This window comes from Bos indicus x Bos taurus, chromosome 3, assembly GCF_003369695.1.
Source record: "Bos indicus x Bos taurus breed Angus x Brahman F1 hybrid chromosome 3, Bos_hybrid_MaternalHap_v2.0, whole genome shotgun sequence".
Taxonomy (NCBI): domain Eukaryota; kingdom Metazoa; phylum Chordata; class Mammalia; order Artiodactyla; family Bovidae; genus Bos; species Bos indicus x Bos taurus.
The window spans coordinates 43,516,573-43,649,841 of NC_040078.1; the positions used below are offsets into that span (position 1 = coordinate 43,516,573).

The 133,269-nt window shown below is 37.2% G+C and overlaps 1 protein-coding gene and 1 long non-coding RNA gene across 5 annotated transcripts; one reads left to right on the top strand and one right to left on the bottom strand.

The window, feature by feature from the left end:
- Positions 1 to 10,361: 10,361 nt before the first annotated feature.
- AGL (amylo-alpha-1, 6-glucosidase, 4-alpha-glucanotransferase) lies at positions 10,362 to 114,486 on the bottom strand. 4 transcript variants are annotated; one of them, XM_027536419.1, is made up of 34 exons: positions 94,250 to 94,581; positions 93,569 to 93,718; positions 81,582 to 81,792; positions 80,116 to 80,282; positions 77,571 to 77,774; positions 71,111 to 71,292; positions 70,839 to 70,950; positions 64,621 to 64,744; positions 64,204 to 64,306; positions 64,016 to 64,113; positions 63,192 to 63,331; positions 61,946 to 62,133; positions 59,740 to 59,863; positions 58,992 to 59,155; positions 58,597 to 58,698; positions 58,330 to 58,485; positions 58,087 to 58,237; positions 55,825 to 55,949; positions 55,624 to 55,736; positions 55,384 to 55,518; positions 49,333 to 49,463; positions 45,678 to 45,814; positions 45,301 to 45,434; positions 44,231 to 44,406; positions 40,167 to 40,269; positions 37,792 to 38,017; positions 36,496 to 36,607; positions 25,740 to 25,875; positions 24,606 to 24,718; positions 23,541 to 23,752; positions 22,140 to 22,237; positions 20,058 to 20,145; positions 19,825 to 19,958; positions 10,362 to 13,053 (listed from the first exon to the last, which is right to left on the bottom strand). In XM_027536419.1, exons 2-34 carry the CDS (start codon positions 93,648 to 93,650, stop codon positions 12,936 to 12,938), a joined length of 4,599 nt encoding a protein of 1,532 aa, XP_027392220.1. In that variant the 5' UTR covers positions 93,651 to 93,718; positions 94,250 to 94,581; the 3' UTR covers positions 10,362 to 12,935. The 4 variants fall into 4 exon arrangements, with proteins under 4 accessions (XP_027392220.1, XP_027392219.1, XP_027392222.1 ...); XM_027536418.1 differs by lacking the exon at positions 94,250 to 94,581 and adding an exon at positions 93,798 to 94,076; XM_027536421.1 differs by lacking the exon at positions 94,250 to 94,581 and adding an exon at positions 82,588 to 82,682 and having other exon boundaries at positions 93,569 to 93,650.
- A 122-nt stretch (positions 114,487 to 114,608) lies between these two features.
- Positions 114,609 to 119,095, top strand: LOC113889570. Its single transcript, XR_003510290.1, has 3 exons — positions 114,609 to 114,739; positions 117,668 to 117,891; positions 118,638 to 119,095. It is a non-coding gene; the product is annotated as an uncharacterized LOC113889570 (long non-coding RNA).
- Positions 119,096 to 133,269: the final 14,174 nt, after the last annotated feature.

Genomic DNA, 133,269 nt, shown 5'->3' on the forward strand with positions numbered 1-133,269 from the left:
TACATTACATCCCCATGACTTTATTATTTTATAACTGGAAGTTTGTACCTTTTGATCCCCTTCATCTATTTTACCCACACCAACCCCTCCCCACTGTGGGATTTATTACAACCTGAAGAGAAAATGTGGAGTAAAATAAACTACCAAGGGTAAAACATTTATTATTCCAAATATCTTTACTGGTATAGCCTGACTTTACCTAATAGCAAGAAGATTGCATATAGTACCATGGGATAACTTTCCTATATCTATGGTATGAAAGTTTAGAGAAAACTGTTAAAAGCCCACAATTGTAATAAGCCTTGAAATATATATAACTGGAACACCAAAAATCATTTTGGTTCAACAACCCAGGATCAGAATACACAGACTTTGATGATTTAAATAAACAGTTGAAATATTTACCTGACAGAATTGTAACTGCTTATGCTACTTTAGCAGAGAAGGCAATGGCAACCCACTCCAGTGTTCTTGCCTGGAGAATCCCAGGGACAGGGGAGCCCGGTGGGCTGCCGTCTATGGGGTCGCACAGAGTCGGACACGACTGAAGTGATTTAGCAGCAGTATGCTATTTTAGCAGAGAAGGCAATGGCACCCCACTCCAGTACTCTTGCCTGGAAAATCCCATGGACAGAGGAGCCTGGTAGGCTGCAGTCCATGGGGTTGCTAAGAGTTGGACATGACTGAGTGACCTCACTTTCAATTTTCACTTTGATGCATTGGAGAAGGAAATGGCAACCCACTCCAGTGCTCTTGCCTGGAGAATCCCAGGGACGGGGGAGCCTGGTGGGCTGCCGTCTATGGGGTCGCACAGAGTTGGACATGACTGAAGCGACTTAGCAGCAGCAGCAGTATGCTATTTTAGAATGTTTTGGCTAAAGGGTTGTTTCCTTACAGGAGCAATGGGAATAATAAAAGAATATTAGAAAATGGAGTTGCTTTACACAAATAACATTTCTAATATAAAATCTGAGAATAACAGTAACCACTCAGAATTCTTCTTGCAAAAGCAAAGATATTGAACCAAATAATTTGGTTGTTTTGGCACTGGAACAATTATTTTCAAAGTTTAGTCCAAGGAGTTTTAGATTTTGTAGGTATTGAACTCAAAGCTGTTCAGTTTTTTTCTTTTTTTTGTGAACACTGCTATGTGGCCACGCAATGTTTATAGTTCCTATGGTAAGAATAAGGTTATTTCAAGGAATAAAATAAGATAGGAGAGGTGGAAGAAAAGGGGGAAAGGGAGTAAGGGAAATTAAAAAAAGGAAAGTGATGTAAAAAGACAATAGGGTTTTAGTAAAATCTGCCTAGTTATTCTTAAAAAGGGCAACTTCAAATTTCTAATACACACACACACACACACACACACACACATGAACATTTCAACAGAATTAAAAAAGACAAAAAGAGTCAATGATAAAAATAAAACTGGAAGAAAAAAAGGGGAGAGAGAAAAACTTGTCATCCAAGTTTTAAAATAGTGCTGTGCTCAATCATGTCCAACTGTTTGCAACCTCATGGACTGTAGCCCACCATGCTCCTATATCCATGGGATTCTCAAGGTAAGGATACTGGAGTGGGTGGCCTGCCCTTCTCCAGGGGATCTTCCTCACCCAGGGACTGAACCCACATCTCCTGCATTGCAATCAGATTCTTTACCACTGAGTCACCTGGGAAGCCCTTTAAAACAGCAGATTATATAAAATATTCTTGAACTACTTGACTGGATAGAAAGGGAGTTATGACAACCATGTGGTAAATGCATTTTCGAGTTAAATTTCAATAAAGTGTAGCACCTAAGAACAATTTTTGTAATTTCAAAGATCATGTTAAACTGGAGAGCATCCTCTAACACAAAACATGTAGCCTTTCCACCATCCTGCTTATTTCTGTTAAGACAGTAGCTTGAGTAGTCATCTTAAGTTTGATGCTGTGGCTCTCACAGGCCTGTCAGATGATTTGATAGATTTGAAAGGTGTTTGGCTTCCAGTTTTCAGTGTAAAATTTGCCGCATTCCCAAGGACCTATGAAGCAAATTTTGCTGCAACTGTCATCAGAGAAATCCTGATGAGCAAAGCTGTTTTAGTGGTTTGACCATCTTACCTTCCTAGAGCAGAGCTCCTGGAATACACTGCTACTGTCTTTGCTTGGTCTCAGCATTGTTTAAACTGGGGACAGAAAATTTGTTTCAGTTTTTAATTTTATGTTGGGTTCAGGGTTGTTCATTTACTTATTCTTCTTTAAAGGTGCACATGTTATATACTCTTTCAGGTGGACAACATATTTCAAAATAATTTTTCTCTAAGAAAGCAATTGTACTTGAACATTCTTTAAGAAGTTACTAGACTGAAAACTGACAAGCCATGGTTTATCAAGTCCAAGAAACCATTATTCATTAATTACATATGTTGGGCACACATGTATATATAATTATATATGTGCCCAACCTTCTTTAGGCTGGGCACAAGCTTAACTAGCCTCTGTACTGGGAGTTGTTTTCCAACCAAAGTGGAACCCCATGATGAAAAGGTTTTAAGAGTGACTTTTTTTAAAGCCCTTTAAACCAAACATCTCAGACTATTTGTCAGCAACCAGAAGCATCCTCCTCTCATTTACCACAAAATGTTGTTTAAATATCTTTTTCTATGTATTCCGCAGTATGTAAAAGACCAGGAATTGCTGGTTTATGAAAACTGTGTTTTGTGGAAAATGGCATCTAGAATCACATTTGATCCAATGGAACAATCACATTATTGGAAACACAAAGAAATTACGAATGCCTTCATTCAAAGCAACATATTTGCTTATTTCTGAATAAGCAGAGCTGAATTCAGTAAATTTAAGTGACCCTCTAATAGAAAGCTACTCTAGGTCTTGGAGTTAGTGCTTTGAAGTTGCTTTAAAGAAGCTCATATTTCCTGAGAACATTCAGAAACAAGGGAATTCTAAAGCTAATAACAACTGCATTCTAGGTAATTATTCCAAACCATTTTTTATTTTTCTGCTGAAATACATTTTTTTCCTTTTACCCAATGATGAGAAATGACCACATCCAAAACAAGAAAAATGTGTACAAAATTCCATCTTGCTTATTAGCAGAGACTTCAGTAATAGCTTTGTTTCTTTAAAATTTAATGTATTGAATTATGAATTAAAAATGTAAATGTAAAATGATCAATTATGAAATGTGTTTTTATTTTAACAAAGCCATAAAATTTACAGCTGATTTGAAAGATATAAATGTTGAGTTCTTTCTCCCTCAAAGTAAGGCTTTGGGAAGTCAAGAGGAAAAAGAATTTGGAGAAATCACTGATTAAAGTTAAGTGAATAGGTTACTGTACATCTGTCCACAACATCTAAGAGACAATGAACTCACATTGAGAAAATTATATCTAAAAAATTATAGAATATTTTTTGTCATTAGATGCTAGCCTTGGTTTCTGATGATCACAGAACCAGGATACCAGCCATGGATTGCACACTCTGGGCCTCTGTCTCATAGAGACCACTGTTATGGGCAATCAAACTTAATTCTAATGTATTATGAGCTGCCTTCATGAATCCTTTCTATCCTGCAAGGCAGGTATTACCATCATCCTTGTTTTTAACAGCTGAAAATGCAAAGACTCAGAGAAGCAAGTAATCAGCTTTGGAAAGAGCAAAGAAACATTTTAACAAAACTGGGATGAGATTGGAGCCAATTATGAGAGTATCTCAAACAACCTCTGAGCAGTGGTGGGATATACTCAGTGTTCAAGAAAGGTTTTTCTCAGTTCTCTGAGGGATAAAGTATGGTGTGACCAATCAAGAAATTATTATGTTGGTCTAAGGACAAGACAAGAATGCAAATGCAAAGTGGGGAATAGATGAGAGCCTAGGCAGGTAAGTGAAGACTGCAATTTATTGAGTGTGATGTGGCACAGATGAATTATTTTTGGAGCACTTCTCCTTAATGTTCTAAGGAAAGACATCTAGTGCTTAGTTTTGTACTTCCAAAACATAGCAGTTACAATAAATACATTAACACTAGCATCTGCATCATTAAGAGCCACATTTGTTAGTGGACTTCCATAGATATAACTTGCTTCCTTTCACCAAAATTCTCATGTACCAACTTTGACAACTGGCCATCTCTTAAGTTTCCTGTTGCCTTTGAATTTTCTGTCTCACTTTAGTAAGACACTCACATTTACAACTTAATCCAAGTTTTGTAACCTAACTCAGGCACTTTGAGTCTGAATACTGAGCCACTAACATGTAGGGAATCAGCAGCAGCAGCAGCAGCAGCAGCAGTATGCTATGCACAGGCCTGTACTATAATTAACAGGGCATCTTTGAAAAATAAGAATGACTTTCTCATCACCCCCAGGCAAAGGGCTGGGAGCAGTAAAAAGTACATCATGGAAAGACATCTTGAAAACAAGATGCTGAAGTACTGATGTGACTGATGGAAAACCATTAGTGAGTGTTCCCGTAACCAGAGCTTTGAGAGAGTTGCTGAAAAATGGGTGTCACTAACTGAAAGGCTATGACCAGTGCATTTTCTTGGCAAAACTCTATTAGTCTTTGCCCTGCTTCATTCCGTATTCCAAGGCCAAATTTGCCTGTTACTCCAGGTGTTTCTTGATTTCCTCCTTTTGTATTCCAGTCCCCTATAATGAAAAGGACATCTTTTTTGGGTGTTAGTTCTAAAAGGTCTTGTAGGTCTTCATAGAACCGTTCAACTTCAGCTTCTTCAGTGTTACTGGTCGGGGCGTAGACTTGGATTAATTACTGTGATACTGAATGGTTTGCCTTGGAAACGAACAGAGATCATTCTGTCATTTTTGAGATTGCATCCAAGTTCTGCATTTTGGACTCTTTTGTTGACCATGATGGCTACTCCATTTCTTCTAAGGGATTCTTGCCTGCAGTAGTAGATATAATGGTCATCTGAGTTAAACTCACCCATTCCAGTCCATTTTAGTTCGCTGATTCCTAGAATGTCGATGTTCACTCTTGCCATCTCCTGTTGGATCACTTTCAATTTGCCTTGATTCATGGACCTGACATTCCAGGTTCCTATGCAATATTGCTCTTTACAGCATTGGACCTTGCTTCTATCACCAGTCACATCCACAGCTGGGTACTGTTTTTGCTTTGGCTCCATCCCTTCATTCTTTCTGGAGTTATTTCTCCACTGATCTCCAGTAGCATATTGGGCACCTACTGACCTGGGGAGTTCCTCTTTCAGTATCCTATCATTTTGCCTTTTCATACTGTTCATGGGGTTCTCAAGGCAAGAATACTGAAGTGGTTTGCCATTCCCTTCTCCAGTGGACCACACTGGGTCAGACCCTCTTCCAACAACACAATAGAAGACTCTACACATGGACATCACCAGATGGCCAACACCGAAATCAGATTGATTATATTCTTTGCAGCCAAAGATGGAGAAGCTCTACACAGTCAACAAAAACAAGACCAGGAGCTGACTGTGGCTCCAATCATGAACTCCTCATTGCCAAATTCAGACTTAAATTGAAGAAAGTAGGGAAAACCACTAGACCATTCAGGTATGACCTAAATCAAATCCCTTATGATTATACAGTGGAAGTGAGAAATAGATTTAAGGGACTAGATCTGATAGATAGAGTGCCTGATATGGATGGAGGTTCGTGACATTGTACAGGAGACAGGGATCAAGACCATCCCCATGGAAAAGAAATGCAAAAAAGCAGAATGGCTGTCTGGGGAAGCCTTACAAATAGCTGTGAAAAGAAGAGAAGCGAAAAGCAAAGGAGAAAAGGAAAGATATAAGCATCTGAATGCAGAGTTTCAAAGAATAGCAAGAAGAGATAAGAAAGCCTTCTTCAGCGATCAATGCAAAGAAATAGAGGAAAACAACAGAATGGGAAAGACTAGAGATCTCTTCAAGAAAATTAGAGATACCAAGGGAACATTTCATGCAAAGATGGGCTCGATAAAGGACAGAAATGGTATGGACCTAACAGAAGCAGAAAATATTAAGAAGAGGTGGCAAGAATACACAGAAGAACTGTACAAAAAAGATCTTTATGACCAAGATAATCATGATGGTGTGATCACTCACCTAGAGCCAGACATCCTGGAATGCGAAGTCAAGTGGGCCTTAGAAAGCATCACTACAAACAAAGCTAGTGGAGGTGATGGAATTCCAGTTGAACTACTGCAAATCCTGAAAGATGATGCTGTGAAACTGCTGCACGCAATATGCCAGCAAATTTGGAAAACTCAGCAGTGGCCACAGGACTGGAAAAAGTCAGCTTTCATTCCAATCCCAAAGAAAGGCAATGCCAAAGAATGCTCAAACTACCGCACAACTGCACTCATCTCACACGCTAGTAAAGTAATGCTCAAAATTCTCCAAGCCCGGCTTCAGCAATACGTGATGTTCAAGCTGGTTTTAGAAAAGGCAGAGGAACCAGAGATCCAATTGCCAACATCTGCTAGATCATGGAAAAAGCAAGAGAGTTCCAGAAAAACATCTATTTCTGCTTTATTGACTATGCCAAAGCCTTTGACTGTGTGGATCACAATAAACTGTGGAAAATTCTGAAAGAGATGGGAATACCAGACCACCTGACCTGCCTCTTGAGAAACCTATATGCAGGTGAGGAAGCAACAGTTAGAACTGGACATGGAACAACAGACTGGTCCCAAATAGGAAAAGGAGTACGTCAAGGCTGTATATTGTCACCCTGCTTATTTAACTTCTATGCATAGTACATCATGAGAAACGCTGGACTGGAAGAAGCACAAGCTGGAATCAAGATTGCGAGGAGAAATATCAATAACCTCAGATATGCAGATGACACCACCTTTAGGGCAGAAAGGGAAGAGGAACTAAAAAGCCTCTTGATGAAAGTGAAGTGGAGAGGGAAAAAGTTGGCGTAAAGCTCAACATTCAGAAAATGAAGATCATTGCATCTGGTCCCATCACTTCATGGGAAACAGATGGGGAAATAGAGGAAATGGTGTCAGACTTTATTTTGGGGGGCTCCAAAATCACTGCAGATGGTGACTGCAGCCATGAAATTAAGACACTTACTCCTTGGAAGAAAAGTTATGACCAACCTAGATAGCATATTCAAAAGCGGAGACATTACTTTGCCAACAAAGGTCCATCTAGTCAAGGCTATGGTTTTTCCTGTGGTCACGTATGGATGTGAGAGTTGGACTGTGAAGAAAGCTGAGCACTGAAGAATTGATGCTTTTGAACTGTGGTGTTGGAGAAGACTCTTGAGAGTCCCTTGGACTGCAAGGAGATCCAACCAGTCCATAATGAGGGAGATCAGCCCTGGGATTTCTTTGGAAGGAATGATGCTAAAGCTGAAACTCCAGCACTTTGGCCACCTCATGCGAAGAGTTGACTCATTGGAAAAGACTCTGATGCTGGGAGGGATTGGGGGCAGGAGGAGAAGGGGACGACCGAGGATGAGATGGCTGGATGGCTTCGCTGACTCGATGGATGTGAGTCTGAGTGAACTCCGGGAGTTGGTGATGGACAGGGAGGCCTTGTGTGCTGCGATTCATGGGGTTGCAAAGAGTCAGACATGACTGAGCGACTGAACTGAACTGAACCGAAGGGCTAAACAAAGTCATGAAAGGCCTGAAGGTTTGACATTGAGGACTGTGCATTGTATATCTTTATCCCCAATCTGAGATCGTAAAGAACAGATATCTCTAGAGCACAAATAAGGAAGTAGAGTTTAACAATAAAAGGCATGTAAGGATTAGGATCTGGGCTTTTGCCTGCGAATGGCATCAGCCCCGATCCCCACTTTATTTCTGAGTCTTCTTTTTCTTTATTCTTCTGTGGCACTGCTCCCTCAGATCGGTTCGTTGTTGGGCTGATCCTGACACTAACATATTAGTTATCCTATCAATGCAAACTGTTGCAGACATATTTTGACCAGGGCGTCAAATGTATTACCTGACCAGGATAATAAGGGAGTATATCTGAAAGTGAAAGTTGCTCAGTTATATCTGACTCATTGTGACCCTATGGACTATACACCATGAAATTCTCCAGGCCAGAATACTGGAGTAGGTAGCCTTTTTCTTCTCCGGGGGATCTTCCCAACCCAGGGATCGAACCCAGGTCTCCCGCATTGCAGGTGGATTCTTTATCAGGTGAGCCACAAGGGAAGCCCTGATATTATCCTGACTATGTGGTTTAGTCCCTAAGTCGTATCCGACTCTTGAGACTCCATGGACTGTAGCCTGTCAGGCTCCTCTGTCCATGAGATTCTCCAGGCTCAAGAACACTGGAGTGGGTTGCCATTTCCTTCTCCAGGGCATCTTCCCGACCCAGGTATCGAACCTGGGTTTCCTCACGGCAGGCAGATTCTTTACCAACTGAGCTATGAGGGAAGTCCCCTGCCTAGGATAATAAGAGAATATATCTAGATCCAAGCAGAACAAGATCTAATGATTTCCATAATCATGTGGACAACTGATAATAGCTATATCTTGACCTATGGATAGATGGTGGCAAGCATGAAAGTGAGCACACAAAACTTCAGTTTTGAGGATCTTTGAAAAAAGATTTAGAGTAGGAAGATCAAGAGTGAGTTCTGGTCCAGTATCTTACGAGTTGTGTGACTCAGGGCAAGATGCTTTAGTAATATTCTTATATATAAGATGGGTAAAATACTTCTAATATAAAATTGTTATTATATGGTAGAAGCTCATGAGTGTTTAATCTGAGTTTTTTCATTCTAATTGGCAACAACAAAAATTAGGAGGAATTTCAGCAATCTAAAAAAATGGAATAAATGCAGACACTCTATTTCTTAGAAGATTAAATACTGTAAATGTCAGTTCCTATCAAATTAACTTACAGTATGGTTGTAAATTTAGTAAAAATGGTAAGAGAAAACTTTTTGGACATGGAAAAAAACAAACAGGTAAGTATAGAAAACAAGATTCTAAAAAAAAGAGCAGGGGATTAGTGACAAAGATGGTGAGAAAAAGCTCTAATAAATATTAAAACAAAAATTACATTAGTTAAATGAGTGAACACAGAAAACTTTAATCAGATATCCCAGAAAGTACATCCTATTATAAAGTAAAAAATTCAATAATTTAAAAAAGAATCACTACAAATGAAATCCAATTCATGAGCTTGGATATAACAATTTAGAGAAAAAACACCTATAGTTTCACCTCATACTGTATGCTGCTGTAAATATATAAATATAAAATCAGAATGTAACACAGAAATATAAGTTTATTATTGAGTTGATTAAAAGTTCAGTTAAATTTTGAAGAGACAGAAGAGTTCACAAAGATAAAAACACTAAAATATCTAATTAAATAAAAATGAAAGTTTCTGTAAGTTAAACAAAAAACCTCTAACCTGTCGACTAAAAAAGATGTACAACTGGAGAGTTGTGAGTTAGGTTTTATTTGGGGCAAAATGAGGACTGCAGCCTGGGAGGCAGCATCTCAGATGGCTCTGAGAGAAGACTGCTCCAAAGCAGCAGTGGGGAAAGTCAATGTATAAGGTTTTGGTGAAGGGGGAGTTCAATACCATGAAGCACTCAATTTACAAAAGGTTTTTTGTTAGTCCTGAGGGTCTGATGTCACCATGAAGGGATTTAGTGCTTCTCTAGATATGCAAGGATTGAGATCATAAAATCTGTTCCTAAAAGCATCCAACTATCTAAAGACCTGTCCCACCAGATTCCCTGGAGCACAGAGTGCCTCACTCCACCCTGAACTCCCTCAGGGGGTGTTGAAGGTCAACAGCTATAGCAGCGTGGGGTTCAGTCTCTGTAGAGGCAGATGGCAGATGCCTTGTCATTGGCAATGCTCTTGCTAAGTGCCAATTTGTAGCTGATAAACCCAATACCAGATATGCTAAGAAATATATATTTGGAAAAAACTGCCCAAATGACAAAGTATCAGTACCATTTAATAGTGCAAGTCTTATACAAATGGAAAAACAACCCCTGAATTGAGCAACTTAAGCATGAGTTTATTATTTTGGTGCATTGAAGATTTCTATAAATAAGTTTGGCAAGTTTGACCAATTCACTCATACTCATGAAAGGTAAAAAATTCACAGTAGTGAAAAAGATTCCAAGAAATACCTGGAGTATGTATAGCTGCTAACATGCTCAACATAGGTCAATTTATACATCAAGAGTTCACTTTGCTCCTAATTTCAACATAGCTAATTAAATAAATTACCAAACAGCCTAAAATTCTTCCTCCTGTCTTTGTTTCCATACATACTGCAAAAAGATAAAGCACCCAAAATAAGCAAGTCCTGAATAAGTGGTAGTAGTAAGCACCAACAAATTAGTTAACTGCTAAATAATAAATGCAAAATACAGTCCTTTAGAAAAGATTTTTATTTTCTTGGCACAGACATAAAAGTGACATTTGCCTATAGACAGAGCAGGTGAAGACGTATCAGAAATGCATTACATACGTTCATGGACAGGATGACAGGTCTCATGTCTCCTCAGTTATCTGTGAAACATATTAAATTATCACAGCATACTGGTTAAACTGGCAAACTTCTCCAGTAAAAGAGTAAGACTGATCGGAATTAATTAAGAATCAGGGCACAGAACCATTCTCAGTATGTGATATAATGGTACCTCATTCAAAACCACACAGGAATGAAGTATTCTATTGAAATGTTTTTAGTCAAAAACATTTATTCCTCTAAAGTCTAAAGCTATTAATATTATTTTAACAATCTTTGATAAAATAATGTGTAACATGCTTCTTAAGCTTTAAAATAGGCCATGCAGATTATAATAACATTCTTTCATTAACATTCCTAATAAATATATGAATTGCTTAATTTTCTAGTGTAATGTGATATCGTAAAAATGTACTGGTGAGGTGGATATTTGCCCTACCATAGATAACCCAATATGGCTATGTTTTGAAAATTGTAAGCTTGTTATTATTTATTAGGATTAATTTACTCATTTACTTATTTATCACATTTAACCATCAGCCAGCCATTGCTTCTTGCTTTTTTTTAAAAACAGATTTAATGTTGGTCTTTAGTTACTTTTCTTACCACTTTTAATATAGAAGTTTAATTACCACAGAACTATGTGAATCTTTGATAACTAATGGTTCTCCCTCTCAAGGAAGGTGATTTTTCTAACTAGAGGTCAGACATTGAACAATGAAGAAGGAAGGAAAACTTGGAAATCAATGAAGAAGTTATGTAGAAGTCAATCTGCTTTAGGTTGGGAAACCAGAAAACCAAGCCAGTTAACACTAACGTAGGGTTGAACATGGGTATTTGGCATCTGAAACATTTTTATATTTTTATTACCCAGAAGTTTTAGCTTACTTGTTTTTCAATATTTTCACTCCTTCCTCATAGTTAAGGGAGTTGGGCATATGACTTCTAGGTGAGAAAAGTGTTATTGTACCACTATTTTAACTATAAATATTACAACTGAATAATGAAATGGATTTTTGCAACTATTTTCCTTCAGCTGAAAGTATAATGATCTAATTGTGCCTTCTTGAGACAAAGAGATAATTTAAAAAAATCATCTAGAAAATAAGTAATATTAAAAATGTCAAATCATACAAATGTTAAAAGTCTTTTTCCTTTTATGACTTTTCCAGATTTAAGCTATCTTCAAATCACATGAAAAGCTATTCAAGTGACTTTACTGGAGTCAAGATAACTGCTGAATTCATATCTCTATTTTAAGCTTGTTCTCCATGCTAAACTTGTCAACAGTTTTCAGTTAACAGGAAACCAATATAATACACTTTTATACACAAACTAAAAAGAGTTATTTTTAGAAAATTAATATAGTACCTTTTTCTTTAAAATTCTCATAAATATGTCTGAAGGTTTGCACTATGAAAATGTAAACCATCTCAAAGTAGGAAAGTGGAACTCAAGACTAATTTTATAAAAATTTTCTTAGAAAATAAATTTCTAATACTTTGTGATTTTTTCATATAGCCTATGCATCATTAGCACAATTAAATATATGTTAAATATACTGTTGAAATTCGTTGTATTAAAAACATATTACACTATCAGTGAAAAAAATAAAAGCACATTATAAACATCTGTGCTTCACTTACAAACATATATTGTAGGTGGACATTTCCATGATTCCATATTCATTTAATATCTTCTGAATGCAATTTGGAAGGTGCTAGATACACTATTGGAGAAGGCAATGGCAACCCACTCCAGTACTCTCGCCTGGAAAATCCCATGGATGGAGGAGCCTGGTAGGCTGCAATCCATGGGGTCGCGAAGAGTTGGACACGACTGAGCGACTTCACTTTCACTTTCACTTTTCACTTTCATGCATTGGAGAAGGAATTGGCAACCCACTCCAGTGTTCTTGCCTGGAGAATCCCGGGGACGGGGGAGCCTGGTGGGCTGCCGTCCATGGGGTCGCACAGAGTCAGACATGACTGAAGCGACTTAGCAGCAGCAGATATACTATTAATAAAAGGTTGAGAAGATTAATTAACCACAGCTTATTCAGTATATACTGTTACTGAAGAAAATATATACCACCATTTAAAGATACTTTTCCATGTCTTTCATTATTACATTCTCATATTTTATTTCACTTATGCATGAAAGGAATATTACATGATTTTTCTTTTTCAAACTCTGGCTTTCAAATTATTTATTTCTAGACATCTGAGGAATACTTCTTGAATTCAAAAGACAAACATTCCATTGGTAGTGATAATTTTTTTTCTTAGTCAAATCAAAAACTACATTAGCAAAACCAATGCTTTATAGTCTTACCTATTAGGGCATCAATATTATATGAATGAGATTTAAAAAATGACTTTAGCATGTGCATATAAAGCATTTACATTACATTATAACTGCATTCAACAATACAACTGGTTGCATACTTAAGATATATGCATGAGTCAACTAACTATAAGTCATAGAGTATTTCAAGAACAGCAGCAATTGACCAGGCTTGTGTTTCACAGCTGAAAGGGCAGTATTGGCCATTCTCGTTGGTCAGCTCTGGAAGTCCTTTCCAAGGGGATCTTAAAGAAAGAAGAGCCATTTTATGAGATATAATCAAACATATATCTTGTTGGGTTAATAAAATAGGCAATATAGCTGGTGATTTTGCCTTCTCTTTTAGAAAACAATCATATGTACCCATTTACTACAAAATAAAACAGGCTATACTAAAGATTATGTATAAAGAATTTAGACTGAAATTATTCTTTGACATTCAAGGATTTAAGACTTTCAATTACAAAGGAGTCCCTTTAAGTATCGAAAACAGGACACTACCATTATAAGTAATATAAGTATAGAGATAAACATCCTCTCAGGCTTAATTTTATTTCTTTTAGAGTAAGTTTATGAGACTCAAATTGTAATTAATGAATGTATTATGTTTGATCTTGACAAAATTATAAAATGAACATGAAATGATGAAGGAAAAAATGATTAGGAAATGATTAGGAAAATGATTAGAAAAAAATGCCAATTAAAAACAATCCAAATTTCTATACAAATTTCTCATTTTCCTGAATAATAGTACAGTTGATATTTATTGTACATTTACTATGTTCTAATACTAGTGCTTCATGTACATTATCTCAGTTAATACTAACGGCAACCCTACGTGTAGGTATCATTGCTATTCTTCTAGAACAGAAACACATAGAACTTCAAGGAGAAATAGGCAAATCCATAACTGTAAAATAAAATGTTACCTTTCTAGGTAACTCACAGAACAAGTAGACAGAAAATCTGTAAGTATTTTGTACAACACTGGCCTGTAATGCAGGAGACTGGGGTTCAATCATTGGGTCAGGAAGATCCCTTGGAGAAGGAAATGGCAACCCACTCCAGTATTCCTGCCTGGAAAATTCCATGGACAGAGGAGCCCCGGAGGCCACAGTCCATGGGATCACAGAGTCAGACACAACTGAGTGACTAACACTCATCAACCTAGTTGACATTTTAAGAACACCCCATCCAGTGTCGTGGCTTCCCTTGTAGCTCAGTTGGTAAAGACTGCCTGCAACACAGGAGACCCGGGTTCTGTCCATGGGTTGGGAAGATCCCCTGGAGAAGGAAATGGAAGTCCACTCCAGTATTCTTGCCTGGAGAATCCCATGGACAGAGGAGCCTGGCGGGGCTACAGTCCATGGGGTTGCAAGAGTTGGACATAACTTAAGCGCCTAAACCACACCACGATCCAATGATAACAGAAGGTACACTTTTCTACTTGCAGTTTAGTGACCTAGTTAGAACATATTTTGAGTTATAAAATAAGTATCAATAAGTTTAGAAAGATTAGTCATATAAAATACATTTTTTGACCACAACAGAATTAACTTTGAAATCAGTTATAGAAACATCTCTGGAAAATTCCTAAATATTTGAAAACTAAATAACACCTTTATAAATAACCTATGAGTCAAAGAAGAAGCTAAAGGGAAAAACAGAAAGTATTTTCAACTGAATTAAAAAAACATAACACATCAGAACTTTGGGGTATTGTTAATTTGGTACATAGAAGGAAATTTAGCACTAAGTACCTATACTAGAAAAGAAGAAAAGTCTTTAAATCAATGACCTCAACTTACACCTTGAAAAAAACAGAAAAAGACAAATAAACCTAAAATAAGTAGAAGAGAATAATAAAAATTAGCATAGAAATCAATGAAATAAAAATTGAATAATATGAAAAAAATTTGATGAACTCAAAAGCTGGTTCTTTAAGAAGACCAATAAAATTGATAAGCTTCTAGTCAGGCAGATCAGGAAAAAAAGGAAAATACAACTTATCAACATCAAAAATGAGAATACTGACATTATTACAGATTCTATAGAAAATTTAAAAAGTAATAATATACTTTAGGTGAAACCATTTCTTGATTTGTGACAAATATTTTTGTTCTATCTTTTCATTTAATCTTGACAAGTAATGAGATATTATTATTCCCATTTTATAGATGAAGAAATTTATTTCAGAGACGTTAAGTAACTTGCTGAAAGTCACACATGAAAATTAGCAGCAAGGACAGAATTTTAATCCAAAGCTCATAGTTAAAGCTAATGGACATAAAAGTAGCTATAGGAAACAGCAAGAAATAAAAATGGAAAGGTAGCTGGAGAAAAAATTGTGGAAACTAAGGAATTTGGATTTCATTCTGTAACCGGTGGGGAATTGCTAAAGATTTTTAAACATAAGATTAAAATTGTGAGAGTTACATGTCAACAAGATTGAGCTTGCTTGGGGTGATAAGACAAAATGGAGAGAGAAGAGTGGAAATATGGAAGCTAATTGCCTAGTCCAGAGAAAAGATTATGAGTTACAGACTAGGCACTGGCCAAAGAAAGGAAGACGGTGGGTTAATAAAAGGAGGAGAGCTAGAATCAAGTCTTGACCACTATCTGGATGTTCTGGAGAGGTAATGAAGTAAAGTTAAAAAGAACCTGGGGTGTCTGAGCTTGCAGACCATGAATAATGGTAATACTGTAACAAAGATGGGAAGCATAGGAAAAAAAACTGAGAGAAAATGAGTGATGGCAGAAGGACATTCAAGCTAAGATGTTTATTAAGTAGCTGAAAAGTAGAAGAGGAGTTTATGAAAGTTCAAAATTACCTGAAGAGTGAAGATGTGAGACTAGGTGAAATATAACAGAAGACAAGTAGACAGAAAAGAAAGAAGATCAAGGATAGATTTTTTTGGACAATGAATGTGTTTTTAGGTTCCATAAAGCAAAGCCAGAAAAACAGCAAATAGAGCCAATTGTGTATTGGTTAAGGGCGCAGTCCGTGAAACCACATTGCCTGGAGTTTAATAAGAGCTCTACCAAATTACTTGCCATTTGACTGTGTATAAATTACTTAACTTGCTAAGCTTACATTATAAAATGGAGATAGTAGCTCATATCTGAGTTAGTATCTTGTCCATGTTATACATACTAATAAATCAATCCTCAAAACAACACCAGCACATACCTTAAATAGATGAGGAAACAGAGGCTTAGAGAAATTAAATAACTTGCCCATAGCCACGCAGCTACTAAGGGGAGATGTGATGCTCGGAAAACAATTATAGTAGCTATCTTATATAGCTTTTTGGATGAAATGAGTAATGTTATATGAATGCATTTAGAACAATGTCTGAAGATACTAAGTACTCAATAAATATTATTTGCTATTATTTTAATTGCTACTGTTATTAGGTTAACAAGGGAAATTTAATGCTATGGCTAGCATAGGTTTTTCATGAAAAGAGAAAAGCAACGAGATAGCCAGTCAAAGAAGAGAACTGAGAGGAAGTCATAGGATCTGGGAACCAGAAAGGATCTTCTTGAGTGGATTCACCAGAGTGGTGAGAGCAAAACAAAAGCCAGCTTGCATGTGGTGATAACTGAGTTGGTGTCAGCAAGCAAGCAAACAAACAAAAAAAACTAATCATATAGAAAATGTGGATCCTGAAAAGAAAATGGAATGATAAAACAAAGCTTGAAGTAGGAACAGTATGAAGGAACTTTATTTTAGGGTAGGCTGACAGGTATCTTCATAGTTTAGGAAGGAAGGATCAAGTGGAATACCAAGTAAGGATAATCATTTGACAAGGATGTGGAACAGGGAGGAGGGATGGGATTATAGGCAAAAGTAGATCATCTCTTCAGTACAACATATTCTTACTCCTCATGGAAAAAAGGGAAGAAAGAAAAGTAATGCAAATATTGGGAAATATTGTGGTGCAATAAAGGTCAGAACATAAGAATGTTTACATTACAAAGACTTCAGACTTAATCTCTAGATGAGGTAGGAGTGTGACAGGACTAAAGTTTCTGTGACTGCTGCTGCTGCTGCTAAGTCGCTTCAGTTGTGTCCACCAGGCTCCGCCGTCCCTGGGATTCTCCAGGCAAGAACACTGGAGTGGGTTGCCATTTCTTTCTCTAGTGTGTGAAAGTGAAGTCGCTCAGTTGTGTCTGACTCTTAATGACCCCATGGACGGCAGCCTACCAAGCTCCTCCGTCCATGGGATTTTCCAGGCAAGAGTACTGGAGTGGGGTGCCATTGCCTTCTCCATTTCTGTGACTGTATTTAAGCTAATGAAAATAACTTTGAAAAAACAATTTTGACAACATTCATGGTGACAGATGGAAGCCTCATGTGTTCCTGTAGTAGAGGAGATAAAATCTATGTTGCTCATGCATATTATAAATATGATATATGTACATCATGTAAGATGTACATATATCTAGGTTTAATCTAGAATTTGTAAAATTAAGACCGAGTTATATCATCCAAAAAGGCACATAACTCCGATACTATTTATCTGCTAATAGTTCAGACAAAGGACATGACAAATGGCTTTGAAACACTCAAAACACCAACACTGATATTTTAATTATAATATTATAAAACCATTTATGAAAACATTTATCAATATATGTTTAAATAGGTGAACTCAAAAGGCCAAGCCTAACCTTTAGTTTTTGTATATATCCTGTGCTAACCATATCAAAAACTATTAAATTTTAAAAACCAAAGGCTTTTCCCCCTCATACTAATCATGCAATATCAAGTGTTTAAATAACAATCTAAAATAATTAAAATAAGGTGAAAATTACATAGAACTTGTGTTAAAGAGTAAAGCTTTCAAATTTCATTGTGATATATAGAATATACAGAAATGTTATCGAAATGCCATTTACTTAATAGCTAATGAATTGACTAAGCATTCAGTTAAGTTCAGTTACTCATTCGTGTCCGACTCTTTGTGACCCCATGGACTGCAGCTCGCCAGACCTCCCTGTCCATTACCAACTCTTGGAGTTTACTCAAAGGCATGTCCATTGAGTCCATGAAGCCACCCAACCATCTCATTTGTGTCTCCTTCTCCCGCCTTCAATCTTTCCCAGCATCAGGGACTTTTCAAATGAGTCAGTTCTTCGCATCAGGTGGACAAAGTATTGGAGTTTCAGCTTCAGCATCAGTCCTTCCAGTGAATAAAAAAGACTGGTTTCCTTTAGGGTGGACTGGTTAGATCTATATGCAGTGCAAAGGACTCTCAAGTCTTCTCTAACACCACAGTTCAAAAGCATCAATTCTTCAGCGCTCAGCTTTCTTTATAGTCCAACACTCACATCCATACATGACTACTGGAAAAACCATAGTTTTGACTAGATGGATCTTTGTTGGCAAAGTAATGTCTCTGTTTTTTAATATGCTATCTAGGTTGGTCATAACTTTCCTTCCAAGGAGCACATGTGTTTTAATTTCATGGCTGCAGTCACCATCTGCAGCGATTTTGGAGCCCCCCAAAATAAAGTCTGACACTGTTTCCACTGTTTCCCCATCTATTTGCCATGAAGTGTTGGGACCAGATGCCATGATCTTCATTTTCTGAATGTTGAGCTTTAAGCCAACTTTTTCACTCTCCTCTTTCACTTTCATCAAGAGGTTCTTTAGGTCTTCTTCACTTTCTGCCATAAGCACGGTGTCATCTGCATATCTGAGGTTATTGATATTCCTCCCGGCAATCTTGATTTCAGTGTGTGCTTCATTTCTCATGATGTACTCTGCATATAAGTTAAATAAGCAGGGTGATTATATACAGCCTTGATGGACTCCTTTCACGATTTGGAACCAGTCTGTTGCTCCATGTCCAGTTCTAACTATTGCTTCCTGACCTGCATACAGATTTTCAAGAGGCAAGTCAGGTGGTCTGGTATTCCCATCTCTTTCAGAATTTTCCACAGTTTATTGTGATCCACACAGTCAAAGGCTTTGGCACAGTCATTAAAGCAGAAGTAGATGTTTTTCTGGAACTCTCTTGCTTTTTCAATGATCCAACGGATGTTGGCAATTTGATCTCTGGTTCCTCTGCCTTTTCTAAATCCAGCTTGAACATCTGGAATTTCACGGTTCACGTACTGTTGAAGACTGGCTTGGAGAATTTTGATCATTATTTACTAGCATGTGAGAAGAGTGCAATTGTGTGGTAGTTTGAGCATTCTTTGGCATTGCCTTTCTTTAGGATTGGAATGAAAACTGACCTTTCCCAGTCCTGATGCCACTGCTGAGTTTTCCAAATTTGCTGGCATACTGAGTGCAGAACTTTCACAGCATCATCTGTTAGGATTTGAAGTAGCTCAACTGGAATTCCATCACCTTCACTAGCTTTGTTCTTAGTGATGCTTCCTAAGGCCACTTGACTTCGTATTCCAGGATGTCTGGCTCTAGGTGAGTGATCACGCCATCATGATTATCTGGGTCATGAAGATCTTTTTTGTACAGTTCTTCTGTGTATTCTTGCCACCTCTTCTTAATATCTTCTGCTTCTGTTAGGTCCATACCATTTCTGTCCTTTATTGTGCACATCTTTGCATGAAATGTTCCTTTGGTATCTCTAATTTTCTTGAGGAGATCTCCTCTATTTCTTTGTACTGATCACTGAGGAAGGCTTTCTTATCTCTCCTTGCTATTCTTTGGAACTCTGCATTCAAATGGGTATATCTTTCCTTTTCGCTTCTCTTTTTTTCACAGCTATTTGTAAGGCCTCCTCAAGCAGCCATTTTGCTTTTTTGCATTTCTTTTTCTTGGGATGGTTTTGATCCCTGTCTCCTGTACAATGTCATGAGCCTCTGTCCATAGTTCTTTAGGCACTCTATCAGAGCTAATCCCTTGAATCTATTTGTCACTTCCACTATATAATCGTAAGGGATTTGATTTAGGTCATACCTGAATGGTTTTCCTTACTTTCTTCAATTTAAGTTTAAACACTAAACACTAGTTTCAGAAATTACATGCTCTGATGACTTACCTCTCAAGATGAACATAATGTCGAGAAAGGACATTTTTAACCAAAAATATAGTTTTTGCAGTAGTCTCTGGACCCATCAATCTGGAAAAGTACAATTTTGCACGAAGAAAATACCCAACAGGCCACAACCACTCCTGAAAAATTTAAAAGTGAAGAGAAAGGAGCTGTGAATATCTAAAATTCTTTGAAAAATAACAAATTGAAAACTCAAAGAAATAAAAAGAAATTCTTACAGGTCCTTGGTGGTAATTGAAACCTTTAGCAAGATTATAGTTGTCATTGTCTAAGGCATTGTCATAAGTTCCACAGTAAACCATATCACTGCAAAATGATTGAAATTTAGGTTAAAAAAAGATCAGACATTATATAAAAAGCATTAGAAAAATCTCCTAATGGAAAAGGTAAGAAATAATAAAATTATTTTATCTTCCAACCTATAGACTAAAGCTCATCATCCACCTAACCCTAAATTAGTATATACTGAGTTCAGAATGTGTTAGGGGATGATTAACAAATGCTTAATACCTAATACAAAAAATATAAAATATTCAGATATCTTGCTTCCAAAGAGACATTAAATATTGGTTAAAGTTAATTATTTCACTTGTGCTTAGTTGCTTAGTTGTAGTCGACTCTTTGCGACCCCATGGACTGTAGCCCGCCAGGCTCCTCTGTCTATGGAATTCTCCAGGCAAGAATACTGGAATGGGTAACCATTCCCTTCTTCAGCATTATCTTCTCGACCCAGGGATCGAATCTGGGTTTCCTGCATTGCAAGCGGATTTCTTACTGTCTGAGCCACAAGGGAAGCCCCTATACTTATAACAATTAAAATATACACATAATAATTTGAATTAGCGAACATTAATGATAAAGTTTTACCAATTATTATATATTGGAAAGGCTGTTTTTTAAACTTCTCCATTAAGTTATTTTAAAATTAAGTAAAATTGGTAGATTACCAGATTATAAATAGCAACTGAATACAATTTACACATATTTACAAACTAAACAAAGTACAAACACTGCAATATTTAATACAAGATAGTTATCTATACTCTCTTTAATTAAATTATTCCATTTTTTCTTTTAGTGAGATAGATAGACCTTATCACATAAGTATGTTTTTTCTGTGGGTTTTAGTTCTGACCAGTGGTTCTTACCATCTCTGAAAACATTGTGAATACTTTAGAATGCAGATAAGTTCACACATATAAAATTTTGCATCTCAAGAGTAAAATGAGTAAACAATACGTTAGGAAAAATCTACAAAGGTAAGGCTACAACAAAATGGGGATCTCTCACATATGAAACAGAAAGCAAATGATGATGGGCATCAAATTTTAAAGCAAAACAGTAGAAGGAAAATATAAACATCATTATAAACTCAAGAAAAAATAAAAATTGGAAAAGAAAAGAAATGAAAAATGAGATAAACATTTAATCATAGAAACAAAATTATTTATTGGCTTAAATAAAAACAGTGATGTAATTATTTAGAGAAAATGGAAAGGGTTCAGGGCGAGGTAACGACACAGTTAAATCTGTCATCAAAAGAAGTGATGTGATCTGTCATCACAAGAAGTAAGCAAATAACATCTAATATTTAAAGGAATCAAGAAATAGCTACAAACACATACTATTTAGAATTATAGGAGGAACTACTAGGAGTAACAACTTCTAAAATATTGTCTCTGAGGAAACAATACATCTATGCTTCCAATGTTCATAATAATCATATATGACTTTTATGATTAGAAAAAATAGGCATTAGAAAATATTCATATGATACCTTAGTTTTATAAAGTTAAAATTCTTTTATTGATTATTGAATTTAGGACAAGCCCACTTTGAACACTGATGATTATTGAAGATGTTGTTGCTGTTTAGTTGCTAAGTTGTGTCTGACTCTTTGTGACCCCATGGACTGTAGCCCCCTAGGCTCCTCTGTCCATGGGATTCTCCAACCAAGAATACTGGAGTGGGTTGGTGTCCTTCTCAGGGGATCTTCCTGACCCAGGGATCGGGGCTCACATCTCCTGCACTGGCAGGTGGGTTGTTTACCACTGAGCCAGTAGGGGAGCCCCTTAATGAAGATACAGAAGGCATTTTGAAAAATTCAGTTTGAATGCAACTTTAGAAATTTAATTGATAAGCAAAAATTATGACTTGATGAAATAAAATAGCAACACCATTCTTAACACCCATATTTCGACTTACTCTTAATTCACAGTTTTCATGCCAATATTAATATAATTAAATATAATTATACATTAAATATAATATGAACTACATTCTTAATACTTATAACTTACTCTGGATCCAAAGTTTTCATGCCAAGAGGACCAAGCAATTTTTTTTCTGCCATCTCCAAGGCCTTCCATGCTTTTTGGGTAGTAAAGAGCTCAGGGGCCTAATGAGTGTTAACAAATATACAAACTTTTTGAGATCACGGAATTAGTGTCTACACACATTAGAAAAAAAAAAAACTATAAACCTGGAAAATAATGAAAACTTTAAAAATACAGTGCAGGTCCAGAAGATCGAGTGTAGATGTCTAATCAGACCTAATTCTATCAGGCTGACTCAGAAGCACTGACCTTGGCCTTAGAGGTTAGGAAAGCTGTTTGGGGTGATTGTTTTCTTGTGTCACTTTAAGAAAGTTTACTAGTTCCAAAAGGAAGTTGCCACAGCACCAATGAAGGCAGAACACAAGATTTACATTATCTTCCTTTAAGTTCACCTGGAACTCATTTTTTGCTTTTAGTGTCATAATGAAACACAGAAGGATATGCACTGGAATAGCATGAGCACATTTGCTTGTGATATAGAGGAGGAGAGAAAGATGACTAAGTGACTAAAAATCCACATTAAATTTAAATGTTAAATAAAATCAATGCACACTGAACCAAAGCTACCTTTATGTACTTTTGTATTTTTTATTCTACTGTAATTAATAATACAATATTTAATACTCTTTTTGACAAGGTGGGAACATCCGGACACAGATGTTGAACACATACCTTCTCTGTTTTACTGTACTTTATTTTTAGACTAAAGTATAGATAAAAAAGGAGAGTCAAGCATTCTTGAGTAGACAGAACTAATTAGAGCAATACAACAACAGCAAAAGGCAGAATGTGAATTGAAGCTACTCATATTAGTTCATTAGTCCAGATGTTTCCAACTAGTGAGCCGAGGCATGGCACAGGTGTGCTGAGAAACAGACGCCCTCAGCTTTCCCCACAGCCGGGTGGGGTCTGGGGCTCACTGAAGCGGGTGGATCTGGCAGCAACCTAATCCATTTCACCCAGTGTGTTGTACAAATATCATCATTTTCCTTTTTTTAAAATCATCATTTTCTATATGTTATGATGTAAAAACATTGAGAAGAACTTTGTTAGTCATCATCCATTATTTTCTGTTTTTTTACATCAAATGTTATAGTTAAGGGTGTTATGCTTTATTCATTAGAAAAGACCATATGGTCTATGACCATACCACTCTGAATGCACCTGATCTCCTCTGATCTCGGAAGCTAAGTAGGGTTGGGCCTGGTTAGTACATGGATGTGAGAAAAGACCATATAAAACTAGCTAGTAAATAACTCATTTTTAAACAAATTCAATGAATTTGAGAACAAATGAGAATAAAGAACTAAATAAACCCTATCATAACATTTTTGAAATTTGAAAATAACAAAGCAAATCACTCACCACAACCATTGCTATGGTAAAATTAGGCCTGAGCTGGTAGTCACACCAAGGGCTTGATGCTCCATAGCTGTCTTTGTATATGCCCCGCTTGTGCACCAGGTTAGGATGCTTTTCACTGACATCTGAAGGGTCTTCTGACACATAAAATAACTTTTCAAAGTTCTCTTGTATTTTTCTGTTCCATTCATCATATGAGACTCTCACCAACTTTCCTGAAACATTATAAAAGACCTGGCAGTTTTAAGCATTCAGAGAAACTCAAACATTTAGTTAAAGCTGAAGAGTAATATTTAGTCAATAAATTATACACTTTTTTGGAAAGTGTCAGGGTCTTTTGAAAGACACTAGCCAGAAATTAAAAATTATCTTTCACTGTATTATTGAAAAAGGATTAGACTCCAACAAATGATCCCAGATCATTTGTTTGGGTCACTCTTGCTATTGATAAAATTATCTTTATTTAGCACTTGAAAGGAGGCTAGTCTGAATTGAGAGGTGCTAGAAATGTAAAATATATACTGTATTTCTAAGACACAGTACCCCTCAAAAGAATGTAAAACAGTCATGAATAATTTCATAGTGATTACATATTGAAATAATATTTGATATATACTAAGTTAATGAAAATATAATCATTAATTAATTTCACCTGTTTCTTTTAACTTTTTAAAATGTAGGTACTAGAAAATTTTAAATTACATATATTACATTAAATTACATTACATTAAATTACATAATTACATTATATTTCTAATGCACAGCACTGTTTCAGAAAAAAAAAGATGTAAAGATTTCATAATTGTTCACCAAAACTTGACCCGATCATAGTCATATCAAGGAAAAAAAATAAGTATGATGCTATTCATATGTCAGTTCAAAGTTGCTATAAAAATATAGTTAGTAATCAGGTTTGTTACAATTTTCATACTAGTAAATTAATGGTTTGTCTTTCCTTTTAATCTTAAGGGTTTTCTAATACTAGTTCATTGAGTCACATGATGATTATGTAGATTAAGCATAGAGACAGTCATTGGACTTTCTTTGGAAACAAAAGAAATAGCTTACCGTGTCTTTTCACTGTAACATAATGATAAGGAAAAATATTTTTTTGGGATAATTCCAGCAACCAACGAACAGCAGATTTACTCAGGCCCACAATTTCCACAGCAGATCCATCTCTAAAATTAAAAATAAATTTTATTCTGTGACAATGAATAATTTAAGCACTATTTAAAGGGCATTCAAAAAATAATTTTCAAGAATTATATAACTAATATAAAAATGACTATAAAAATCCTTACTTTATAGAAAGTGTGTGGCATATATAAGAAATTTCTCCTTTTATTACTTTTGGATTGCTTAGCATCTTATTTTTAAAAAATTCTATGAAGTAGAATACAGATTATGGAGTAAAAGGAGATAGCTTCTGGAAAAAGGCAGAAGTAGGAATCAAAGAATATTGAGACAGAATTCCAGAGAAAAGATAGAAAATATAGGATATAGGACTAAAGAAAGCCAGAGAAGGTAAGCATCATAATTTCAAAGCTCATTTTTAAGGAAAATGAAAGGGAAGTTCAAGATCTAATAATTCATCAAAATAAATAGGTTTTTAAAAAGAACATGCAAAATAAATAATGACAACTTCTATTCAACAATTTTTTTTGACATTTCTGATTGAAGATAAAATTTGGATACGAAAATAGTTTCTTAGACTTGATACTGTAGTAAGAGCTTAAAATAATAAAAAGAAATGATGAGATAAAAGATTAAAAAATTAAGGGGAAAATATTTAGAAAGTGAAAGGATTTCATAAAAGACAGGACAACTGGTTGTTTTCTGTATTTACAAGAGATAATAATAATGAAATATTTATAACAGTGAAAATACTTCAGGTTATAAAGAAATGTCTTAACCATGGGGATAATGAATCATAAAACTTTGCTTTGAGGTGCTTGTAGGGAATCAATCCATGAGAACATCCAGAAGAGAACAGATAGCTTTACCTGATTACATATCAAGAGGATTGTGTATGTGTATATTGGGGGAGAGAAAGGAGTACGGGGAAGGGGAAGTGGGAGGAAGGAAGGAAAATGTTGACTGATTTAAGAAGAACACTTCATGGTTAATAGAATAAAAGATTCCACAAGTGTATCACTTTACAAATGATATCATTATATAAACACTATAAACAAACACTACCTTGGAGTGGCTGGGATTCCTTTGTTTCTAGCTCTGTCACTTTCTCCCATTTTATCCATCCAGGTACCGCAATTGAAGCGATTTCCTCCATAAACAAATCCTGTTTCTTCATCAACCCCTGCAGTAATATTAAAACCTAAAAAAAATAAATCATTTATAAAATTTAAAAGGAATATAATAAATTAGGAAAACCACTCTGGAGATCAATTTGGTAATACCTTAAAAGTTGAAGATGTGCAACTCAAAACTACAATGAAGTATCATGTTATACCAGTCAGAACGGCTATCATCAAAAAGTCTACAAATAACAAATGTTGGAGAGGATGTGGATAAAAGGGTACCCATGTACAATATTGGTGGGAAAGTAAATTGGTGCAGCCACTATATTTTTAATACACAAGATAGGTCATGTCATTTATGTTCAAAACTGTTCACTGGCTCATTTCAGTATGAAAATTCCTTAAAAAACTAAAAATAGAACTACCATATGATCCAGTAATTTCACTCCTGGACATATATCCAGAAAAGATGAAAACTGTAATTCAAGAAGATACATATATTCAATTCAAGAAGATACCCTAATATTCATAGCAGCACTATTTACAATAGCTAAGACATGAAAACAACCTAAATGCCCACCAACAGATGAATGGATAAAGAAGATGTGGTGTATATATATATACAATGATCTACTTTAATATAAATTTGTTTGAGTACTGGTGAGATTGAATGCTTCCTTTATGTTTATTAATGGATGGTTGATGCACCTCCTTGGGCAGGCTCCTTTTACCTCCTGTTCCTATTTCCTCTATCATGAACTAGGAATAGAGGTACTAGTTTTTGGAAAATGTTTGTCAAGTGATACACAAAGGCAAAGAGCTTTTTAATTTACTTGATACTAAAGAACTGGACAGTCAATGTTTAGTGACTAAATCTCTGAGATTTGGCCACAAAGTCATAAGAATGCACACAAAAAGGTACACAAGTCAAAATGACTATGAGTGAACAGGCTGTTTCAAATGCATAAAGTGAATAGAAAATCTATCTTTGCACTTCCTGATGAGCTGCCAAAGTATTCCAGGCTACTGGTGCCCTTCCCATAATCAACCCTGGAGAAACTACAGAGAAGTACGTGTGAGGTACTGATGTGAGGAACTCACATAATGTTTGGGAGAAACTAACGAAAACAGGTGAGACATGACCTGCCTCTTTGGACTTCTATTTTACCTTGGCTCTTAAAGCTGTTGTTTTACAACTTAAGAAGACTGCTACAGAGAACTGATAATCAAGGGAATATGAGCTTATTGGGAAAAGACAAACCTTCAATAGCAGAGGAGTCTAAAGACTAGATGAGAGAGGAGTTGAGTAACATATTTCACATGAAACAGAATTACTGTATCAATAGCACGCAATAAGCAAAACAAATATCCTCAAACATAAGCAAGAGACTATTAACATGAAGTAGGAACAAAAGACATTAAAAATGACTAAGTGGAGATGTTAGGCCTGGACTTTTTAATAGTTGAAATAAGGAAAACAGTAAAGTGATAATAAAGGGACTAAATAGTAGATGGATAGAGCTAAGAGTGAAATTAGTGAGATGGAAGACAAGATGGAAAAATTCTCCAGAGGCAGCAGGAGTGGTTAAAGGCAGACAACAGAAGAAAAGCTGTGGGGATAGAAATAAACAAGAAGATACCCAGACAAAAGTAGCCTCAGAAAGTGAAAAGAAATAGTAAATCTCAGATCAAAAGGGCTCATAGAGGACCACAGGAAGCAGATAAGAAAAGTTAGAGTAAAATCCCAAATTAAGACAAACAGATGGTTCTAAAACTTCAAAAAAGAAAGAGCAATCACTTCTAATAGAATGAAGTATAGGTCCATAAAACTTTCAATAGCTATACTGGAAGTAAGACATCAATAGAATAATATTTTCTAAAGCACTGAAGGAAAAAAGCATTTATGTCTAATCTGTCATTTAAATATGAGGGCACAATAAAAATACTGCCAGTCATTCAAGGCCTTGGTGGGTTTGACATGTAAACTGCTGTTGTTGTTCGGTTGGTAAATTGTGTCTGACATGCAAATTACAACTTTAAAAATACTCATATAGCAACAATAAAAATACTAACATAGCAACAATAAAAATAACTACAGCAAGACGCTGTAGTAGTAGGAATTGTTCTGAGGTTTTCATATACTAACATAAATAAATAAGCTCATTTGACTAATTCTAATAAGGAAAGAAATAAATGTTAGAGGATATAGTAACAGACAGGGGATGAAAACATGATCAAATTATACATCAAAGTTTATTGTTGCCTAAAAATAGCAATAACCAAGGAAAAGAAAAAGAAGAATAGTCACAACAATTCAAACTGAAATTTCACCTAGATAATATCAAACAGGGATTGGGGGAGAGGTGCATACACTAAGTTACTTAATTTGTTAGGGGTCAGTATAGATTTTAACAAGGAAATGAGTACAGACGTGAAAAATTAATACAGCTATAGGTCATAAAAACAAGAATCACAGGAACAAAAATAGAATGGATTAAAGTGGAATAAATAGTTTCTTTAAAAAATATCTGTAGAACGCAAAACCACACACAGTTAATAAAAGTCAATGTGAGAGATTATATTTGTGATATGAAGGTTGGGTAGGATTTCTGAAATAAAATATGGTGAAGGATATGACAGATAAGTTGGGAAAAGGTCTGTATAATTCTAAAATTAATGATGGACAAGTACTTAGAGTAAACAAAAAACTCCTGGTAAACAACATGAAAAATATCAGAATGCTAAAAGAAAGATGAATAAAGGTATAGAATAGGAACAAACAGTTTATAGAAAAGGAAACTTTCCAAAGACACAATAAACATATGAGAAAATATTCAAATTTAATAACAGGAGAATTACAAGTAAAAACAACTACATATGGTTTTATAACCATATTCAGCATTAGATAACGCCAAATGATGTTGGGCTTGGGGCTACATAAGAAGACACTTTGGTTGGTAATGGGAATAGAGACTGGTGCAGTAATTCTGGAAAAGAATGTGGTAGTGTTTAAACAAAGGGCATAAAAGTACAGTAGATATAGCTCTGATATACCAATGTTAACTGAAATAAGCCAGACATAAAAGGACAAAAATCATGTAATTCCATTTATTTGAGGTACCAAGAATAATCAAATTCACAGAGACAGAAAACAGATTAGCAATTTCCAGGAACTGAGGGGAGGAAAGAATGAGGAATTACTGTTAACTGGGTGGGAGTTTCAGTTTGGGATGACAAAAAGTTCTGGAGATGGATAGCAGTAATGGTTGAAAACAGTGTGAATACAGCAATCAGAGCAGAAAAAGAAATAAAAGGAATCCAAATTGGAAAAGAAGAAGTAAAACTCTCACTATTTGCAGATGACATGATCCTCTACATAGAAAACCCTAAAGACTCTACCAGAAAATTACTAGAACTAATCAATGACTATAGTAAAGTTGCAGGATATAAAATCAACACACAGAAATCCCTTGCATTCCTATACACTAATAATGAGAAAACAGAAAGAGAAATTAAGGAAACGATTCCATTCACCATTGCAACGGAAAGAATAAAATACTTAGGAATATATCTACCTAAAGAAACTAAAGACCTATATATAGAAAACTATAAAAGACTGGTGAAAGAAATCAAAGAGGACACTAATAGATGGAGAAATATACCATGCTCATGGATTGGAAGAATCAATATAGTGAAAATGAGTATACTACCCAAAGCAATCTATAGATTCAATGCAATCCCTATCAAGCTACCAACAGTATTCTTCACAGAGCTAGAACAAATAATTTCACAATTTGTATGGAAATACAAAAAACCTCGAATAGCCAAAGCGATCTTGAGAAAAAAGAATGGAACTGGAGGAATCAACCTACCTGACTTCAGGCTCTACTACAAAGCCACAGTTATCAAGACAGTATGGTACTGGCACAAAGACAGATATATAGATCAATGGAACAAAATAGAAAGCCCAGAGATAAAACCACGCACATATGGACACCTTATCTTTGACAAAGGAGGCAAGAATATACAATGGATTAAAGACAATCTCTTTAACAAGTGGTGCTGGGAAAACTGGTCAACCACTTGTAAAAGAATGAAACTAGACCACTTTCTAACACCATACACAAAAATAAACTCAAAATGGATTAAAGATCTAAACGTAAGACCAGAAACTATAAAACTCCTAGAGGAGAACATAGGCAAAACACTCTCTGACATACATAACAGCAGGATCCTCTATGACCCACCTCCCAGAATATCGGAAATAAAAGCAAAAATAAACAAATGGGACCTAATTAACCTTAAAAGCTTCTGCACATCAAAGGAAACTATCAGCAAGGTGAAAAGACAGCCTTCAGAACGGGAGAAAATAATAGCAAATGAAGCAACTGACAAACAACTAATCTCAAAAATATACAAGCAACTCCTACAGCTCAACTCCAGAAAAATAAATGACCCAATCAAAAAATGGGCCAAAGAACTAAATAGACATTTCTCCAAAGAAGACATACAGATGGCTAACAAACACATGAAAAGATGCTCAACATCACTCATTATCAGAGAAATGCAAATCAAGACCACTATGAGGTACCATTTCACACCAGTCAGAATGGCTGCGATCCAAAAGTCTACAAATAATAAATGTTGGAGAGGGTGTGGAGGAAAGGGAACCCTCTTACACTGTTGGTGGGAATGCAAACTAGTACAGCCACTATGGAGAACAGTGTGGAGATTCCTTAAAAAACTGGAAATAGAACTGCCTTATGATCCAGCAACCCCACTGCTGGGCATACACACTGAGGAAACCAGAAGGGAAAGAGACATGTGTACCCCAATGTTCATCGCAGCACTGTTTATAATAGCCAGGACATGGAAGCAACCTAGATGCCCATCAGCAGATGAATGGATAAGAAAGCTGTGGTACATATACACAATGGAGTATTACTCAGCCATTAAAAAGAATACATTTGAATCAGTTCTAATGAGGTGGATGAAACTGGAGCCTATTATACAGAGTGAAGTAAGCCAGAAGGAAAAACACCAATACAGTATACTAACGCATATATATGGAATTTAGAAAGATGATAACAATAACCCTGTGTACGAGACAGCAAAAGTGACGCTGATGTATGGAACAGTCTTATGGACTCTGTGGGAGAGGGAGAGGGTGGGAAGATTTGGGAGAATGGCATTGAAACATGTAAAATATCACATATGAAACGAGATGCCAGTCCAGGTTCAATGCACGATACTGGATGCTTGGGGCTGGTGCACTGGGACGACCTGGAGGGATGGTATGGGGAGGGAGGAGGGAGGAGGGTTCAGGAGGGGGAGCACATGTATACCTGTGATGGATTCATTTTGATGTTTGGCAAAACTAATACAATTACGTTAAGTTTAAAAATAAAATAAAATTAAAAAAAAAAATAAATAAAAGTTCCACATTTAAAAAAAAAAAAAAGAAAACAGTGTGAATATATTTAGAGTCACTGCACTATACACTTAAAGAAGGCTAAAATGATGTATTTTATGATAAAAATGGTAAACATGTATTTTACCACATACACTCAATAGTAAAAAAATCCAAGCAATCCAATTAGAAAAGGGATAAAACAGTTTTACCATCAAAAAAGGGGTAGGGATGAAAAATAAGCACATGAACAGATGTTCAATACTATTAATAGGAAAATGCAAATCCAAAACACAATATATAGCGGTCGATTTCTTTGGAATGAATGATGCTAAAGCTGAAACTCCAGTACTTTGGCCACCTCATGCGAAGAGTTGACTCATTGGAAAAGACTCTGATGCTGGGAGGGATTGGGGGCAGGAGGAGAAGGGGACGACAGAGGATGAGATGGCTGGATGGCATCACCGACTTGATGGATGTGAGTCTGAGTGAACTCCAGGAGTTGGTGATGGACAGGGAGGCCTGGCGTGCTGCGATTCATGGGGTCGCAAAGAGTCGGACACAACTGAGCTACTGAACTGAACTGAACATGTCTACCAGAATAGCTAAAAATAAACAAAAAAACCCCTACCAAATTCTGGCAAGGATGTGGAGAAATGATCTGTCCAGTTTGCTGGTGGGAGTGCAAAATGTTACAACCACTTTAGAAAACAGTCTCAGTTCAGTTCAGTCACTCAGTCATGTCTGACTCTTTGTGACCCCATGGACTACAGCATGCCAGGCCTCCCTGTCCATCACCAAATCCAGGAGTTTACTAAAGCTCACGTCCATTGAGTCAGTGATGCCATCCAACCATCTCATCCTCTGTTGTCCCCTTCTCCTCCTGCCTTCAATCTTTCCCAGCATCAGGGTCTTTCCCAATGAGTCAGTTCTTCCCATCAGGTGGCCGAAGTATAGGAGTTTCAGCTTCAGCATCAGTCCTTCCAATGAATATTCAGGACTGATTTCCTTTAAGATGGGCTGGCTGGATTTCCTTGCAGTCCAAGGACTCTCAAGAGTCTTCTCCAACACTACAGTTTAAAAGCATCAATTCTTCGGTGCTCAGCTTTCTTTAGTCCAACTCTCACATCCATACATGACTACTGGAAAAACCATAGCCTAGACTACATGGATCTTTGTTTTTATGTAATGTCTCTGCTTTTTAATATGCTGTCTAGGTTGGTCATAACTTTCCTTCCAAGGAGCACGTGTCTTTTAATTTCATGGCTGCAGTCACCATTTGCAGTGATTTTGGAGCCCCCCGCAAAATAAAGTCTGCCACTATTTCCATTGTTTCCCCATCTATTTGCCATGAAGTGATGGAACCAGACGCCATGATCTTAGTTTTCTGAATGTTGAGTTTCAAGCCAACTTTTTCACTCTCCTCTTTCACTTTCATCAAGAAGCTTTTTAGTTCCTCTTCACTTTCTGCCATAAGGGTGGTGTCATCTGCATATCTGAGGTTATTAATATTTCTCCCGGCAATCTTGATTCCAGCATGTGCTTCACCCAGTCCAGTGTTTCTCATGATGTACTCTGCATATAAGTTAAATAAGCAGGGTGACAACATACAGCCTTGATGGACTCCTTTCCCTGTTTGAAACCACTGTGTTGTTCCATGTCCAGTTCTAAAGTTGCTTCCTGGCCTGCATACAGATTTCTCAAGAGGCAGGTCAGGTGGTCTGGTATCCCATCTCTTGAAGAATTTTCCATAGTTTGTTGTGGTCCACACAGTCAAAGACTTCGTCATAGTCAACAAAGTAGATGTTTTTCTGGAACTCTCTTGCTTTTCGATGATCCAACAGATGTTGGCAATGCGATCTCTCATTGATTTGATCTGGTAACTTGATCTAAATCCAGCTTGAACATCTGGAAGTTCACGGTTCATATACTGTTGAAGCCTGACTTGGATAATTTTGAGTATTACTTTACTAGCATGTGAGATGAGTGCAATTGTGCGGTAGTTTGAGCATTCTTTGGCATTGCCTTTCTTTGGGATTGGAATGAAAACTGATCTTTCCCAGTCCTGTGGCCACTGCTGAGTTTTCTAAAGTTGCTGGCATATTGAGTGTAGCACTTTTACAGCATCATCTTTAGGATTTGAAATAGCTCAACTGGAATTTCATCACCTCTACTAGCTTTGTTCGCAGTGATGTTTCCTAAAGCCCACTTGACTTCACATTCCAGGATGTCTGGCTCTAGGTGAGCATCATGATTATATGGGTCGTGAAAATCTTTTTTGTACAGTTCTTCTGTGTATTCTTGCCACTTCTTCTTAATATCTTCTGCTTCTGTTAGGTCCATACCATTTCTGTCCTTTATTGTGCACATCTTTGCATGAAATATTCCCTTGGTATCTCTAATTTTCTTGAGAAGATCTCTAGTCTTTCCTATTCTATTGTTTTCCTCTATTTCTTTGCACTGATCCCTGAGGAAGGCTTTCTTATCTCTCCTTGCTATTCTTTGGAACTCTGCATTCAAATGGGTATATCTTTTCTTTTCTCCTTTGCTTTTCACTTCTCTTCTTTTCACAGTTATTTGTAAGGCCTCCTCAGACAACCATTTTGCCTTTTTGCATTTCTTTTTTTTGGGGGATGGTCTTGATCCATGTCTCCTGTACAATGTTACAAATCTATGTCCATAGTTCTTTAGGCACTCTGTCTATCAGATCTAATCCCTTGAATCTATTTGTCACTTCCACTGTATAATTGTAAGGGATTTGATTTAGGCCATACCTGAATGGTCTAGTGGTTTTCCCTACTTTCTTCAATTCAGAAAACAGTCTGGCAATTTCTTATAAAACAAAACATGTATATACCATATGACCACATTATTGGGATGAACTTGCAGATGTTCAAGCTGGATTTAGAAAAGGCAGAGGAACCAGAGATCAATGTGCCAACATCCGTCGGATCATTGAAAAAGCAAGAGAGTTCCAGAAAAACATCTACTTCTACTTTACTGACTATGCCAAAGCCTTTGACTGTTTGGATCACAACAAACTATGGAAAATTCTTCAAGAGATGTATACCAGACCACCTGACCTGCCTCTTGAGAAATCTGTATGCAGGCCAGGAAGCAACTTTAGAACTGGACATGGAACAACACAGTGGTTTCAAACAGGGAAAGGAGTCCATCAAGGCTGTATGTTGTCACCCTGCTTATTTAACTTACATGCAGAGTACATCATGAGAAACACTGGACTGGATGAAGCACATGCTGCAATCAAGATTGCCGGGAGAAATATCAATAACCTCAGATATGCAGATGACACCACCCTTATGGCAGAAAGCAAAGAAGAACTAAAGAGCCTCTTGATGAAAGTGAAAGAGGAGAGTGAAAAAGTTGGCTTGAAACTCAACATCCAGAAAACTAAGATCATGCCATGTTGTCCCATCACTTCATGGCAAATAGATGGGGAAACAGTGGAAACAGTGACAGACCTTACTTTTTTGGGCTTCAAAATCACTGCAGATGGTGACTGCAGCCATGAAATTAAAAGACACTTGCTCCTTGAAAGAAAAGTTATGACCAACCTAGATAGCATATTAAAAAGCAGAGACATTACATAAAAACAAAGATCCATCTAGTCAAAGCTATGGTTTTTCCAGTAGTCACGTATGGATGTGAGAGTTGTATAAAGAATGCAGAGCGCCGAGGAATTGATGCCTTTGAACTGTGGTGTTAGAGAAGACTCTTGAGAGTCCCTTGGACTGCAAGGAGATCCAACCAGTCCCTTCTGAAGGAGATCAGCCCTGGGATTTCTTTGGAAGGAATGATGCTGAAGCTGAAACTCCAGTACTTTGGCCAGCTCATGCGAAGAGTTGACTCATTGGAAAAGACTCTGATGCTGGGAGGGATTGGCGGCAAGAGGAGAAGGGGACGACAGAGGATGAGATGGCTGGATGGCATCACTGACTCGATGGACGTGAGTCTCAGTGAACTCCAGGAGTTGGTGATGGACAGGGAGGCCTGGCGTGCTGTGATTCATGGGGTCGCAGAGTCAGACACGACTGAGCGACTGATCTGATCTGATCTGATATATATATATAACCTATAATATATATATATATGTACATAAGTTATATGTAGTATGTAACCTATACTATATATACATGAAGTTATACACGGGATCAAATTGCACAGAAGTACACACACACACACACACACACACACAAATGAGTTAATGTAAAACTGGTAAAAATGGAATATGTTCTATAGGTGAATTAACAGTATTATACTGATATCTATCTCCTGGTCATGATATTGCACTACAGTTACATAAGATGTCCTCATTGGGAGAAGATGGATGAAGAGTTCAGGATACTCATGTATCATTTTTGTAATTTTGTATGAGTCTCCAATTCTTTCAAAATTGAAAAGTTAAAAAGACTATTTGTGCTTAAAGAAATGTGTATTCCATAAGAGTACATTAGTATACAAAACCCCATTGGAATATCTCTAAGGGGAATGGGTAATAAAATGAAATAAATTATTAGCCTTGTATCGGCTAATGATGATGAGTATGTGCCATAAAAATCGGAATATGAAAAAAAAATCGGAATATGATGAACTTCAAAGATGTTAAAATGTATATTGATTTTAACTCTGAATACAAATAAACATCTTTATAAGAGACCAAATTACAAGGGCAGACAAACTATGGATGAAATCCTAGCTCTGCCACTTAGCAGTTCTGTAGACTCTGGGCAAGCTACTCTGCTTCAGCCATCTTATCAATAAAAATGAGAACAATGAAACTCATCCCCAACATTCTTAGGAGTGTTAAATGGGAATAACATAGGTAAAGTAGTTAGCACAGTGCCTAGCACATAGTAAGCACTCAATTATTAGCAATTATTATTACAATTATAAGTGTAAGCACCAAATTGGTTTTTGGTGCTTTCAAAGTTGGCTGACAAAGGATATAAAATTTTATCTTTCCTCCAGAAACTAAAACTAAGCTGGCAAGATCAGAAACTCTTAACCTTTTTCATTGTTATATTCTGAAGTATTATACACAAATAAAATACTTGTTGAATAAATGAACAATTTCAAGGTTTAATTTCATCTCATCAGTAAATCTTTATTATGTACCTAAAGTTATGTACCTTAATGGGACATCCCTGGTGGTCCAGCGGTTAAGACTCTGTACTCCCATTGCAGGGGGTGAGGGTTCAATTCCTGGTCAAGGAACTAGGATCCCACAGGCTGCACAGCACGGCCAAAAAAAAAAAAAGTTATGTACCTTCATCCTTCATGTTCCGATCTATCTGTGGACCAGCATTCCTTTCTCGGAACTGTATGCCCTGCATGTGTCTTTGCATAGCTTCCTGTATTACTTCAAACAATGGTTGATCCTGTTTGAAACATGGATGTTACCTGTTAGAAATTACATTTTTCTTATCTTCTTCCAAATTCTACAACTGAAGTTTTGTGAAAACATGTATTTTCCCTTAAAAGAAGAAATAGGGATCAGGGGTGGGACTGGGGAAAGCAGCAGCCTTTATATATCATATAATACAGTAGACCTTTTGCATGTGAATATTTAACATATTGTAGTTTTAACTATAAATTTCTGTGACACGAAATAATCTGTAATTCTGCTGATACATGAAAAAGAATCTTGTGAGTTGTGATCTGTTAAACAGTTCAACTAATAAACAAATCCAGCTTATTATGTAGAAATCCGAGTTTTAAACTGGCATTGCTCCAATTCATCCACATACATAGCACTGGAGACAAATTATATACTAAAATGGTAATGCGCTTACATTAAAAAATTTGGGGACAAATATTCTTCAAACACTTCATGATATAAACATCATAGAGCTAGCCCTGAGGTAGCCTAGAAGCCCTCCACCCAAGTAAACTGTAACATAAATGCAGATCAGATGTGGCAAAAGTACAATATTCTGTACATTCTTGACTGGGGAAAGAACATACACAAATGTTTATTCATTCTGCACTGCACATAAGAGAAACTCTGAACTCCCTGGATTGGTAGCCAAGGCTCTCCACAATTTGGCCCCCACTTTCCACAATCCCTTACTACCTGGCAGGTGCCCTACACAAAAAGCCAAACACTGGATGGAGCAGTATGTCCTAAGCTGTGCTTCAATCCACCCTGTGCTTTTATTATTCTTTTCATCTTTAATGCCTTCTCATAATTTCCCTCATCTCTGATGAAATCCTACTCACTTTTTGAGGTTAGTTTAGGTGAAATTTTAAGTATTTTCTGTAGTCCTCCCTGATCCCACTAAGAGATCATCTCTCTTTCTTTTATGAGACTAAAAGAGGCACTTCCCATATATTTCTTTTTGCAATGATTATATGATTAATATATACACATGACCTCTTCTACCGTATTGCAAGCTCATCAGGTAAAGAATAAGTCATCTCTGCAGTCTCTCACAGTAGCAGCAGGTGCTAAATAAACACCAATATTTGAAGAATTGTAAGACTCAGATTCTTAATTACATGTACTTTTATATTAGAAAGTAAACTTATTCAGGAAAAAATTATTTTAAGAAATGATCTTTACCACTGTGCCGGCAGACAAAGGAACAGAGTCATCTGCAGGATACATTCTGGAAACTGGGCAGTTGAGAATGTCCAGCCCATTTGGAACCATTTTACAATAGTCCTGAATACACTGCAGCCACCACCACACAGCATCCCGGCAGTTGTATCTGGCGTGAGTTCCTTCACCCAGGAGATTAGGAATGAGGCCATGTCTCAGGGTACTAGCAAATGCTAAAATGATATTCCTAAAACAACAGAATTAGGTGAATCATTCGACATGAAAATCACTTAAAAAACTAAAGGCAAAAAAGTCACTTTGGGTGATCATTATTTTTTATTATTTTCTCTTATTTCTTTGTATTTTCATGCAGAAAGTGGTCATAATATAGAATAAGCACTGAATTAAAAGTCAGGAACCTTGATCCTTGCCTTGCCTTTTTCTCTAACAATCTGTATGACTTATCCTCTGGGAGAGATTTTTTCCATCTGTGGAGTTTGGGACCAGATGATTTTTAAGGTCCCTCATGACTCAAAAGAACAGGAATTTTATTATCTTGAATGGCAGATACCAAAAATAAAGCAAACACATAAGAAAATTAAAGGTAAACTGACCTTGAAAAACATAATTCATTTTCAAAAACTTGTAGAGAATATTTTATCTTTCAACATATTATTCTACCATCATATACCAAAAGGCAACTTTGTAAGATGGCTTTCTAAGAAGAGCATGAAACTGAGAATTAAGACTGAGATTTAAATCCTAGTGTTGCCATCTGTAGAACCTTGGAAAAGTCATTTAAAGTTTGTTTTTTTTTTTGCTAAAACCATTTAGAAATTTAATCAATTCTGTGTATACGGTAATACCTCTCTCTTAAATAATTGTGTAAAAGGAGCTTTTTTATTTTCTGCAGTACAGAAGTGTTAGTGTGGAGAGTGACACTTCCAATTAATAAAAGGTCAGAATACTAGCGATTTTAATTATCCAGAACATGTCATACACATGGAAGTTGAGTAAAAAGTCCTCTATCCATGAACATCTCTGCAGAGGGTGGAAGCAGAACTATCTGTGGTAGAGACAGCCATATGTCCACCAAAATGGCTTTCCTAAAGGTCCCAGTCAGATGACGGCATTCTCCAGGAAAAAAAAAAAAAAAAAAACGTAACTGCATGGAACAGGAGTGTTTTCCCCAGGATCTCTTTCCCTTTCTGCCAGCTGACGGGAGAGACCCAGAGGTCCTGGAAGATTGTATATCATGCAGATAAAGGAGGCTATATCCCTTAACCACCATGTGGAAAACTGCCTCCTGAACACCCATATAGGATCAGAAAATCATAAATTTTGTTTATGAAAAGCCCTTGAAATTTAATGGCTTATAATTCATAGTAGTTAGCACTACTCTAACAAACATATTATCTTCTGGGAAGTCTTCTAGATCGGGGTAGGCAAACTATTTTTCTGTAAAAGGCAAGATGTAAATATTTTAGGCTTTGTTGACCTTACATAGTGCAATCATGCATTCTTCTTCTTTCAATAATTCTTTGAAAAGGTAAAAACCATTCTTAGCTCACAGGTCATACAAAACAGGTGACATCAAAACAAAAATATAAAAAAAAATGTTTTGCTACAGGTTTTAACTTGTAGAGCAGTGATTTCAAACTTCAGTCTTAGGCCACTGGAAATCACTGAAGCCCCTGCAAAAACACAGATTTCCATCTGTCAACTCTGCCTTTCCACCTCCAGGTTTGGACTCAGGGAGTTCAGCACAGGGACCAAGAATTTGCATTTCTAACAAGTTGTCAGATGATAGTAATACTGATTTATGGAACACTATACAACACTGCTGTAGAGCCTTTCTTTTCTACCTTTGATAAGTTTATTTATAGTATTGTGACATAGAAAACATCATTTTAAATCTAGAAAACATAAACTGGAGGTTATGAGGTCTGCACTAAAAAGAAGGAAACCTGATATTATAATTCTCTTTACAGGACTCTGTCATTATGGAAGAACAAAAAATGGAAGACCTTCCAATTTTACCTAAAAGTCATCTGCATTCTTATACTTAATTCGGGCACAGACATTTTATTCTTTAGTCAGCGATGTTTGTAACATGGTTATACAATTATTAGTTTTTCCTGAAATAAAGTAGCAAATGCTGAAGATAACCTGATCTGTAATGTGAAGTATTAGAATTTGGTAACTTCAAAGATTGTCACACCTTTGAAATTCTATGATCCTATTAAATGAACACACAACAAATAAAATAAAAATCACACCTCAGGAAAATGTGGCTACCTACCAAGTGTTGAGAATAGATGAATAAGAAAGGCCTGAAGAGCACTGAAAAACACTAAGACATAAACTTGCATTGCAACTTTTTAAAGATTTCCTACCTGGCCTCCAAATAGCGTCCAGTAATCAGCAGTAGACCTCTAAGGGCAATAAAAGTATCCCTTCCCCAGCAGCGGAAAATACCAGCAGAGAAGTGAGGTAAGCCTAACAGAAAACACAGCAAAGTAATCTATTAACCTCAGTATACACAAGCCTACGAACTCCACGACTATAGGTTGAGCTGCTCTAAACTTTGGGGTTAAGGAGGAGGTGAAAAGAGTCTTCAAACTCTCTTAAAATTATCTGCAGAATGTATGGTTATTCTTATGTCTACTTTTGTGTGATGAGGTTCCATAATCATATCTGATTCTTAAAGGAATCTGTCACTCAAAATAGACTAAGAACCAGGGCTATGGAGTGATGCTTATTTGAACCGGTTAGAATGTATGAGTTTTTAAAAATAGACTTTCTTTTAGCAAATTAAAGATAAAATCAGAGGTCAAATATTTAACACATGAAGAAACACTCAATATAGTAATGATGATATATTTTAAAAGGTTCTACCTGAAGTTTGAAGGCAACAAATTAATCTAAATATGGGATGATTACCTTAATGACAAATAATTACATGTTTATTGATCTACCACTCTAGGGTTATTACTTCATCACCAAATTTCCCATTAACTTAAAACCACTTAAAAGTGTCACAGTTCATTAGAAACAACTTTTACAGGTGAAAACAAGGATTTCAGATGTTAAATCCCTTGAAAACTTTAGGTAACTACAGGCTTTATGCAGGAAGTAAAACAGAATGACCATAGATAAAATCTAAAATTTTACTTTTATATTTAGTTTGGTTTCTTATGAAATGTGAAAAGAAATACAATTGTTATATGTAACAATCAGCAGGAAAGTAAAGCAAAGGAAATTAGCATTTTACCATAAAACAAAACTGCGCTAAAGTATACATGTAACAAAAATTTCAGGGAAGAAAAACTCAGGTCATAAATAAAACGTTCACAGCATTCATTTATAACTATTTTCTAAACACTTAACACTATCTGACATTATTTTGTTTGTCTTCTGGTTTGTTGAGTGAATGTCCCTCCCCAGTGGAAAATATGACCCATGATAACAGAAACCTCATTAACCTTATTTGCCAAGTTATATCACTGAAAACTGTAACTGGTATATATCACTATGAAAATGTATTGGATGAAGGAAATAATTGGATTAATTATAAAATGTAAATTGAGAGGTGAGAGAATTTGACTAAGGAAAAATATTGCCAATACTTTACAATTAAAGTTTCTGTTTTTAGGTCTTCACCTTGGAGAAAGACATTATTTTCTTCAGTTAGGAAAGGATCAGAACTAAAGATAACATCAGACATTTCTTTCTATATTTTCTCCCAAATAGTGGTATAAAATTTCCCTAAACACTTTTATATTGTTCACACACAGTTGACTTCCCAGGTGGTATAGTGGTAAAAATCTGCCTGCCAACTAGGAGATGCAGGTTTGATCCCTGGGTCAGGAAGATGCCCTGGAGAAGGAAATGGCAACCCATTCCAGTATTCTTGCCGGGAAAATTCCATGGACAGAGGAGCCTAGTGGGCTACAGTCCATGTGGTGGCAAGGAATCAGACACTACTGAGCAACTGAGCACCAACATACATGGTTGACATACAGTTTATATATATGGTCGATGATGGTACTGATGACAGCAGCGAATATATATATATATATATATAGTACTCCATGTTGCACAGATTTCCTGGTACTTAACCACTTAACTGGAGAAGGCAATGGCATCCCACTCCAGTACTCTTGCCTGGAAAATCCCATGGAGAGAGGAGCCTGGTAGGCTGCAGTCCATGGGGTTGCTAAGACACTAAGCAACTTCACTTTCCATTTTCACTTTCATGCACTGGAGAAGGAAATGGCAACCCACTCCAGTGTTCTTGCCTGGAGAATCCCAGGGATGGGGGAGCCTGGTGGGCTGCCGTCTATGGGGTTGCACAGTCAGACATGACTGAAGCGACTTAGCAGCAGCAGCAGCAGCAGCAGCAACCCACTTAACACTTGGCATAAAATATAAGTATAGACAGATCCAAGGGTAAGTTTGAGTTGGTATGCCCTGAATACAGGCACTCTTGTTAAAAAGTCAAAACTAAAACCTCTAGCATCCATGTGTGGAAATATTTGTATTCACTAAAACATTTTTAAAATTAATTAATTAACTTTATTTTTGGCTGTGCCGAGTCTTCAGTTGCTGCACAGGCTTTTCTCTAGTTGCAATGAGCAGGGACTATTCTCTAGTTGCGGTGTATGGGCTTCTCATTGCAGTGGCTTCTCTTGTTGCAGATCATGGGCTACAGGGCATGTGGGCTCCAGTAGTTCTGGCTCATGGGCTCTAGAGCTCAGGCTCAGTTGTGGCATATGGGCTTAGCTTCTTCGTGGCATGTGGGATCTTTGTGGACCAGGGATTCAATCTGCGTCTCCTGCACTGGCAGGCAGATTCCCAGGGAAGCCCTATATTAACTTTTCGACCTTTCAGAATATATGACTTACAGATCACACATCTTCTGAATAATTTCTACCTTGTCAATTAATGTATAAGTTTAAAATTATACACATGTTTTGTATCACTGTTAGAAAAGGAAGGTATTCCTGGCCTTTGTATCATTTAAAAATGAAACCAAGAAATCGATCTGCAAATCCATATACAGTCCTATAATATGGAATATACAAAACTCTCCTTTAGCATGCTAGAAAGAAATACCAGAACTTCTATCCATATTTATAAACTATATTTTTAGTTTTTCTTTTTGTTTTATATTGTACATGATATGTAAACATACCAAGTATAATAGCGTATGAGTATATCATTTATGATCTCAATATATTTATTTTGGGAGTGTTTAACAACAGAACTGGATAATCAAAAATGTTGAGATCACTATTTTATATAATAGGCTTCTAAACAATAGGCTTTAAAATCAACTTCTGCATTTTTTCCACAATGTTCTTGTTCAGTTTTATGACCATCTGCCATGAATTCACGGGGGAAAGTACCAGAAGGATATAAAATAGTTGAGTGAAAATCTAAAACACAATTATATAATTAAAATATTCAGAAGGTTCATATAATCCTTCTAAGTGAAATGTTAATTCCTTTTTTAGTTGTTGGGTTCTAGTAGGTCATTTTTATAGGTTTGGCCACCTCATGCAAAGAGTTGACTCACTGGAAAAGACTAATGCTGGGAGGGATTGGGGCCAGGAGGAAAAGGCAACAACAGAGGATGAGATGGCTGGATGGCATCACCGACTTGATGGACATGAATCTGAGTGAACTCCGGGAGTCGGTGATGGGCAGGGAGGCCTAGCGTGCTGCAGTTCATGGGGTCGCAAAGAGTCGGACACGACTGAGCGACTGAACTGAATGCAAATTTAAGGGTAAACTGAGGCAATCACATAGACAATACTGTTCCTTTCATCCTGCAGTTGGTATTTCTCAGTTTAGTTTGGAAGTTCTAAACTTCAGTGGACTCAAATATTAAATACTTTTTAGAAATAGCTTGAAATTTATTAAAAAGAAATCATAAGCCTATTTTGCTAAGAATTATACCTGTTACTTGATTTGGGTTTTAAATATACTTTCAGGAAAGATGCTAATGGAGTTGGAAGCATTTAATTACAATTAGACACATAATAAAAATTATTTAGCATTTGTTTTGTGTTTCGTAACTTGTAGAGGATCTTCACATGATCTCTTGGTAATTACAAGGCTATGTAAATTTTTTATATTGGGGAAAAAAGTATAATGTAATGGGAAAGGTAGTAAAACAGATTTGATTGAAAAATGCAAAATGTTATGAGTTGGAAAAAATACACATGCAGAAGAAAGGGATTAACTGGCCACAATAAAAAGTGCACATAAATAAATGTCTGGTGCACAGTGATACTTAAATAGCACCGTTATTACTTTTATAAATGTATGCCTGTGAAATTTTACCAGTAACATAAAAGCTTGGAGAACATCATGAGTTTTTAAAAAATAATCATTTCTTTATAATTTTCCTAATACTGACTTACACATTTTAATCTTGTACATAATTTCTTACCTGCAGCTAGAGACACACAACACTGCTCCTTCTCCCTTGTGATCTCATTCAGCCTGCATGGCACATCTGTCAGCGAAGGTGAAAGAAGTGGCAGAGAAGAGAATCTTCCTACTCCACACATTTGGACTGAACCCAAGGAAAGGTGTTTCACAAAGGTAGAACCATTCTGAACAAAGCTGCAACAAAGTTATAGAGTTCAAAGTGTTACGGGTAGAAATAAAAAATTTTTATTACTTATTCAAAAAAATTTATTAGGGTAAGAACACCTAATTTGAGAATCTACTTTTTTAAAGAGATTTTTAAGGGTACAATACCAATTGTTATTTACAGCCACAACGTTGTACATTAGATCTCAAAACTTACTCATTTTGCATACCTGAAATTTTATGCCTTATTGATTCAAAAAATTTTAGCAGTATTATTGTAGTTCTTTTTTTCTCTTCAAAAAGTTTGTCTATTCAAATGTATAGCAATGCTAAAATCAGTTAAACAGAATTTTAAATTTGGTAAAGGTTTCAGAACTGCCTTCATTTCACCCAGTATTGTATCTACCTAGCTGGCTTTAAAATGTTTACTGTAAAACAAATGGTAGAGTTGAAGTTTTATCCTTTCTGAAGTTATGCCCAAATTGCCTTGGCTGCTCATCACTGGTACATTCCAGCCTGCGGTTTCACCTCAGGGAAATTCACTAATAAAGGCATATTTCACTTATAACAATAGCAGAATATTTTTTCTCTTAATTAATAAAAAATTAGAAAAAAATAGTATGTGTAGATTTAAACAAATTTATCCATTAATTTAACAACTCGAGGTATAGAGATAACACCAAGCAATTAAAATTCCCCATCAACATGTTTTGTAGCTTTATAGAATAGATTTTAATATCTAAGTTTGTTTCTGTATGTTCCAGATTAAAGGATGTTAATACATTTTATGCCCACTTACTAACTTTTTCAGCTGTATGCATGCATGACAATTCCTGATGTTTTGGTCTTTTTAAGAGTGTATACACTGACTGTATGTGGCTTCTACACAAACATGCCTATCCACTCAATCTTTGCTGGGTATACCTTGACATTTGCTTCCATGCTACATCCAGAAGAGTGGTGTATGCACCGATTAATATAGCATCAAAGTAACACGGGATAAGGTAACGTGGGATCTGCTTCAGGTAGAAGAACATAGCCTGCAACCATTTACCAACCTGTTATAAAAATAATTTTAAAAGTTAACTTGGTGTGCTTATAGGCTTGGATTTAAAAGCTAAATCCAAACATTCCACTGTACTATCTAGCAATCTATTAACCAGATTTTCACTTATAAGAACTGAAAGATGATGCAGAAGAAAATGTTTCAGGTTAGAAAACAACATAAACGTATATGTTAATATACATTTCTTACTGTGCTCCTCACCTTTTATTTTTTTGGACAATATAGCTTTACTTACTTCAGCAATAGTTCCTGACCGTGAAATAAGTCGGTTACTGACATAGTCAATCATCCAGTCTCCAGATCTCAAATTATCACAGAAGGGATGCCCCAAGTCATTCTTTGGTCTTATTTCTGCCAATACGGACATTAATCCTGAAAATTCAGAGAAATACCATACCAATTTAATCACTGGCAGAGTAGTTTGCTCTCACAGCCTGGCAACCTGCTGCTAGTCTCCAGTGATTGATGGTGAATATACACACAGCTAGATACAAGAGCAGCATAAACCTCAGTGGCACTTCCCATGACTGGAGGTAAGTGTGGCAACACTGCCTTGAACCAAGATATAAAGGCAGGCTGACGGGGACTGTGGTCAGTCACATGAGCTATGCAGAGCTTTCCAAGATTCCTGTTTGCTGGGTTGGTCCTGCTCTTTTGAATTTTAATATTACAATATTCAAAGGCAATTGGCACAGCTTCCCTATCCTAAGGCATCTAGGGGCAGAAAACTGATAAGTTTGTCTTTTCACAGTTGAAAAGTAGTAGATTCATGAATATTCACGCAAGATTTAAGAAAAATCATAGAACTGGCCTCAGAGACAGCAAGATCACCTATGGTGATACTACGAATAAAGTCTGTTCTGGAGAGAATCTTTGAAATATAACAGGAGTTTGTGTTGTTTAGTTGCTAAGTTGTCTGACTCTTTTGCAACCTCATGGATTGGGTCCTGTTACCAGGTTCTTCTGTCCATGAAATATTCCAGGCAAGAATACTGGAGTGGGTCACCATTTCCTTCTCCAGGGGATGTTCCCAACCCAGAGATAGAACCCTGTCTCCTGCATTGGCAGGCGGGTTCTTTATTGCTGAGCCATCAAGGAAGACCATAACAGAGGTACTTGGAACTAAATGAGGTATCAAAATGAAGTATACAGACATATCCTCAAGTACCACTCAATTAGAAATATTAGAATTTCTATGCACATGTGTGTGTGTGTGTGTGTGTGTGTGTGTGTGCTCAGTCGTGTCCAATTCTTTGTGACTCCATGTACTGTAGCCCATCAGGCTCCTCTGTTCCTGGAATTTTCAAGGCAAGAATACTGGAGTGGGTTGTCATTTCTTACTCCAGGGCATCTTCCTGACCCAGGGATTGAACCTGCATCAGTCATCTATCTGCATTGGCAGGCAGATTCTTTGCCGCTGTGCCATAGAAATTTTTGGGCTTCCCAGGCGGCTCAGTGGTAAGAGGATCCACTTGCCAATGCAGGAGATGTAGTATGTTCAATCCCTGGGTCAGGAAGATCCCCTGGAAGAAATGGCAACCCACTCCAGTATTCTTGCCTGGAGAATCCCATGGACAGAGGAGCCTGGCAGGCTATAATCCATAGGGTTGCAAAGAATTTCTATGTATATATAACATATTGTTATTTCAATAACAGATAGCTAGAACAATACTTCTTTTCATCACTTAATAGGGTAGTAATTTAAAATTATATTGGCTTCACTGACTTCATTCCAAATAAATTTATTTAGTTAGTTAGAATTTAATTAATTTTATTGTGTATACTAAGCATGTTTTGAAAATTTCAAGTTAAATATATAAATTTAAGATATTGTTACAAGAAGTAGGGAAGGGGAATTCGGGTTAGAGAAGAGAAAGGTCAGTGAAATGGTTAAGTGTGATTTGAATAATCTCCTGGGTGTTTATTGGAAGGACTGATGTTGAAGTTGAAACTCCAATACTTTGGCCACCTGATGCGAAGAGCTGACTCATTTGAAAAGACCCTGATGTTGGGAAAGATTGAGGGCAGGAGGAGAAGGGGATGACAGAGGATAAGATGGTTGTATGGTATCACCGAATCGATGGACATGGGTTTGGGTGGACTCCGGGAATTGGTGATGGACAGAGAGGCCTGGAGTGCTGAGGTTCATGGGGTCGCAGAGTTGGACATGACTGAGTGACTGAACTGAACTGAGGTTGTTATTAAAAGCCTATTGGAAATACAACGTGATTGTTGAAATATTAAACAGCCAGAGGGATTACGGATTGGTATAGAGTACAAAAATAAATCAAATAAGGGCAATTATATTTAGAACAAATGAGAAAAATAATTTCATGAAGAAGTAGAAGGAAAGTAGAAAGTTTAGTTATGTCTATGCTGCTACTGCTAAGTTGCTTCAGTCATGTCCGACTCTGTGCAACCCCAGAGATGGCAGCCCACCAGACTCCCCCGTCCCTGGGATTCTCCAGGCAAGAACACTGGAGTGGGTTGCCATTTCCTTCTCCAAAGCATGAAAGTGAAAAGTGAAAGTGAAGTCGCTCAGTCGTGTCCAACTCTTAGCGACCCCATGAACTGCAGCCTACCAGGCTATAACTATACTTAATTAATTATAAGGAACATAAAGGCGAGAAAAGAAGTTCACAAAAGTACAATCTTTTCAGGCAAGTAAAAAAGGAGTTTAACATCTCAGAATGAAAATGGAGTAGATAGCTGCTTATGGCTGGTAACACATACATTTCTTTATTACAGCATAAAATAAAAAATGAGAATATTTCAGAAAAAATGTCATAAGCATAAAAAGTCTTAAAATTTTTTATTGAAAGCTTCTTATGTGCTTGATTTAGCAGAAGGTATGAAAGCTAAAAACAAGAACCCTTCAAAAGGCAAACATTATTCTTCTAAGGGTATAGTCCACTTAGTAGAGTTTGATAGCTAGTTATCACTGAATACTTACTATGAACTAACCACTCACTGTCTAAGTACTTTATACATATTAACTCATTTAATCCCAACAGTAAGCCCTTGTGGTAAACACTATTTTTATTTCCATTTTACAGATGAAAAATTGAGCCACAATTTGCCATATAATTAAAGCTAGTCAGTGCAACCCATAAAATTTGGTTCTAAAGCCTATTTCTTGACCATGATAAAACATTCACAAAAAAGAGTATATTAATTATTAAAATAAAGCAATAAATTCCAAGGGCTAATAAGAGATACAATAGATAAATACAATGGGTGTCTGGAAGACAAAGAAATTACTGTGAAATCAATAATTAAGGAAGGATTTGTGGAAGATGTAAGAATTGAATTGGCCCTTAAAGACGGGAGATGTACAAAGAAATTAGGAGTCGAAAAGGAGGCTTGTTAACTTGTAAACTTCATGAACCAGGAATATAAGTGCAGTAAATCAAATTTCCTAAATAAAAATCTAAGAAAATATGGCTAACCAAATGAATTAAGCTGACAGTTAAATATTTAGTTCCTTTATCTCAGTTTACAACTACTCTAACTACAAAATATTTAACTAAAAGTTCTCTTTGTAGGATAAAGCAAATAGGCAATAAAAAAAATTTCCAATTATATGAAAAAAGATGACTATACTTACAACCTAGTCCCATTTGGGGCCCAAATGAATAATCTCATTTAATCCTCACAAAAGTCTATGAATTAGACTTTTAATTAGTCTATTCACATGTTATGGAGGCAGAAGTTGGGGCACAGAGAATTTAAGTTACTTGTCAGAGGTCAATCAATGAGTAGGTGGCAGAGCCATGATTTGAACCCAAGCAGTTGAACTCTGAGCCCATACTCTTACTTCTATAAGGAAGATACCACATGACCCTAAAAAAATACCCCTGAAAAGCTTCACCATCTTTATACTTGCTTACCTTGAAGACCTGCATATTTAAGAGGTAACCAGTTTGGTATGTTATAACATCCTCCACCATCTTCTTTTTCTTCTGATTCACATCGGTAAAGTACCTGATTTAGCTCAGCCAAAGTTAATCTAGAGGCAATACTAAAAATTGGAAAATAAAACTGGTTAAATATAATGAAATTCCACTTGCTGTCAATAAAAATAAAGAAGAAAATCTGAACCATAACCATAAAATGTCTTGGAAATGTATGTTTTAGGAACTCGGCATTATACTATACATTGTAAGCAGTACGCATTATAAACAACAATTACAGAACAAACATGCTAAAAACTCAGTTAGAAGTAACATTTCTTCCAAGACAAGGAATTAATCAAGTGCTACATTTTATTAGTTAGAAGTACACTGAAAAAATCTTTGGGCTGTTATACCCTTTATCTTTTAAATTTGTGTTTTTATTATTATTATTTTTAATTTGATGGTTATGAACACATATTTTTCTCATTCAAAAGGCTCCTGTTAACTGCAAGCCTAAGCCAGAATGTTCCATTTCCCTGTTTTTCAACTTGTGCTAAATCAAGAGCCTAGGGGAGAAATGGGTAGGTGTGAGAGTGGGGCAGGTCCTTCACCATGCAACAGCCACAAACTCTCCCCCTGGCCTCTTGGAGACAGAATGGCAGTTGACTTAAAAGATCCTATATCTCAGGGACTTCCCTGGTGGCCCAGTGGCTAAGACTCGATGCTCCCAATACAGAGGATCCCACATGCTGCAACTAACAGTTAACATGCCACATCTAAAGATCCCATGTGCTGCAACTAAGATCCGGGGCAGCCAAATAAATAAAAATTTAAAAAAGATCCTATATTTCAAGAGAAGAATTTGTTGGCAAAACGAACAGACACCAGAGAACTTTTGTAAGCAATGTATTTTTTAACCTTAAACTCTTTCTTTCTATTTTAGACTTAGTCTTTTTTCTCCTTTATATTCTCCTATGTGTGACAAGCACTTTTATACTAATTATCTTAAACTCAAAATAATTATCAAAGGACCAGTAAAAGGACAATCAAAAGTCAGTTAACTACCTTACAAATCACGTGTTATTCTACTGTTGCCTATCTCTCCTTTTCCTTTCTGTCCTTCCCTAAAGTTGCACTACCTTTCAGATTCGTTGTTCAAAGAACTAAGATTTTCTTAAAGTTGTTTCTTGATAATGATCAGAATGCAGAAACTAACTCTCATGGCCTTAGTTTCAACAAAGGTTCAGTTAGCACTGAAATTGTATAAGGGACCACACCTACCTGAATGCAACTGAAACCCTACTTTCTTGCACTTCTAATTACTCAGGTAAATTCACCTTATATAACTGAAATATCATGAATATTATATGAACACATATTTTCTTGAAAATATTCTCTTTTTTCTCATTTACTTCTGTCTCAACTTGGAACATGACTTAGTGACTAAACCACCACCATCAACTTAGAAAATTGTCAGCTGTGCTTTGTTCCCTCTGTCTCTGCTAGCTTCCCTCCTCTCTGCTGGGACTGACTGTAACTTGTGAGTCAAGAGTGAGTCAAATCAGCAGCCTCAGTACCAACTCCATTCTACTGTAGTATTTACCAATATGTAGCCAGTGAACTTCTTGCAGAAAGCCCAGAGATATATCCACACACCTATGGACACCTTATCTTTGACGAAGGAGGCAAGAATATACAATGGAAAAAAGACAATCTCTTTAACAAGTGGTGCTGGGAAAACTGGTCAACCACTTGTAAAAGAATGAAACTAGAACACTTTCTAACACCATACACAAAAATAAACTCAAAATGGATTAAAGATCTAAACGTAAGACTAGAAACTATAAAACTCCTAGAGGAGAACACAGGCAAAACACTCTCCGACATACACCACAGCAGGATCCTCTATGACCCACCTCCCAGAATATTGGAAATAAAAGCAAAAATAAACAAATGGGATCTAATTAAAATTAAAAGCTTCTACACAACAAAGGAAACTATAAGCAAGGTGAAAAGACAGCCTCCAGAATGGGAGAAAATAATAGCAAATGAAGCAACGGACAAAGAATTAATCTCAAATATATACAAGCAACTCCTGCAGCTCAATTCCAGAAAAATAAACGACCCAATCAAAAAGTGGGCCAAAGAACTAAATAGACATTTCTCCAAAGAAGACATACAGATGGCTAACAAACATATGAAAAGATGCTCAACATCACTCATTATCAGACAAATGCAAATCAAAACCACAATGAGGTACCATTTCATGCCAGTCAGAATGGCTGCTATCCAAAAGTCTACAAGCAATAAATGCTGGAGAGGGTGTGGAGAAAAAGAAACCCTCTTACACTGTTGGTGGGAATGCAAACTAGTATAGACACTATGGAGAACAGTGTGGAGATTTCTGAAAAAACTGGAAATAGAACTGCCATATGACCCAGCAACCCTACTGCTGGGCATACACACTGAGGAAACCAGAATTGAAAGAGACACGTGTACCCCAATGTGCATCACAGCACTGTTTATAATAGCCAGGACATGGAAGCAACCTAGATGTCCATCAGCAGACAAATGGAATGGAAAGCTGTGGTACATATACACAATGGAATGTTACTCAGCCATTAAAAAGAATCAATAGTGGTGATTACAAATATATCAAAAAAGATCTTCATGACCAAGATAATCACAATGCTCTGATCACTCAACTAGAGCCAGACATCCGGGAATGTGAAGTCAAGCGAGCCTTAGAAAGCATCACTACAAACAAAGCTAGTGCAGGTGATGGAATTCCAGTTGAGCTATTTCAAATCCTGAAAGATGATGCTGTGAAACTGCTGCACTCAATATGCCAGCAAATTTGGAAAACTCAGCAGTGGCCACAAGACTGGAAAAGGTCAGTTTTCATTCTAATCCCAAAGAACGGCAATGCCAAAGAATGCTCAAACTACCACACAATTGCACTCATCTCACATGCTAGTAAAGTAATGCTCAAAATTCTCCAAGCCAGGCTTCAGCAATACATGAACCATGAACTTCCAGATGTTCAAGCTGGTTTTACAAGAGGCAGAGGAACCAGAGATCAAATTGCCAACATCCGCTGGATCATCGAAAAAGCAAGAGAGTTCCAGAAAAACATCTATTTCTGCTTTATTGACTATGCCAAAGCCTTTGACTGTGTGGATCACAATAAACTGTGGAAAATTCTGAAAGAGATGGGAATACCAGACCACCTGACCTGCCTCTTGAGAAACCTATATGCAGGTCAGGAAGCAACAGTTAGAACTGGACATGGAACAACAGATTGGTTCCAAATAGGAAAAGGAGTAAGTCAAGGCTGTATATTGTCACCCTGCTTATTTAACTTCTACGCAGAGTACATCATGAAAACACTGGGCTGGAAGAAGCACAAGCTGGAATCAAGATTGCCGGGAGAAATATCAATAACCTCAGATATGCATATGACACCACCCTTATGGCAGAAAGTGAAGAGGAACTAAAACGCCTCTTGATGAAAGTGAAAGAGGAGAGTGAGAAAGTTGGATTAAAGCTCAATATTCAGAAAACGAAGATCATGGCATCTGGTCCCATCACTTTATAGGAAATAGATGGGGAAACAGTGGAAACAGTGTCAGACTTTATTTTTCTGGGCTCCAAAATCCCTGCAGATGGTAACTGCAGCCATGAAATGAAAAGATGCTTACTCCTTGGAAGGAAAGTTATGACCAACCTAGACAGCATATTGAAAAGCAGAGACATTACTCTGCCAACAAAGGTCCGTCTAGTCAAGGCTATGGTTTTTCCTGTGGTCATGTATGGATGTGAGAGTTGGACTGTGAAGAAAGCTGAGTGCCGAAGAATTGATGCTTTTGAACTGTGGTGTTGGAGAAGACTCTTGAGAGTCCCTTGGACTGCAAAGAGATCCAACCAGTCCATTCTAAAGGAGATCAGTCCTGGGATTTCTTTGGAAGGAATGATGCTAAAGCTGAAACTCCAGTACTTTGGCCACCTCATGCGAAAAGTTGACTCATTGGAAAAGACCCTGATGCTGGGAGCGATTGTGGGCAGGAGGAGAAGGGGACGACAGAGGAGGAGATGGCTGGATGGCGTCACTGACTCGATGGACATGAGTTTGAGTGAACTCCGGGAGTTGGTGATGGTCAGGGAGGCCTGGTGTGCTGCGATTCATGGGTCGCAAAGAGTCGGACACGACTGAGCGACTGAACTGAACTGAACTGAAAAAGAATGCCTTTGAATCAGTTCTGATGAGGTGGATGAAACTGGAGCCTATTGTACAGGGTGAAGTAAGCCAGAAAGAAAAACACAAACAGTATACTAACATATATATGGAATTTAGAAAGGTGGTAACGATAACCCTTTATGCGAGACAGCAAAAGAGTCAGATGTATAGAACAGTCCTTTGGACTCTGTGGGAGAGGATAAGGGTGGTATGATATGGGAGAAGGGCATTGAAACATGTAAATTATCACATGTGAAATGAATCAACAGTCCAGGTTTGATGCATGATACAGGGTGCTCGGGGCTGGTGCACTGGGATGACCCAGAGGGATGGGATAGGGAGGGAGGTGGGAGGGGGGTTCAGGATGGGGAACACATGTACACCCATGGCGGATTCATGTCAATGTATGGCAAAACCAATACAATATTGTAAAGTAAAATAAATAAATAAAACAGATTAAAAAAAAAAAAAAAAGAATCACCTGGAGAGCATATTCAAGTGCAGATTCTTGTCCCTAGATAATCTTAGTAGCTCTGATGAGGAATGTGCTATTTTATAAACATGCCATTAAAAAAAAAAAAAAAAAGCATGCCATAGAAGCACAAAACTGCTTAATCTCAGATTTTTAAAATAATTTATCTACTAAGTATGGCTTGAATTAAGAGTTAATATCCTTACTAATAAAAGCTCTTATAGAACAACAAAACCAACTGAACAGAACATAAAAATGAACTAATATTTAAAAATGACATTTCACTAAATAAATACAAATGACTTATGAACACAGAAATTATCTTAATATTTAAAATAAATTGAGATGTAATTTTAAAGTACTTTATATTTACCAATTTGACTAGTAATAGCTAACACTTATTGATCACTGATACTCTCTGTCAAACACTGTTCTGAGAGTCACTATATCTCCTAAGTAACTTGCCCAAAGTCTTACTTCTTACTGAGTTAATAATTCAGACTGTTAATAAGTCTGAAATTGGATTTAAATCCAGGCAATCTGGTCCCATCCTTTATGCTCTTAAACATTACATTATAATAACATATACTCAGTAAGGATGTGGGATATTAGACTTTTACATTGAGCTGAAAATATTAATATAATCTTTCTGGAAAGGATCTGGCAGTATTAAAAGCCTCAAATATACGATAGTCTAACTCAGAAATTCCATTCCTGGAAATTATCCTAGTACTCATGACATATAACATATATTGAGCATTTGTTATGTGCCATGAATTGTATTAAGTGTTTCATGTGCATTATCCAATTTAATACTTATGAAATCTAAGAGGTAGGAATTATTTTAAGCCTCATTTTCCAAATAAGGAAACTGAGATGAATAAAGTGTAAATAACTGGTCCAAGTTAAAGTGTCCAAAAAATGGAGACTGATGAAATAAACTATGGTATAGCCAGATATAAGAACAATGTATTGGCATTAAAAAAATGAAATGGTAAAGAGTATGATGCATGTAACTTAGTCTCAAATAGCTCAGAAAAATTGTATGTGTGTATATATAAAGATGTGTATATACATATAGATATATATATGTGTACATATGTATACATGTGTATCTATCTATCTAGAGAGCATGTATGAGTGAGATAGCATGTGTGCACACAAATGATAAAGTAACAGGATAAAAGGTTAACAATAAATGATCTCAATACTGCTGGTCCTTGGACTATCCTTTGAGCAACAAGGATATAGAGAAGCCTTAAAACTACTTAAATCAGGCTTGTGACAACTTATCATTATTAAAGTGGCAAATCTCCATAAAATAAGGCATACTTACGAAGCAAAAGGAATTTTTAATATAGGATCTGCATTGTCAACAGCAAGACTCCCAGATTTAAAGTGAGGACTGAACTGTGTCAGATGATTTCGAAGAATTCCAACAGCAACTTGCGCATGTGGATCAAGACTAACTCTGAAAACATTAATTAAAATGTGGTTGATTTTTAGGAGTAATTTATTCAAAATTAACAGAATATGTAAAATATTTTAAATATAAAGTCAATAGCTTGAACTCTACCTGAATATAATAACACTTCCTGGAGACAAATTTTCAAATTCTATTTCTTGAATATATTCATTGGGTCCTTTTGTAGTAACTCCAGCTTGCTTAACAATTTTACTTTCATTGAGCTTGAAAAAAATATATAAAACCAGTCGATAAATAAGCCTAATGTCCGTAAAATGTTAAATACAGTAGTGAGATGAGAGTCCGAAGTACCTGAATATGTTCTCTAATTTCTACTGTGATGTTTGGTATTCCATTGATTGAATTAGCATCCTTCCTATAAGGTGCTGTATTTCTCTCAACAGTTCTAGCTTCAAGAACTACTTCTTCAATTTTGCCTAGGAATATATAAAAACTTTAACAAAATTTCACATTAAACTATCTGAAATTAAGAACTGCTAAAGGAGTTTTAAATCATTTAACCTAAAGTTGAATATATTAGCTAACTTAAAAAAAAGCAATCTGAGAGTAGATAATTCTATGTAACATGCAGTTTTCATACATGCTTTTAAAAAATTAACAGAACTATTTAAAAGAGATCTCATCAAGTAATAATACTTTAGCTCTGGGAAACAATGTGAAACCTTTCTAATATTGACAGGAGAGAAAGTAGATCACTTGAAAGGCTTACATTTTAAAAATGGAATATTTCAAAGACAGAAAAAGTAGGGAAAAGTTAAACACCCAGATCCCACTACCTCGCTTAAGAAAATACTCCAAACCCAACTGATGTCCGTGTGTTCCCTTTCTTTCCCTTCAGAGGTAACCACTCCCTGAAGGCTGGTCTGCATTGATCCTGTGCATTTTTACTACATATACCTGTTTCCCTAAGCACCGTATACTATTCTCCATATTTCCAAGTTTATGTGAGTGGATTCAAGTTATAGATACACTTCTGCAACTTCCTTTCTATTGGATAACACTGTAGTTTTTCAAATTTGTTTATACTGCTATGTTAGCTCTACCTCATTCATTTTAGATGCCAAACAGTATCCCACTGTATGAGTGTACCCAAATGTATTCATTTAACCACCACTGTCATTATTTTCCTCTATTATCAATAATGTTACAATAAATATTTTTGTGCATATTTCCTAGTGGAAGTGCAGGAGAGTTTCTCAGATACACACCTGGGAATAGAACTGCTAGATCAAAGGATATATAAAACTGAAACTTTATTATTTAAATAATTTGAACTTTAAACTGTTAATCTGACAATGAAAGACCTTCTGATCCAGAAGTCTACTTCTGAAAATATATACTAAGAAAATTATTCAAAACAAAAAGATTATTCCTAGTGTATACTCAAATCTTAAAGAGCACTGCTAAACACACATAAATGTTAAAAATGGAATGCTACCATAATAAAATATAAAACATTCAACATAATGAAAATCAAAATTATGTGGACTGAGAAAATGGAACATGTTTTAAGAATGATCACTGATCAAAAACAAAACAAAACCCTGAGATGTTACTGTATACATTGAGTGCAACCATGTAAAACTATATATGTATATTAGTTACAACCAGATGAGATTACTGTATATAAACTTGTGAACAGTTAAAAAAAAAAGCAATAGACATTTAACCCTAAAACTATTCAAGTTGATAACTTCTAAAAATGGGAGTTATGAATATTTTGCAATTAGCAACAAATATAGAGTATGATCATGTTTGTGAGAAGCTTCATTCACTCAGTTAGTCAATGGACTTGGACAGCTGCTATATGCACAGGAGCATGTTATGCCATAATATATTATATATAATAATAAATAAGGAAATTAAATACACATATCTAGAAAACAATCAAGTAATAATAAGTATATACCTCAAGGATGCATTTTATAATGTCTGAGTGATACAGAGACTATAATTGCTATATGTTCAGAGGACAGAGAGTTTACTGAGTACTTAGAGAAGGCTTCTCAAAGGAGGTGAAACTTTAGTCCTTGAAAGATGTAAAGAATTCATAAATAAGTAGGAGTAAGGCTACTTAGGGAGCAGTGAAAATATCTATTTGGTTGAAACAGATGAGGATGGATTATAAAGTGCCTTAAATATTAAACTACTTTCCATTTTGGTTTATATATGTAAATATATGTATACATATACAGAAACACTTGGACACACATACAAATATATATGTATATACATATGTACATGAATATACATATAAATCTAGCTGGGTGTAGAAGAAATACATGTTCATTTATATAAATTAGGAGATAGGAAAATGTATTAGGATGAAAATAAAATCAGAACTCAAAAAATGTTAACATTTAACAGTATTTCCAGGTTTTGCTCCATGTAGTAAAAATACAAGTTATCAAAAATTTGTAATTCTTTTTCTTAACTACATCTATACTCACACTGTGTTACAATATATATGACACGTAACAACAATTTAATAATATTTATTATTATTAACAATTTAACAATACAACCAAAACAACATTTTTTAGATCACATTACCAGGGATGCACATTTGAGGCACTTCCTTGCTGTAAAATGAAGTCTTGGGATTCCTGAAAGCAGTTCTAGAAACAGATACGACCGACTGATGGATACTGGGTGAATGTCTGGTTACAGCCACTATGTCTGCATCAACTTGATCCACATACACCTGAGAAACAGAGAGAAAACACATTAGTGCTCAAACTGGAAAGACTCTAAAACTGAACCTAAGAAAGGAACCTAGAAAATGTAGCTTCTTGCCTGGATAAAACCCTTGGCTCCAAGCTCTTGGTGAAGTTTATTGATTGCACACCTGGCCGCAATAATGCCACTCTGGGAGTTCACTTCACCAGCGCTGGATGGCGATGCTGCAGGATTCCATTTAGTGTAAAACCGCTCTTCAGAAACTACTGAAATCTGAACAAAACAAAAACTTAGCCATGTGCATGTTTTAATGACAATGAGGAATTCTGGTAAAAATGATCAGTTTTGGGCCTTGTGGGTTTTAAAAAACAACACATAACAAACCTGGTGAGGCACTAATTCGTCATAGCCTTTCGTACTACCACTAGCACAACACGCCATGGAGACAATTGTGGTACTTGGGAGAGCGTCATATGCTGACCTATGCTACAAAAGAGTAAAACAACACAAGTTCATTTTCTTTCAAATGCAAAGTGCCATGCTATAGCCCCATGACGTAAAAGGAGAAGTACAGAATGTACATAAGTACATTCTGAAGATGTATTCATTTGCTTTAAGACAAATGACAAACCACTCAAAAACCTTTAAATCACAATCACTTACAAATCTAAGGCACTATTTTGAGGTACTGTGGATATTACTGCCATTAAACAGCAGAGAACTAAACATCAAAACATTTAGCGAAATAAGGAAATACAAGCAACAGGATAGACGCTTACCACAATAGGACACTCGTTATCATGGGTGATGTCCATAAACAGGGCATGTGCAATAGCTGGCACTAAAGGCCTCAAACAGGGCTGAACAAAGGATCCAACAGGCTCTCCTCCGTATCGGTAAACTAATCTGCCCTCTTCATGGCTATCGTATGCACTCATTGCCTCTGCAAAGCATTACAGAGTATTTTAACAATCTTCATTAGCAATGTCCAAAAAGAGATTAGATTCTGTATTGTGACTGACTTTCAAAAACAGACCACAAAAATATTATCAAGAATAAAACTGATTTAAACATTTAAACAAATGTCCATCAGTTTAAATGACAAAAAGTCTTTTCTGCAACTTAACCAGAGAAATGGCTCATGCAGTAAAAAAGGAATATATGCTGCTTATTAGGATGTTGGTTACATAAAATCTATGGAGAAAAATCTCAAGATTACATCATTTAGGCAGATAGAGATGAAAAACAGATTTATATATTTTCAACAACAAAAAAGTGATTTTGTTCAAGTCATCAATTCGCTCCATTGGTCTTTCAAGTTAAAATGAGATATCTTACCCCAAAGTAGAAATTTTCACTAATGAAAACAGACTCAGTTATATTAAGAAATTTTGAGTAGAATATTTAAAAGAACAATAACTATGTTGAACATTATTAAACACTGTACATAAAGCTATTAAATGCCTTTTAATCTACTTAAACAAAAACTGAAGCTTTAGATGGGAAAAACACTTTCAATGAGCCTACCTCTTATTAAGGAACTAATGCCCAGTCTAGTAACAAAGACATTGTCCAGGTCTTCACTTCCTGTGAACAGTTCAGCTACTACATATAAATTGGGTTGCAATTTCCTAGCAGCATCCAACATATACTGCAAAAAGCACAGTCACAAATATAACAGAAAGAGAAAAGCAAGATGGTGTGGGGGAAGGAGAGGAGGCAAGACTAGGCATGGATTTGACACAGGAAAATACCATGTAGCAAGACAAAATGGAAATCCAAGAGAATTTCCAAAGAAATTTAATTGTGCATAAGTAAGAAAACATAAAATGGACCAAAACATACAGAAAACAAAAGAATGTATAAAGCGAATATAACAGTTAAAAAGGAAGATTAGATTTTGCAGATGGGACACAAAAGGAGGAAAAAAAGGAAGAAGAAAAATGTTAGTGTCACTTAAAAAATGTAAACCATAGTACTGCAATTCTGCTAGGCTTTCCAAACCCTATTTTATGTTTTGTTTTTAATATCCCTAATTAGCCTATTAATTTTCAGGCCCTTGACTAAACTATAAATGATAAATTCCCTGCTGGTGCATCATTTAGCTATTGTAAAGATTAGGTCTGACTAGACTGAAGCCAGTTTTTCCTGAAGATGATAATAAATTCCTTTTTTTTTCCTGGCCACACTTTGTGGCTTGCTGAATTTTCGTTCACTGACCAGGGACTGAACGCAGGCCACGGCAGTGAAAGCACTGAGTTCTAACCATTGGACTGCCAAGGGATTCCCCAGAACTTCTAATCAGAAATCAGATCAGTTCAAAAAAAAATTTTGAACATTTGCACAAAGGCTAATACTTGAAATTCTAACACATAAGACCCTAGAGGTTTTTTAAACTTAAATTTTAGTATTCTGTATTTTGCTATAATGTTATAACCATCTTACAAATGTATTGCTAAAGGCATACATTTAAAAAAAAACTCTGCCTTTTTTTGAAGCTAAAAATGTTCTACTACCTTAACTAATGTTCATTAAATTCTTCCAAATCAAAGCAATTTTTCATCACAGGACTTGAAACATATGCATTATAATACTGCTTTAAAATGATAGAAATAGATGTTTTTCAGATAAGCACACATTTCCATAGAACACTAACTTGTCACTAGGAAAGTTTCAAAGATCTTACAAATAGAATGAAACTCTAAAGTGTTTACAAAGCTGTAAACATAAAAGATAATGCTATAAATTATATAAAATTTATAGCATAGTATTATATAAAATTTAAAGCATTATCTTTTATGTTTCATAAAAGATAACACTATAAATGTTGGCATTGCTTACGTTACTATAAAAAACCTGAAGAGGAACAGAAAATTTTTATGTTTACATTTACATATAATTATATTTCCATATGATAATGAAAATTGAATCAGTGAGACAAACTATCTTCAATATGCTATAATGCTAGTGTTTATTTATTATTATTTTTTTTAATGCTAGTGTTTAAATAATTATTATAATATGAAATAAGCTATATGACTTCACTGCTGCTAAGTCACTTCAGTCGTGTCCGACTCTGTGCGACCCCATAGATGGCAGCCCACCGGGCTCCCCTGTCCCTGAGATTCTCCAGGCAAGAATACTGGCTTGGGTTGCCATTTCCTTCTCCAGTGCATGAAAGTGAAAAGTGAAAGTGAAGTTGCTCAGTCATGTCTGACCCTCAGCGACCCCATGGACTGCAGCCTTTCAGGCTCCTCCGTCCATGGGATTTTCCAGGCAAGAGTACTGGAGTGGGGTGCCATTGCCTTCTCCAATATGACTTCACAGTGGCTACTAATTTATTGAAACTAACCTAATAATAAGAATAAGACAAATTAATATTTATATATTGTTAAATTATTAACAAGGTTAATTCTTTTAAAATATTAACATTAAAATATTAATAATATTTTAATAATATATATGGCATATTGTTGTATGTGTATTATCAGAGACAATATAATGTCCCTAACTTAAATAAAAATATTAACTCATACGTTTTATGCCCAGTACTCCATAATATCTGCATCAAAAATTCTCGGAATTATGCAAATTATGCAAGTTTTAAAATACTACCACCATATTACTGTTAGCATTCAACAAGCAAAAGGAAACATGTATTTGTACACTCTTATTAAGGAAAGCTAGGAAAGGACACTGATTTCTTTAACATAGATGAATTATTTATCTGTACCTCTGCTACATGAAGAGGTGTTGAGTGACAATTATCAAGACGGACTCCCTGGAAATAAGTTGCGGTGATTTCTGTGTATTTTTTCATGTGTGCCCAGAGATAAGGACAGTCCTCTGGTTTTTTCCCATAGCGTAATTTAACACTGTCTCCCCAGCAAATAAGTTCTCTCCTTAGATAAACATCTGAACCTGTTAAAAAAGGAGCTTGCTTTCAATGGTTCAAGGAATAAAATGAAAATATGTATTTCAAGGAAAAACTGTTGTTTTAAAATCACATTTATTATTTCTAACACAAGCCATATATAGGTTAAAATTATATCTAAAATGGTATGGGATAAAGTTTTAAAAAATTGATAGTAATTTAGATCTCCTATCTATTTTGCTAAAACTGTACCTTACATTCTCTTCTAAAAACGTGTGCTTAATAGTAAAAATTCAAGTTGCTTCTTAAAGGAAAACAGTAATAGTAATATCATGAGCCTTTAAAGCTATACCAAAACCATTTAAAGCTCCATCTCCACCTTGCTACCAATTTTTGGCAATATGTTACATTAAATCCATGGTGTAGAGCAAAGTATCATTTTTCACTTCCAATGGTTGGAAAGGAGATGGCAGAGATACTTAAATGCAAAGCTACATGTTTTTTTAAAAAAATGAGACTTCTGAATTAAATTTAATGTCATAAAAACAGGCTTCTGATTCTAAAATGTTAAAAAATAAATATATCGATAGGTCCCTTGCAAAATTATTCCTGGCAATGAAACAGCTATAAGAAATAAGAAGCTAGCATTAAGTAAGAGGGAATCTAAAAACAATTGTTTTCTAGTTTAACTGTCATTCAAATATCTTAAATACTCCTCTAGCTAATCAGTGAAAATATCTCTTACAATAAACAGTTGTAACCATACAGGTTCAGATGGCTTTTTAAAGATGCAAATGAGTACATTTGTGTACAAATGAGTTGCCCAAATAAAATCTTCTGTAGAACCATAATATCAAATAGATATATGAGAACTCTTCTGTTTGAGGAGATAGGGGTAGAAAAGGAAAGAAGGAGAAAGAAGCTGAATCTCATTCTGTCAGTTCCTTCTCTTCTCTCAACCTGTATGCACCTCTGGCATCACCAATGAAACAATTTAAAAATCATTAGCCTACTCGGGGAACAAAATCAACAAACAATTTATATTCTGAGCTTGCCATGAACTTTTATTTCCCTGTCCATAGAGAAGTTAACAAAAATGACATACCTGGTTCAGCAAAATTTCGAAGGGGATCATCTCCCATTACCCATCCATTATGTGCCATCAGAAAACAAGCTTTATTTGGGACATGAATCATTGATTCTTCTACAGAGAGGGATATGTCTTCAAAGGGGAAAGTAAAATATCTAGGGAGATACAATGAAGTATGAAATCCATACAGGAAATTCCTTGGAGAAAATCTGAATTAATACCATTAAAATTAAACTTTGTCCCTAATGAATAGAATAGATAAGATTAGTTTGACACCATTTATAAGAAATAAGAAATAAACTTCAATACAGGTGAAAAAATCATCAGACATTTTGAGTAAATCTAGCAGGATTTGAGAAATTGAGTAAGTATTATACTATATCTGATTAACATTCTAAGTATAGAATGTTAGTACAGAACATTCTAATAACTTTAAAAATCTCATAGAATGACTAAGAAAATCACTAAAGTATTGACATTATTTTGCAAAAGTTTTTACTATGCTTCAGTTGCCTAATCTCTGCTGTACACTACTTATAAGGAGCTAAATACTTGCTTAATTTGCTTAACAGTGAAATTATTAGTAAGTATGCAGTCCTCCAGAAACATGAATGTAAATGATTATAAATTGGTTCATACTGATGATAGTTTCTCTAATTAAAGATTTGCCTAACAAAATTAATTAATATTAAGCCTAGTTACCAGATCAAAACTGCTATTTCAATTTAACAAACATACTGGGTCACACATTCAAGGAAATTCAAATTTAGGTTAATTTGAAGAATTTAGTACAATTTCAATTTTTAACCTTTCATGAGAAGAAAACAAAAATGGAATACCTGGTAACCAAAGGATGTTTTCTAGTAACAGGTCCTAGTTTAGGTCCATGGTCAGCCAGTCGTTCATAAAACACATTTCCCAAAAGGCAATTGACTGCCTAGAAAACATGAACTTATGTCAATAACAACAACAAAAAACAGTATTAAAACTCAGAGAAAAACAGCAGTTCAAAAGAAGTAGGTAAAACCTGTTCCTGATGATAGTTAATGAGTTGATGCTTCTCCGAATTTAATTCCTCAATTCTCTTCCTGAACCAATTGCAGCATTCATTAATTGCGGCTGGCCCATTGCTTGAAGTAGATAAAGCAATACGAATATTATTTAATGGTTCTACAAACTCTACATTAAAAATTTTTCTAATACGGGTCATAGAAACTTAGGACCTTAATTAAGACTTAAGAAATTTTCCAGTTGTATACATTTTTACCACAAAAGGGGAAATGTCATGTGTTGGAAGTAGTAATTATAGGGAATTACTTTATTTCATTTTTTATTCAGGCTGTTAACAAATAGCATAAAAATAATACCATAAACGTAATCAGAATAGTCATAAAGGTTTACAAGCAATATTATTCTTTAGTATGTAGTAAAATATAAAACATACTCATGTGGTATGAAAGTTGCTAGAGCAACATTCATATCTACAGTGCAGCCAAGCCGTCTGTATTCAGGATCCTGAATAATCTTAAGGTGGTGATCTGGATCAGGCCTTGTTGTTTTCCTATTTTCTGAAAGAAAGAAAATATTATATCTTAAATGCAGATATATATAAGGAGATTATAACTGTTACTTATTTCATATTTTTAGTTTATTGTTTTTTTCTTAGAAAATAAAAGAACTATTTATTTCATAAGCATTCCTTCCTACCTCCCTACGTATCCTTCTGCAAAAACCTAACACACACACACACACACACACAGAAGGAAAGAGAGAGAGAGGCGGCATTGGGTAAAGAGGAGAGAGAGATCCTGACTGGGGAAAAAAAAACAACACTGTAGAAGAAAAACGCAGCAATTCCCACCAGTTCAACCCCAGTCCCCACCTTACTGCTTTGATTAGTATTCAGGTATTCTATACATTTTTTAGGGCACTAAAGATGTTCCGTTCAGTCACTCAGTCATGTCTGACTCTTTGTGACCCCATGGACTGCAGCACCCCAGGCTTCCCTGTCCATTACCAACTACTGGAGCTTATTCAAACCCATGTCCATTGAGTCAGTGATGCCATCCAACCATCTCATCCTCTGTTGTTCCCTTCTCCTCCCGCCTTCAATCTTCCCCAGCATCAGGGTCTTTTCCAATGAGTCAGTTCTTCGCACCAGGTGGGCAAAGTACTGGAGTTTCAGCTTCAGCATCAGTCCTTCCAATGAATATTCAGGACTGATTTCCTTTAGGATGGACTGGTTGGATCTCCTTGCAGTCCAAGGGACTCTCAAGAGTCTTCTCCAACACCACAGTTCAAAAGCATCAATTCTTTGGCGCTCAGCTTTCTTTATAGTCCAACTCTCACATCCATATATGACCACTGGAAAAACGATAGCCTTGACCAGAAGGACCTTTGTTGGCAAAGGAATGTCTCTGCTTTTTAATATGCTATCTAGGTTGGTCATAACTTTCCTTCCAAGGAGTAAGCATCTTTTAATTTCATGGCTGCAATCACCATCTGCAGTGATTTTGGAGCCCCAAAAAATAAAGTCTGCCACTGTTTCCACTGTTTCCCCATCTATTTCTCATAAAGTGATGGGACCGGATGCCACGATCTTAGTTTTCCGAATGTTAAGTTTTAAGCCAACTTTTTCATTCTTCTCTTTCACTTTCATCAAGAGGCTCTTTAGTTCTTTGCTGTCTGCCATAAGGGTGGTGTCATCTGCATATCTGAGGTTACTGATATTTCTCCCGGCAATTTTGATTCCAGCTTGTGTTTCTTCCAACCCAGCGTTTCTCATGATGTACTCTGCATAGAAGTTAAATAAGCAGGGTGACATTATACAGCTTTGATGTACTCCTTTCCCGATTTGGAACCAGTCTGTTGTTCCATGCCCAGTTCTAACTGTTGCTTCCTGACTTGCCTCTTGATTTCTCAAGAGGCAGCTCAGGTGGTCTGGTATTACCATCTCTTGAAGAATTTTTTACAAGTTTGTTGTGATCCACACAGTCAAAAGCTTTGGCATAGTCAATAAAGCAGAAATAGATGTTTTTCTGGAACTCTCTTGCTTTTTCAGTGATCCAGCAGCTGTTGGCAATTTGATCTCTGGTTCCTCTGCCTTTTCTAAATCCAGCTTCAACATCTGGAAATTAATGGTTCACACACTGTTGAAGCCTAGCTTGGAGAATTTTGAGCATTACTTTACTAGCGTGTGAGATGAGTGCAACTGTGCGGTAGTTTGAGCATTCTTTGGCATTGCCTTTCTTTGGGATTGGAATGAAAACTGACCTTTTCCAGTCTTGTGGCTGCTGTTGAGTTTTCCAAATTTGTTGGCATATTGAGTGCAGCACTTTCACAGCATCTTTTAAGATTTGAAAGAGCTCAACTGGAATTTCATTACCTCCACTATCTTTGTTTGTAGTGATGCTTCCTAAGGCCCACTTGACTTCACATTCCAGGATGTCTGGCTCTAGGTGAGTGATCACACCATCGTGGTTATCTGGGTCATTTTTGTGTAGTTTTTCTGTGTATTCTTGCCACCTCTTCTTAATATTTTCTGCTTCTGTTAGGTCCATACCATTCCGCCCTTTATTGTGCCCATCTTTGCATGAAATGCTCCTTTGGTATCTCTGATATTCTTCAAGAGATCTCTAGTCTTTTCCATTCTATTGTTTTCCTCTATTTCTTTGCACTGATTGCTGAGGAAGGCTTTCTTATCTCTTCTTGCTATTCTTTAGAACTCTGCATTCAAATCGGTATATCTTTCCTTTTCTCCTTTGCTTTCTGCTTCTCTTCTTTTCTCAGCTATTTGTAAGGCCTCCTCAGGCAACCATTTTGCCATTTTGTATTTCTTTTTCTTGGGGATGGTCTTTATCCCCGTCTCCTGTCCAATGTCACGAACCTCCATCCATAGTTCTTCAGGTACTCTATCAGATCTAATCCCTTGAATCTATTTGTCACTTCCACTGTGTAATCATAAGGGATTTGATTTAGGTCATACCTGAATGGTCTAGTGTTGCTGGTACACATTTTCTTCCCAGGTGCTACCAAAGACACTAACTTTAGGAGTTCTTTTTCCTCAAAGATTGCTTTCTATTTTAAAAAGTAAGTCTTATTAACAACTTGACTTTCTCTGAACGAAGCAGACAAGTTTGTTTTTATATTTTTTCCGTTTCACCAACTAGCATTCTCCTCTTACATAATAATAAAAAATGAAAAAAGTAAATAAATGCTTTGTAGGGAGAGTTTTCATTCTTATTCTGAACTTGTTTCTAGTAAATCAGTGGAGGATTGCCTCCACTGGGTTTGATTTTACTTTAATTAATTAATATCTGGCTTATTCTAAATGAAATGGCTTATAAAAGCACAAAGTAAGATAAAGAATAAATAGATTTAAAGATGTAGTTTCTGAGGTTAATTTGGAAGAGTAACATACATGAAAAAATGCCAAGAAGTATTTAAAAAAGAGGTAAAACTACACAATCAGTGTATATTATAAAAGTCTTTCGTATTGCTAGAGTATAAGACAGATCAGTGGAATAGCACAGATAACAGAGCCATGAATATTCAGTATATGATTATACATTATGAAGTATTATGGTGGTATCCCAAACCAGTTTAAAAGGATGGAATATCAACCCAGTATTACTTTTTAAAATTAAATAAAGTTAGTATCTTCTTTATATAAATTCCAGGTCTATTAAATATTTAAAAGTAAACTGTAAATAAGATTATCAGAAGAAAACAGAATGTTGTTTGAAGGTCTATGCACAATGTGAAATTAGAAGCCATAAAAGAAAAGATCAATAAATTTGGTTACAGTGAGGATAGAAAACCACCGTCAACAAGGATTAAAAGATCAATAGCATAATAGGAGGATATAGCTGAGGCCACTATAGTAAGGAACCACCAGTAATAATAAGTCAATATGAAAAAGATGAGCAACCCAACAGAAAAATATGGGAAGAACATTAAAAGGCAATTAATGGAAGAATTATAAATGGCTAATTAAAACATGAAAAGATGTTTCATTCATAACCAAAGAAATATAAATAAAAATAATGAATATCTTGCCCATTGACAAAGATTAAATAGTAGCTAATGTTGGTGATGTTACAGTTAGTGATAACATAAACTGGTACAATTTGTATTGAAAAGCAATTTGACAACATCTATTACAAATTTATCATTAAATTTGTATACTCTTTGACCCATGAATTCTGCCTAATAATTTGTCCTACTGATTTAGTCAGAAAGCCAGTAAAGTTAACATGCACAAGGATTTATTTTCTATAGTATCAGTTGTAAGAATATAAATTCCTCTAGATCCAGGGTTTGCTACATTCACCTCTGAATCCCCCTACCTGGATCAGTGCCTCGCACATAATATGTGATTCAATAAAAATGTATTAAATGAATGAATGAGAAATGAACTACAAATAACCTACCAAAATGGTTAAAAGGAATTCAAGTACTTTAACGCAGTATATTGCTATCTAGAAGTTAAAAAGAAATAATTAGCTGTAATAAGATCATGTTGTCAACTAAAAGAACAACTTGTTAAACAGTCTGTATACTGCAGTCTTATTTATGTGTATAAAATAGATATAAATACAAAACATATGAATGTAATTTATATGTACCTAACTATATAAAATTGGAATTTCTTTCAAAAAAGAGTCTGAAAAGAAACACAAGAGACTATTAAATAATAGTTCCTTCTAGTAAGTAGATTTTGGAGGAGAGGAAGTTACACATTCCATTTATTATATAGTTGTATTATTTGGCTTTTTTTCTTTACTGTGAGCATACATAATTGTAAATAAATAATACAGTTTATAAACATCAGAGAAAAGGGAAAATGGAGGCACTTCAGTAAGATAAAACATGAAGGAAAGATAATATAAAAAATTCATGTATTAAGATGTTACACAAATGTGAAAGCTGAAGAGTGAACCTGACCCGAAGCTTCCAGGGCCTCAAATCATAATGACTTTGACTTTGAGGGCAGTATTTCTGGGCCTTACTCAAGCTCAAGTTTCTGGATAAGGAAGAGGATTTCTTATTTTAAGAGCCTTCAAAGATTCTTGCTCTTAGGTTGTCCTATACTAATTGCAGATATATTCTTTATTATTTCTCTAAAAGCTTCCTAAAAAATCCTAATTTCTCTTTTGGCATGGTTTTTCCTATCCTACTTTATTAGGGACACAGAGATTAACTTCTTAAGGTTAATTATGTCCTTAATTTGGAGATTTGTTTCTTTACCTTTGCTACTGGCTAGTATCTGAGTTAGTCTCACTAGTAATTAGGTGGTCTTAATGGTGCATATGGAGAAGGCAATGGCACCCCACTCCAGTAATCTTGCCTGGAAAGTCCCATGGATAGAGGAGCCTGGTAGGCTGCAGTCCATGGGGTCGAGAAGAGTCAGACACGACTGAGCGACTTCACTTTCACTTTTCACTTTCATGCATTGGAGAAGGAAATGGCAACCTACTCCAGTGTTCTTGCCTGGAGAATCCCAGGGACGGGGGAGCCTGGTGGGCTGCCGTCTATGGGGTCGCACAGAGTCAGACACGACTGAAGCAACTTAGCAGCAGCAGCAATAGTGCATATGTGAATGCTAAGTTGCTTCAGTCGTGTCTGACCTTTTGCGACCCTATGGACCGCAGCCCACCAAGCTCCCTCTGTCCATGGGATTCTCCTGGTAACAATATTGGAGTGGGTTGCCATGCCCTGCTCCGGGAGATCTTCCTGACCCAGGGATGGTACCCATGTCTCTTATATCTCCTGCATTGGCAGGTGGTATCTTTACGAATAATGCCACCTGGGAAGCCCAGTGTTAATGGTAGGTACCATAAACTAGAACTTAGCTAAGTTAACTGAGGTACCATCAACTACCTCAGTTAAGATTCCTACATTAGCCAACAGAAGACAATCACATCTCTCAGTTTTGAAGCCTGTTTTGAGTTTTTGGCAGCTGAAATAATCTGTTCTATTTACCTACCATGTTAAACTTTCATTTAACAAATGTAATATTGAGCTGTATGGTATTCTGAGCATTGTGCTAAGGAATCAATATAAGAAGCAGTCCCCAAGGGAAATAATTGTGTATTATGAAAGAACTGATGCTTTTGAACTGTGGTGTTGGAGAAGACTCTTGAGAGTCCCTTGGACTGCAAGGAGATCCAACCAGTCCATCCTAAAGGAAATCAGTCCTGAATATTCATTGGAAGGACTGATGCTGAAGCTGATACTCCAATAGTTTGGCCACTTGATGCGAAGAACCGACTCACTGGAAAAGACCTTGATGCTGGGAAAGATTGAAGGTGGGAGGAGAAGGGGATGACAGAGGACGAGATGGTTGGATGGCATCACTGACTCGATGGACATGAGTTTGAGTAGGCTCCGGGGATTGGTGATGGACAGGGAGGCCTGGGGTGGTGCAGTCCATGGGGTCGCAAAGAGTCGGACACAACTGAGCGACTGAACTGAACTGAATGACACGGCCTTTAAAGATCTCTGCTAACTCACAGATAGCCTCCAGAATCATAGTGTTAGAGCATCAGAAACAACACAAATATCATATCATAATAACAGATTTAATACTGTGTTAACTAAGAGAAGAGTAATACTAAATTTCTTAAAATTGATGGTAACATTCTAGTGTATAACCTTTACCTTGTGTAAGAAGTCCTCTAAATTGCTCGACTGCTTTGTGAACATCTACTTGGAAAAATTCCCAGAGTTGAGTCTTTGGAAAAATATCCTCCCAAATTACTTTTCGAATGCACTGAAAAATATTAATAGTTAGAACACATATTTAAAATCATCTTACTAAGTATTATTTAAGCACCTTAAAAGACAGGTTCTAAATGATCTTCAAAAAGACATTTAATTTATATTTTAGAAATTGTGTACTAAAAGTGTGGTACTCCTCCATACATACTGACATTCATTTGATGGTCATTTTCGATCAAAGCAGGTACTCCTCTGTCTTTGTATTTCCCTTCTGCAACATCACAGGATAAGTGCCAAAGTGCTCTGTCTAAGACCCAGGCAGGTTTTAAGTGTGGGGAATTCACAAGGTTATATGCACTTTCTGGATGTTCCTGGAGCCATCTACTATTAGCAGCTTAAAGAAAAAGGAAACATAAAGGATTATCATGTAATTAGACTGAGGTTAAGATTAAAGCTGAAATACAATATCAACCTCTATCACTCATTTTCTTATATGTTAGACATCAATATTTTATAATGATACTGTAGTGGTATGAAAACAACTTTTTGGTTGTGGTATCCTACCATCTATTTTACCATACATTTTTCTTTCTGTTGTAGGAGTTTTTAACTGACAGTAAATAGGATCAACACTGATTCATTATATCATCATATAACATATTTACTATTATGGTGGGAGTTAAGAAGGGTCTTGTCTTCTGCCTGTCTTGATGGTCCTTAGGAGAACAATATTTTGGAATGCTCCTTCTAAACCCAAAGGACCTCGTTCCCTTTATGGCAGAAAGTTACCTGCATCTTCAACTCTGGTTTAGGCTTCTCAGTGTCTGGCTGTTCAGTTGTAGGGCAGGAAAAGAGCCCCTGAAATGTACTATCCTCTTGAAGCTCCTCCTTCTTACTTCTGGTCTCCTAAGTGAGAGACCTTTCTTTGGCCCCATCTAGCTCTAGATTCTGCCTCTTAAGCATCTTTTGGATGTAAAATGTCATTTACATTTTCCCCCCTACATATCATGTCTTATTTTGTTGTCTGAGAGGGGAGGGAGGTGAGATTCTTTCTTCTGGATCTTTAAATATGCTTGTATCTCCCCAAAGCTACAAATACAAACACACATCTTATCTAAATACAGTTATTTTCCTAAGTTCTGCAGCGTCTATTAGTATCAAGACCAAACAACCTGCATCTACTGCTTCTACTTTCTCCCCACACTCTCATTCTTCTTCCCACTGCAGTCTGCTCCTGTATTCACTCAGCCATTCACTCAGTCTGTGTGTTGTGGAAGCTCTACCCGAGTTGCTCTACTCCAGGCAGATGTGGCTAATATGGCAATGCCCTCTCCTCCCAACTCCTTGTCTAGGGTGAGTTTCATTCTGGGAGGCAAAGGCTGCCTGTTTCTCACTCCCTCTAGCTCTAAGCTGTAAAAGCTCTATTCTAGGTTGCAGGCAGAGAAAACCTTGACTCTCTTCCTTCACCAAATTCCAATGTGTAGTGTAACTGTCCTACTCGAGCTGTGGGGGGCCCAGAATACTGGGGCTCTACTTGCCCCGCAGACTTGGAGCTTGCTCATAGGGAGGAGGTTCCACATGGGAGGGACAACCAAGAAGATCAGAGACTGACGCCTCCTGCCTAAACACAGTCAGAATGGCTGCCCCAGGAAAAGTGGGCAGTGGCACAGGTGTTCTGCCCAAGAGGCATGACAGGCTACAAGGTTGAAGAGCTTTGCCTGAAAGGACTGAATTTATTAGGCAGGGTGAGTGGAGAACTCTGTGCCTAATGCTGTTGAAAATAACCGAGACCTTGATGAGGCGCAGTTAAGAGAATGCTAATAGCTCCATGATACAAGAAGAACATTAGAATGACCAGAAATTTCATAGAGAGAACCAGGGAAAGAGATTGCTGAGAAGAACCCTACTGGGACCACTGGCAACTACGGGGTTTGGGAAGGCTGGACGCGTGTGCTAGGCTGCACCCACTCAGGGGTATCCTAGAAGGACATTAGACTTGAAAGCCTAATGTCAAACCACAATGTGTCTCAAACCACATACACACCCATCAACACAGGACAGAAAGTCACTGGCGAAGGGACTTAAATACAACCTCTAACCAAAGACTGAGTGAACAATGAAGCACACCCTGACCCGGGGTGAGTTCTAGGAAGCCGGCATTAAAAACAAGTCACTTCACCTCTGGCAGTCTGGAAGACCTTGTGCATGCACAGGGCTAAGCCATCGTAGCGGTGGTCAGAGAGGGACTTCCAAGCTAACAGTTCAGGTTTATCTTTTTCCATCCTTTTATGGTCAAACTATTTGTATCTTTGAATTTAAAGTATGTGGCATGTAGACAGCATATATTTGAATTTTTTTTGACTCTGACAATACCTTCCTTCAAGATATTACTTTCAAGATTCCCTAAGTCTTTGTCTTTCAAAATGTTTACTATGATGTGTCTGAGCGTGGTTCTCTTTTGTTTATGGTTCTTGGAGATCCCTGAGTCTTAGAATGTGTAAACTGATGCTGAAGATTAAGAGGTTTTCAGTCATTAGTTCTTCAAGTATTTTTTCCATTCTTTCCTCTCCTTCTGGTATTTCCATGTCCCACATTCCACTGAAGCTCTGTTCATTTTTATCTTTTTTTCTTTCTGTTCTTTACATTGCATAATCACTATTCACTAATCCATTCTCCTGTCAACTCAAGTATACTGCTGAACAGCTGTAACTGAATTTTTCAGTTTGGTTATTTACTTTTCAATTTCAGAGTTCTCATTTGGCTCTTAAAAATTTTTTTATTTATGATATTCTCTCTCTATGGGATATCATTATAAAATATCCTTTATAGCTTTAAGTTGGTTTCCTTTAGTTCTCTAAATACATTTATAATACTTGCTTTAAAGTCTGTTTCAAGTAGGACATCTAGGACTTCTCAAAGGTGATTTCTATTGCCTGCTTTTTTCTTGTGTAAGGGTTGCACTTTGCTGTTTCTTTACATGTCTCAATTATTTGCTGGGTATTGGTAATTAGATAATATGATTGCAGAAAATTTGGATACTGATCCCATCCCCTCCAGGTCTTTTTGGTTGCTTGTCTGGAATATTTTAGGGAAGTCTATTCCCCCACAGTGTGTAGCCTCTGAGGTAGTCTATTAAGCCGTCAAGTCTATTAAGCTGTCTATTAACACGTCCAGGCTGTATATTGTCACCCTGCTTATTTAACTTATATGCAGAGTACATCATGAGAAACGCTGGGTCGGATGAAGCAAAAGCTGGAATCAAGATTGCTGGGAGAAATATCAATAACCTCAGATATGCAGATGACACCACTCTTATGGCAGAAAGTGAAGAAGAAGAAAAGGGCCTCTTGATGAAAGTGAAAGAGGAGAGTGAAAAAGTTGGCTTAAAACTCAACATTCAGGTAACTAAGATCATGGCATCTGGTCCCATCACTTCATGGCAAATAGATGAGGAAACAGTGGAAACAGTGTCAGACTTTATTTTTTTGGGCTCCAAAATCACTGCAGATGGTGACTGCAGCCATGACATTAAAAGACACTTGCTCTTTGGAAGAAAAGTTATGACCAACCTAGACAGCATATTAAAAAGCAGAGATATTTCTTTGCCAACAAAGGTCCATCTAGTCAAAGCTCTGGTTTTTCCAGTGGTCATGTATGGATGTGAGAGTTGAGTGCTGAAGAATTGATGCTTTTGAACTGTGGTGTTAGAGAAGACTTTTGAGAGTCCCTTGAACTGCAAAGAGATCCAACTAGTCCATCGTAAAGGAAATCAGTCCTGAATATTCATTGGAAGGACTGATGCTGAAACTGAAACTCCAATACTTTGCCCATCTGATGAGAAAAACTGACTCTTTTGAAAAGACCCTGATGGTGGGAAATATTGAAGGCAGGAGGAGAAGGGGATGATCGAGGATGAGGTGGTCGGATGACATCACCGACTCAATGGACATGAGTTTGAGTAAACTCCGGGAGTTGGCAATGGACAGGGAGGCCTGGAGTGCTACAGTCCATGGAGTCACAAAAAGTCAGACACAACTGAGTGACTGAACTGAACTGAACTGAATTAAGCTGTATGCTTCTATTGGTATCAGCTATTACACTCAGCTATTACTCTCCTGAGCTGTTACTTAGGCTGACTGTGCTATGATTTTTTATAATATTCCAGAGCATAAACTGCACCACAATATGACCCAGTTAAATCTGGGTCCTTTGGCAGGGGTAGTCTTTGAAGCTTGTCTCTTAAGTCTGTTCTGACCATAGGAAGCTCTGCTTTACTGTCTCTTTCCCTGGTTTTCTCTGTTGGACTACTAGCTGGCCTATGGCATAGGCTGTTACTCTCATGAAGATACCAGTATCCTCCTGACTGTTTACCACTGTTTTCAACAGTGCTCACGGGCTTGAGCTTCCCCTGCTATGTGCCAAATAAAGTTATTCCATTCTGGCTCTGTTTCTACTGCACATCTCTTTCCCTGGGCAGAACACGTGTGTCACTGTTCCACCATTGGTAGCAGAGACAGTAGCCTCTGGTTTTCTTGGCTTAGCTCTCCACCTGTGGAACCCCAACCCCACAAGCAAGCTGGGCAAGGGCTCAGTATTCTTGACCTGCTATGCATGGGGTAGAACTTTCTCTCCATAAATGGGGGCTGGGTGGAGGAAGGGAGTCCCAGATTGTTCATCCGCTCTTGCCTAGAATAGTTTCTGTAATATAGTGCTGAAAGTGGAAAATGAGAAATGCTGGGCACCTGCCCTTTTCAAGCACAGGGAGAAAGGGAGCCTGGGGTCCTTGGCAGCATCTGCTAGGAACAGACATATCATCACTCTGATCTGAGGCAGCGGACAGAGGGAGTTGTGGTTCAAATGTCACAGGCTGACTACTCTTTTTGAGATTTAATAGATTTTCTTGAATAAATGTCTCTCTATATGCTGAATACCCTTAGGGCAATGTTCAGAAACTAGTTTTTTAAAAATAATTTGCACCAGTTATAGCTGTTTTGCAGGGTAGAGGGTCTGTGAAGCACTCATACTGCCATCCTGGAAATCGACTTCCCCTGGAAAGTAACTTTTTAATGAAAACCTGTTTTGTGGAAAAGACATTATGATATGCAACACTTTCCAAGTAAGGTGGAAGTAATGTTCACTTCTTTTATATTACACAGAATCTCTCAAATGCTTTAGAAATAGTCTCTGACACAGTCTGTGACTGTACCCCAAATTTTATACTCCCTTTGTCCCTTTAGTAACAGAATTCTCAAGGTTCAGTGATAGACACAGCTGACAAGCAAAAGACTATATACTGCAAGCTCCTTTATAGTTAGGTGTGACAAGAGACAAAATCCCATCTGATGCAATGTGAGCGGAAGTGATATATACACAAGATCAGGCCCTTAAAAGACATTACTTCCCTTTCTTCGTTTCTACTGGGCAGAAGGTGGTACCAGGAACTGGAGTGGCTATGTTAGATGAAAAGACGGAAGCAAAAGTTCTGGACAGCACGGCATCATGAGAGAAAGAACTCAGTTCCCTATCATGGGTGGGCTACCACACGAATCTTAGAATGCCTACTTAATTTTTTAGAGAAATAAGTATAATTTCGGTCTTACGTCACTATATTTTTCTGTCTCTCTGTTACAGATGCCTAAGTCATATCGTAATTTGTACAATTCCATTGTGTGGTTTGATAAATTTGATGTGAATAATAGTAAAAGATGTCAAAGTGGTTATCAATAATGTCAAATTTTCAAGTGAAGACTATCGATTTCTTGGATATTAGGAAGTCTTCCCTGTGAACCCTGATGCCTAGTTTTCAGGTGCAGGCAGAAACAACACACTTTAGAATACACCTACTTCGCCTAACTTTGAATTTTTATTATTATACTTAGAGATTATTATTTATATTGATGAACTGAATCTTTGAGTTTTTAAATATCTTCATAGTTGCTACGGTTATTTGGGAAATGATTTTACGACACGGCAGAGATTTTTGTTGTTGTTGTTAAATGTTTTGAACCACCTGGAATCCCTGTTGTTTACATATGTAAATCAGTGGTTTTCTGACTTCTCTACACCACAGCAAATAGAAGAGAGTATTTGCAAGCCGCACTCTGATCAGGACTAGAGGCTCCTCCAGGCCCAGCTGCAATGACAGCTGACGTTCCTGAGGATCAGCATCTGGAAACTTAGAATGTATTTTAAGGAACTGGATATTGGAAAGAAATCTTGGGACCTAAAACAGGTTAACTTTATTAATATCTGTTAACATGTAAAAGATATAATAAAGTTTTAAGAATTTACCATTAATTTTCTCTTCAAATAACATCATTCAGTTTTTTCCAAATACATGCTAGGGTACGAGAGCTATCGCTATACAGGATTCATTTGTTGTTCTGGAAAGTATTAATGCTGTAAGTTGAAATATGTCGCTTTTTTCCTATGATCATAATCCTGTTTTTATAATCATTACATGTAAAATACTTATGTTTTAATTATATCTTCAATTAATACTGCTTTCTTTGAAAAAAAAAAGTGGTACTATCTAAAGGCATTTTTTAAATTGAAGGACACCTAATCATTACTTGTGTTTTCAAATTTTGTTATATAAAAAAGCAAGGAATGAAATAATTAACATATAATATTCTCATTAAAAGTAATAAAAGTAGTTAATGAAGTTCATACCAGTATGATTGTAGACAACATCAGTTATACAAAGCATATTCCATTCCTTTTTCAATTTTTGCACCAGCTGTCCAACATCAGTCCAGGTGTACTTTTTATTAGGTCTTGAAAAGTCAGGATTTAATTCTAACTGATCAGCAAGGGAATAGCACGACCTGGATAGTCCAAGAGTCTGCAGTGGGGTAAAATGAATCATGTTGTAGCCTGCAACACAAGAAGATAAACAAAGGCCACTATGAGAAATGACATACCTAAAACGAAGTATATGCATTGTAAGGTTAAACTTCCATGCCTGCATGTGTGCTCAGGAGCTTCAGTCGTGTCCGACTCTTTGTGACCACATGGACTGTAGCCCACCAGGCTCCTCTGTCCATGGGATTCTCCAGGCAAGAATACTAGAGTGGGTTGCTATGTCCTCCTCTAGGAGATCTTCCCAACCCAGGGATTGAACCTGTGTCTCCTGCATTGCAGGCAGATTCTTTACCCACTGAGCCACCTGGGAAGCCCTTAAATTTCCATAAGTAATTCTAAATGGCAAGGCAACCATGCCACAAGAGAAGGGGTTAAAGACTTGAGTTCAAATCCTAGGTGTACCAGAAGTGATTTAAGCAAGTCTACTTAAATCTTTCAGGATTATCAGTTTCCTCACATACAAGATAAGGACAATGAGATGATGTATTTGAAAAAAAATCAAAGAGAGTGCCCAGTTACTATTAGGGATTCAATTTCTATTTCTGGAATGGATATATTTATATGTAGAAAATATACCCTATGCAAGTACATCAGTACATCTTTCTCCTAGTTTTAATGTTCCATAGTGCTTGTATTCTTTTAGTTAAGCCAGGGAGCCTCTCATTTCTTTTTTCACTCTACACTCAAATTGAAAGTAGAAAATTAACACTATGCTTTACTTAGTAAAATACAATTTAAGTGATATTTTACTTTGGTATGTATGGCAGCACACGACTTTCACGTTAAATGCTTGTTAAATTAAAATTATATATAATGATAATACATTTTCCAATATTTTAGTAGCTTACTAATTTTACATGTCAAAGTAAAGTCTTAAGAGACAATAATAACCTCATTTTATATAGAGTTCCTTAATTATTAAGTTGAACCATATAATTTGCCATTTTTTGTAGGTTCAATTCAGTCAGTCAGTTCAGTCGCTCAGTCGTGTCTGACTCTTTGCAACCCCATGAATTGCAGCATGCCAGGCCTCCCTGTCCAGCACCAACTCCTGGAGTTCACTCAGACTCACGTTCATCGAGTCAGTGATGCCATCCAGCCATCTCATCCTCTGTCATCCCCTTCTCCTCCTGCACCCAATCCCTCCCAGCATCAGAGTCTTTTCCAATGAGTCAACTCTTCACATGAGGTGGCCAAAGTACTGGAGTTTCAGCTTTAGCATCTTTCCTTCCAAAGAAATCCCAGGGCTGTTCTCCTTCAGAATGGACTGGTTGGATCTCCTTGCAGTCCAAGGGACTCTCAAGAGTCTTCTCTATCACCACAATTCAAAAGCATCAATTCTTCAGCACTCAGCTTTCTTCACAGCCCAACTCTCACATCCATTCATGACCACTGGAAAAACCATAGCCTTGACTAGACTGACCTTTGTTGGCAAAGTAATGTTTCTGCTTTTGAATATGCTATCTAGGTTGGTCATAACTTTTCTTCCAAGGAGTAAGCGTCTTTTAATTTCATGGCTGCAGTCACCATCTGCAGTGATTTTGGAGCCCCCCAAAATAAAGTCTGCCACTGTTTCCACTGTTTCCCCATCTATTTCCCATGAAATGATGGGACCAGATGCCACGATCTTCATTTTCTGAATGTTGAGCTTTAAGCCAACTTTTTCACTCTCTACTTTCACTTTCATCAAGAGGCTTTTTAGTTCTTCTTGACTTTCTGCCATAAGGGTGGTGTCATCTGCATATTTGAATAGTGAAATATCAAGTTCAAGGCTATGGTTTTTCCAGTAGTCATGTATGGTTGTGAGAGTTGGACTATAAAGAAAGGTGAGAGCAGAAGAATTGATGCTCTTGAACTGTGGTGTTGGAGAAGATTCTTGAGAGTCCCTTGGACTGCAAGGAGATCCAACCAGTCCATTCTGAAGGAGATCAGTCCTGGGTGTTCATTGGAAGGACTGATGTTGAAGCTGAAACTCCAATATTTTGGCCACCTGATGCGAAGAGCTGACTCATTTGAAAAGACCCTGATGTTGGGAAAGATTGAAGGCAGGAGAAGAAGAGGATGACAAAGGATGAGATGGTTGGATGGCATCACCGACTCAATGGACATGAGTTTGGGTAGAGTCTGGGAGCTGGTGATGGACAGGCAGGCCTGGCGTGCTGCGGTTCATGGGGTTGCAAAGAGTCGGACATGACTGAGTGGCTGAACTGAACTGAACTGAACATAGAGTTCTACCTATTTATATTACTAGATATATTAAGATGTGAAATTAAAAGGATAAAGCCTTTATAATGTGTATCACAGATGATAATTACATTTATTTTAAAGAAGAGAAGAAAAAAGCTGACATTACCTGATTCTTTTGCAACCATAAGTCTGCTTTCCCATTCATCAAAAGGTCCCATACACTTGGCTAAAAATGTCTGGAGCGTAACACAGTCCAAGGGTAACACGTGATTATCAGCACCAACACGTAAAATAGGGTCCACGACTATGTAACCTCCACCACTTTTCTCATTTCTGAGGAAAAAAAACAAACAAAATCTTTTTAATTAGTGACAGGAAAAAAAGTCTCATCTAATCGTGTGACTGGAAAGTAAATTACCCCATTGTAAAACATATTTTGAAGCCCATAAAATCTTTTTAAAAAGTTGCAGTGAAACTAGTACAGCCACTATGGGGAACAGTGCAGAGATTCCTTAAAAAACTGGAAATAGAACTGCCTGTGACCCAGCAATCCCACTGCTGGGCATACACACCGAGGAAACCAGAATTGAAAGAGACACATGTACCCCAATGTTCATCCCAGTACTGTTTACAATAGCCAGGATATGGAAGCAGCCTAGATGTCCATCAGCAGATGAATGGATAAGAAAGCTGTGGTACATATACACAATGGAATATTACTCAGCTATTAAAAAGAATGCATTTGAATCAGTTCTAATGAGGTGGATGAAACTGGAGCCTATTATACAGAGTGAAGTAAGTCAGAAAGAAAAACACCAATACAGTATATTAATGTATATATATATGGAATTTAGAAATATGATAACGATGACCCTATATGCGAGACAGCGAAAGAGATACAGATGTAAAGAACAGACTTTTGGACTCTGTGAGAGAAGGCGAGGGTGGAATGATTTGAGAGAATAGCATTGAAACATGTATATTATCATATGTGAAATAGATCACCAGTCCAGGTTCGATGCATGAGACAGGGTGCTCAGGGCTGGTGCACTGGGATGACCCTGAGGGATGGGATGGGGAGGGAGGTGAGAGGGGGGTTCAGGATGGGGGACACATGTATACCCATGGCCGATTCATGTCAATGTATGGCAAAAACCAGTACAATACTGTAAAGTAATTAGCCTCCAATTAAAATAAATTAATTAATTAAAAAAAAGTTGCAGTTCAAAAATAATTGAAGTTGAAATTCAATGGAAAAGCCACATTTTATCCTTTTCCAGTCTCTATATAAGGACATAAACAACACATGCATATATATCTAACAATATTGCTTTAAGGAAAAATATTGTACTAAAATCTGTCAATAATAATAGAGCACATAACTAAATAAAATGCTATAACCAGGTTGAATGAAAATACTAGAATATTTATGCCATTACTTAAAATAATAATACTTTGAATACGCAATGAGGCTTACAATTTCTTCCTAGAAACTAAAGAATTATATTCTATTGCATCCCAAGAAACTCCTGTAAAAACTGCCATAGCTGATATGATAACTTGTTACAAGTTAGACAACATCAAGTTAGAGAATAAATTAACTTTTTTTCATATACAGAACACCAGACTTACCCTTGAAGGAAGTAATACTGAAATGATCCAGCTTGTTGAAGATTAAGTTTACAGTATTTATCAGAATCATCTTCTCTTTCTGTTGGATTTTCCCATTCCAGGGAACGGAATTTTTCTCGATTAAATGCTTCTCCAGGAAGTGGGTAATTTGTATACACAGTAACTGCCTTTCCCTGTAAAGTTGGGCCCAATCGGAACTGCAGTTCAAACCCTAAACAAAAAGCACATTTCAATAAACTCATTGCAGGGCTTAAATTACCACATTAAAAAGATGTTTTACTTAAAGTATTATGAAAATAATGATTTCTCAACTATGTTTAAAAGAACTCTAAATATTTAATGCTGTTTTTGGAAGTACTTTGCATTCTAATTTAGCTTAATTTTGCATTTTAACATACAGTATACACCACAGAACTGTCTGCTCTGTACTGCCCTTCTCTTCTTCTGGAAATTTATACTCCTAGTCGCATGGCTACTTTGGGATATGCAAGTTATTATACGATCTCATTCCCCACCATTTCCACGAGCCCCTCATGCTCTTTCAAACCCCCACCTCCACTTCCTGAACTGACTGCTCAGAAGTGGACATCTAATCAGAGACTCAATGGCATTTTTCAAGCTGAAACAGAGAAAGTGAGTTTCTCTGTGGTATCAGAGTCTGTGATAATATGTAAAAGCCGGGAGATCACAGGACAACTATCTTACCAGATAGAGCAGACCCATCTTCCCCGAGAGAAGTCAACCTCTAGAGAGCAGAATTCAGATTTCTAACAAGAGTCTTAAAGGCATTTGAGCCCCTGATACCAATTATTCTCAATGTCTGCTCAAATTCAGAGATGTGATAATAGAGAGTTAACAAGTGGCTGTGTGGAGCTGAGTGGTGTGGGGTGGTGAGGAATTCTGATTTGCAGTGTTTGTTGACTTCTAGAGGAAACAATCTCACCATGGTCAGTATCAAGCTACCAACATGACATCACAGAACACGGACCTGGGAAGAGATACTCACCATTAGCTCTTGACAGCCAACACAAGCAACTCCAGCATACTACAGCCTCTATCCCTGCTCTTCATGGTTTAGTTACTTAAGCCTTTCTTGGAATTCTGAAAGCCAAAATATTCTCACTTTTGCCTTAGTTTGACTATCTCTATTAAAATATATCTGAGATGTCTGTACTGTATTACAAGTCTTTTGCCATAAGAAGAGAAATACTAACACATTATAGTCATAACTAGTGTAAAAGAAAAATGTTTATTGGCTCAAGGCAAACTTTGATTATAATTATTAGAATGTGAACATTCTGACTACAGTACAGTCTATTAGAACATCAGGCACATAAATTTTAAACATGTGTGTAATATTTAAAAATTGAGGGCAGGAGGAGAAGCGGGTGGTAGAAGATGAAATGGCTGGATGGCATCGCTGACTCAATGGACATGATTTTGAGCAAACTCTGGGAGATATTGAAGGACATGGAAGCCTGGTGTGCTGCAGTCCATGGGGCCACAAAGAGTTGGACATGACTATGCGACTGAAAAACAACAATTAATTAATAATGGGTAATAATAACTGATGAAGGTAGGAAAATTTAGTTTTCTGGTTACAATCTTCAAGTTTAAGAAACTATACATAAGGGACAAAAATCAGAGCAGAGTCGGGAGGAAAGGAGTGATGGTAAGGAGCTGGTAGCAACCTTAAATAGGATGATTATTGAGAAGTTGAAGGGCTTGGGAGAAGTGAGCAGGTTAGCCTCATGTTTAATCGTGACCATGGCGGGAAAGTGCTGACCAAGCAAAGGAAACAGAAAACACAAAGGACCCAGGCTCGAGCACGCCTGGTGGTTCCAGAAACAGCAAGAAGCTCTATATGGTTAGACTGAAGCAAGCTGGGGGAGGAATAGTATGGTAAGACGAAAGAATGGTAACAAGGGAGTTAGATCATGCAGAGACTTGAAGGCCACGGTAAGTATTTTGGCTTCTTCTCTGACTCAAATGAGTCAGTGAACAGCTTAGAGCAGAGTGACAGGACCTAACTTGTGTATTAAAAATACCATCCTGAAGATATCTGCTTCTGGCCATAATGGAGTAATTGGTACTAGACTTGCCCTCTGCTGATAAACTAAATATGAAACAGCTGTTCTCAAAAATAGGTAGAGAAGAACTGTGATGCTCGAGATTTTCTATAAACTTTTTAGCTTTCAGACTAGAGGACCTTTCTGAGCTGTGACACAGGGAGTAGAAACAGTAATCTCACTGAGCTGAGGAGACAGAGATTAGTGCTTTGGAAGGGGGAAGAGAATACAATTTTCAGGGCAGAGTATGACAAGAAGGGAGTTAAACAAAGAAAGAGCTCCAGAAATTTACCTAGAGTCATGTTGAATCTGCCTGAAAACTAAACTGTACACAAATGGGGTTTGACTGCATGAGGTGAGGTTGGGAAAAGAACTAGTGGAAGCTGTAAATTGAACAATTCCTAGTGCTCACCCAGGTCTGGGATACATTACAATTTTTAAGCAGCCAGAATTAAGGAAACCTTGTTGAACAGCTGTTTTATTCAAGTCATGTCTTAAGTAACAGGGTTAAAGTGGTCCTAGAGTACAAACTAATATAAACCTATCCTATTAAAGCTTAAAAACAAGCCTCAAAAGGATTAAGTTGATCCACAAATAATGTAAATGACTTCTAAAATAAAACTCATCACTCCTTTAAAGCAAGAAAATAATTCAGAGATAAAAACAGAACACTTACAATGTCCAGCATCCAATAAAAACCTGCTAAACAGAAACAGGAGGTAAGGGAGTTGATCTCACAGATATCTGGAATAGGGCATTCCACATGGAGGAAACAGAGTTTTAAATGGCTTGCAACTTCTGCTTCTGGCAAAGACGGAATAACACGGATTGGATTTACCATCTTCCCCAAAACTTAAAGAAACCAACAGTTTAAAAAAAAAATCAGACAAAACATATGAACTGATAATTTTTCAAGTCCCTGACATCATGCAACAAAAGTCAGTGACCCCTGAGAGATGGAAAGTAAACAAGATAAGCCTTATAACTGCCCTATCTTGAAAGAGTTTACAGGTTGGGGCACAGGGAGAAGGAACCCAGGCAGACCTAACTGACTTCCTATGTTGAAGAGATGGAACTAAGAACTTATAGAAATCAAGGTAGCTAGAGTTTTCAGATGAGAGTAGTGGGTGAGGAGGAGAAAGCTGCACAGAGAGAGAATTTCAGAGATCTGGAAAAGGTATTCCTTGAGTATTCAGAACAGTACTAACCAGTGTATGGGAGGAAAAATACCTGAGACCAGGAACAGAATGTGTTCTCACCAGCTAGACTGAGAAAATTCACAAGGCACTGGGTAGAAAGTTCAGAAGGATCTTGCTTTAGGAGTGGGGAATAATGAGCCCGAGATAGGGCACAGGTCTAGACTGGCTTAACAAAGCATAGAAGTAAAACTCAAAAAGACAGTAATATTTCCAAGTAACTTAACTTCACTCCAGAACAATGACCAAGAATATTTATATGAATCCCAAAATACCTATCATCACTCAACAAGGTAAAATTAATAATGTCTGGCATCCAAACAAAGATTATGAGACATACAAAGAAGGAGGAAAACACAATCCATGAATGACACAGATGCTGAACTAGTAGACAAGGAAGGACTCCAGTTATCAAAACTGTATTCCATATGTTCAAAAAGTTGGGTCCATACATGGAAAATATTAAGAAAAAATAAAAAAGATCCAAATTAAGCTTTTAGAGATTAAAACTACAACACCTGAGAATGAAAAATACAGGCAACAAAATTAAGACATGGTGAGACATGGCAGACAAAAAAGATTAGTGAATTTTAAGACACAGGAATAGAAACTATGTCATTGGTGGGACTGATGTTGAAGCTGAAACTCCAATACTTTGGCCACCTGATGTGAAGAGCTGACTCATTTGAGAAGACCCTGATGCTGGGAAAGATTGTGGACAGGAGGAGAAGGGGACAACAGAGAATGAGATGGTTGGATGGCATCACCGACTCAAGGACATGGGTTTGGGTGAACTCCGGGAGTTGGTGATGGACAGGGAGGCCTGGTGTGCTGTTGTTCATTGGGTCGCAAAGAGTCGGACATGACTGAGTGACTGAACTGAACTGAAAAAGAAACAAAGAGAGAAAAAAAGAATCTAAAAAATTGAAAAAGCATCAGACAATTCAAGTGATTTAACATAAACGTAATTAGAGTACTCACAGGAGAGAAGAAAAGAGACAAATTATTTGAAGAAATAACAGGTAAAAATTCCCCAATTTGATGAAAAAAACAAACTTACAGATCTAAGAATTTAATATTCTTAATGCAAGAAATATGAAGAAAATTACACCAAAGAGCATCATTATCAAATTGCTCAAAACTAGGGACAATGAAAATATTTTATAAGCAGCCAGAGAAAAAAAAGACAGAGTATGTACAGAGGAACAAGGAAAAGAATGACAGCAGATTTCTCATGGGCAACAGTGCAAGAAAGAAGACAGTGGAGCAACATCTTTAAAAGTTTTGAAAAATTATAACAGTTGGCCTAGAATTGAAAATATATTTCACAAACAACAGTGATAAGAGCCAGGTTTTTCACTGTCAGAGAAAGGTGTTATAAATAAGCAAGGGAGACAGATACAATGAACCCTGCTATGGTGATATGATATGCCATGGTGATATGATATGATATGGTGATATGATATGATATGCCAGGCTGGATGAAGCACAACCCAGTAGAAATATCAATAATCTCAGGTACGCAGATGACACCACACTTATGGCAGAAAGCAAAGAAGAATTAAAGAAAGAGCCTCTTGATGAAAGTGAAAGAGGAGAGTGAAAAAGTTGGCTTAAAACTCAACATTCAGAAAACTAAGATCATGGCATCTGATCCCATCACTTCATAGCAAACAGATGGGAAAACAGTGGAAACAGTGACAGACTTTATTTTGCGGGGGCTCCAAAATCACTGCAGATGGTGATTGCAGCCATGAAATTAAAAGACACTTGCTCCTTGGAAGAAAAGTTATGACCAACCTAGACAGCATGTTAAAAAGCAGAGACATTCCTTTGCAACAAAGGTCCATCTAGTCAAAGCTCTGGTTTTTCCAGTAGTCATGTATGGATGTGAGAGTTGGACTATAATGAAAACTGAGAGCCAAAGAATTGATGATTTTGAGTTATGGTGTTGGAAAAGACTCTTGAGAGTCCCTTGAACCGCAAGGAGATCCAACCAATCCATTCTATAGGAAATCAGTCCTGAACATTCATTGGAAAGACTGATGCTGAAGCTGAAACTCCAATACTTTGGCCCCCTGATGTGAAGAACTGACTCACTAGAAAAGATCCTAATGCTGGGAAAGATTGAAGGCGGGAGGAAAGGGGGACGGCAGAGGATGAGACGGTTGGATGGTATCACCAACTCAATGGACATGCCTCTGAGGAAGCTCTGGGAGTTGGTGATGGACAGGGAAGCCTGGCGTGCTGCAGTCCATGGGGTCGCAGAGTCAGACACGAATGAGCGACTGAACTGAACTGAACTGCCAGTGATATGAATCAGAAATATGAGTTAAGAACTGGTATTTATTTATATATATGAAGAATGTCAGTTTGGTTCAAGGCAAATCCCGAAGTAGAGAACATGTAGATATATTTTAGTCAGTCTAAAATCATTCTTTGGAAGAAATAAGTCTCTCACAGTGCTGTTTGACAGGTGGTAAATTCTACACCACAATATTAAACACTGGGTAAGCTGGGAAAGATTGAGAGCAGGAGGAGAAGGGGACGACAGAGGATGAGATAGTTGGATGGCATCACTGACTCAATGCACATGGGTTTGGGTGGACTCCAGGAGTTGGTGATGGACAGGGAGGCCTGGCGTGCTGCAGTTCATGGGGTTGCAAAGAGTCAGACACGACTGAGCGACTGAACTGAAGACATTCTTTGTGAAGAAAAGAAACCAGTGGAAGATGTAAGAGAAAGCTGGACTCTTCCAGTTTATTCTAATCCAATTAAATACTTCTATATTTGCAGAGAGAAATATGAATGTTCTGTTTTAAATCCTGCAATATGAATAATAAGAAGGAAAAGATGTTCTAGGAATTCCTAGAAAAAATTATAATTTATAATTAAATGATAAGTACTGCTAACTATATTCCTGAATTGGACCAAAATACAGATATAAATTTACTCATAGTAAATGGATTTGGCAAGCAAGAAACAAATTATTCAAAAGGAGTTATCAAGTAACTTGGCTAAAATTAAGGGACTCACTTTTACTTCTCATACTACACAGTGAAACTAATAATTTTTTCCAAGTAGGTACATGCACAAATTTTTCTATAAAGCAATTTGGCACAAATCTAAGAATATTAATAAAGTTTTATATTATTGGCTAATAATTTCATAAAGACATTTATGTTCTAGGAAATTAATCAGTGATGTAAACATAGATCATACATAAAGATATTCAGCACAGTTTCATTTATTTTAATTAAACTCACAACAAATTAAATATATAATGATTAAATAAATCATGGTACAAATGGTATTCTGTGAGCAGGAATATTATAAAGCCACTATAAATCATATTATCAAGGGATATTTAATAATATGTTACTTTCAATATTTTGTTACATTTTATGTGTCTATAGAGATCTTCTGAAATTCTTTCTGGGAAAAAGTATGATGACATATGGCAGTAAGCAGGGAGAGGGAATTTACATATCATGATACTACAAGCAGGTATTAAAAGTGTCTAGACAGTATAAAGCGACTGAACTGAACTGAACTGAAGACAGTATAAACCCAATTTTGTTTTGAAACAAAAAGCATATAAAAAAGACTTTTATACCTTTTTATAATTTTGTAATTGGGAAATATCATTTTTCTATTAGAACTATTATTATGAAGAGACAGACTGAGAAGTAAATTGCCCAAAGGATTAAAATATAAAGTTTTAATACTTAAGTGATTTTGAGAACTAAATTTCCAAGAATGATTAAGTTTATTAAAGAAGTAATGGTGTCATTCTGAAGTACAAATATCAGAGATCAGCTGTCTGGGCACAGTTAAACAACCTGTCCCCTGTTCGGCTTATACAAATATTGTTTTTATAATTACACAAGGATTCAGAGAATTTGTGGTACAAAGGCTAAAACTCATCCAAAACCACTAAAACAGTATTTGGATCAGTGGTCTACCTTCAGAAGAAAATGACAAGTATTCTCCAATAATGAATATTTACTTATATAATATACATTAAGATAATGTAATAGATTATATAATTTATAAAAAACAAAATAAGGACAAGATGTAAATAAAATAACAATATTTTGAATAATTAATTTTATTTATTAATGGAACAAATCTTTTAACTCTCACTAAAAATTAGTAATGTCTCTCATAAAAGGATTGTGATTAAATACATTTCATTAATTTAAAAAGTCTTGGTTTAATATTTTGTGATAAAGTAATTTAAAGTCTTGTTTATTTAGTTTATTTAGTGGTCTCAGATCGGAAAAAAAAAAATGTAACACAAAGATACCCAAATCCTAATGGATAAAGTTCTTGGTAGCTATGTTTACTAATCCATGATCTTAATTTTTCAAATCCACTCATTAATTACACAAGTATTTTTGTTGAAACGTGCTTGTAAATATATATATATATATATTTCCCTGACATATATCAATTGTTTTTACAAGCTAAAGAGATGTTCCATTTTATATATTAAAGAGGTGATCTGAAAACCAACTAAAATTCTTTATTGGGTAGATTTCAAACAGATCAGAAAACTTTGTTATCAGTTTTTAAAGTAAGTAGATATTCATTTATAAGCGTGAAATCATATGATGGAATTGTTACTAAAAATACATATTTAAAATGCTCTCCCTGTAGCAAGGGTTGGTAAACTATATCCCCTGTCTTTAAATAAAGTTTTATTAGAACACACCATTCATTTATGTATTATCTATGGCTGCTTTCACAGTACAATGGTTGAGCTGAGCTGCTGCAATTGAAATCATGTGGCCTGCAAAGCTGAAAATATTTGCCACTTGAACCTTTATAGGAAAGAAATGTGCTTATCTCTACAGCATCAATTTCCAGCAAAAGCAGTTTACTTTCTCATTCATGTTTACCTTAGAGTTAGACTGTGTTTAATTTTTCTGAGAATATTTTCTAAGTACACTATAGAAAGTTACATGTCATTTCTGAAAAGGACAAAAACAGCAAATTTCAAACACTCTCTAACTCATCTTTAAGTTTGACAACCTCTTGAGGTAAGACAGAAATTTACGGTTACACTGCTTCTCATTACAAAGTGTGGTAAAGATTCTACTATTTAATATAACTGGCATATCTACCTAACATGGCTTAGATAAAAGTATAATTCATGGGAACATAATGTAAACAAACCAGTGACACCGTGACTGTCAACCTCTTGTAGACCTATAACCTCCACTTTTTCCTCAGAATATATCTTTTTTATTTATAACTCAACTGACATATGAACCAAGAGCATCTATATCAATTCATATATTAGCAAAATTTAATTATTTTTATATTAAAAAACTTGTTTTGGTTGTGCCACACAGCTTATGGAATGTTAGTTCCCTGACCAGGGATCAAACCCGGGTCCCTGACAGTGATAACACAGAGACCTAACCACTGGACCACCAGGGAATTTCTCTTAACTCATTTTAACTAATCAAAATAGGTAGATGCATAGAGAGACAAAAGGAAAGAGAGAAGAGAAAGAAAATTAAATCCTATTCTTTCTATATCCTGATAGGCAATGCATACCTGAAAGGGTATATATAGCCACTCTGTAACCTCTAATCCATATTCTTAAAACTAAAATTTTTATATACAGTAAATGAAACATCAAAATACCTAGAGTATGTCAGTTTCCATAATTAATAGCTCAGTTTGCTAAAATTAGCTTAGCACAGCAGTACATGATGTGGCTATCTTATTCCTCACACACTAGGAATGCTTTACTCAGACCAGCCATTTCCCTCTTGCAGACAAGGAAACTAGCAAGGTGAGAAATTACACTATTACTGTAAACTAAGTTTTTCTACCTCATTCCCTCCACTCAATTTATAGAAACTTGACTCCTAATTATGGAACCTTTATAAATGTTTTCTTTCAAAACACGTAAAAATTGAAATTTGACCAACCTACATAAAAAATGGAAGAATCCCAGATTTGAGAAATAATGACTTTTACTCATTATTCTATCACTAAATGAGATAGGAAAGACAGGGAAAGGCTAATTACCTGGTCTTGTACTTGTTAAATTAGAAGAGTCTATGGAGATGTTAGCCTTGGAAAATGAGAAGGAATCATTTCTTAGGGAAAAGTGAAAAGGAAAGAAAAATGAAGAAGGGCTTGGTGAAAGAACCAAAATTTGCCAGAGCTTTTCTTTACACCTAATTGGTCACCAAGTCCTATGAATTTTAAAATGTCTTATACTCTGTCCCCTCTTTTTTAAAACCCTAATGTAGTTAAACCAGACATGTTTGTAAAATAGTTTTCTTCATGATTTCTTGCCTCCAATGTCCCTTCTCTTCATCTTTCACAGTACAATTATTTTCTAAAATAATACAGTGAATCATTACTGCACAAAAAGTTCAACATGCTCCCATTTATATCGTTTGGATGAATTTACTGGCTTTAATCAGAGTTACAGGGTCAACCATATTATTCAGAGCTCTTTCTTCAAACAGCTAGGCTAGCTTTAACTGGCACTTTAATAGTGATCACCCAGCAAGGATTTATTAGCTGTTGTACATTGCACTACATTTGTAATACTGTTTCTATCTTTACAGATCTTAAACTATAGTTGGATACTAAGATTTTAGACACTGCTATACCGTTAAGCACTTGACTGTCCTGTGCCCACTGTGTAATCAGAAATCAAGGAAAGGAGACACCAACAAATTAAGAAAAAGCTTCATGGAGGAAGTGGAATTTTAGCTGAACGTTGAGAGGGAGGCAAAACATAAAATGATAGGAAAGGAATTTAACAGACACAGAGGAATCTGACAGGAGTGGAGGGGTAAGAACAGGCATAAGAAAAGCCACTCGGAAGGGAATTAACAAGGGAAGTGTAAAGATGTAGAACACTAATAATGACGAACAATGAGATAAAATCTTGGCTTGGCAAGGTGGATCCCATTATGGAATCCTGGAAGCCAGGCAGAGCTATTTAAACGACATTATAAACATCAATTAATAAAAAGAGAAGAGATGGCATAAGAAGATTATTTCAGCATCCATATTCAGGCATATGGAAGAGACAGGTAGGCAAGAGGAGACATTTGGAAAGAAATTACAGGGTTTAAAGAGAAGCTGTAGTTAAAGAAAAGAAATTTCAAAGAGCACAAAGTTTCTAGCCTTGTAAACTATGAAAATGGAGACATCACTAAAGTAAACAGGAAAGCTGAGAAGCAAAAACATGTGAGAATTGTGAGGAGATGGTTTTGGACATGTTAGATTTAAGCAAAACCAACTGGAGCTATCCTCAGGCTCTTCCATATCATGATACTGGGATGAAGGCAAGAATCCAGGGTAAGAATTGACAGATACGGTGATCTAGCCTTTGTATCTATTTGGGGCTTTAAAACAGTTTATTATTAATTTTAAGCCTCAAAACTCAGCAATGTAGAAAAGGGGAAATTAATATCTTCACATCACAAATAATGTTTAGAATTAATGTGACTTGCCCAAAGTCAAACATGTGACTTTGCTAGCAGCAGAGTCAGGAAAATTCTAGCTCTCTACTCTTGCCATTACGATCACTTGCTTCTAAGAAGCAAGCAAAGTTTAAGGCCTTTCTTCCAAAAGGAGTCATCAGTATGGAGGCAACAGCTGAGGCCATGAGAACGTATACTTCTTTGAGGGCAGAAGTGAAAAAAGAAAGGATTCCTTGAAGATACACATAATCAAAATGTGGAAGAAGAGAGCTCAGCAAAGACACCACCAAGCTGACAGGAGTATTCAAGAGGATGGGGAAAAAAAAAAAAAATCAAAACCAGAAAACTGCAGAGTCAGGAAAGCCAAAAATGGATTTAGTACTTAGTGATCTTAAGGTCAGCACTGGAGTTGGAAGAAGATGAAGATTTGCCATGGAGGAAACATATGTGACGGCCGAAATTTTTTAAAAAAATTAGCTCTTGAGAAATTCAGAGGAAAATTTTCTTCAAAATGTTTACTATTATCAACATCCATTTGGTAGGATGAGAGCAGGGATAGCATTTTACTTCTCATACATTAAACTTCTACTTCACAAGTTATATTAACATAAATGAGTGTGAAATGTTTTTTTTCAATGTTGTAAAATATAAGTCTAAGAAAATAATGCATCTATTTGATTAGTCTTATAGAAATATAATTTGATCTTTTAAATCAAGGCTAGAATATATTTCAACACAACCTAATCAATTATTTCGCTTTTAATTCGGCAAAAAAATTTTCAAGTTTTACCTTCTCCACAGTTGGGAGGCTTTTAAACTATTATTAAACATAAATAATAGTTTACTTTTTGCTGTGATCTATTTTACTAATGCAAATGTCCAGTAAAGGAAAAGAGTGGGAGCTATAAAACAGCAAAACTACAGACATACCCAAAGTAAAGTTACTTATGAAACAATTTGCCAAGTTTTAATAGTAAATGCTAACAGAAATAATACTGTCAATCTTCTGATTATAAATGTGACGTCTGTCTTAAGTGGAAGTTAGCAAGCTAAGTACAGTGAATTTTTTATCCTCATTCTAACATGACAAAACTTTTTCACTTTCATTAGTGATATTTTTTAAAACACAGAAATGTCTTCACACAAATCAGGTGTAGAAAAGTCCTTGGAAATTATATCTAAAAGTTAAAAAAAGTTAATGATAATGAATTAAAAATGTAAAAGACACAGAGCTAATCAAATGACTTGCTACTGACCTTGTTCAAGTCTGAAGAGGGTCCTTTCCAGCTTTTCCATTTCGTTCAGTAGTAAAATCCTAATCTGTTTACTGTGTCCCATTTTGGCTTCTAGAGGATTTGAAATCTTTCAGAAGAATTAACAGAACTCCGAAATCCAATGAGTTGCCCCTATGAGACGAAAATGGAATTAAGTTAAAGAAAATAACTATTATCTTAAATTCTCTAGGGCTGACAGCCACACACTTACATGTTCAAAACGTGTTTTTAACCCTATCAGAGAATGAATCTTATAAATAAGAACAGAAGAAGTAAATTGAAAAGTTGTTTCCTCCCTTCGAGCACAGGACCAAGGTAAAAATTACAATATAAAAAAATGAAGTATTTTCATAGAAAAGCAATACGTTTTGGAAAACCTTGAGGTTGGGTGGGGGGTAAAATTCCCAGCCCCAAGCCAAACGACTCTGAAGGCGTCATATGGCACTTCTGCTTACAAGAGATTAGCCTGCTCAAAGATAACAGGTGGGAGATCTCCCCATTCCCAAATTCGGGTCGGAAGCCACCAATGGGGAGAGGAGAACAGAACAGAGGGAAACAGTTGTTGCCCCTGGAATAGCTACCGTGAACATAGAATGTACAGACAGAGCTATAGATAGAAAGAACGCATTTCCCCGGGAGGCCGGCGGCATTCCTAGCACTTACACCGAGCAAGTTATACGTGCGGCTTCTGGGACACTGCAGGACCCGCGACTCCAATGTTAAGAGTCGGGGGAGGAGACTAGAAGGAAAGCTAGAGGGGAAAGGCAGGCTGCCCAGGCGCAGAAGGAAGCTGCAGACAAGGAGGGCCGGGCGCCGTGAAGGGCAAAGGGAGGGGCGGCGGCAGCCGGGGCAGGGCCGACGCCGCCGTGTGAGTGGCAGAGAGCTTCTCCGTGACTCCGCCTCGCGCCGGTCCCCAGGGAGACCCTCGATTCCCACGGGGGCCTCAAGAGCACACAGCCGGGTGGGAGCTGACAGGTCCCCTCGCCCACTTCCGGGAGGCTCGGCACCAGGTCTCCGGGACCGCTAGTCTCGCGAGAGTCCAGTCGTTGGGGGCCCGGGCCTGGGAGACTGCTGTGAGCAGTTTTTCTCTCGCCCCGAGGGAGGTGCGACGGCGGGACGTGCCTCTTTTATAGCCTGGGAGGTAGTGGTTGAGCATTAAAATGCTGCGGTAGAGAGCTAGGTAGAGCTGCACTAGAGGATTATTTTGTGAACCCCCTAAATGGCGGGAGGCAAGCCACCTGGCTTCTTTTGCGTTTTCTACCACGTTATGTTTTGTGTCTTCGTTTTGACCCTTTTCGGAGAAGGCAATGGCACCCCACTCCAGTACTCTTGCCTGGAAAATCCCATGGACGGAGGAGCCTGTTAGACTGCAGTCCATGGGGTCGCTAGGAGTCGGACACGACTGTATAACTTTCAAGTAGACAACCTGAGCGACATCACTTTCACTTTTCACTTTCATGCATTGGAGAAGGAAATGGCAAGCCACTCCAGTGTTCTTGCCTGGAGAATCCCAGGGACGGGGGAGCCTGGTGGGCTGCCGTCTCTGGGGTCACACAGAGTCGGACACGACTGAAGCGACTTAGCAACTTAGCAGTTTGACCCTTTTACGTGGCCTCAGTTTACTTGGCTTAAATTCTCTGAGTCTTGATTTCCTCATCTTTAAAATGAGGGGCCTGGCTACAGTCTCGGACATTCCATCCTTCACGTGTCCACATCTTCCTGACGGCAGACATGGCAGGACCAGGTAGGTAAAGTGTGGCCAGTCTGCAAACAATCCAACAGGGCGAATACACTTGCGTTTACAACATCTGGTTGTACCTAATATACACTGCATAGACTGGAAGATCGTCGAAGATTAGGAATCTATATTGGCTGCAGCTGCATGTGTATCAGGTCAGCCATTCAGGAGATGGTACAGATGCCTAAGGAGATACTCATGGCTGAGGGACAAGGAAAGCCCACCTTCCAGGGAAAATGGAGAAAAGGTTTGAAGTATGGAGAAGAATCTTGATTTCTTTATTGTGGAATTACTCTAGGTCCAGGAAGAATAATGGGTTAAAAACTAAAGATACCGAAATGTTCACTTGTTTCAGGAGTTTCCTGAGAATGCCTAGTTACAAATGGTCCAAAACTGAGTTTGGAAATGCACAACTCATTTATTCATTCAACAGGTAGTTTTTTGAGCACCTACCATTAGCCAGGCTCAAAGGTGCTGGGAATGCAGCAATGAAACAAAGTCACTGCCCTCAGGGCACTCCTACATGTGATTGGTGGGAGACTGATAAACAAATAAATTATGTAAGATAATTAATTAAAGGTTGTAAGACATAAAGCTAAGAAAGGGAAAATGGAAGAATCAGGACAGGGTGGTTTGCAATTTTACGTACAATTATCAGTAAAGGACTTGCTGGTAAGTTGACATTTGATTTCCAAAACAGAGAAAGAAGATAGAGGATATCCAGGGTAAGAGGGTTATATACAGAGGTACCAAAAGTGCAGGAGCCTGGAGGTAGCAGCATACTTGGTAAACTCAAGGAGGCAACTGTAGCTGAGTCAAGAAGGAAGTGGTAAGGAATTAGGACAGATAGACGGGGTGGGGTGGGTGGTCAGAACTAAAAGGCTTTGTAGGCTGTTGTAAGGACTTAGGCTTTTGCTCTGGCAAAAAGAGCCACTGGAGGATTTTGAACAGAGGAGTGACATCAACTGACCTTTTAAAAGGATCACCTGTCAACTTTATAAGTGTTAGTCGAACAATTGTGTCCAACTCTTTGCAACCCTGTGGACTGTAGCCCACCAGGCTCCTCTGTCTATGAAATTTTCCAGGCAAGAATTCTGGAGTGGGTTGTCATTCCCTTTTCCAGGGCATCTTCGCAACCTAGGGATTGAACCCAGGTCTCCTTCATTGCAGGCAGATTCTTCACTGAGTGTATAAACTGTAAGATGTGGTGAAGAAGGAAGCAAGGAGATCTGTTAAGAATCTATTTCAATTATCCAAGCAAGAGATAGTGGTGTGTGTGTGTGTGTGTGTGTGTGTGTGTGTGTGTGTGTGTGTGTAGTAGTGAAGGTGGTGAGAAGTTCTTGAGCTATAAATCTTTTAATGGTCAAGCTTACCATTTGCTGGTGGAGAGAAAAGGAGTAAGGGATGATTCATAAGTTTTTAGCTTGAGCAACCAGAACATTACTGCCCAATAGAAATATAATGTGCTGCACAGGTAATAAACATTCTCCTTCTAGCCACATCAAAAAAAGTAAAAAGAAACAGCTGAAATCAATTTTAATAATATATTTTATTTAACTCAGTGTAACAAACATCATTTCAACACACAAACAATTGAAGTTATTAATAAAATATTTTAGATTATTTTTTCATACTAAGCCTGTTAAATATCAGGTATATTTTACGCTTACAGCATGTCTCAGTTCTGATAGTGACATTTCAGGTGCTTGCTCGCTTCATTTGTCAAGTGGCTACTGTGTGGAGAGTACAGAAGAAGCTGTCATTTAATGAGAGAGGAAACAAAGGGGAGGAAGGCAGAATTCAGAAGTTCAGTTGTAGACTGTCAACAGGCAAGTGAAGATGACTGTCCATTTGCTTGGATGACTGTCAAACATCCAAGTAGAAATATTTAATTACCATTTGTAGCTCTGGTCTCCAAAGTAGTAGTTTTCAAGTTGTGAGGTGTAACCCACTGAGGGTTGTAAAGTCAATGTATTGGTTGTAACCAACAATTTTTTAAAGTGAAATAAAGATCTAAATGCATTGCATCTAGTAAAAGTATTATTTCACAAAGGTTCTGTTTCTATTACGTGGGTTTTGATATACTGGGTCATATGTTCCTCCTGGGAGTCACAGTTAAAAACAAGTTTGAGAGGCACTGCTCTAGAATGTATGCTGTGTAAAATAATAATTCATGATTTGAAATGGTGCCTGAGTTTGAATTCCAGCTCTGCCACTAACCAGCTGTGAGGCTTTGGAAAATACTCAACTTCTTTGGGCTTTGGTCTTTCCAACTGTAAAGTAAGGATAAAAATAGTTGTAGTTTAGTCGCTAAGTTACATCTGACTCTTTTGCAACCCCATGGAAAGTAGCCTGCTAGGTTCCTCTGTCCATGAGATTTCCAAGGCAAGAATACTGAAGTGAGTTGCCATTTCCTTCTCTAGGGAATCTTCCTGGCCCAGGGATTGAACTCAGTATGCGTCGACACATGAAATTTTCTTTGCCACTGAGCCACCTGGGAAGCCCAAGGATAACTACTGTTAATTAAACAGGGACCTGACAACTGTGCCTAATACATACTGATTACTGTGTAAGTGCAAATATCAGAGCAAAGCGGGTCCTGGCCATATTGTGAAACACAGTCCACGTTCCTGCTTGTGTCTAGTCTCTCCTTTCCATACCCTGTTCTGCTTTTAGATTCTCCTATCACTGTTTTGTCACACTGCCCACCTGTTGATGTTTCTTGTCCAGGGTTCCAAAATTAGCCTTTCCTGCTGTCCTTCCTCCAACAAAACACTCACTTCAGTGTCCAATATTTCAACCAGGTAGAAGAAATAAAACCAATTGATGAAGTGAATTCCTTTAGTAGTGAATTTTTCTTACACAAAGGCTTGAATTTTAAAAGATCTGTTAATCCAAACAATCTTAGTTTGAGAGATTTCATATAGTGAAGAGTGTTAAGTAATGAAAATATTATGACTGAATATGATGTTTCTGAGATTAAATTTCCAAGCCTCATGGTATCCTTTTTAAAAAGAAAGGTCACACGGCATGCTATTTGTGACGTTCTTGGAATGCCAATGAATTTGCGTTCCAGGGCGACAGTGGTGCCAATGTGCAGCCTTCATTTTGGTGAACATTTGTCATGTGCTTGTCCTGAGCATAACTGCGATCTATATATACACAATAGCCTCATGTTGGAGTTGTTGGGAGAAGACTCTCCTTGAGGAACAACTGATGGATAATCTCAGTTGTTTGGCAGAGACTTTAGTGTTTTCTAACACACTGATTAATATTAATATACCTGGGGAGTGGGAGAAGGGCTGTGGTCAGAAGGGACTTTCTTCAGGTTTGTGTATGTGTGTATTTGCTGAAAGAAAAGGAGTTGTTTGAAGTGTTATTTATGGTTAGGTACCAACTCTGTGAGGTTCTGAATCTGAAGTGGAGGGGCTGCCTTATTTGGTTTTTATATTCATCAGTATTTTCTGCATACTTTATTTTGTAGCAATAATATATTAATATTATTAATAGTTGTATCTTGTAAAATTGGAACTGTGTTTTCAAAGTCCCTTTTCAGGTAAATAATTTATTCTGCATATTTTGAAATATCCAGATACAGCCAGTAAGGAAAAGAAGGGGAGGTAGCAAAGGAAGTAGGGAGATGTGGAAAAACAGATTTTTCAAAAAGGAAGTAGCACAACATCTTCTTTGGAGACAAACAGACCTCGGATTAGTTTCAATCTCTCTGAATCATAGTTGATTCATATAGAAAGGAGAAAACAAGACCTTATTCGTGGGGTTGGTATGAAGAATAGATGAAATAATGAAAGCATTTAAAGTGGCATTTAGCATTTCGCAAAAATTAGGCTTTTAATTTGGCTTTCCCTGGTGGCTTAGCAGTAAAGAACCTGCCTGTCAATGCAAGAGACATGGGTTCAACCTCTGGGTCGGGAAGATCCCTGGAGAAGGAAATGGCAACCCACTCCATTGTTCTTGCCTGGAGAATCCCAGGACAGAGGAGTCTGGTTGGCTACAGTCCATAGGGTCACAGAGTCAGACATGACTGAGTGAGTGAGCATACATGTGTGTGTAAGCATGAGGCTTTTAATAAGGATAGCCTTAAAAAAGAAGGGGTGATGACTGGTTGTCTTTGCTGGATCAAAGAGACAAATGACATCATCAGAAGGTCTCTTACTCTACGTAGTATAAAGGTGAAATCAAAGAGCAAAATCAGAGCCAAGTTTTCAGTCTAAATTGTACAAAACAGAGGAAGAGTAGAGTCTAAGAAGGAAGTAAGGATCAGTTGGTATATAATAAATATTTGTTGGAAAATTTATGAAGATGTACACATATAGAGGTAAATATAGTCGCATTTCTATTGAAACGAAAAACAAATGTTGGGCTCTTAGAGCTAACATAGGAAAAGTCACTTAAAAATTCCTAAGTATTGAGGAACTTTGTTCCTGAGACTATGAACAAAGCTAGTGGAGGTGATGGAATTCCAGTTGAGCTATTTCAAATCCTGAAAGATGATGCTGTGAAACTGCTGCACTCAATATGCCAGCAAATTTGGAAAACTCAGCAGTGGCCACAGGACTGGAAAAGGTCAGTTTTCATTCCAATCCCAAAGAAAGGCAAATGCCAAAGAATGCTTACACTACTGCACAATTGCACTCATCTCACACGCTAGTAAAGTAATGCTCAAAATTCTCCAAGCCAGGCTTCAGCAATACGTGAACTGTGAACTTCCAGATGTTCAAGCTGGTTTTAGAAAAGGCAGAGGAACCAGAGATCAAATTGCCAACATCAGCTGGATCATCGAAAAAGCAAGAGAGTTCCAGAAAAACATCTATTTCTGCTTTATTGACTATGCCAAAGCCTTTGACTGTGTGGATCACAATAAACTGTGGAAAATTCTGAAAGAGATGGGAATACCAGACCACCTGACCTGCCTCTTGAGAAACCTATATGCAGGTGAGGAAGCAACAGTTAGAACTGGACATGGAAAAACAGACTAGTTCCAAATAGGAAAAGGAGTACATCAAGGCTGTATATTGTCACCCTGCTGATTTAACTTCTATGCAGAGTACAGCATGAGAAACACTGGGCTGGAAGAAGCACAAGCTGGAATCAAGATTGCCGGGAGAAATATCAATAACCTCAGATATGCAGATGACACCACCCTTATGGCAGAAAGTGATGAGGAACTAAAAAGCCTCTTGATGAAAGTGAAAGTGGAGAGTGAAAAAGTTGGCTTAAAGCTCAACATTCAGATAACTAAGATCATGGCATCTGGTCCCATCACTTCATAGGAAATAGATGGGGAAACAGTGAAAACAGTGTCAGACTTTATTTTTGGGGGCTCCAAAATCACTGCAGGTGGTGATTGCAGCCATGAAAGACACTTACTCCTTGGAAGAAAAGTTACGACCAACCTAGATAGCATATTGAAAAGCAGAGACATTACTTTGCCAACAAAGGTCTGTCTAGTCAAGGCTATGGTTTTTCCAGTGGTCATGTATGGAGATCCAACCAGTCCATTCTGAAGGAGAACAGCCCTGGGATTTCTTTGGAAGGAATGATGCTAAAGCTGAAACTCCAGTACTTTGACCACCTCATGCGAAGAGTTGACTCATTGGAAAAGACTCTGATGCTGGGAGGGATTGGGGGCAGGAGGAGAAGGGGACGACAGAGGATGAGATGGCTGGATGGCATCACTGACTCTATGGCTGTGAGTCTGAGTGAACTCCTGGAGTTGGTGATGGACAGGGAGGCCTGGTGTGCTGCGATTCATGGGTCACAAAGAGTTGGACACGACTGAGCGACTGAATTGAACTGAGAAGAACTTAGAACATTTTTCTATCTCAAAAATGCCTATAGTCTTGCTGCAAAATCCTATTTTGAACTTTCCTTTGTATTCATTCTGTAATGGTCCAAGACCTCTATTGAGGCAGATGTCTTAGACTGAATAGAGAAAATCTTGTATGTTGCAAAAACAAATGAGAAAACTGCATTGATACCTTTAAAAATATTATCCCTATTACATTGTGCTCTGCATTGCCTGGTGTAGTGCCTGGCACTTAAAGGCATTCAATAAATGTCTACAGGAATGAAAGAAAGATAGAAGGAATGAATAACTAAATATGCTAGAATATCTATACTTTTATTTCTGGTTTAATGAATAATTCATTTAGGCTAACTTCATCTTAAATCTTCTTTCCGTTATTTCTTTTTTTTTGCTCTTGTGTAGGTAGTTGAATATTTGATTGAACAAGGCTTACAGAACTAACATACTGAGATACATTTATTGGTTTTTTCCCCTCTTTTATTTTTATTATTGTAAAATACACATAGCATACAATTTACCATCTTAATCATTTTAAAGTATACAGTTCAATGGTATTAAGAACATTCATATTATTGTACAATTATCACCACTGTCTCTCCAGAACTCTTCTCATCTTGAAAAGGCTGAAACTCTATATATTCATTGAATGATAAACTCCCCATTTCTCCCCTCCTTCCAACTCCTGGCAAGCATCATTCTGACTTTCTGATTTTGATTACTCTAGATACCTTATATCGGAGAGGGCAGTGGCACCCCACTCCAGTAGTTTTGCCTGGAAAATCCCATGGACGGAGGAGCCTGGTAGGCTGCAGTCCATGGGGTTGCTGGAGTCACACATGACTGAATGACTTCACTTTCACTTTTCGCTTTCATGCGTTGGAGAAGGAAATTGCAACCCACTCCAGTGTTCTTGCCTGGAGAATCCCAGGGACGGGAAGCCTGGTGGGCTGCTGTCTGTGGGTCGCACAGAGTTGTACACGACTGAGGCGACTTAGCAGCAGCAGATACGTTATATAAGTACAATCGTATAGTATCTCTCTTTTTGTGTTGGTCTTATTTCATTTAATATAATGTCCTCAGGGCTTATCTATGTTGTAGCTTATGTCAGAATCTCCTTCCTTTTTAAGGCTGAATAATATTCCATTGTATGTATATACAATTTATTTATTCATCTGTCAGTGAACACTTGGGTTGCTTCCTCATTTTAGTGTGAATAATGCTGAGAACATGGCTGTACTAATATTTCTTCAAGACCCTGCTTTTTAATTCTTTTGTATGTACCAGAAGTGGAATTGTTGGATCATATGGTAAGTCTGTTTTTCAGTTTTTGAGAAACTGTCATACTGTTTTCCATAGCAGCTTTACCATTTTACATTCTCATGAACAGTGCACAGGGGTTCTAGTTTGTTTGCATCATTGTTTTTTTTTGCACACTTATTGTTATTGATAATAGTGATCCTAAAGGGTTTGAGGTACATCATCATTCTGATTTGGGTTTGCATTTCCTTAATAGTAGTGATGTTGAGCATCTTTGCATGCGCTTATTGACCATTTGTGTGTTGTATTTGGAGAATTGTCTGTTTTTGTCAGTCTTTGAATTGAATTGTTTCTCTTGTCATGATCTCTATACTTTCTAGCTATCACATATAGATATGCAAATATCTTCTCCCATTCATGGGTTGCCTTTTTACTCTATTAATTGTGTTCTTTGATGCACAGGAGTTTTTAATTTTCATGAGGTGCAATTCATCTATTTTTAAATTTTATCGCCTGTGCCTTTGTGTTTTATCCATGAAATCTTGCCAAATCCAATATCATGAACTTTATGCCCTATATTTTCTTCTACGAGTTTTGTAGTTCTATAGTTATATAAATATTTATGTGATATAGTTTTACACTTAAGTCTTTGGTCCACTTTGAATTAATGCATATTCATTAGTTATCAGTCTAACTTCATTCTTTTGGATAGGAATATCTAGTTTTCCCCCCACCATTAGTTGAAAAGACTGTCCTTTTCCCACTGAATGTTCTCGTCATCCTTGTCAAAAAATATTTTGGCCATATGTGTGAATATATGTTTCTGTGCTCCATATTCTAGTCTATTGATCTATACATCTGTCTTTATTTCTTTTTTTTTTTTTTTCAGATTTTTATTTTTATTGAAATGTAGCTGATTTACAGTGTTAACTTATTCTTCACAGCAAAATGATTCAGTTAGACATTTATATATTCTTTTCCATTATGGTTTATTATAGGATATTAAATACAGTACCCTATGCTATACAGTAGGGCCTTGTTTACCCATTCTATATACAACAGTTTGCATCCTGTTATTGTTGTTCAGTTACTCAGTCCTGTCCAACTCTTTGCAGCCCCATGGACTGCAGCACACCAGGCTTTCCTGTCCTTCACTATCTCCCAGAATTTGTTCAAATTCATGTCCATTGAATTGATGATGCAATCCAATCTTCTCATCCTCTGTTGCTCCTTTTTCCTGCTGCCTTCAATCTTTCCCAGCATCATCATTTTCAATGAGTCAGCTCATTGCATCAGGTGCCCAAAGGATTGGAGCTTCAGCTTCAGCATCAGTCCTTCCAATGACTATTTAGGATTGATTTCCTTTAGGATGTCTTTATTTCTTTACCATACTGTTTTGATTATTGTAGCTTTGTAGTAAGTTTTAAAGTCAGGAAGTGTGAGTCCTCCAATTTTGTTCTTCTTTTTCAAATTGATTTGACATTTGGGGTCAAATATTTGGGGTCTCTTGACATCCCCATATGAATTTTACGATAAATTTTTGTATTTCTAAAAAAAAAAATGTCATTGGGATTTGATAGAGATTGCATTATATCTGTGTATTACTTTGACTGATACAATATTTAACCTCCCAATCCATGAACATGGGATATCTTTCTGTTTACTTATGTCTTCTTTAATTCTTTAGCAATGTATTGTAGTTTTCATTGCACAAATCTTTTATTTCCTTGGTTAAGTTAATTACTAATTATTTATTCTTTTTGATGGTATTGTAAATGGAATTGTTTTTATAATTTTTTCAGATGTTTATTGTTAGTGTATAGTGATGCAACTTATTTTTGTATTGACTTTTATCCTGCTACTTTGCTGAATTTGCTTAGTTGTAATAGTTTTTTTCTTTTTTTTTGTAGAATCTTTAAAGTTTTCTAGTATAAGATCATAACATCTGTGAACAGAGATAATTTTATTTCTTTCTTTTCTATTTGGATACCATTTACTTATTTATTTGTTTATTTATTTAACCTACCTAAGTGCTCTAGTGAGGACTAGTACTATATTGAATGTAAGTGATGAAAGTGGGCATCTTTGCCTTATTCTTGATTTTAGAGGAAAAGCTTCAGTCTTTCATCACTGAGTATGATTTTGCTACAAATTTTTCATACATGACTTTTATTTGTTGAAGCAGTTTTTGTCTATTCCTAGTTTGTTGAATTTTTGAACAAAAGGATGTTGAATTTTGTCAAATGCTTTTTTCCTGCACCAATTGAGATGATCCTTTATTTCTTTTTAAGGATATGCATCTCCTTTTCCCTTTTGGAGTGTCACAGGAAAGGTTGCTGGGCTTGAATTTGCTATATCTCATGGCAGTATAATAAGCCTATGGCTAGTATATACAGTATGGTGCGAACAATGCTGCATTTACTATCTTTTCAAAAGTATTATTATTACTATTATTAATTTTGTTTAAGTTTTAAATCTTTCTCAGTTATGAATTGGAGTTGATTGGACAGCTGATTTCATGGGTCTTTTGCCCAACTCAAATGGTGGAAAACAGACTTCTCAAAACAAAGCTTCCAAAATGGAAGAATGCATAAGATATCCTGACAATAGCAGTCATAGATCCATTTCTCCTACAGAGAGTGAGTTCTTGAGGGGAGAAAATGTAAACATACCTAGAACTGGAGGTTGTTGTATAATAAACAACCTTAATATATAATGTTTGTATAATAAATCCTTAATAAAACATCTTGGAGGGTATATACATACTGTTTGTATAATAAACAAAGACTTAATACAACATCTTGGAGGGCATCAAAGAACCACAGTGTTTCCCTTGCTCTTTCTCCCCTCTCCTTTCCCCAAGAGACTGCATGAAACTCAGTAACTTTCATAGTGTTGATTTATTTTGAAATATAAAATTAAAGTATCCAAGTTCTGCAAACAGTGCAAAACTGAGCAATCATGCATTTAAATTTGACTCAGCATTGTTGAATTGAAATATTTAGACTTTGGGATTAAGAGAAGATTGCAGTTTTCCTAAAAATCCATCTCACTATTCATTACTTTCTCATTTTAAGCTTATAGACACACACATTATTTAATTCTCAAGAGTTAAGTTGATAGGCTGTCTGAGGGTAGATGTAAAAACTGTAATATGAAACCAGAACTGAGAACAGAGGTACTTTGACTAACTTTTCAATGTAGGTTTTATGTTATAGAAAGCATCACATAGTACATTGTATGAAAATAAAATTAGATGAAGAGTAATCTATGAGTGATACCTGCTTTATAGATTCTCAATTTGATGACCAATCATCAGTATAAAAATGGCAACCCACTGCAGTATTGCCTGGGAAATCCCATGGACAGAGGAGCCTGGCTGGCTACAGTTGATGGGGTCACAAGAGTCGGACATGACGTAGCGACTAAACCACCACCACCATAACCTAATTTACCAGAACACTTAACCAAAGTATTTCACTGATGATCAAGTAAATTCTGAGGAAAGGTCAGTGGTATAACTACAAAGGCCAATCTATTTTAATTTCCTAAGGTTTAAAAAAAGCCCTCTTCTCAATTTACAGTGACTGAGGGAGTAATTTTCCTGCTTACACAGTGATAAATGGTTTGTACATCGTGAATGCAACATAGTGGATAATCAGCAAAACTTTAAATTAAATTAATCAACACTTTGTAAAGTTCTTTCCATGAACATAGGTAACATATCCTATCAAGGAAAATGATTCTTTGCCTTGCTATTGCTTCTTTGATTATGGAAAAATACTAATAAGCTTTCACTTTCTTTTTTTTTTTTTTTTTAATGTTTTACTGGAAAGAATTTAGGTAGAGATTTAAGCATAGTAAACTTTATAACATATATGTGTATGACTGGGTCCTTTCACTGTTCTCCTGAAACCATTACAACATTGTTAATCAGCTATACCCCAATATAAAAGAAAAAGTTAAAAAATATGAGAATCACTGTTGTGCACCAAGAATTAATATAGCATTGTAAATCAATTATACTCTGAAAACAAACAAGCAAATTCATAGGGAAAAAGATTGGATTTGTGGTTACCAGAGGAGTGGGGTGGAGAGGGTGTTGGGAGAGGGAAGAAAGTTAAGAGAGTAAATCCTAAGAGATCTCATCACGGCGAAGATTGTTTTTCTTTTGCATCTATATAGAATGACAGATGCACACTAAACTTATTGGGGTTATTATTTCGTGATGCATGCAAATCAAATCATTATGTTGCACAACTTAAACTTATACAGTGCTTTATGTTATATCTCAATAAAACTGGAAGAAAAATGGATAATAAAATGTAACTGCCTTAGGTTTGAAAATAAAGAAATATATAAAAAGTGTGTGTGTGTGTGTGCACTTTGTCGCTCAGTCATATCTGACTCTTTGTGACCCCATGAACTGTAGCCTGCCAGGCTCCTTTGTCCATGGGGATTCTCCTGGGAAGAATGCTGGAGTGGGTTGCCATGCCCTCCTCCAGGGGATCTTTGCCCTCCTCCAGGGGATCTTCCCAACCCAGGGATTGAACCCAGGTGTCCTGCATTGCGTGTGGATTCTTTACTGTCTGAGCCACCAGGGAAGCCCAAGAATACTGGAGTGGGTAGCCTGTCTCTTCTCCAGAGGATCTTCCTGACTCATAGATCGAACCTGGGTCTCCTGTATTGCAGGCAGTTTCTTGACCAGCTGAGCTAACAGGGAAGACCACAATATTTTTAGATGTTCAAGCTGGACTTAGAAAAGGCAGACGAACCAGAGATCAAATTGCCAACATTCGTTGGATCATCGAAAAAGCAAGAGAGTTCCAGAAAAACATCTACTTCTCCTTTATTGACTACGCCAAAGCCTTCGACTGTGTGGATCACCACAAACTGTAGAAAATTCTGAAAGAGATGGGAATACCAGACAACCTGACCTGCCTCCTGAGAAATCTGTATGCAGGTCAAGAAGCAACAGTTAGAACTGCATGGAACAACAGACTGGTTCCAAATCAGGAAAGGAGTCCATCAAGGCTGCATATTGTCACCCTGCTTATTTAACATATAGGGAGGGTACATCATGAGAAATGCCAGGCTGGATGAAGCACAAGCTGGAATCAAGATTGCTGGGAGAAATATCAATAACCTCAGATATGTAGATGACACCACCCTTATGGCAGGAATCGAAGAAGAACTAATGAGCCTTTTGATGAAAGTGAAAGCCAAAAGTTGGCTTAAAACTCAACATTCAGAAAACTGAGATCATGGCATCTGGTCCCATCACTTCATGGCAAATAGATGGCAAAACAATGGAAACAGTGACAAACTTTATTTTTGGGGGCTCCAAAATCACTGCAGATGGTGATTGCAGCCATGAAATTAAAAGATGCTTGCTCCTTGGAAGAAAAGCTATGACCAACCTAGACAGCATATTAAAAAAGCCGAGACATTACTTTGCCAACAAAGTATGGTTGGCATAGTCAAAGCTATGGTTTTTCCAGTAGTCATGGATGAATGTGACAGTTGGACTATAAAGAAAGCTGAGTGCTGAGGAATTGATGCTTTTGAACTGTGGTGATAGAGAAGACTCTCAAGAGTCCCTTGGACTGCAAGGAGATCCAACCAGTCCATCCTAAAGAAAATCAGTCCTGAATATTCATTGGAAGGACTGATGCTGAAGCTCCAATACTGTGGCCACCTGATGCAAAGAACTGACTCATTGGAAAAGACCCTGATGCTGGGAAAGATTGAAGGCGAGAGGAGAAGGGGACGATAGAGGATGAAATGGTTGGATGGCATCACCAACTCAATGGACATGAGTTTGAGTAAACTCCAGGAGTTGGCGATGGACAGGGAGGCCTGGCATGCTGCCATCCATGGGGTTGCAGAGTTGGACGTGACTGAGTGACTGAACTGACTGAACTGACTGAACTGAAACATATTCCAGGAATTCTCATTAGCAGGGCTCAATCTACTGTTCAAATGTCTTCGTCCTCCTTGCTGGACAAAGCTCAGGTGGGCAGCGACAGCTTAGAAGGCATGTGCTTTACCTGAGAGCTGAGTGAACTACTGTGCTCACATTTAAGCCTGTGAAGTTTCCATGTAAAATGGGTGCTACTGCCTTTTATAGTAATTCCCATGTGTATTTCCATGGAATGCTGACAGTGAGTACATAGTGCTTTATCAGTAATTCTGGGATTATCTGAAAAATAGCATAGTATTCTTATGACAGGTTTATGTTAATAAGTTTGATTAGCATAAAGCAAAAATAATTCAATAACTCATATAAAGTTAACAGATCCTTGTTTTCTGATGTGACTAATTTTCTGGTCTTGTGAAGGTCTATACATTTCTGTGCCTGAATGACTACATAGAAAGCTTCTATTTGGGTTCCCCAGGATGTTAGATTAAGCTGGGTGTCATCAATGTGACGCTTTGCTATTTTCAAAGTGTGATCCAGGGACCAATTGCATTGGCATCACTTGGGAGCTTATTAGAAAAGCAGAATCTCAGGCCTAATGCTAGGCCTATTAATTAGAGTTCATTTTGTCCAGATCTCTTGGTGATTTGTAAGCACATTCAAGTTTAAGAAGTACTAGTTGTGCTTTTGTGGCTCAAGGTCATGCCTTTCCTAAACTTCTGCTTTTAGGGACCCTCTATTTTCTGCTCTTCTAGAATCTGTAGGCCATCAGCTAGCCATTTCATTCGGATGTTTTAAAAATTCCCAAACCTGTGACTTTGTGTGCCCTAAGCTGTCTTTTCTTTATTTTGTCGGAGAAGGGAAACTTTTCTTTCTTTGCACTCCCCATATTTTTCATCTCTTTTTACTTGGTGATTTTTGTTTTTGGAGAAAAACAAAGAGCATCACTTCTAGCTTCCAGGGGACATGTTCTGTCTCTGATCAACTTGAAAACTTTTTCTCATGGCATCTCTCAATAACATCAAGGTACTGAGATTTTGTTTACTGCTGAATTCAATCAGAAAGATGAGTTGCCACTAATTTCAATATTGCATAGTTTTATGTAACTTTAGAGTAAAATAAAATAAAACCACCAAAAGGACTACTTGATAACTTACTCTGCTGTGTTCAACTTTTTAACTTTTCATATTATAGACATACTGGGCCTCAGAAATGTCATATTTATCAACAAAAGCTATACTTTCTGTGTCTTAGTAATAAACATTCTATTATTTTGTTCTAGAACTCTAAACCAATTAAGGGAAAATATTGGACATTTTCTGCTATTGTTCTCTTAACCTTTGTTTTCTTTTTATCCATCTTTGTTATAAAAGGAAAAAGCCCTCATGCCACATGTTGCCATTATGAAATTTAGGTATTTATGTGTATGTTATTTTTGTATATGTATCAGAAATCACATTTAGAAATATTCTCTCTAAATTACCCTTAAACATTTTTAGTGGTAAAGTGCTGGGAACATTATGGTTTGTTTCATGAGACCTGTCTTCATTTTGAAACCATATCCTCTCTTTCTTCCTTTTCTCTAAAAACCACCCAGGGTGAAGAAATAAAGTAAGAGAAGTCTGCTAAAATATGTGTACAAGCTATTGTAAATGTCATTTGTTGAATAATGTATAGAATTTCATGGCATAAGGGGCAGGATTCTCTGAAAGTAACCGCAAGAACTCATTCTTGGTTACTGAACCCCTGGACTACCTGGATCCAGGAATAACCCTTTACCCAGTGGGAAAAGTCACACTTGAACTCAGCTTCCTGTAAGACTGATGAAATTGTTTTAGCCTCTCGCAGGAACTACAGCTTTCTATGGTTTCTACTGTCCTCAGGTGCTGGGCAGCTGTTTTCACAGTTACTTCCTCTAAGCAGATGACATGCAATCCAGATTGCCTGACATTTAAGTTGTGTGCATATCTCTTCCCATTATGGTTGCTGTCGTTTGCCCTGTGAGAAATGAGAGCAACAGGGCAGTGGGGACTCTGCCCTGGAGTACTGGACCGAGTGTCCATGAGATGGCCAAGGGACCTTTGTACATCTTCATGGGGAAAATGGGAAAATCAAAGGACTTGTGACTTTTCTTATTGTTGACCCCTTAAGTTTCCTCAATAAAGCTTGTTCTTAAGTATGATCGTGTAAAATTCGCCCAGAGTTCTGGTGAACCTCAGGGGACCTATCTTACATAGCTCATTTACTGGTGATAATCAATCACCAGTTTGTTCTGCATTCTCTGCTTTGGGAGAGTTCCCTGGGACCTATCTTACATAGTTCATTTACTGGTGATAATAAATCACCAGTTGTTCTGCATAGTCTGCTTTGGGAGAGTTCCCTGGTGGCTTAGATGGAAAAGAATCTGCCTGCAATGTGGGAGACCTGGGTTCCATCCCTGGATTGGGAAGATACCCTGGAGAAGGAAATGGTTACCCACTCTAGTATTCTAGCCTGGATAACAGCAACAATAACACAACTAAAATAAAACATCCTTCCCTGGTGGCTCAGTAAAGAATCTGTCTGCAATGCAGGAGACCACCTGCAGTGCAGGAGACCTGGGTTTGATCCCTGGGAAATACCATGGATGGAGGAGCCTGGTGGGCTACAGTCCATTGGGTCATAAAAATTGGACACGACTTAGCGACTAAACCACCGCAGAGAAAGCAGAAGCCCTTAAAAGAACTCCATCACCTGTCCCATTTTCTGTCCATACTATTCTAGTTTCCTTCTGTTACAGTATAGGGGCAATTATTTTTCCTAAGGCTAACAACTCCTCTGGTGCTTTTATTTTACCCATTCCCACCTTCTAAGTTACTTGAAGTTATTAATTATCTTTTATCTTAATATTCAAGGCTTCCCTGGTGGCTCAGCTGGTAAAGAATCCACCTGCAATGCAGGAGACCTAGGTTCAATCCCTGGGTTGAGAAGATGCCCTGGAGAAGGGAAAGGCTACCCACTCCAGTATTCTGGCCTGGAGAATCCCATGGACTATACAGTCCATGAGGTCGCAAATAGACACGACTGAGAGACTTTCACTTTCACTTTCTTTAGTTAGAGCTTTTGAAAACAGGATCAAGTTTCTCCCAATGAAGAGAAAAAGAAAGAGGAAAGGAGGGAGAGAGAAGAAATTTTTTGGTTAATTTCTTCACTCCCTTCTAGATTCTGCCCCTATTTCCTCTGTTCAAATTTTTGAAAAATTGTTTCTACGTACTGTTTCTATTTCTTTCCCCCTGGCCATTTCTAAATCTTTTCCAATCCAACTTCTGCCTACATTGCTCTATCTTCAGTACTTATTAACCATGGCACCATTGGCATGTTAGGCCAATATTTTGTTTGCAATACCGTCCTACACATTTTAGGATGTTTAGCAGCATCTCTGGTCTTTATTCACTAGATGCCAGTAACAGCCCTCTCTGCAGCTGTAACAGCCAAAAATGTCCTCAGACATTACCAAATGACCCCTGTGAAGCAAAATTGAGAATCATTGCTCTATTCCCATGGCTCCTGTTGAGTTACCAATGACTTTCATGATATTAAATCTCGTTTTTTATCTGACTGATAGCTCAGTAGAATCTGACATTGTTAGCCTCTCCTGTCATATTTTTCTCTTGCCTCTATTGACAAAAGTCTCTTGATTTTCCTTTTACCTCTCAGATTGTTCTTTTTTTTCTTTCTTATTTCCTTTTGTTCTCTCTTTCACTCTTTCTTTCCTTCTCTCTCCCTCTCATTTCTCTTCCAAAGCTCTTCTTTTTCTCTTTAAAATATTTTAGGTTCATCCCCTGTCAATTGACAATTAAATGTTGATGAAAGTGAAAGTGGAGAGTGAAAAAGTTGGCTTAAATCTCAACATTCAGAAAACGAAGATCATGGCATCTGGTCCCATCACTTTATGGGAAATAGATGGGGAAACAGTGTCAAAATTTATTTTTTTGGGCTCCAAAATCACTGCAGATGGTGACTGCAGCCATGAAACTAAAAGACACTTACTCCTTGGAAGAAAAGTTATGACCAACCTAGATAGCATATTGAAAAGCAGAGACATTCCTTTGCCAACAAAGGTCTGTCTAGTCAAGGCTATGGTTTTTCTAGTGGTCATGTATGGATGTGAGAGTTGGACTGTGAAGAAAGCTGAGCACCAAAGAATTGATGCTTTTGAGCTGTGGTTTTGGAGAAGACTCTTGAGAGTCCCATGGACTGCAAGGAGATCCAACCAGTCCATCCTAAAGAAAATCAGCCCTGGGATTTCTTTGGAAGGAATGATGCTAAAGCAGAAACTCCAATACTTTGGCCACCTCATGCGAAGAGTTGACTCATTGGAAAAGATTCTGATGCTGGGAGGGATTGAGGGCAGGAGGAGAAGGGGGAGGCAGAGGATGAGATGGCTGGATGGCATCACCAACTCGATGGGCGTGGGTTTGGTTGAATTCCGGGAGTTGGTGATAGACAGGGAAGCCTGGCGTGCTGCGATTCACGGGGTCGCAAAGAGTCAGACACGATTGAGTGACTGAACTGAATTGAACTTGTCTTCTTACTCTGCTGTTTTTCTGGGGACTCTCATCCCCATCCAGAGTTTTAATTTTCTCCTTTAGACTTCTGCTTCAAGTTATGATGAATAGGCTTCAGTGTGGTTAACACATCAATCCTCCCACCACCAGAAATAACAAAAATCTGGACATAATAGTTTCCCCATAGTTTGTGAGTCTTTATCTGTACATGATACCCTTCTCTTTTAGGGGAAAAAAATCTGCTTCTGGCTCTATCTTTTGAAGTAGAAAATTAGTTCTTAGAATAATACAAAGCAGACTTCTTCAGGGAGCCTTCCTTGATTTTCCTGGCCATCTCCAACTCCCCATTATGGAGGCCCTTATTAGCCTCCGTATATCTCTTTATTAATGCATAATATAGCAGCAATTTTACATTTACTTGTGTGATTAGTGAGGCCATTGAGTAGAGTATTTAAAAGCAAGGATTTAAAAATAAATACAAAGAAAGTGTTTTCGAGCCAAGACTGCCTGGCTTGGAATCTTGGGTCTTAAATTCTTGGTGCCTCAATTTCCTTAACATGGGAATAGTAATACAACCTATTTTCAGAGTTGTTATGGGCCTTAAATGATTTATATAGTGCTTAGAACATGGCTTGGAGCATAGTAAGCACTGTCACCTGTAATTTTTGGAATCTAGTTTTCATCTGTCTCTCCTACATTTTGCTCATGATTTTGTCCTCAGTGTCAACACAGTTCATGAGACATTGCAGGCATGCAGTAACTGTCAGAGTCACGTATAAATAAAAGTGTTTGGACAAAAGAAATGCTATATACATGGGAAGCAGATTTGTATAAGTGAAAAAGTAGAGAGTCTGCACTGTGTTTTTAAAAATGATTCTATTTAAATAGTCATTCGCTGTTTCTATTTGTACAACCTATGCAAGAAGGGAAATAGGTAATTATTTTTAATTCTAGGAGAATTCAAACAATATTTTATGCTGGATGAGTTCATTATAACAGAATCAGTCAAGTCAGAGACTTTCAGTTAAAATATTACTCAAATATTTCGTAAGTGAAGAATATAGTCAAATTCAAATTTCTGTATTAAATACATAAGAAGTAGACATAATTCTTCATAACAAACCATGAAAATAAACATTTTAGTCTCAGAGCTTAAGGATTATACAGCAAAGAATCATTTTAGGTTTTAAAATAGCACACATATCTTGTAAACAACATGTTAAGGACTCGAGTTTTTGATGACAAGGTACCAAATAAATATAAATCTGACAAGCAAACATGGCTGGCAAGCATGCATATGAAATTATTTCTTTGGTTTAGAGGTTGCTGGATTCTTTGACTCATTATGAATTATTGGACATTAATAGTTGAGAAGTACCTGTGCCACATGAGCAGCAATAATTCAATGCAAACAAATCTAAACTTGAGATATTCCTAAAGTAGTATATTGTCATTTGTATTAGCTCAGGCTCTCATAACAAATTACTACAGATTGTGTGGCTTACACAACAGAAATGTATTTCTCACAGTTCTGGAGGCCGGGAAGTCTAAGATCAAGGTGCCGACTGGTTTTATTCCTGGTGAGGGCTCTTTCCTTTGTTTGCAGACAGTTATCTTCTCACTGTGTCATCACATGGTGGAGGCAGAGAGCTCTGGGGTCTCTTCCTCTTCTTATAAGAGCACCAGCCCTATCAGATTAGAGCTCTACCCTTATGCCCTCATTTAACCTTTATCACTCCTCACAGGGTCTGTCTCTAAATACAGTCACACTGGGTGCTGAGCCTTCAACATATGAATTTTTGGGAGAACACCAACATCCAATTCATAACACCATTAAAAAGGAGGAGAAAATATTTTTATTGGGGTGAGTATACCAAAAACTTTCAGAAGAGGCTTTTAAGATTGGTTTTAAAATGATCTGGACTTGCAGAGACGGGGAGGAAAATTATGCCATGATCTGAATAGTGTATGTGGAAAGCAGACGGGATGTAGGATCTATGTAGGGCTAATGAGGATTTCAGAATATAGTCAAATTCTGATTGGTTTCATAGTATGTGAGGAGAAAATGAGTGAATTTCAGGTCATTGAGAAATTTGAATGATGAGTTATGGAGTTTGTACTGTATTGCGTGAGCAGCAGGAACCCACAGTTTTAAAAAAGGACTGTTAAGATCCGATTCTTAGATTAATCAAAGAAGATTAATCTAATAGAAATGTCAAGGGGCTGAAATTGGCAGTTTAGTACTTGTTAGGAAGTTATATTAATAGTCAGGAAAGAGGTAATGAGAGCCTGAGCTATAATAGTGGTAGCAGGTATTTACTCATGAGTCAAACACTGACCTTTCTCATAATACTCTAATGGAAAACATACAAATAAACTAGTAATTACAATATAATAGGATAAAAGCTGGAATAAGATTCAACTGACTAAAAATGTATAACAGTAACATTAAACTTGTATATGCCTATAATATATACTCAATATTTACAAAGCAAAAGTGGATAAAACTATAGGGAAAAACTGATAAATCTACAATCACAATGGAATATTTCAACATGTATCACAAAATTGATGATAGGTTAAGCAGATAAAATATTAGAAAAGATACAGAAGATTTGAATAATGGAAGTAATTATATCGATGTTGGCTCAAATCAGAGAACAATATATTCAGCAATTAGAGAATTTATATAAATGCTGTTTCTCCTTTTCCCTTTCTCAAATTCTCTTTTATAGTCACTATTTCCCAACTTTTCAAAAGAAATACCTCTTATTCATCCCAAATCTTCCAGGATGCATCACTCGGGATAAACAATCTTGAGAGGAACAGTCAGAGTATTGGTATTAGAGAAGGCTCTTAGAAACCTTTCATAGGCCATTGCCTTTTCCTGTCTTGTATGAATGTCTAGTAAGGGTGAGGCATGGCATTAGTAAAGGAGTAGTTTCACCCTTTAGGGGATGTTCCAAATTCAGTAGCATGGGACAGTTGCAGTGATGAACTGTGGTTGTTTGACTACCTTACTCTTTCATACTCTCATTATTACCAAATAATGAGTTACTCATGAGGGAGTCATAGCAGAGCAACACACTGGGGTAGGGGAGAAAGCGGGGCAGGGAGGACCTGGTGGAGCTGGCCCTGGTGCTGAGCCCCCACACCATAGCTATAGCCTGGCCAGTCAAAGGAGTGGAGACTCTTAAGTCTTGCCCTGGTAAGAAGCACCTCCTAAGAAAGAAACTGGGAGAAAATGATAGATGTGGCTTAACCAATAACTGCCAATAATGATGAAACAAAAAGTAGCTCTTCTAAACTATCAGTAATAAAATGTATCAACTATATTGAGGAAAACACACTTGATTATCTATTTTCCCATGGAAAATGATATCAAAATGAATTGTCATTTGAAGAGATGATTAAAAGTATTGAGCCAATAAGTGTAGAAAAATTGTTAAAGAGATATGAATTAATATTGTTATTCTTATATTTTCTAAGTTACATGATGTTTATGGAATTTATCCTTTTAAAATGTATAATTTGTCATAGTTTTATTCTAATATTATTTAAGTATTTACTTTTCCACCTAATTTTTTAAATTTATAATGTATTCTTTTCACAAAGAGGTCTGGATCTCATATAAGCTTTAGACCAACAAAACCTGAATCCATCCCTAGACTTGATACATTTTCTATTTCTCTTCCTATTTGTCTTTCTGTTTTTCCCACCATTCTTTTTCATGCTCTTAAAAAAGTAGGACCTAAACTAATATATAAGGAATGTAAAATAAAATATTTTAAAAAATCACCTATGATACCGTACCCTAAACTTCAGAAAACCAGTTTTATTAAATCAAGTTCTCCTTCTCTGATGTTAAGTTATTCTAATTATCAGATATAAAATATATTAATATATCATAAATTTTACTAACAAAACTCATTCTCATCTACTTGAGTTTAAAAATAAGATTTTTTTTTTAGTGCTATAAATATAAATGAAAAACCAGAATAGCTAAATACTGACTCATTCTAGTCATGAAGGTAATATTAATCCAAGGATAAATTAACTTTTAAACATATTAAAAAATATTAGTCAACTTAAAAAATTCATGAATGATACATTCTTTTTAAAATTTCTTTTACATGTATACAGGCAAAATGTTTGGAGACAACTGAGCTAGACAAATAACTATGGAAGACTGTATAAATCAATCATGCAACTCTTTTAAGGGAGCTGCCATCTATTTTTAACTGTCCTGTTGGCAGATTTCAGCAGACAGCTGCATTAGATGGATGGAGGCTGCCTGAGGGTGTGAAGAATATTGCGTTGGCCCACTTATCTCCAGTTGTGAAACCTTTAAAAACCCTAATATTTAAAAATAAGTAATTGAGGCTAAACATTTTTAAAGTTTGGGGTGGAAATAGCTCCCATTAGTGCCATAGAACAGAACGTGGGAACCTACAGGCCTATAATAGCAGGAGTTCTGGCCCATTTCCCTCAAGGCCCTCCTTTTATTTGTCCAGAAATCCTTGTGTTCTTCTTATCAGTACTTAGGAACAGGTGAGAGTGAGGCTGGAATTGATCCAGACCACCTTTTTGGCTCTCTTGTTGATGGATGACTCTAATGGAGGTGCTTGTTTTTAGTTCAGAATTTTTTCCTGCATAACAGGCTTTGCTTTAGGGCTGCCTAGGACCTGGAGCACCAGCAGTAGCTGATTTATGAGGGTATTCTTATAGAAAAGGAGTCTATTCAAACTGATCATAACTCCAGAATCTTTGTTCTTTTCATTTCTTCCCGCAGTCATTTTCCCTGGGGCTGAATCTATTAGATCTACACAGGAGAGCATTGAGAGAGCTAATTGGAAAGATTGCTAAGCTTGCTGCAAGAAGCCAGAGAGGGGCATTTTATTTCTCACTTGGATGCTTGCTGAGCCGCAGAACACGTAGGTCTCCCCTGGAGCTGTCATGGAAGTATGGTGATGAAATTACTAGGAGAACTTGGCTTGTACCCTCTGGGACTTGGAGGTAAACGTGAATATAGAGACTGGTGCCTATTTCTAGTCTAGAGATTTCTGAGGGAGTCTCTATGGATTAGCCCATGTTTGTGGGGCTTGAGGAGACTGTAGTAGAGTATACATAAATAAAGAAGGAGACAATCCCTTATCATATCCATTTGAAGAGGACCTGGAAGTTCTTGAGACTTCTAAGAAAAATGTTATGAGACAAAAAGGAAAACAAGAGTTGCCACGTAGGAAGATAAACTTGTCCTAGTCTACCTCAGTGGGGGATAATACCAAGAATTTCCTGGTGTCTACTGCCACCATGTGGGTACTTACATTTACTGAATTCAAATGTGAGTATTTCCCTCTTTAGGCTAATCCTAAACCAAAGTACAAATAACTCTAAGTGTGTTTTAGTGCTCTTCAGCCTTAGATTGGCTCCTAAGTCCCCTCAAGCTCCTCTGCGCTCTCAGATTCACAAGGAGGTTCCATCACTAAGTACTCTTCTCTTCTGTAGCACTCTGTTAAAATAGTACTAAAACCATGTTGCTGAGACCTCAGTGACTTTGAGCTCTGAAATCAGTTTGAGGCAGAGAAACTCCAAAATGGTCCCCACTTATCTGTTTCCTTTTATTCATGCCCCATGTCACCATTTTACCGTTATCGTGGGTGGGACCTGTGTCTAGCTTCTAACTGACAGATTATGGCAGAGGCGATTGGGTGTCACTTTCATAATTAAATTACATAACGCTGTAATTTCCGTATTGCTAGCAGAGTACCCTGACTGCCTCTGGACTTGAGTGCATGAAGCAAGCATCCGTGTCTGGGAGACCCAGTGAAAATGAACTTTAGGGCAACTACTGGCTGTCAGCAGGCAAGAAACGGAGGCCCCCAGTCCAGCAGGACAGAGATCGCTGACTCCTGCTAGCAAGCATATGAAGCTGGGAGCAGATCCCTCTCCAGTTGAGCTTTCAGATGAGATGCTGGAAACCTCGATTGAAGCTTCATGAGAGACCCCGAAGCAGAGGACCTGGTGAGCTATACCCAGGTTGTGCGAGATGGTACATGTGTGTTGTTGTTAGCCACTAAATGTGTGCTAATTTGTTATACACAATAGGTAACGAATATGCAGTTTTGTGGTTTTGCTTACATCACTCCCCTCTTCACAGGACTGCAGTATAAGTCCCTGGAGATTGTTCTCGGAAATAAATATAACTGACAATCACCACTCTGTGCTCAGAATTGTCCTTCTCCTTCCACCAAAGGTCTGTTACCTGATCAGCTTTGTTGTGCTTGATTTCTCTGGGAAAAGTTCTCTCTCAGGTGACCTTAGCTCCTCACACAAAGGGAGCTTTGTGGGGCCTGCCTATGTGGTTCCCCAGATAAGCCTGAATACTCTTAAATCCAGCAATGATGCAGCTTGGCCTAAAGCTAAGAGCTCACAATATGTCAGATAATTTGTCAATTTCCAGATGCATTATACCAAGGGTCCCCAACTCCCCCAGGGCCACAGATCAGTACTTCAGAGCAGTGAGCAGTGGGTGAGCAAGAGAAGTTTCATCTGTATCTACAGCTACTCTAGTTGCAGGAAAACAAGCTCAGGACTCCCACTGATTCTCCATTATGATGAGTTGTATAATTATTTCATTATATATCACGAAGTAATAGTAAAAGAAGTGAAGTGCAAAATAAATGTAATGCGCTTGGGATCGTCCTGAAACCATCCCACCCCACCAACTCGTCGGTGGAAAAATTGCCTTCCATAAATCCAGTCCCTGGTGCCAAAAGTTTAGGGACTGCTGCACTGACACTACTGTAGCTATAGTTATTAGATTGACATTAAACTTTATTCTTCATTTAAAAAATGTTGCATGCCCTGTGAAATACTTGACTATGAGTAGAAATATAATTCAAAAAAAGACACATGTACTCCAGTGGTCATTTCAGTACTATTTACAATAGCCAGGACATGGAAACAACCTAAATGACCATCAACAGAGGAATGGATAAAGAGGAGGTGGTGCATAGTAAATATGATGGAATATTACTTAACCATAAAAAAGAATGAAATAATGCCACTTGTAGCAACATAGATGGACCTGGAAATGATCATACTAAGAGAGGTAAGTCAGACAGAGAAAGACAGGTATCATATGACATCACTTTTATGTGGAACCTGGAAAGATGAGACAAATGAAATTATTTACAAACCAGAAACAGACTCACAGACTTTGAAAGGAAACTAATGGTTACCAAAGCAAAATGGTTGGGGAGAGGGATAAATTCAGAGTTTGAGATTAACATATATACATAACTAAATATAAAATAAATAATCAAGAAGGACCTAGTGTATAGCACAGGGAACTCTCCTCAATATTCTGTAATAACCTATATGAGAAAAGAATCTGAAAAAGAATGAAAATATGTATATGTATAATTGAATAACTTTGCTGTACGTCTGAAACTAACAAAATTGTAAATCAATTATACACCAACATAAAATAAAAATTAAATTTAAAAAAGGAAGACTATTGGATTTCTTGGATTTGACCAGACAGGAGGATAGAACTGTTTCCTGTGAATGTGTGCCACTCTCCAAGAAGAGGGACAAATGATTTAGAGATTCTCAGGGCCTCTACCTCAGTCTCAACAAGGCAGATAGCCTCTGGCCTCCAAAGGCAGCCTGAGGATTAGGAGTGCCCTCTGGAGCTATGAGACTGGGACCACCCTGCAGAATCTTGGAGGCATGACTCACCCTCTCAAATCTCCCCCTTCCCTTTCTTCCCCCCACTACCCTCACCAGCAGAGCTACAAAAGGAAGTGGGTAAGGCAGAGCATTGAACCAAAAAGGATTATTCCTGAACTTTAAGATCTGAGGGAAATTCACCTTGCTAGATTTTGAATTTGCTTGGGATTTACCATCTTTTCCTTTTTTCCTGTTTCTCCCTTTTGGAATGCTAGTATCTATCCTATGCCTGGCCTGGCATATTTTGGAAGCTTGCCTGATTTGGAAACTTGCCTGGTTCCACAGGTTCACAGCTGGAGAGGAGTTATGCCTCAGGATACTTGGAGACTCATACTTACTTGATTTAGATGTTATTTAGATGGCACTTTGGACTTTAAAGTTCTTGCTGGAATGAGTTAGACTTTGGGGCTGTTAGGATGGAATGAATGTATATTGCCTATGAGAAGGATATGAATTTTGAAGAGCCAGGAGTGGAATCTTTGTGTCCCATCAAATTCATATGTTGACGCCCTAACCCTCAGTGTGATGGTATTTGGAAATAGAGACTTTGGGAGATAATTAGGGTTAGATTAAGTCATAAGGGTGGGGCCCTCAGAATGAGATTAGTGGCTTTACAAGAAGAGGAAGTGAGAGACTTGCTCTTTCACAGCAAGGGAAGGCCAGGTGAGGACATAGAAACAAAATGGTAGTCTGCAAGTCAGGAAGAAGGCTGTAATCAGGAGCCAAATTAGCTGGTACCTTCATCTTAGACTTCTCAGTCTCCAGAACTGTGAGAAATACATGTCCATGTATTATTTAAGCCATAGAGTTGACTCATTGGAAAAGACTCTGATGCTGGGAGGGATTGGGGGCAGGAGGAGAAGGGAACGACAGAGAATGAGATGGCTGGATGGTATCACTGACTCAATGGAAGTGAGTTTGAGTGAACTCTGGGAGATGGTGATGGACAGGGAGGCCTGGAGTGCTGCAATTCATGGGGTCGCAAAGAGTCAGACACAACTGAGTGACTGAACTGAACTGAGTCTATGGTATTAATGTTTTTATGCAGAGCAGACTAAGAGTACAGGGAACACTTACATTATATTGCAATAGGGAGCATAAAAAATTAGAATAGATAGGAGAAATGAAACCAAGGAAAATTTTGTCAAGATGGGAGAAATACATGTTTGTGTGCCAGTGGAAATGAACTTGAGAGTGAATCAAGCCCCTCTCTGAATGGATGTACTAATTCTAGGCACAGTGGAAAATAAGACTGATGATCTCTGCTGTCTTGACATTTACATTTTAATTGAAACATGATGTGTATGTGTGTGTGTGTGTGTGTGTGTGTGTGTGTGTAAGGAAGACAATGAACAATTAAACAAACAAAAAAACACCAAATGAGTTCATATCTGAGTAATGTGAATAATACTCACAAATCAGGCTATGTGATTCCAATAAATGGAATGAGTAAGAGACTGGATGATACTAAGGATACTGTGTGGAGTGCATTTACTTCTTTATACTGTAAGAAACAAAGAAGATTCTAAGAAACCCCAAGGCAAAACAGTGAAACATTAAACACTATGGAAAAGTCAATGCTCCAAATGTGAAGCAACACAGAATTGTCTGATTTATAACAATGGGTAGAGCAGTAAGAAAAGAGAGTCTGTATTGTACATTGTCATGCTGAGTGGCACTTGGATCAAGACTTTGGAGACATAAATTAGGAAATCTATCCTGAATCTTCAATGAAAAATGTTAAAATAATAATTGTAATATAGATGTTGGTGATGGACAGGGAAGCCTGACATGCTGTAGCCCATGGGGTTGCAAATAGTCAGACACAACTGAGTGACTGAACTGAACTGAGATGTCTTTATTGTTTTCAATTTTGAAATAAATTTACAGGCAAAGCAGGCAAGACTTAATTATGGTTACAGAATAGAATGTAAATGTTATTCACCTTGACCAAGTTATTAACAGAAGACAGGAGGGGATGGGGAAAAGAATGAATATAGCATGCTAGAGGTCCTATTATCCCCATCTACTATAGGAGAAATTCAAAGGATGATGTCTGTATTTGAGACTATTAGAATTTTATATATTAAGTCACACAAGCAGCCAGTGAAAGTGAAAAGTGAAAGCAAAAGTGATAGTTGCTGAGTTCTGTCCAATTCTTTGCAACTTCATGTAGCCCGCCGGGCTCTTCTGTCCATGGAATTCTCCAGGCAAGTATACTGCAGTGGGTTCGCAGGCTCTTCCCCATAGAACTAAAAATAGTAATATGAACTTATAGGGGGAAGAAGTGAGCAGAGTGGTAGGAAATTAATTAAAAATGTCTTAAGATATATCAAGAAATAGTAGGAAGAGTATATCATTAAGAAAAATGATATTAACCACCAGAAGAACCAAAGCAGATACATATAAAAAAGATTTTGCCCCTAGGTTTGGGAACTGATGGTACCAGACAGAAGAACACAGAATGATTGCTTTTCATTATTGTTGTTGCTGTTGTTCAGTTGTAAATCATGTCCAACTCTTATGTGACACCATGGAGTTTGCCCTCCAGGGTCCTCTGTCCATGGGATTTTCCAGACAAGAATACTGGAGTGGGTTGCCATTTCCTTCTCCAGGGGATCTTCCTGACCCAGGAATTCAGCCTGCATCTCCTGTTTGGTAGATGGATTCTTTACCACTGAGCCACCTGGGAAGCCCATTGCTTTTCATTCTAAGGCTTCTATACTACTTGGATTTTAAAAACCATGTTTTATTTTGATAAAATTTTAAGAACTAAATATGTACAAACAACTTGCTGCAATGAGAAGAATGTCTCCTTCTCTCTGAGTAAGCTGTTTACAAAGAACTTTTCTTGGGGTGGAGTGGTGTAGGCAGAAAACCTCTGAGTTAAAACTATACCCACCATGCGTCCATCATTTCTGTAATGCTGAATTAATATCCTTATATATTACCAAATGATGTCACAAAATGAAATTTCCTTCATTGTTTAAATCCTCACATATTGTTGGTTAGAATGAAAAAAAAAATGGTACAGTCACTTTGGAAAACCGTTTGGCAGTTTCTTGTTAAGTTAAACATACAGATGTAAATATTTATAGTGGCTTTATTTCTAATTGCTGCAAATTGGAAACAGCTCAAATGTCTTTCAGGTGGTGAATGGATAAACAAACTAGTATATACATACACTGGAAAATTATTCAGCAATAACAAGGAACGAACTTCTGATGCGTGTAACATGGATGAATCTCAAATAACTATGCTAAGTGAAAGATGCCAGATGCAAAAGGCCATAGAGGCTATGATTTCATTTATGTATGATATATATGATATTCTGGAAAAAGCAAATCTATAAGGAGAGAAAGCAGGTTAATGATATTATGTGTTGCCCCAAAATTCACATGTTGAAGTCCTAGCTCTGGGATCTCAGAATGTGACCTTATTGGAATAGTGTCTGTACCAGGGAAATCAAGTTAAAAAGAAGCCTTTAGGTAGACCCTCATTCAGTATCACTGCTATTCTTGTAAAAAAGAAAAATATGGACACAGAGACATAGCGGGAAGATGATGTAAAGAGACATAGGAAGAAATCAGTCATTTATAAACAAAGGAGAGAGGGCTGCAGCTGATTCTTCCCTCTCAGCCCTTGGAAAAAACCAAACTGGCTGACTACTTGATGTTGGATTTTGAGATGTAGATTTTCTATTCTTTAAGAAATTCAGTTTGTGGTAGTTTCTTACAGAAATCCTCACAAACTAATACAAACGGTTTTTAGGGTGGGAGTGTTGACTAAAGGGTCATAGAGGGACTTTCTGAGGTGATGAGAACGCTCTATTTCTTGATTGTGGTGGCTATATAATTGCATATGTTTCATGCATATGTCAGAAATCACAGAACTCTACACTAAAAAGGGAAAATTACACTCTTTTTAGAATTATACTTCTATAAGACAACTTGAAAAAATTAATAAAAATGACATTAAAAAAGATTACTTTAAAAAATTAAATATTGGAAAAGTGACCCAGAATGTATGTATATACAAAGATGTTTATATTAATGTTGGTCATAATAATGAAACAGCAGAATGAAACACAATGTCCAAAATAGGAGATTATTTGAACAAATGGTTAAAATCAGAGACGAAAGATAAACTCTTTCCCTGACAGATCTTACATTCTAGAAAATAAGATCGCCAATACACGAATAGAGAAATATATAGACATAATGTCAGGTAGTGATAAGTTCTGTGAAGAAGTTAAAGCAGAGTAAGGAAGGAGAGTTAAATGGAGCTGTGTTTTAGATACAGTAGTATGGTGTTTTGGAGAAGGTGATGGCACCCCACTCCAGTACTCTTGTCTGGAAAATCCCATGGGTGGAGGAGCCTGGTGGGCTGCAGTCCATGGGGTCGCTAAGAGTCGGACACGACTGAGTGACTTCACTTTCACTTTTCACTTTCATGCATTGGAGAGGGAAATGGCAACCCACTCCAGTGTTCTTGCCTGGAGAATCCCAGGGACCGGGGAGCCTGGTGGGCTGCCCTCTATGGGATCGCACAGAGTTGGACACGACTGAAGCGACTTAGCAGCAGCAGCAGCAGCAGTATTGTGTTGACTGTGCTAGGTTATAATCCCCAGTTATTCCATCAAATACTAAGCCAGACATTGCTATGAAGGTGTTTTGTAGATGTGGTTCAAGTTCATAATCAATTGACTTTCAGTGAGAGAGATTATCCTAGATATCTGGGTGAGCATGATGTAATGAGGAGCATGCGAAAAGAGCTTAATAGCAAAGACTTCCTTGAAGAAGGCGATATTCCAGCTATGGTGAGAGAGAAAACTTGAGAAATATTTATTATCTCTAAGACCGTGTTATCCTTGAGTTTTATTAATTAAGGAAGGGACTACAATTTTTTCTTTGTCATGGTTGCTGCTGCTAAGTCACTTCAGTCGTGTCTGACTCTGTGCAACCCCATAGACGGCTGCCCACCAGGCTCCCCCGTCCCTGGGATTCTCCAGGCAAGAACACTGGAGTGGGTTGCCATTTCCTCCTCCAATGCGTGAAAGTGAAAAGTGAAAGTGAAGTCGCTCAGTTGTGTCTGACTCTTAGCGACCCCATGGACTGCAGCCTACCAGGCTCCTCCGTCCATGGGATTTTCCAGGCAAGAGTACTGGAGTGGGGTACCTAAGTGTTTTTAATTGGAGAATAATTTAATTGGACGATTTATGTGTATATGTGCCTGTTCTTCCCAACCTCTAAACGTTAGTGAACTCCAAAGCTCATTTTGTCGGATCTCTTCTTTTTTCCATCCATGCTCACTTTGTAGTACCAATGACTCAAATGTTTATTTTCATACATGTCTATCAACAGATAGCTTCACTTGGCTATTTTAATGACATTTAAAACTTAAAATGTCCATCACTCAGCTCTTGCTTCCCAACCTTCAAATCTGCTCTTTCCTTTTCCCACTAATCTTCCCATACTAATAGATGCTACCACTTCCAATTCTTCCTCTTCCCCTCAAATTTCCTGTCTTGGGTTCATCAGTTTTTCTCTGTTGATCAGAATTGACTCAAGAGATACAGTTCTGGTTATTGCTTCCTTTGCTCTCAGAGAAGTAAAGTTATTAGCGATTCAAGTTAGGAATTTATTCGGTGTTCGAAATTTAGAGTCTTATTGTCAGCATCTTAAAAGCAAATATCTCATTTTTAGGCTACAGAAGAACAAACTTGGCCTACTGGGGGCAGCAGAGAACAGTGTGTTAAATATTTAGACCCAGAGAAGACTCTGGAAGCATTTAGTTACAAGCAACTCTCCCAAGCACTCAGATCACTGTGATCAGTAGTCAGCTCTTTTGTCGGATGATGGGAGGTAAGAGACCGGAGGGGAGTATTGGTGCACGTGTGCCTATCAGAGCTGGAAACCAATGGACAGACATGGCAGCAGTTTGCTCCATGGGGATTATCAAATTTCCTGGAGAATCCATAACCTACTGAGATTTTTATCTTTGTTGACTCCCTCCAGTTGTTCAATGGCACACTGTCCAGCCTAGCACACTGATAGTTAGCTACGAAAAGATTCACTATTTTTAGACTGCTTGGTGGTGTTTTTTTTTTTTCCTTTTTTCCATATTTGCTTTCTTTTACACGTTCTGTTTTTGCGTTTGGTCCTCGATAGTCTAAAGTCTGTGGAAAGAAGGCCTACATGTTAAGTATTATAGGGGTGAAAAATTTGCCACCCCGAAATCCTCTTTGGCATGAGGATTAATTTAGGTTGATCATTTTTAAGTAAGAGAAGGCTCAGGAAGTCTCTCTTCTACAACCTGTTGGCTGTCTAAATAATTTAAAGGGCCTGTTCCCAGAATAGAGCTATCGCCAGAGATATGGGGGGTGTTGAGGGGGAACTCAGCTGGGCCCAGGGGTCAGAGTCCACTCTGCGTCCCACAGCTTCTACATGGCCCATTTACCAAACGTTTACTATTCTATCTCTATGTCAGTTACCTTCTTCCTCTTTAAAGTCTCCAACCTATTACTCCCAACATCCTCATTTGTCTTTAGCTGAAGACAGAATTCAAGGTGAGCATTTAGGTCATTTTGGCAAGTAACTCAGTTTTCCTGCATCTCTCCCAGGGGCACACTTTATTAAACTTTTCTTGTTTTTCTGTCTCATGTCAGTTTAATTCTTAGACCATTGTGAAGAATTTAGAAGGACAGAAGAAAGTTTTTTCATCCCCAAAAATATTGAGAAAGAAGGAACTGATAACTGGCTTGGGGAGACGAAAAGCAGTTGGTTTCAACATTTGGGGCTGTTACCCACAGTGAGAAATACATCTTATCTCACAAACCAGGACATATCTACTCATAATCAGAAAAGCTCATGAAACACCACTTACTTACCCTTTTCGTATAAAGGTATCTTCTCTGATATTTTCTATTTTATTTCCCTAACATTTTTTTTCTGATTGTGACCACTAAGATTATATAATCCACTAACAATTTGGTTGTGGCACTGAGATGAAAAATTCTGAGCTATAAAATATGAAAAAGACAAAAAGTTGAAAGTCATCTCCAGGTTTAGCTTGTGTGGTGAGGAAAATAGGTACTGCTAATTGAAAAAACAAAGAAGAAATTGGAAAGAGAAATTGATCAAGTTTCCTGTGGCTACTGTAACAGATGTGAAACGAAAATAAAAGAACGGAGTTGGTTTTGCTAAGAAAACTCTCTAAAGTGGACCAGGAGGCCACTGAGCAGGTGTGAATTGTGTGCGTCTTGGCCTGGATGAGATCTGGCCTTTTGATTCTTGTCCTACTCAGCATCCTTGTCGGACCATTGTTACTCTACAGGACTCTTGGCAGCCTATCTGCCTGCTGGGCCCTTGCCCTAGAGCAGCTCGTGATTCCTCGAGGACAGACGTTTCCTGCCTTGTGTCAGGGGCAGTCATGGTTCTTTGGCAGGCTGTGTGGCTTTTATGTTTGTGGGTCCCTGACTCTTTCTCTTCTCCAGAACACTGTTTTGGTTTTCTCCCAATCTGTGTCTCCCAAATTGAAGTTCCTCAGACCCCCAATAAAACTCTTTGTTCTTTGCAACCTCAATATTTATTACTGTTCAACACAAATTACCATAAACGTGGTAGCTAAAACAACAGAAATTTATTCTCTCACGGTTCTGGAGACCAAAAGCCCAAAACCAATACCAGCAGGCCAAAGTCAGGAGGTTAGCACACACCCTGCACAGGCTCCAGGTGAAAATCTGTTCCCTGCTTCTCCAGTTTCTGTGAGGCTGCTGTCATTCTTGAGTGTTTACTTCCAGGGTCACACTGTCTTCTCTCCTTTTGTGTGTGCTCTCCTGCCTCTCTTTCCAGGACATTTGTGATTGCAGTTAGGGTACACCTGGAAAATCCAAGATAACAACTCAGTGACATCTGTAACACTCCCACCCCCCGCACTATTTTTGGCCTTGTAACATTCATAGGTTCTGGAGATTTGCATGTAGATAACTTTTTGGAGACTTATTATTCAGCCGACTAGGAGAAAAATAGAGTGAGTTCAGTTTTTGAATGGAGAGATGCTCAATTAGCTTGAAAGCAAGAAAACAAGACTGAAATTGATTATTATATAAAAGATGAGGGCTATAATTATATTTGGGGTGTTTATTAACATCAAGGGAAGTTGAAAATCTAAGAATGCAGGTGTTTGTGGAAGCCTGAACCAAATTTATCTTCATAAAATATACAGTGTTGTTCAGTTCAGTCGCTCAGTCATGTCTAACTCTTTGCGACCCCATGAATTGCAGCACGCCAGGCCTCCCTGTCCATCACCAACTCCCAGAGTTCACTCAAACCCATGTCCATTGAGTCGGTGATGCCATCCAACCATCTTATCCTCTGTTCTCCCCTTCTCCTCCTGCCCTCAATCTTTCCCAGCATCAGGGTCTTTTCCACTGAGTCAACTCTTTGCATGAGGTGGCCAAAGTATTGGAGTTTCAGCTTCAACATCAGTCTTTCCGATGAACACCCAGGTCTGATCTCCTTTAGGATGGACTGGTTGGATCTCCTTGCAGTCCAAGGGACTCTCAAGAGTCTTATGGGACAAATTACATGCTCAGATGTCTGGAAAACTACAAGACTGCATGTCTACAGGCACATGCAGTTTTACCAGGTAATTGTGCCCTTCCCTTATTCCCTTTCTCCTCCTTTCCCTTCCTCTTTCCTTCCTTCCTTCTTTCTTTCTCACCCACCTAGGAAGACACAATATATTATAGTAGATTTAGAACCTCCTTATACAAATATAGGTTAGTGCCTAGTACAATCTTTGAGATACAGTAGGTTAGTTGACAAAATATTTGTTGGATGTGATAATTTTTTTTAAACTGACCACCTAAAAATCTAATATTTTTCTAGTCCGTTATGTGCCTCTTCTTGGCCACCAGAAACTGCATTCAGAATTTAATGTGACACCTTAAAGAATATATGATTCTGGTTGTAACCCCTCACTTTTACTTTTGAGGTAACAAGAGCAGAGAGGATAAGTGATTTGTCTAAAATGATCTAGTGCTCTTTTCACCACACTCCTTTGCCTTTTCACCTTCATTTTAAGCCAAGCTTCTCTCGTTTACCTGCCAACCTGAAGAAGCAGTGCATGCATGCGTGCTAAATCTCTTCAGTCATGTCCGATTCTTTGTTATATTATGGACTGTAGCTCACCAGGCTCCTCTGTCCATGGGATTCTCCAGGCAAGATTACTGGAGTGAGTTGTCATACCCTCCTCCAGGGGATCTTCCCGACCCAGGGTTCACACCTGCATCTCTTATGTCTCCTGCATTGGCAGGCAGGTTCTTTACCACTAGTGCTACCCGGGAAGCCCGAAGAAGCAGAACTATTACTAAAATGGGGTAATACTCTGAGTCTTTCCCCTGTTGGCATTTATTTTCTTCAAAGGCAAAATGCTTCATTCCGTTGGGATCGGGAGTGACTCATCTAATCACAGCCTTACACAGTGGAGTCACTCTCATACCTTATATCTTCTTCCTGCTGCAACTTTGGAAATGTGCAGTGGCATTTTTTTGATTATCATTAGTAATAGGTAGAACAGGGCTTCTATATTAATAGCTGGAGAATGGAAGGCTTAGACTTTCTACAAAGAGCAGTACAGTATAGCACAACAAGGAAATATCTCACTGGAAAAGAATTATTATCAGAAAGCAAAGTCCTATGCCACAAAGAGTTATCCTCTATGTATTTACATTGGAGTAGACTTTTTTGACTTCAGATCATCTCCAAGTTTTTTTATAGTGAAAAGAAATTATGGTGAAATAAAGATTTTTTTCAAGAGATTAATTTTACCTAAATAAGTCAAGACTGGGTCTCAGTAACAATGTTAGTTACCTTTTGAAGACACAGATAATTCTAGCCAGGGGTTGGGTGAAGTGGCAGATACTGTTCAGGATCATTGATCATAGAGAAGTCAAATTATGTTGAGTAATTTAAGGAGTAGGCTGTGTTTAGAGGAGCATACTGTGAAGTGACCTGGAACTGGTGGGAAGAAAAGTATGAAGAAGAATATTGCTACTACTAATCTAATGCTGAGAATGGCTTTGTGTTGTCAGAGAACACGTAAAATGTGGATTTAATGAGCAGAGTTTGGTCAGAAGTTTATGGGTAATTTTGGAACAATTTCTTATTGTCAGGCATGGGAAGATGACATGTTTCATTTACAAATACTTTTGTGGCAGGCACTGTGATTTACAGATATTATTTCATTTGACTGTCAATCTATGGAATATGGACATTCATTCATTCAGTAGTAAGTGAAGGTTTTTTGAGAATTACATGGTATGGGTTATACTTTAGGAAGATTAATATGATAGCATGTGGGATGGCTTGTTAAGTTAATGAGAAACTGGAGGTGCTTAGTAGATAATGACCATAGTCCTGCTGAGAAGTAATGAGGATGTAAGCCAGAATGAAGGCACTGGAGATAGAGAAGAGGGGATGAATTTGGATGAAATTTGATGAGATATAATTAAAGACTGAGTGAAAATAAGTTTATTTTAGACAGTGGATTTGGTTTTATGGAGTTGTACAGTCCATGGAATTCTCCAGGCCAGAATACTGGAGTGGGTAGCCTTTCCCTTCTCCAGGGGATCTTCCCAACCCAGGGATCGAACCCAGGTTTCCTGCATTGCAGGCAGATTCTTTACCAACTGACCTGTCAGGGAAACCCTTTATGGAATTGAGGCAGGGTCTAATCAATTGGAGATATTGTACCTGAATGTAATTTTTAATGACATGCTGACTGCAATAGGAAGATTTATATGTTTGGCCCATCCACCCTCATTCATACTTGGCAGTGGGACTCAGTATATGGAGAGTCAGTAGCTCTGGCTTAGATCCCTGTCGGCCACTTTTATCTGCCTGACTTTGGGCTATTTACTTAACCAGGCACAGCCTTAGCCTTCTCAGCTGCAGTATGTCCATGACAAATACCTTTTGCCTAGAGTCCTTGTGAGACTTAGATATAATTCATGTGCTTGTTCAAAATGGAAGCCTAATAGATGGTTATTATTGCTCATGCTATACTTTATTTGCCTTATTCATTCTCTCATGAGTGTGCAGTGGGTTTTTCCAGTGACTGCACGATGTGTTGTATTGGGTTGCAACAGACTGAATGGAGAAGCAGGTATGAGAATCCAGCTGTCTTTTATTAACCCAGGCACAGAAGAAGTTTGTAAAAATTTAAACAATACTACTCTTCTCACTGAATTCTTATATTTGAAAAACACTTATAACAGCAAGAGGAAAAAATATTAAGAGTAAAAAAAAATTGTATGTTATGAGTTCATTATTGTCATTTGTCCATAAATAAATATGTGGAATTTGTGAATAAGTATTTAAATATATCTCATTAAATTTTTTTAATACAATAGATATTGACAGATATCACCCCCATAACCAAACATCTCTTAGGGGCTGTAATGATTTTTAGGAGTTGCAAAAGGGTCCTGAAACCCCAAAATTTGAGAACTGCTAATTTAGAGACCTGAGAGTGGGATCCAATGGGCTGGTATCTACTTCTCAGAGTCCAGTGTCCATTGAAGACTCTAATAAATAGCGTTTCTTTTCTGGCAGCTGACAAGTAGTTCAAGAGGTGAGCTTCTGGGAGGGAATGATAAAGGGAATTAGGACTGGGGACTTTAAGGGAAATGATAAGCCTGGAAAAGGTGGTTTTAGATAGTGCTAAACCTCTCCATTCAGTTTTTTTTGCCATATCATACTGCTTTCTAAGATTGCTTTAGGATGAAAGATTGATAGCATATTCTAAGAATTATTTGTTTTATAGACTTTTTATCATGCTTTTGGCATGTAAAGTGTTCACTGGGGACTATTCCTGGAAAGAGTCTAATTATAACTAGAGAAAGTTACGTCACCACTTGACCCTTAATATGGGAGTACTGAAGTTCAACTGACTCCATTTATGTTCATTCACGTTCCAAGCAGCTTTAGGATAGAAAATCAGAGTCTTCTTTATTTAAAGCTTCTCTCTAAAATCCTGTAAAGGGGGCTTTTGTTAATTTGTGGCAAGTTCCTAAAGATTAAAGTGATGGTGTTCTTTCCCTACTCTTTTCCCTTTTAGAAAAGTTTTAGAAAATTTACTAATGTGATTGCCAACTAGTGATCACAAGTCAAGGCATGTGTGACAGTCTGTTTTTCAGTCTGCACATACTAGTCATCGTCTGAAGTATTTACTATTGTCTTTTCCTAGCCCTGTTTTTTTTTTTTTGACAAAAAAATCTTGGCAAAACAAAGCCTAAAGTCTTTAAAAAGAAACAAAAACAAACAAAACTCCTGAATTCCAAGGTGTGCATGCTCAGCCTGAGTCTGTCCAACTCTTTGTGACCCCCATGGACTGTAGCCCACTAGGCAACTCTGTCCATGGGATTATCCTGGCAAGAATACAGGAGTGGGTTGTCATTTCCACCTCCAGGCGATCTTCCCCCCCACCCAGGGATCCAACCTAGGACTCTTAAGTCTCATGCATTGACAGGTGGATTCTTTACCACTGAGCCTCATGGGAAGCCCCAAAGTAAAATTTGCGTAATAAAAGAATTATTTTGCATTATGTCACTTGCACTTTCAAAGGTGTCATTTTAATGCAGTCTGATTCTAT

What these genes read in the sequence shown, in the direction of transcription:
- AGL (XM_027536419.1), bottom strand. Translation starts at nt 93,650, where the DNA reads ATGGGACACAGTAAACAGATTAGGATTTTACTACTGAACGAAATGGAA. An exon ending in TATGGTTGCAAAAGAATCAG is followed by an intron (nt 77,775 to 80,115) that starts GTAATGTCAGCT and finishes CTTGTGTTGCAG; the next exon opens with GCTACAACATGATTCATTTT. An exon ending in GGAATCCCAGCCACTCCAAG is followed by an intron (nt 24,719 to 25,739) that starts GTAGTGTTTGTT and finishes TTTTAATTTTAG; the next exon opens with AGATGGATCTGCTGTGGAAA.